This window comes from Erithacus rubecula (assembly GCF_903797595.1).
Source record: "Erithacus rubecula genome assembly, chromosome: 17".
In the NCBI taxonomy this organism is placed as follows: Eukaryota; Metazoa; Chordata; class Aves; order Passeriformes; family Muscicapidae; genus Erithacus; species Erithacus rubecula.
This window is the reverse complement of record NC_136669.1, coordinates 14356788-14486614: the sequence shown is the minus strand read 5'-3', so window position 1 is coordinate 14486614 and position 129827 is coordinate 14356788. Positions and strand designations below refer to the sequence as shown.

Sequence of the window (129827 nt, the reverse complement as noted above, 5' to 3'; positions counted from 1 at the left end):
CACATGGTGAATCAGGGCTCCTCATAGCTTCACCACTGTCCCAGCCTGGGCATGGTGCAGGTGTGAGCCTCAGCCTCCTCACTTACAAAAAGGAGACTGGTGAATTTTGCCACATCAGGCTTTGAGGTGCAGTGACGGAGAAGCATCTCTAGAAGAGGCAGATCAGTCAGGACTGCCAGAACAGCCCCCCTTTCCATCTCCATGCTGCTCAACCCAGGCTCCCCACAATTGAACAAAACTGTGCTTGGAGTTGATGGTGGCATTTATTAGTTCTGCCCCAACAAAGAGGGTCAGGAGTAAAAGCAGACTGAGCAAGAGCAGGCTGCTCAGAGCCTGCCCTCCCTCCCTGGCAGTGATTCCTGACAGTGCTTCCTGAGAGTGCCCTCTCCACCTTTGCCCATAGTGAGCTCAAACCACCCACCTTAAACCTGGCCAAGTTGTGAAGAAGTTTGTGTCTGTTCATTATTTAGATGGGCCAAATGTGAGTGAGGTTTTGGTCAGACTCAGCCACCTTTTGGGATGCTTGTAAGGACTGTATGTGCCTCCCTTAGGAATAAGGAAGGAGGTTGGGGCCTGTCTGGCTGCAGGAGCTGTGGGATGGGGATCTGCCTCCAAAGCCCCAGGGCTGGGTGCTCTTCTCACCAGGTGTTTAGGGTCCTTCTGGTCCTGGATCAATGTATCCCTGAACTTCACACTGCCTGCCTCAGACCTATTACCAGCCAAAATTACAAAAATAACTTGACATGACAAGTGCTGGGGCCGCTCTATCGGAGCCCCAGCAGGACGGGAGGCAGCTTCAAAAACCATCTCCCAGGGCAACAGGGTCTGACCTTTTGTTTCACTGTTGTGTGCTCCATCACCAGGATAAACAAACACAGCCTGGCCCTGGGGCTCCCGTTCACCTTTCCAGGACCGTAGCTCTGTCACAACCTGTTCAGAAGCCACCCTGGACCCCAGGAGAGGCCTGTGTCATGGCAGAGCCCTGGCACAGCCCATGCCCACGCCAGCACTGCCAGCTGCAGGGCTCAAGGGCGTGGGCATGGTCAACCTGCTGATGCCAGAGATGAACCAAGGGAGAGGTTGAGTTCAGTTCAGGCTTTCCTGGAGCACATTCCTTGCAGGTATAAGTGGCAAACTTCACCCCTGTGGCTTTTCCTCTGCTGGCACAGAGTCAGCAGCTCTTGGTTGTGTGTCCACAAGGAACACACAAGCCCTGGGTGTCTGCCAGTTCCTGTGCCCAGGGAGACAGGCATGGTGCCTGCCTGGCACACCACAAGTGTGCAGGGAGCCAGCAGGAGAGCCCATAGGAGGAGCCAAGGTCATTGCTACCAAGTCACTTGTGGGAAGTGACAAGACTTGTAGGAAAGCAACCCAAACGCATCCACTGAGAATATTTCCCCACCTAGAGCACAGCTCTGTGACTGGGGAGAGTGTGGGAGGACCCTGAAAGTCCACAGTGTCAGTCCAGTGTCAATTTTGAGGCGGCAAAACCCTCCCGTGGCTCTAGACACCACCAGAGCACCCCAGCCCCGAGGATCCCAGCAGTCCCCAGCACAAGAAGGTGGCGGCCAAGGGCTGTGGAGGTTTGCTGGGACTGACAGGGAATGAGGGAACGGAGCGGGGTGGCAGCGGGTGTCGGGCTGGTCATTGCTTTGCGCGGACAGCAGGCGGCCCCGTCTGTCCGAAGAACCGGCAGTGATTGGCACTGAGCATCAAACAGCTGGAATGCACCGTGTCTGTGTCTGTGTCTGTGTGCAAGGGAGAGTCGTATCCCAGCACCGTCCAAGAGGTTTCGGTGGGAAGCTGGAACATCCACTGCATATCTCCACACAGAAAACACGATTCCCAGCTGAGCAGAGCCTCTGTCCTGGCTGCACTCCCCCACTGTCCATGGAGTGCTTGCAGTGTCCAGCTGGGGACGTGCAGGGACTTGGGGACACTGGGCGACACACCTCTTGGAGTCTGATCCCCCACCAGCCTGAGACTGGGCTGAGGCTTCCTGAACTTGGTTCCATGGAGGTGAGAGCAAGAACTCAGCTCCTCTTCAGGCTCACAGAAATCCCTCCAGAAAGGAGAGCTGGAACTACTCTGGTCCCTAAAACTGACCTGGCCAGCATGGATACCCCGGAATCCCTGCTGCTGCTTAGCTAACCAATGGGAAAGATTCTCCAGAGTCTGACAAGGGCTCAGCTGACGCCTCAGCTTCTCCCTTTCTCCCTCCTCCTCTGCAGCCTCCCTTGCTCACAGGGCTCACAAGAGGATTAGGGAGTTAATCCTCTTTGGGACATCAAGCTTGCTGTTGAGCCTGCTGGGAAGGGCCAGAAGCTGTGAAGCACAGCGAGACACTGCCACAAAGCCCCTTTCATGCCAGGAACAGCTCTGGATGAATCTCTGTGCTGGTGGATTGTCCCCTTTGCTACCCCATCTCCACCTGGCCAGGGCACAAGCCTGTCCCCAGGGCCATGGGACCTGGGAAATGGTCCCACCAGGCTGTCTCCCCATGCCATCCTGGCCTCTTCACCTGGTCTGGAAGGGTGATGGGATGAAAGACAAGCATCCTCCTGTCCTGGCAGGGAACAACATCCTAAGGCTGTGCAGGAAGTGGGAAACGAACAGAAGCTTTCTGCAAACACACCTCCATGCTCAGCCCTCTGAGGAGGGCTCTGGATGTCCAGAAACTCTGTAGAATTCCAGGGGCATGGCTGTTACTGGAGCAAAGTGATGTGCTGGAAACATTCCTTTATGGATGGTACTCAGCCAATTGGCCTTCCACAAGGGATTGCTCCAGCTCTTCCTCTGGAAAGGCTGGCACTGCTGCTGTGCCACAGGCTTATGGCCATTGGCTACAGGTGGGGAAGGAAACACCTGCACCTGCTCTTTCTGTTCCCACTTCCCACCCAGACCATGAAACGTCAATATCCTTGGGTACCCTGCACCTAAAATCAGGGAGGAAATAAGAGGGCCTGAGTCCTTTGACTCCCTGAGCCCTGGATCTGGGAAAATGATGTGGGTGTTTTGGCTTTGCAGCAGCTGCTGCCTGGGCTGGGAGAGCCAGGGCTGCCCAGGCATGGCACCCAGCCTTACAGGTGCTCCTGGATCTTCAGGAAGCTTCTGCCTTGCAGGAATGTTTGCTCCTTCTCTCTCAACCATTCGACCCTCAGCATCTTCTGCACCCCTGGGCAGCAGTGGGGAACATGCAGCCAAGGTACCCTGGTACCAACCTGTGTTGCCCCAGTTCCAGCTGGCATGGGCCCCTTCCAGGCAGGGAAGTGGGCAGGAAGGCAGGAGCTGATCAAACAGCAGCAGCAGCAGCCAGGATCTCACCCTGCCTTAGCCTGCAAAGCCCGAGGGAAGCCTTCTCTCTGCTCACCTTGGCTGCCTCTGGAAGTATCAGCCCTGGTGAGAGCCAGAGCACTGCTCTCACCCGCCCCAGTCCTTTTAAGTACTTAAACCCTCACTGCTTCCCTCCATGGGCCTTTGATCCAGCTCCAAAGCTAGAAAGGTTCTGCTCTGGGCAAATACCCAGGGAAACGATCCATTCCGAGGCGTCTAGGATCAGGGAGAGGAAACCTCCAATTGCAATAACAGATGGGAAAACGCAGCAGGGAAATTTTGTAGCCTTTTGTACTGTTTTTCCTCATTTAAAGCTGAGGAGATGGGATAGCTACTCCTCCACAGGGGTTCCATGCTGTGGGGGATGGAGAACACGGCTGCTGCTGGAGCAGATCGGGAGCTGCAGTCTCGGGGACTGCCCTGCAGTTCAGTGTTTGTGGCTGATGGGGGTTGAAGAGTTCATGTGGGACTTGAAATACAGCAGCAGTGCAGCAGTGTTCCTGTCAGAGCCAGAGGACAGTGACCTGGGCACAGCAGAGATGCCACCACAGTGGTTATGGTGGGGAGAGTAGTGAGGAGCAGTAGTGCTGCTTCCACAAACAGCTGGGAGCAGAAGATCCAAGAGAAGCCACAGGCAATGTATGGAGTGCTGCTTCTGGCTGTCTCTGCTCCTCTTTCTCCCACAGAGGAGCTCCCAGGAGGATCAGGAGGACTTGCTGTTCCTCGCCAGGAGCTGCAGTCTGGGTGGGAGCGGGCACAGGCCCGGGCTGGGCTGTCCCTCTGATCAGCATTGCTCTGGCAGATCAGCCCCTGCCAGGTCTCAGCACATCTGTGCTGCTTCCCTGGTGTGCTACCAGCCCTGGGGGCAACATTTGTGCCTCGAGGGGAGTCGCAGCCTCCCCTGCTTGCTCCTACTGTGCTAAAGCTTCCAAGCAAAGGGAGGAGCAATGCTGAGAAGAGGCTTGAGGAAGCAGCAAAGGGAATGATGATCTCCTGGCATTGTTAATGCCTTCCAGGACACTTTACTTGGAGCTCCCAGGAACAACACTGGTCCTTATTTAAGTTCATGGGGAAACTACCCCCCAGTGGCCAGTCATTTGGCAGAAAGAAAACCTCCCCAGCCTTTCCCCAGGTGGGAAGTGCAAGGTGGTCTGGGACAGGCCCTCTGCAGTGATGAGACCCCTTTGGGGTCAATTCCTGATTTGTCTTCCCAGCTCCAGAGGTCTCTCAGCCTGGAATCTTTCCCTGCCCTTGGCTCACAGTTGAAGTTGCTCTGTCACTGCTGCAGGGCTGGATCATTGCCCCCCTCCTGCCTGAGATGGAGCAATTCTGCTCCAGGTTGTCTTAGCAGCTTCACATGTCTGCTCAGAAATCTCCTGGCCGACCTTGGCCCTTCTTGAGCCCATGTTTCGTAACTTTCCACTGCTCCGAGCTCTGGCCAGCCCACGTTGGGGTAAGAGAAAACTGGTTGTGCTGGGCAGGAACTACTTCTCATCCCCAGCTGGTTCCACCTGGTAGCCCACAGTTCTGCGTGAGTGCCCAGCTCCCCAGACTGCTGCAGGCTTACCCTCCTATCACCTCAGCCACGGCCTCTGGATTTGTGTGGTCCCAATCACTTGGATCTCCCCCATCCACCTGCACATTGCTGTGTGCAAAGTGTGAACCTCCCCTGGCAACAAATGTGTCCTCATATTAGTGTCACACCCTGCTAATATTTGGCAGCATCCAACTCTGGACATGGCATTGGCTCTACCACATCTCTTACTTGTGGGCAAACCCAAGGGAGTTTGCAGCTCCATCCCTTAGACCATGGTTTCCCTGCCAGGCTGGAGTGCAGTGGTGATACCCAGCACAGCCCCATCCATCCTCCATGCAGGTGGATGACTCCTGGGGCTCCTGCAGACTGTACCTCTGCAGCAAATGTCCTCTTCCAGCATGGGATCCACTCCCAAATTTTGTCACTGGCCCTTTGCCACCAAGCCAGGGAAATCTGGGGATGCAGCATTTTCAGGGGTCTCTGGGATGTTCCCACCTTGTGCTCAGGGCTGCCCTGCTCATGGTGAGCAGCCTGACATGGCATTCTGCCACCCTTCCCCGGGGAGCTCTGGTCCCATCCCTGTGTCCCAGGGTGTCTCCCACACTCTCTCCCCTTGCTTTTGACCCTGGCAGGGCATCCAGCCAGAGCTCACAGTCACACCAACGGTGGCTGGAAAACTGGTTGGGGATGCAGCAAACCCACCCTCTGTGTCCTCCACTCCCTGCTTCCCTGGGGCCACGTCCTTGTGCCAATGGGGCAGGAGTGTAACAACCTCCTCTTTTACAAGGAACCTTGGAATCTGGTTCCTTCCACTGCTTTGCCTGAGATAAGTCTTCCCTCAGGGTTTGTTTATTAGGAAATTTCCCTCCCTCCCAATCCCTGAGCTCTCCATTGCTCTTGAAGCTGGAGGAGAAGGAATACTTGAGCAGGAGCAGCTGTACCCACCTGGGGTTAGAAACCCATAAAAATTGTGCAGCTCCATTGACCAGGAGCTGCTGGGCTCTGAGCTGTGCCAGGGACCTGCTGTGACCCCATATCCCCCCAGCCCAAGGCGCAGGGGGGCTGCTGCCTCATCGGGGCAGGGGAGGGATTGGGCTGGGTCCTCCATCTGTTGATTGAGAGTGGGCTTGGATGGCAGGAAAATGGGGGGGACATGCAAGTAGGGGGAGTGTGGTCAACCATGGCCAAGAATGATGCCTATCAGCTGGGCCTTTGTGTTAAGGGTGGGTAATGGCTCCATCCCAGATGCCTTTAGGGTGACCAAATAGCCGTGTAATGGGTCCTGTGCTGGAGTGGGCTGAGGGCCCTGGGGGTGCAGATTGCAGCCTGGATAAGCCACCCTGGTAGTTCAACTCCCATCCATTATTTAAATGTAAGGGTAAATGCTTTCATCTTTTCAATTGGACTGGTGCCACCAGCTCAGCCACCACCCTGGTGGCCTGCAGGCAGGAGTCCCTGGAGAGAGGACTGCCTGGGACAGCCATGGCAGGGCAGAGAGGGGAGCCATCCCTTCTGTGGGGGTGCTACCTGCACCCCTGGGGACAAGGTGCAAAGGCTGATGGACAGGGTGCAACTGGGGACATGGGATATGACCCTGCACCCTCTCTCTGCTCTTTCCTGAACCAAAACTCAGAGGCTGGTGTGGTATGGTGGTCCCAAAGCCCAGCCATGGCAGATTGTAAGGGAGATGGGAGGAAAAGGCCATGTGTGTGTGCAGGGACTTCTGCAGGAGCAAGCAGCATCAGGATAGGACAGAAGGAATTATTTCAAACTGAAAGGGAGTAGATTTAGATTACTGGCTAGAAAGAAATTCTTCCCTGTGAGGGTGGAGAAGCCCTGGCACAGGTTGCACAGAGAAACTGGGCACAGGTTGCCCCATCCCTGGCAGTGTCCAAGGCCAGGCTGGATGGGGCTTGGAGTAACCTGGGATAGTGGAAGGTGTCCCTGCTCATGGCAGGGCATGGAAAGAGATGAAGTTTAAGGTTCCTTCTGACTCAAACCATTCTGAAATTCTGGGATTCTATGAATTAGGACACTCATGGCTTCTGTGATGACATACCTCAGCCTGACTTCTGCTGTCAGACACAGTGGGCAGCCCCTCTCCCCAGCATGGGACAAGCCAGTGGGATCCTGGTGTTGATCCAGCAGAATGAAAGAATCAAATCCCACCCATGTAAACACAGACCACTCTCAGTCAGTTGCACATCCTGCTGGTGGCTCACCTCACACCTCAAAGACAGAGGCTCTGTGATGGGAACTGTGGCATGAGACTGCTGCAGGATTCAGCCAGAGCAGGCAGAACTCCCAGGAAAGAACAAAGCAGCCAGCAGCAACTCCCACTTGAAGGTTTTCCCTTTAATGGTTTGGTTTTTGTTTTGTACATTCGTAAAACTGTGAACAATAAATACTGTGTGATTGGCCCCCAGCTTCCACTTGCCCCCCCAGTTTTCTGCAGAGGTGAGGGACACAGTGAGTGACACAGGGAGGGCTGCTCTACTCATGGGAGATGCCCAACTCACAGCATGGACACCACAGAGTAAGGCAGCATCCCAGCTCTGGCAGCAGGATGGAGTCAGGTCTGGGGACAGAGAGGTGACAGTGTGCAAGCAACATTGCAGCTAAAAAGGGGTGAAGGTCAGCACTGCCTGGTGATCTGGGTGTGGATCTCCTGCTGAAGCTCAGGGCTGATGGTCCCAGAGCTCACCTACCCCTCTGGTGTCCTGGACCTTGCAGGTGCCCATGTTCAGATGGGGATCTGCTAAAAAATATGGGATGATGCTTGGAACTGGGAGGAGATGTGTTTTCCAGGTGGGCAGAGAGACCTATATGAGTTGTTGTTCCTCAAGGAGGTAAAGGCTGGGTGGGACAGAGAAGGATGTCATGGGAAAATGGGAGTCTGACTTCCTGGCTGTGCCTGTGGGTTTCCTGCTGTGACTGGGGTGAAGGTCCAGGCATGGAAGAGGAGATGGTGAGGGGGGAGAATGGGGAGCCCTGAGATATAGGAACAGGGAGGTGCTCAGGGGGGAGTATGGGCTGCCAAGGCAGTGAGGGAGCTGGAGGAGAGGAGGTGACAGCAGGGCATGGGATGACAGAGGGGCACAGGATGGTACAAGAGGCTGAAGGGAGAGTGGGAGGCTGTTGGGAGAGGTGATGTGAGCAAGGTTCTTAATGTGGAGGGTCTGCTATGCTGATGGTGTCTGGCATCCAAGACAGCAGAATTCACACCCAGAGAGGCTGGGCTATGCCACCTCCCTGGTCTCTGGGGTTGAGGAGCTTCCACCCAGATTCTGGGCTCTGTTCTCGTGGGGTCTTCCCACCTTCCCTTGTGGGACCAAGGCCATGCTAGGAAGCAGCAGAACGTGGCCCATCAGGAAGGTCTGGAGCTGGATCAAAAGGGCTATACTGCTGAGTTGAGCATCTCTCCTTCTGAATGTCCCCCTCCTCACCACCCTACACTTTCCTCCAGAGAGAAGAGACCAATAACCCCACAGGCCCCTGTGCTCCATGCAAATTCTGGCAGTGAGAAATAAACCCCTTTGATGACATGGAAGCTTTGTCCAGAGAGCAATCAGGTGATAAGAGCCAATTCTTCATATTGTCTGCATCCCACACTCCACCATGTCCTGAATACAGAGTGTGAAAGGGAGAGGAAATGCTTTTCCAGGAGAGCACTACAGGGAGGGACTCCAAGAGTTCCTGGGCCCAGCATGAGGGCATCCTGAGCCAGAACAGATGTTTCTCAGAAGGATGGTGGGGACAGGGACGTGTGACTGCCCTGCAGTGGGTCCCAGTCTGCCCTACAGAGTCAGGAGCCCCCAGTGAACACAGGGAGAATGTGGCCTTTGGGAAGGCCAGTGCTGCTCCCACAAGCAGCAGGCACCTGCCTGGGTGGTTTGATCTCCAGTGCTCTGGCTCAGGGATGGTTGCTCGGCATTGTTCCAGATTAGGACAGGCCAAGTTTTGTCCCTTCACTTGCTGTTTTGGGAGTTTGTGTCCCTCTGTGGTTCACAGCAGCATCCTCTCACCCATTTTGCTGTCCCATGTACCAGCGTTTGGGGAATGAGGATTAGTGGGCAGGAGCTCCTGGGAGCTGAACTCTGCAGGATCAGGGCCTTGGTGAGGAGCATGCATCATGTCTGCATGGGGAGAGAGGGAGGGAAGGTCCTTCCTGTGTGAAGGCAAAAGGAGGACCAGGACACCGGATGGTCAGTGGGCAGGAACAAATCCCCATAGCCCAGCATTCCCTACACGTGGCAAATGGCCCAGGCAAGAGAGCTCAGGACCCAGATATGGAGCTGGCAAGGTGGCTCCTGTGTCACACTTGCTGTTGTGACTGGCAGGATGTTCTTGTCTTCACAGTGCAGAAAACTCTTAGCCTCTGGGTCAGTCCAGCTGGGCATCTGGTTCCTGGCTGTGACCCTCCAGCCTCCGTGGGACAAAGCCACTGTGTCATTGCTCTGTACAAGGTGACAGTCTGAGCACAACCTGGACCAAGGCTTGGCCCTCTATAGTCCCTCCCCTGTCCACAGATTATGGGAACTGGGTTGCAAATGTCCCTGAGTGTCCTTGAAGAGAGGGCTGGGTGAGCCTTTTGATGAAAGCTTGGTGCTTTAGGCAGTTTTGTCTGGTGCTTTTAGCAGTCTTCTCTTGGAGCCTGCTGGTGACTCCCCTTTCCAAGGGAGTTCCAGGCCTGGGGTGCTGAGGCTGGGAGCATGCAGAGCCCAGCAAGGCTGTCCATGACACATTGGGGAGCACAGGGACTGGATTTTTACACCCGCTGGATTCAGCTGGGGCAGCTGCCGGCACAGCGGTGATCCCAGCCAGGTAACTGCGGAGTGGAGAGGCGGGATATCGGGACGGTGAAACACGAGGCGGTGGGTGAGATGCAGGAGGTTTGGGGAAGGCGCACTCAGGGGTCAGCATGCAGAGGGCTGTGCACACACACGGCGTCGGTGTCGCCGGGGAGGCCGCAGGACAGGGAGCGCTGCAGGGCGCGGCAGCCGCGGGGCCCGTCCTCGGCTCCGAGCGGCAGCTGCGGGCCCTGCGCGCCGGCGGCGCGGCCGTCCGAGCACAGCAGCACGCTGGAGTCCGCCTCGCACTTGGTGGGCCGGCTCAGGTAGGGCTCCATGGCGTGGCGCAGCTCCGGGGGCAGCGCCTCCGCCTTGATGACGGCGCCCAGCGCGGCCTCGGAGGAGCCCGCCCGCAGGCTCTCGGAGCGGCTCATCTTGAGCAGCAGGTCGATGTTCTCGGCCTCCAGGAGGCAGCTGGACAGCCCCTCCCCGTCCGCCTCCCCGCTCGCAGGGCATTTGCCGAGGGGCCCTTGGTCTTTGCCGTGCAGCTTCTCGCTCCCCAGGCTCGCGTTGCAGGGCTCCTTCTTGGCCTGCTGCACCTTCTCCAAACCTTCCGAGGATCTCTTCACCGACAGGTCCAGCGGCCCCTCGTGGGGTTTTGTGGCTTTCTCCAGTGCCTGGTGGATGTGGTACAGCTCCCTTCGGATTTTGACCATCTGGTCCCTCAGCTCTTTTTGCCCAGGGGTGTCCTCCTTCGCCAGATCAGACAGCTTCTTCTCCACCTCTTGGTACTCCTCCAAGGTTTTGGACAGGTCCCCAATAAGCATGGTTGTGGCCTCAGAGCCTGTCATGGCAGGAGCCTCTTGGGGTCTGCTCTGCTTGCAGAGGCCATGGTCCAGGGCAGCACCCACAGAGGGAAGGACTTCAGTGTCATTGCCCCTCTCTGGCTCCTCAGGCTGCCCTGTGAGGACATCCAAGTGCCAGTGGTCCAGGGCCTTGGGGATGTGGCCAGGGTTGGTTCTTGAACCACTGCAGAGAAGACGTGGATACAATCAGTAGGGAAAAAAAGAGGAAAATCCTCCTGCTTATGTGCAGGGGTAGCATTACCAGATTAGCCAGGTTTCCTCCACTGGCTGCTGCCAGCGTGAAACCCTGCCAGGAAGGGCTTTGGTCAGAGCAGGCAGAGCCCTGGCTGCAGCTGCTCCTTGCACAGGAGAGGAGGATGGACCCAACACAATGTTTCATGGCACTGACAAAGGGAAAGGCCAGTCTGGAGAGATGGTGCTGATTCCACCTCAGCTAGCCCAGCCTGGATTCCCCCTCTTCTTGGGGCACTGGAGAATGTTAATGGAAATGACCATCCCACAATCCTGAAGGCCCAGTTGTAGGGAGTCTGCCCAGCCAGTCTGGGAGCATGGAAAGGGCAGGTGGAGATACAAAACCATAGAGATCTACTCCAGAGAAAGCTCCTCTGAGTGTCAAAGCAATGGCTTTACTGTGACATTTTTCTTGGAGCCACAGCTGGACTTGCACAACCAGGGGAGGAACTGAAATTCTGTTTAAAGGAGCTGTGCACATTTCTAGCCCCAGGTAAAAGGAAATGTTTGGGAGCATGACCCTCCTTCTGGGCTTTGAAACCAGAAGGTGAAACAAAGGAATGCAAATGTGCATGTTTAAAAATAGACAATGAGTGTTCCAGCAAACCTGGGATATCTGGGGACACAAGAGGTGCTTTCCTGGTGCCTGGGGAGCACAAGTCCACCTCATCACCTCTGGCTCTGTATTGATCAGGGGAAGGCAAGGGACAGTGAGTGTGACATAGCCCAGGTGCTTGGATACCTTTGGGGGTTTTTGAGGCCCTGGAGGGCAGGGAGCTCTGCTTGGGTGGGCCCTGGTGTGGACCACCAGTGTGAAGAGTGCTCATCTCCCTGGGGCTCATCCCAGCATTAGTGGGGGGAGCAGAGAAACAAGAAGATATGGAGATAAACTATGTCAACCTGAAGTGAGGAAGAGGCAGAGGGATCTCAGGCACCTTACCTGCTCTGATAGCTGAGCTTCCCAGGCATCATCCTTTCAGGCCCTATCAAATCCAGCCCATTGGCAGGGAACTTCCTCTTCAATGGGTTTCCTGGAGGGCTGCTGGTCTCCAGACAGGTCACCACTGGCAGCTCTGTCTTCCTGACACTGCTGTGAGTGAAAGCACCATCCTTCATCCCCACCATGGTTTGGTAGATGTCAGTGGCTGACTTCTTGTGTAGGTTGCTGAGGCCCAAAGCTGGGTTGCTGTCCTTCTCCTGGGACAGCCATTTCTCCTCTTCTTCCTGCCCCAGCATGGCAGAGTGGCCGAGCTCAGAGCCTGGCTCCTCCCGGACACCTTTGGACCAAGGAAAACCTGTCTTCATCACAGGAACTTTCATCAGCCCAGCTTTGTTTGGCTCACTGGAAGGTTTGGGTTGGGGTGGCGTGGGCATGACTGAGCCCACCAGCTGCTGGGGATCTGGCTTGCTGGAGGACATCTTGGTGTCTGTGGAGCCGAAGGTGTGCTCGAAGAGCAGCGGGTAGTAGAAGCGGGGCAGGAATGCTGAGCGCTCGGGGCTCTGCAGAGGCTGGAAATGGGAGGCATGGGGGTGCATCAGCTGCGCTGTGGAGGCCAGGAAGGGCAGCTGAGCCAAGTGAGGGTGTGCTGTCGTGCTGTTGGCCATGGTGGGGCTCAGGTAGGAGAAGAGACTGGGGTTCAAAGGGTAGTTAATACCCAGCAGTGAGAGGTTCAGGCCCTGAGGTTCATGGTAGTCACTGTAGGCTGGAGGGGGGTAGCACGGGATGATGTTGCTGTCGGTACAAGGTGGGGAGACCTCAGGTGTGTTCCTCCTTTGCCCATTTGCCACCAGTTTCCACTGCTCCATCAAGATCCCACTGCTTGCCAGGCATTTCTTTGGCACTTTGCAATGCTTTGGCTTTGCATCTAGGTCAGGGGAGGCCATTTCCCTGCTCTTCATGACATGGTTCTTGAGGGAAAAGACATCTGTGATGATGAAGTCGGGCTCCACCTCCTTGCAAGGCTTATTGTCTCTCTTGTTCTTGAAGCCGAAGACCAAAGTGTTCACTTCTGGTTCAGCTGGGTCACCTTGGCAACCCGGCTCTTGGTTTCTCTCTTTCTTCTCCCCTGCATCCATCTCCCTCAGCAGGCCGGCAACATCCTCCTCCTCCTCCTGGAACTGCCCACCTTCCTCAGCCGCCCCCTCAGCAGGCAGGATCTCCACCCCTGTGACGGGTTTCTCCTCGTGCCCATCCCTGGTGGGGAGCTGCTTGGCGCGGGTGGAGCCCGCCGGCTCGCAGGCGTCGTGCTCGTCGCGCCGCCCGCGCAGGCGGGAGCTCTCGGCGTGCAGCAGCCGCAGCTCCGGGTGCAGCAGGTTCCCCTTCTTGTAGGGCCAGTCAGACTCGATCAGGAGGGACAGGGAGTTCTTGCACAGGCTGTACTTCATGTGGTTGTAGAGGTGGGACTTCTCCATGCAGGTGAAGGGGCACTGGAAGCATTTGTAGTTGTAGGGTTTGCCCCATGGCCTCGGGATATAGTGGGGCTTCTTTGGCTTCCTCTCCTTGTGCTTGTAGACTGAGGTCAGCTTGCAGCCCCCGTCGTCCTTGGACATGGTGGAGGCTGCCTGGTGATGGCTCCTGGTGGGAATGGAGGCGCACGGCAGGTGGATCTGCCCACTCCTCTCTGGGAAGCACAGTGTGCCCTGGAAGAGGGACAGCATGGAGGTAGTGAGCTGTGCCTGAAGCTTCTGGGGAGATGGCTCTGCTCTGGGGGCACCTCCTGGCCCCAGAGTGAAGCCCCAGAGAAGTAGAGCTTTTGGGACCTCAGTACGGAGCTCCCAGTTTTGAGATTTAAACCCAGGCCAGTGCTGGAATTTTTGCCCAAAGCCTGCAGGTATGCCTGTATACGCTGATCCCATTATCTACCCTCTTCTCTCAAACCAGCCCAGAGGAAAAGGAAAACAAACACTATTAAAGGCGTTGGAGCTCAACCACCTCAAACTGACATTGAGGTGCCCAGATGACCTGCCTGGCCAGCCAGAGCCTCTCTGAGGCAGCCCCAGCCCAGCTCAGGGACAATTTCCCTTCTGAAGGCAGGGGATAAAAGAGAAAAGAAAAAAGAGAAAAGAGTCAGCAGCCCCAACACTGTGCTGGGCGCAGACTCATTTGGCTTTGCCATCTCCTGGGGTACAGCAGTGACAGAGCCTACAAACGTGTTCCAAAGCTCTGGCACCAAAACTGCTGCAGAGCTGGGCTAAATTTGATACCTGTATTCATTTTGATACTCTGGACGTGAATGTGTGATCCAGGTACAAAGAGGACAGTGGAATGGATAGACTGGATGGGAGAGGCTGCAGACTGACTGCCTGTAAGCTAGTGTTACTGCTAGAAAAGCAGCCCAGCCTCCCTGGGGGACTGACACTGTCCTGTGACAGAACAGGGATAAGCTAGCCTGGAAAACCAATCCAGGCTAAACTACACTTCCCCTACTTCCAGGTGGTGCCACGATCACAGTGTCCAGGCAATATCCCCCATGGGACCCTAACACTGGGCTTCCCACCACAACCTCCCTGGGGACAGCCATGTCATACTTGTCCCACAGCCTGGCCCCCACCAGCACTGAGATGGGCAGGGATACAGCCCACTCACTCCTCATCTCACAGAAGAGCCAGACCTGCACAGGCACCACAGTCATGAAATTAGGCTCCTTCACAGGTGGCCAAGCAGTCATGGGGCACCCAACACTGATTCAAATGTCTGTGCCACCCCTCCAGAATCTGCTTTGCTCTCGAGGGCCTTGACAGCTTTTCCTAGGCAGAGCAGTGAATTTGAAGACTCATTCTGTGTGCCTGGTGTTCATTTCTCAGGGGCCAAACCCTTCTCCCATGTATCAGGTGCCAGAGCAGAGCTCTGGCCCAGGGACCCTGCAGCCAGGCTGGTGTGGGAATGCAGAGCCCAGAAAGGAGAAGGCCAGAAGCAGCTCCAGATTGGCACCAATGTGGCAGCTGGAGCCATTTGGGGAAAAAATCTGCTCTCTGGCTTCTGGGAAGAAGGAGACAAGATTTGGAGGATCAGAAGGGAAACAGTGTGTGTCTCTGCAACTTTGGGCAGCTGGGACAAAGAGTTGCCTGAGGGCAGGTCCAGGCAGTGGCTCAAGAACCTGACAGCCCCTGTAACGGGCCCTGCTCCCCAGCAGCCTGGAGTGTGCCAGCCATAGCCCACATCCTTCTGCACACGATCTGGAGGGCTTCCATGTGGGGGACCATTGCAGCTCCTGGGGCAGAGGGATCAGCACAGCAGTGCCAAGGGGCTGGGATCAGAGTGGGATGGGCAGGGAAGAGGCTCCTGCAGCAGCAGCACACCAGGGGATGGATTGCCACGTGGCCCCGTGATGGTGCCCACCTCCCACGGCTGGATGGCATTTCTGCTGCTCCCCTTGGTGAGCCCACACCTTGGGGCTGGCCTCTCTCCCTGCAGCCCCATGGCACCATGCTTTTTTCCCTGATTATCTTGTTCCAGGTACACAGGGATGCTCTGGCTGCAGCCTGCAATACCAGTGGCCGTGGGGACAGTCCCACCAGCCCTGTGCCCATGCAGTGGCTGTGCTGAGCTGAAGGATGCTCCCATGCTCTGGCACCCTCTCTCCTCACCATGGGCACATAGGGGCATCCTCTTCCCCTGGGAGCATGGTGAGAGCATTTGTGAAATAGAATTACCTGCATAGAACCCTTTCAAATTTATTTCTGAGGTTTGACATCTAACAGTGGAGTATCTCCCACCTGCCATGGGGACAGGGAATGAGCTATACTGTGGCTTTCCCAGGGCCAGGCTGAGCTGCAGGCAGGGCTGAGGGACAATCCCCTGCATGCCCACATTGTGGGCTGAGCTGGTAGCCAACCCTACCACTAAGATCTGCTCATGCAGAAAATAAGCAAAAATGTCCCTTTGTGACAAACCCACGTCCATTGGGATGTGGGGGGGGAGCCCCGGGGTGCAGCCCTGACCTGCAGCAGCCCATGCTGATTTCTCCCATTACAGTGGGATGTGCAGGCAGAGCTTGCCTGCAGGTTCACCTTAGCAGTCCCAGCCTGCTCGCGAGGACACGCTCGTCCTTGAGCCCTCAGCCACGCTGTGTGTGCGTCACGGCCGGGAGCTGTGAGAGCTGCACACACGCTGCGCTGCTCAGGGGATGCAGCAGCAGCTGTGCAGGATGAGGCCCCTCCGAGCACCGCTCCCTGGCTCCAGCCACTGAGCCTGGGGTGCCCTGAGCATCCTGGACCTGTTTGTCCCTGGTCCCCTGCCCCGTGTCACCCTGCTAGAGGGCAAGAAATCGAGAGTGGCGGAGCGGGGAGCTGGGCGCCTCGGCCCCGCTGCGATGCACGTCCCCTGTTTGCAGGTCAGTTGAACAAACATTTGCTGTTTATATGCCAGAGGCAGATTAAATCTTTGCTGGAAGACTGGAACTGGTTGTTCCATTCCTGCACACCTGATCCTCCTCCTCCAAGGCTGCTGCGAGAGCCGTTTGTTCCCCTCCTGTGCCCGGTGGTGCAGAGGATGGTGGAGAGCTGCCCCTGGTGCAGGGACAGGCAGCTTGGCTGCTTCCACATCCTTAACGCTGCGGAGAGGAACAGCAAGGGAGGAAAAGGAGAAAGAGCAAAGAGAAAGAACGGGAGAGAGTGGAGAGGTGCCCTGCGTGTGAGTCAGAGCGGAGGCATCCCCAGAGCCGGCTCAGCCCTGCGGAGCCGGGAGACAGGCGTTGTGACTCCTGGTTGCTGAGCAGTTCCCGCACCAGCAGATCTTCGTGGTCTGCTGAGTCTCTCTCTGCCACAACACATTATTTCCAGTGGGCTGTCAGCTGCGGCGGCGGGGGCCGTGCCCGGGGGCAGCGCGCGGCGGGCACCGCGCACCTGTGCCTGGGAATTGCGGCAGCCCCGGGACCGCCGAGGGGAGAGGGGCACGCTCCGATGGAGGGAGCCGAGCGGCGAGGGGAGAAGAAAGAGGAGAGACAAAGGGAAGGGAAAAGAGAGAGATGCCCACGAAAGAGATCTGCAGTCCCTGGTGCTTCAGTACGTAAAAAATGCCAGCTTAGTCTCCAGGCACAGGCACGCAGGGAAAGGCACACGGCCATTGGGGCAACTGAGCCGCAGCACTTCAGTTGTCCATCCAGCTCATGTCTCGAATAACACCCAAAACTCGATTTCCAGAGTGTAGGACAGGTATCTATGGTACTGCTCCAATTTTCCTAACTCATCAGCCATCCCAGTAGTCTGGGTGCCTCTAGATGCAGCACAGAGAATGCACATCCCCACTCTGAATCTGCAGGAGCTTCTCTGGAAGCTGTGGAAATGTTTAGCCCCTGAAGCATTCTGCAGCAGGGAGTTCTTGGCACACCACCCAAGCTTCATCCTCCACCTTGTCCCCACAAGTCTCATTTGATGCCCCCCAATTCTTTGTTTGGTAGAATCAGCAGCCATGGTCCCTGTCTACTCTCCAGACACCTGGTTCACCACCACATCCCTGCTTCACCATCTTCTTTCCCGGCTGAAGCTGGACACAGGGCCAAGCCCTTCCAGATCCCATCCCCGTCCCTGAGCCTGCTCCTGGTGTGTGGCGGCCACTTGCAGGAAGGGGCTCAGCCAGTGGGTTTCCTGTACAATACAAACCCTCTCCACCTGTAGGTGAGCATGGGAACTTACCCTGATTGCTTTTGCAGGCTCCCAAGAGTTTTTCTAACTGGAACAAAGACCCTATCTCTCAAACTGAAGTCCTTTCTCTGCTCCAGTGCCCCAGTGCTGACTGGGAGGCTGCCAGGTAGCTGCAACGCTCCCGTGGAAATTGGCTGCCCTCAACCTTTCCCAGATGGCTGTAGGACATGGCGTGGAGGAATGGCTCAAGAAAGGCACTGAAGCTCTTCTCCATTCAGTGTTGTGATGAACCTCCTGCCTTGCACCTTGCCCTGCAGCTGAGGATTCCTGTGGTCTCTTACAAGCTGCTCCTACCCTCCACAGGTGGGATTTCATCGGTGGTGCCCTGCACACCCAGCACCAACCACAGGACAACTCTTCCCTGCTCCTACATCCACCAGTTGCTCCCCTCCAGGCTGTCCAGGCTACTCATCTCCCAGGGCTCAGCATCACTCGTCTGTGTGGCCCTGGCATTGCTGTTTGTCATCCAGGGATGCCCTGCCCTGGCGACTATGCCAGGGCAGGACAGTGTAGAGCAGAAGGATGGCGTTTTGGTGGCATCTCACACCAACCCCACAAACCTTCCTGCTCCTACCATTACCCTGGAAATTACATCTGCCTTTCTGGAAATTCCCGAGGGGTTTTGTCCCGTTTTCCCCAGTGCCGTGGCTGGAGCAGCCGGGCAGCGCTGCGGGAGGGGAGCGGTGGGGCGGGAGCCACTGATCAATGCAAACCACTTTCCCTACACTACAGGCTTTTGCCGCAGGGGCTGCTCGGCTATTAGCGGCTATCGGGTCCCTTTTCGTTTTCATAGCCTGGAGATGTGCGATTTGAGCTTTTAAGCGTTTATCGGAGCTGGGATGAAGGCAATCGGCCATGGCAAAGCAGCAGGCACTCGGCAAGAGGAGGGGAGCGTGGCTGGTGGGGCTGGGAGCTCTCACCTCTCTGAGCTGTACAGCCGCAGTGTGAGTGACTGTGTGAGGCCAATCCCACCCCCTCTGCCCCTGGCTCCCTCCATCGGCAGCTTTGAAACTATTCCCATCTTGAGCTGTGCCTTCCTCCAGCTTATTCTCAATTGCTGCACCAAAATCTCTTCCCAAAACTACATCTTCAGAAGATTGGGGGTTTCCTGTCTCCTCCAAGCAGTCAATCTTTCCATGTCTGCTTACCCAGCACACCTTTGTGTCCAAGGCCAGAGGCTCTGGCCCACACCCTGTAGCTCAGCTTGGCTCTTCTGCTGGAGTACTCTTCACCACCTCTTTTGTGTCTCCATATGTGGGCTCACCAAACCATGTGCTTCACATCCCAAGGGTCAAGACAAAGTCAGAGTCATGGTCTACAAATCTGACAGCATTTGGATTCCCAGCCTTTGAGTTTCCAGTGTTTGGAGGGATCTGGAGTTTCTGGTTGGGGAAGCTTAGTTCTCTTCACAGGTGGATTTTGGTAAGACCCAAACCCCAGCCCAGACATGAGGTGAGTCCATCTTTGTGAGCATTGCTGCCTTTGGATGTGCAGGTTGTCTGGCATCTCCTGCCTGGCCTTGGGATGTCCCTCAGCCAGATGGTGAACATGCTCCCTGTAGTCACAGCAACTCCACATGTAAAGTTTTCCCTCATTTTGGGTCAAATCTCCTCCCACTTGTGCACTTGTTCAAGAAGAGTTTCTATGTCTCTGACCTCTCATCTAGCCTCCACCCACAAAATGTTGGCCTGAAGGCTCCCTGTGGCAACCCCAACACCCCGTGAAAAGCATTCAAGCAAGCGGCAATGGGCTGGAGTCATCATCGTCTGCCTGTGACACTCCCAGCACAACTCACAGGCTCCTTGAGAGATGAGATCAGGCCGTCACAGCCTCCAGGCTACTCTGCAGAGACGTGAGGGTCCTCCACCACAAAGGCTTTCCTCCCACAGCCTTTCTTACTGAGATCCCTTCAGGGGAAGAGGCAGGTCCTGGTGAGGAGATATAGGACTGTCTCTCCACATTATATCAACCACCCTCAGAGCTTCTGCCTTAGCCCCACTGTGGGAGCTTCTGCGTCTTCCTCCACCTCCACTCTACCTGCTAATGGAGCCTCAGGAGACCACAGGCTCCCAGCCATGGAGTCAGCAGCTCATTGGCAAAATGATCTCCAAATTTGTAAAGACATCATCAATGTCTGAATGACAAGGTGCAGCTGGAGAGAGGGGAAGGTGTCTGTGCAGCTCAGGAGGGTCAACAGGGTGGTTGGCACACAGGGATGTACAGGGGAGGTGGTGTCCAGGCTGGCATGGTGAGCATGGGAAGATGATGGATAGCTGGAGAGAACTTGGGGGGCTTAGGAAGGGTGTACAGCTGGAAGAGGAATGTAGGTACAGCCATCCTTTGTGCTAAAGTCCGTGTCATGCCTGTAATGTGCAGGGCTTTCCTGTTCCCTGAAAATAATTCCATAGCTTCTTCCAGTTTCTGTGACCTCTGAAATTCCTTTCCCCACTTACAAGTTTCTCCTTCTGCTGCTGGTGTGACAACTGAGGATGGATCCTACTGCCTGTGACCACCTGCACTGGGAGGTTCCCTTTCAGCCTTCCATCTGGAGGGCCTCTGGGGATGGTGGCAACCTACAGAAGCTCTTTCTGGTCACTGGCACCTGCCCCCTCTGTATGCTGTGGCACACCTGCAGCAGTCCAAGATGGGCTGTTTACTGCTCTGATTACCAAAATCCACTTTTCCCACCCCCACAGACCAAACCACATGAGTGTCCTCAGAATGGACACAGAAGTTAGGTCATCTCTCTGCCCACACTAGCACAGATCCCCAGTCTGGATTCCACCTCCTCTGTCACCTCCCCTGCAAAGCAATGAGATCTATCAGACACTGAGATGTATTTAGTCACCCCTTGACCAACTCAAAAGCTCTCTGAGGCTCCCCAAACTTCTACAGCCCAGTTCCTCATACTGGAAATATTTCCCTCCACTTTACATTTATCCTTGGACAGTGCACGTTCTATACATGCCCTGGGGATGGAAATAATAAGAAAGGAAGGAGACCTCCACTTTGCTTTTCCTGGCTTGGCAGAGCCCAGCTCTTTTTGTGTCTCCTAAGACACACCAAAGATGATCAAAGGTTCCCATATTGATGCAGCCTTGCTCACACCCCGTGCTCTCTCCCACCTGCTGTTCTTGTAATTCAGGTGTCCTGCCCCACCAAATCACTCTCCATCTCCCCACCAGAAGATGCACCTTCATGCAGTTCAAATCCAGCTGATATCCTCTGGGGACAGGAATAGGGAGTCTTCACCCCTTCTTTGTCTGCCCTCCTTCTGCCTTGCAGCCCAGCCTTCTCCTGCTCTTGGATGTGTCCATTGCTGTGTCCTCACTTACCCTTTGCTACAGGAGAGGAGCTTCACACAAGGACATCCCAAGCATTTCCCTCACCCTTCCATGTCTCCACTCTTCCTGCTATCTTCAGAGCCTTTCTCATCCTTTCATCTCTTGGTCCAGCTCTTGGCAGTAAAGATTCTGGCTCTGCTCGTGTCTTGGATGTGGCTCCTTTCCTGCAAGCTGCTGTTTAGCCCATTTGCCAGGACATGCCCTGCTGCAGGGTGTTACTAGGGTTATCCCAAATGCAGGACTTTGCCATTCCCTTTCTCCAGCTAGGAGCTGCACCTTGCACAGCCAATTGAGCCTGACAGAACAGCCAGTTTTTTGTCCCACCTTGTCTTTACATTTCCAGTTTGACCATGAGGACACTGCAGGACAACATGTCAGGAGCCATGCTAAGGTCACTTAAACAGGATCCATTTCTCCCCCTCCCCTGTTCTGGCAGCCAGCCCTCTCCTCACAGTGGGTGGTTGTACTGCTCTGGCAAGATTTGACCCCAGTAAATTCACCCTGGCACTTTCTTGCCATCCTTGAGAATGGAAAGGTCTTCAAGGAGGGCTCACAGCTGTCCTAGAGACCATGGTTATGTCTGGCTCACTCTGGGTGCTCCCTGGTGGTTCTGAGCCATGTGTGCTGCAGGGCCAGGGGCCGTTGTGTCCCTGCAGGGACCTCTGCACATCTCAGCAGAGGCTGGGATGGAGCTAGCAGTGCCCACAGCTGGCCCCCTTGGGGCTTTCTCTCTTGGGTCAGTCCCCAGGGCTTGCAAAGCAGAGAATTGCTGGTGGCAGCCACCCAACCCTCATTTGGGATCACCCCACACAGCCAAAGAGCTTTCCTCAGTACACCCTCAGGGTACAGACCTGCCAGCAGGCACACTCAGTCACTGCCTCCCTCCTGATGGACTCTCCTGCCAGCTCAGGTGGGCAGGGGAGGGCAGGAAAGGGGAGCACAGGTCACAGGAAGCTTCACACACAGTATACCCCTTCCTTTTCTTGGCTGGGATGTTGTTCTCCCAGGGTAATCCCCTAAGATCCTTCATCCCCTAAGTTACAAGACAGATCTCTTTTAACCAAAACATGGCCAAGACGGGGTCATGATTTTAACCACTCCTGGAAAAGGGGGACTGGGACTTGGACTTATCTCTGCTCCTGCCTGCCAGCTCCTAGCACTGGCTCCAGCCAGCAATTTTGGGATGGAGCCATGACAAGCTCTATCCAGGCACCAAGAAACTGCCACCTGTGAAGGACTTGCTATGTTTGAGGTTAAAGCAAATAAACTGGGGAGGGGGGGTTTGATATGCTGATCCACCAGCAGCACCGGTGCAATTTTGTGACCACATCCATGAAATCCAGCCAACTGTAAAACCCATTCCAATGGTCCTAGGTAGACATCCCCTGCTTCTCCCTCCCCATCCTTAGAGGAGCACTAACAATTCCACCTACTAAATAAAAATCTAAAGGGGAAATGGTGCAGACCTGGTTGTGGGAGCTTGGGAACAGCAAGGAGATTGCAGAGCAGAAAAGCTGGTTGGGATGGACTCCAGGAAATGTGGAGGAGCTCTGCCAGGCAAAAGCCCTCTCACTGGAATGGGACACCCATAAACCCATCAGTAGAGGAACTCGGATTGTTCCTGGGGGATACCCTGCTCCCACCAGAGAGGAGAGAGGAGGCTGCTCCACAGGGACACGGAGCACATCAGGCAGCACATCACATCCTGAGCACATCACACCTCTTTGCAGGCAGATATTTCTCCAAAACACGATTTTATTCGTTATTATTATTATTATTATTATTATTATTATTATTATTATTATTATTATTATTCTACCTATTTATTCTTGGGCAGGAATCTCTGCAGTGCTATAGGCTGACCCGTGGGCAGCAGGCACCTCTCTACGTTCTGCCTGCTGCTTGGTGGTGGTGTTTGCTTGGGCTTTTAACGCAGCTCAAGGGTGGTGCTGCTTGCTGGGATCCTCCCTGTGTTTCCAGCTCCTTTGCACCCCAAAATGGTCGGAGCTGCTCAGGCCCTGGCCCCGCACCGCGGGCAGTGCCCGGGCTGCAGTGCCGGGATGGGAACCGAGGGATGCTGCTGTACCTGGAGGCAGGGACGCCGCGCGGGCAGGTAGCGCTCGGCCACCAAATTGCCCAGCGAGCTCTGTACTGGCCGAGGGATGACCAGGAGGAGTAACAAGGGCCCGAGGCAAAGCCACCGGGAGGAGGCAGGGATGTTATTAGCTGGAGCAGGAAGGGGAATGCAGCTCGTTAACCCGTGCTGTGCCGCAGGACGGGGTGGAATGGCCACACGGTGCCCGGGAGCAGCCGCTGTGACAGACCCCGGAGTGTCTGAGCAGGAAAGGGGTCTGTCTGCATCCCCCCTCCAAACTTGGTCCCCCCACTGCCTCCGGGTGGGGCAGCACTATGACATTCCTTGGGATCTCCAGGAAAGAGTGAGAAGACCTAAGGGAATGAGGAGTGACACATCCACAACCTCCTGTCCCAGGTTTTCACAGAGGGGAACCCAAATCCTCACCGTGGAGGATTGAGGGCAGGGCAGCAGCACCCAGTGAGTGCCAGAAACTTCTCCCGTGCCAGTCCCAGGAATTGCCACCATCCCGATGCACAGCTGGCCCTCAGTGACCTGATTCCTTTACCTTCCCTTACAGAAGTCCCTGACTGCTGTGAACTATTACTTGTTGACCTTTTGATTTAATTGCCAAAATTCCTACAAACACATATTCCCTGGCGTGAGGAAGTATATTCCTAGTTGACACCATTAAGCATCTCAGTAACTCACCTCCTCTGGCAATTCAACAACTCTGTTTAGTTTTCACTTCCTTTAAGAAAAAAATACGGATAACAAGGATAATACTGTTTTACTGCTAAATTTTCCCCTTCGCCTGGTTTGTACTTTTTCACAATTGCAACTACTCATCACATCTACAAACCTGAAGAAAGCCATTGATCTTTTTGGTTATTACCCAAACACGAAGAGGTAAATACGTTAAAATTAACCAGCCCTGTGTCCTCCCAGGCTGCTTCCCTTTTCCCGATTTATCTTTTCATTTTTCAGTGGGGAAAGCAGTTACATTCTGCAACCACCACACGGTCACGGAGAAAACATCCAAAATCCTCCCCAAACTTTCTATTGTCAGGGACGTGCGCGAGCAGATCCCAGTGAAGGCAGTCGGACGTGTCATTAGGGGAACAACCCAAGCAGAAAGGCCCCATATGACCTCCCCGGTGCCGAGTGCCTTTAATAATCAGGAGTTACACGGCTTGTAAAGAGAGCGGAGAGCGGGATCAAAGAGCATCACTTGGGAGCAGTCGGCTCTCGGCTCCCAGCGGGTTTGCACATCCCCGCTCCGGGTACCAGCTCTGCTCCCGGCGGAGCCTCTGCCTGTGGCGTGGCACAGGGCTTCCCTGGGCACCGCCAGATGTCTGGAGATCTATTTGGAGGAGTGCAAAGCTGGCAGCAGCAGGCAGCTTTTAACGTTTTTTTTTTTTCCGCTCCAGGTTCTTGGTGGGTTTTGTTCCCTGCCCAGACCCGCAGTGAGTCCCGCTGCTGCCTCCAGCACCTTCCACCCTCCGCCCACCCCATCCCTCCCCGAAAGAGATTGAAATGTCCGGACTTACAGCTCGGCCCCCGTCCCGACTGGGTCCCTGCTCAGGGCCGGGGGGCTGCGGGAGGCTGCGGGAGCGGGGCGAGGGCTGTCCCCCCGTCTGGGACCCAGCGAGCCCAAACCCCGCCGAGGCGGGGGGCAGGTGATGTCCGAGGCCACTCCTGAGCATTTACAGGGTTGTTTGCAGGAAACATCAAACTCGGGAACAGAAGCGCCAACCCAGGAGTCATCGCCCCCCCTCTCGCCGTCCCTCCCCACCCTCTTGCTTGGTCTCATTTGTACCGATTTGCCCCGCAGGCTTCGCGCTGATTTGCCATGTCCCTGGCAGGGCTTCGACCGGGGAGGGGGAGCGGGAGCCAGACGGGGAGCGGATCGGGGGGAGCAGCCATGGGGAGGGTGGTGGGGACCAACAGGAGCCTGGCTTGCCAAAAGCAGTTCAGACCTAGAAAAAGCTTTAATGTGCACAGACGGAGCAGGCTGGGAGCAAAACCAGCTGGGCTGGAAGAGAACGTGCTCGGCAAGAGGCTGGTTTGGGGCTGGGTGCGTGCGTGGCTCCAGGCTGGCTCCTTGCTCCAGCCCTCTGCCCCCGGAGGGAAGGCAGAGAAGGGAGGGGAAGGTTACACGTGAAAATTCTCCTTCCAACATCAACTTTTCCTATCGACGGCTGATGGGCAGGACGCCAGCCTGGCTTTCTCCGGCATTAATGATTTACCTGCTCCAGCCACCACCCTTGCCCTGACAGCTCCTGCACCACATCTCCGGCTCAAGATCCCCCTCTATGCCACGAGATGAGTCCCCTCGAGCTGGGACAGTCCCACCATCATCCCCACCCTGTGCCCACCCTGGGGCCGATAGCATCACTGCCATGTCATGCCCACCCTGGTGCTCGGGCCCGTGGGCTGAGCACCATCATCCCCAGAGAGGGACAGATGATTCACAGCTTGGGTGCTTCTCTTCTCACTTTGCAGGTCCTTTTCCCCTAGAAGTGAGTCCCAGACCATCCAGTTGGTGTGTCTAGCACCCAGGAGGGTCTTTACCCTTATTGCAAGGACTGTGGGAAGCTGTATCCCAAGAATCTCCTCACAAGATGTTGGATCCAGTCCAGACATCTGCATTGGGATGTCTCTGCATGGCATTGTTCAATGCAATTCCCTAAAATCGGACCCTTCCAAAACCTCCCGATGCTCTGGGGGCCAAGAGAGGACACCCTGTGTCCTCACATATGACCCACTAGCTCCCTGTCACCCACCCCTGTCCTCGGTTTATTATTTTACAGGGCTGTGGTGTTGGTGCTGAAGTGCTGCATCCAGCATGGCAAAGCACTGTGAGGCCCCCCGGGCCCTGCACCCCCCGTGCCATGGGGGGCCTGGTTCTGCTCTGGGCTCCGAAGCGTGGCAGGGACTCGGCCCTTCCCGGGCGCTCCGCAGGCAGCCGGCCCCAATCTGCCGTGGCACGGGGCCACCTGTGCTGGCTGCCCACGCCATCTGCGAGGGGCAGACCGAGGGGAGGCTGCCACCCTCCCACCCCCCCGCCCGGGTCAGCGAGCAGGGGGACAACTGGGGGCAGCGCTGCTGCTGCTCCGGCCGGGTGGGTGCCATGGCGTCCCGGAGGGCATGGGGGCAGCTCCTCCACAGGTTCCTCCTGGGAGCTGCTGCCGGGGGGCTTGCAGGGACATTTCTGAGCCCTTTAGTGGGAAAAGTGTTCACCCCGGCAGCCCCTGTTGGCCGCAGCATCCACTCCCTGCTGCCTCTGGGTGACCCTTGGTGCAGGGACGCGGAGGTGGAGCCCGCGTAGGTCTTTGGGGGTGTCTTGAACCCGGACCCCGTTGCACTGAGCACATGGCTGAGCAGGGGGACATCCCATCCCTTCCTGTCCAAGGGTGTCCCGAGAGGAGAAGCCAAAGGAACCCCGGGAACCTGTTGGCAGAGAGGTATCTCTGCCTTCCTGCTGGCGGTGGTGGCAGCCACCATCCTCTCCTCCCTCCCTGCCCAGTTCAGGAGCATCCTGAGAGCTCCCGGCCGGAGCCCACCGCGTATCTGGAGCCGCACACCCGCTGCAGCCAGGCACCGGCAGGCTCATCCCAGGAATCCCCCCGGGCGCCGCGGCTGTGGCTGTCCTGCTCACAAGGGACGTCGTCCTTTGATGAGCCGATAACGGAGCCGACCCTGCGCCTTCCTACAGGTAACCGGAAAGTTTTATTCGTCACCGGCTGCTGGAAAGGTCACGGCGTCCTCCTCTCCCTTCTATTTCTGGCCCGTGCCCTTTCGCCGTCAGACGCGAAGCGCTCCCGTGCGCTGGACCCCGGACGCGCCGTCTCGGTGCGGCCGCGTCCCCGGCGCTGGTCCCGGGGGCGGCGGGAGCTGCGGGGAGGATGCTCTGTGCCTGCCCACACCGCCCGGGCTCTTCACGGACCAGAGAAACCGCTGGAGGGCGGGGGGAGCCGTGTGCCACGGGGAAATAATGGGAATTTGGGGATGCTGCGGGAATAACAAACCCGGGGGAGATGGGTCTGGCCCCGGGTGCCACAGGCACTGGCGCGCTCCCGAGGCAGCGGGGCTGTTCTGTGCCTGGAGCGGGGTGCCGGGGATGCAGCGGGAGTGTGGGTCTGGAGGGATCCCGGGAACCTCGCCCGGGGCCGGTCCTTCAGCACAGACACACGGGCAGCTCCCTGCTCCCTCCCCCGGCTGGGCAGGAGCCGGCGGTGGGAAGGAGAGTCACGGGAGCATCCCAGCGCTGGGGAAACATGTTCTGTGCGATGCTCCCGGCTCTTACTGCTGCCACCCAAAAGTGGGGAGCAAAAGGGATAACCTCTCACTGACAACAGGAGAAAGAAAAAGGAGATTCACCCTGGAAATTGCCCTTTGCTCAACCCTGCAGGTTTTTTCCTAACTCTGAGAAATACCCAAACCTTCATCTGAGCTCTTCCTGAGGACCAGGCAGGATCAGCCCAGCGATCCACCAGCCTTCAGAGCCGCTGTGGCCTGGGATCACCCTGGACCCAGCTCTGCATGCGTGGGTGGACTTTCAGCTGCACAAGGAGCCTGGAGACTCTTTGTACCCCAGAGAGGGACCCACGTTATCACTCACAGCATCCCAGCACAACCTGGGAGGGTTGGGAGCCCAGGAGGGGCTGCAGAGGAGCCCTGCTCCCCTTTCCAGCCTACCCAGTTTGCCCAGGCAGAGCTGCACCCCTCACAGTACACAGCCTTTTCCAGCTCTGGGCCAACCCGAACACGGTTGAGAAAAGCCCCGGGGAGCTTCTTCATCCCTCTTTGTTCGTGGAGCAAAGATATTCCCAGCCCTGAATCTATAGATTGGCCCTTTAACTACAACAATCTCTGGGGAGCAGAGAAACAAACGTGGATTTTGGTTGCGGTTTGTTGTGTTTTGTGGTTTTTTTCTGTTTCTTTTCCTACGCAGACAGTCTTTGCCCAGGAGGGGTTAGCATGAAAAATGCATGTGGGGATTGGGGGAGCGGGGGGAGCGGGAGGAAGGAGCTATCGATCAAGTATCTCTGAAAGCCACACAGCTGTGCCAGCCCCGCTGCCTCTGCCAGCCCTTCCCGGCGCTCCCGGGGCCGGGCTCGGTGCCTGCCCTGCCTTTGGGATGGGGCGCCTGATGCTGTGCCCAGGAAACCCCCCTGGATCCCGGAGAGAAGCCCATGCTGCAGTGATCGGATGCCTCTGCCAGCCCTTTCCAGCAGCGCCAGTGCTACTCCGTGCCTGCCCCGGCTTTGGGATTCAGTGTCAGGAAACCGCCCTGGATCCCGCAGAGCGATCGGATCCTCCGCAACCCCTGCCCTGTGTGCGGCTCCCTCCATCCAGGCTCGCAGCTCCCTCCCTGCCGTACGGTGTGTCAGAAACGGGCTCGGTCCCTTTGCCCCAGATCCAAAGGATTCTCCCCCCAGGCTCCACAAGACCACAATGAGGATGTGTGAAAGAACAACAGCTCTGCCCTCTATGCCTATCAACCCTCCTGCCCTCCCCACATCTCTCTAATCAGAAATAATTATAATAATTGCAAATAATAATGATCCTGAGCCTGATGCAAACACGGATACAGCCCCCGTTGGAGGGTGGGCTCCAAGGCAGGCAACCAAGCATGAAAATGGGCAACCCAGCCCACCTCCCGGACCAAGAAGAGCAAGTGAGGCACTCCAGGTCCAGCAAGAGCTGGTGCTGGCAGAACATCAGGGTCACAAGTCTTGCTTTCAGCTTAGGAACTGTGCTTTGTCTGGTCCCGGCAGAGCTGATGCTCCTAGCAGGGTTGGTACTTCCTACAGGCAGTGCCCTGGCAGCTGTGTCACTGAGAAACCCAGGGTACAATTCATGGATCAGGGTAAGGCACTGCAGGGGTAAAACCTTCTCCAGATGGTGCTCATCAAAATGGGAACATCAAGAAATGGCGCTGGAGTGGATGCTTCATGCTCCCCTACCAAACCCAGCACTGCTAGCCAAAACTAGTCTGAAGCCTGGGAGAACCTGAAGGGCTGATTTTAGGCAATGCCTTGGCTGAAAGTGCCCTGAAATTTGTCCAAATTTGAGATTTGGAAGGGTGGGAGAGGAAAAAAACAGTGGAGAGAAAAGCAGTGGGAGGAAGGGATTATTTTATCCCATGAGGGGGAAAAAAATCTCTGATATCTTTACCTCCTCCTCTGGCTGGGCACTAGTGTATGGCTTTGGGAACCTCCTGCTTTACAGTGGCAGCAGGATGTGGCACCCAGCACTCCCAGCTTGGCCTGATTTAGCTGCGATTTCGCTCAGCTCCTGCCACACTCGGTTTCTGTGCACCCGTGGGGAGCAGCTCGGTGTCTGCTCAGAACTGGGATTTTGGGGTGTGAACACAACCAAGGGGGCTGGAGAAGGGTTGAGCTGTCCCCATTTTAGTACAGAAATCTGAGATCGCTTGCCACCAGGAAGGATTTTCAAAGACGCCGAGGGGATGAGGTGTTCTCTCCTCTCGTTCTCTGTGGTCCGAGCCAGGGACTCCCCGAGCCCCTGCCGGCTCTTCCTGCGCTGCCTGATCCCGGCCATGCTGAGCTACTGAGAGCCCTCAGATTTCCACCCCTGACGCAGGAAAAGCTCATGGTAGCAGAGAGAGAGCTTGGCCCGAATCACCGAGCCCATGCAGGACGCCCGGCACAGACCCTCGACTCCCTGCCAACCCAGCACATCCCTGGGTCCGTAACTCAACCTGACCACACTGATTGCCTTCGGGATGGGCATCTCCTGCCGTGCCTGCCCGCCCGGTTCTGCTCACAGAGGTGCCTCTGACTGCTGCAGGTTCTCGGAGACCCGTATCTGCATACAATCTTAATTACACTCAGTGGCTGAGTTCCGATGGTTCCCTGGGCTGACCCTTCCTCCGTGTGCTGCGGCTCTGCATCGAGCGCTGCCTCTGCACGGGGTTGGTCCAGGAACCCAGGGAAGAGCAGAGACGGGGAAACTGAGGCACAGAGCAAGGGAACATCCTCAGCCTTGCACCCACAGAGCAGTTTCATCATCTCTGCGCTTGCTGCGGGTGTGTAAGCCCAAATGCCCCAAAACATTCATTTTAACGATATTGTCCATTTTTATCCCGATTACAATTACGGATTCCAATTTCAATTCCCCTTTTCCTGGGACTGCCAGGGTTTGTCCAAAACTGGCAATTCGCGGAGGTTCCCCAGTCCCTAACACAGCCAGGGCTCCTCGACCCCCGCATCAGCACCAGGCGCAGGCGATTCCCCAAAGCGAGCAGCCCCCTCCCTGCCATGAGCTCGGCGAGGCCCCGCGGAGTGCCGAGCTGTTGCTAGGATGATTTTCCATGGAGCAGGACACGAACTATCCCCGGCACGGAGCCTGGTCCCCTTCCTTGGGGCCGGGTGTGTGCTACAGGGACGCGGCAGCAGCTGGGCTGCACAGACCCCCCCACACCCACCCAACCTGCACACTTCGGTTTGTGTTTTGCCACCGCGATGTCTCAGCCCACGTCCCCCTTCGGTCCCAGCTGGGAAGAGTTTCCCTTGCAAAGGGAATTCCAGTGCAGGAAGGTGAAGGCAGATAGGCAGGCGCTGGAGGCGGCGGGCTGAGCAAAAGTGCTTTTTAAAGTTGTTTGAGGATTCCTTTTATGTTTTGTCAAAGGCAAAGGGACCCCCGACGGGGCCCGGTGGGATAGGACGGTGCCGGGCGGGAGATGCCGGAGAGCAGCCGGGCAGGAGCCAGGCGCTTCCCAGAGCCCAGGCGGACCTCGACAGCAATTAATGCAAGTAAAGGAGATGGGCTGGCCCGGGACCCTCTCCCACTCGTGGTGTCCGTGTCTGCAGGGACAGAGGCTCAGGCTGGGCTCTGCCAAATTCTACTTCCCACTCTCTCCACCACTGTCCTGAACTCCGACACCAAAAAAGCCTTTTAAAATCCCCGCTGATAGCAGCAATAACTGTCCCATCCCACCTGCGTGCACGGCAGCCGGGCACGGAGCAGGTCCCTCGCACCTTCCCCCTCCCCGGGACTGCCTCCGGGAGCAGCAGACGAGGGGGACTCACCTGCACGCAGGACTCCTCTGCCCTCGCTGCGGCTCTGCTCTGCCTGATGTTCGCTCTGTGGAAGTGGGAAGCGTTTTAGATCATGCACTAGGTTATATATTGTCTGCAAGTCTGGCCCTAGGGCGTCCATCAGTTGGTCTTGCTTTGCTCCTGCCCCTATATGGAAGATGCATCACATGCTCCACGGCTCCCAGCTATCCGCCTGGCGAAAGAGGAAAAGAAGGAGAGGAGAAAGGGGGAAGAAAAAAAAATTAAAAGGATCTTCATCACCATGAAAGAGGCAGGGAGAATTTCTCAGTGGAAAACCCACCAGGCAGAAATCCCTGCCTGACCTGAACTTTCCCTGCTCTCCTTTTGTTATCCCTGGCTCCCGGTGCCCCTTCATCTGCTGTTCAAGGCTGGGGAGATGTGAAGGCACCTTCACCTTGATCACTCTCCCGCCTCGCCTCCGAGCAGGTGAGGGGCTGCAGCTTCTGCCCAGTGCTGCTGCCCACCTGCAGCTCTCCAGCACTGAATATTTACCCTCCCCAGCAATGCCCCCGGTGCTGCCAGGCAGGGCAGGGATGGGGCACTCCCATCCCTACCACCCTGCCCCAAACACATCCTGGGGCACCAGGGTGCAAAGTGGTTGAGATGGCATCTCCTGGAGTGGGGTGCTGGCCAGGAAAGCTCCGTGTGGTGCTTGGCATGGGGGCTGCTCCCCTCACCCATCCAAGGGAAAGGGGCTGATGGGGAGCTCCTGGCACAGCCAGGCATGACTGTCCTGGCCACCACCACGGTGGGGACAGCAGGAGGCTGCTGCACCTACTGTCCTGCCAGGTGTCTGTCTAATGGTTTGAGGATATTTCTCCAGGAGAAGCCAGAATTTCCTCCCTTTCCCCTTTCTCTCCTCCCCAGAAGGGGTGCACAACTGGTTGTGCAGAGCAGAGGCTGCAGAAATCCCAGTTTCATCATCTTCTGCACCAGATTTTACCTGGTGGTTCTCAGTCCTTGATACCACTGCCACCATCCCAGCAGCTCCCCCAGGGCAATGTGCAGGTGCTGCTTTCCTGCTCAGCTCCTGTGTCTCTCTGCTGGGAGCCCAGCAGGGCACATCACTCTCCTGTTTTGGGTGGGGCATTCCTGGCTGGAGCTTCTCTGGGAAAGCCTTGGCCTCCCTGTCCTCAGAAAGGGGACACCAGGTGATGATGTCCCTCCCAAACCCAGAGACACCTTTGGAGCCTGATGTCTTCTGGAGCCACACAGCACTAATGGGTCATTTCTCTGTCTGTAATCATAGGCTGCTGTTTAAATTATATTATGGAAGGAGCTTTATGTAATAGGTTTGGGGTTGTTTTTTTTTGTTTTGTTTTGTTTTTGGTTTTGGTTTTTTTTGTATTTTTTTAAGGTTCAAAACCTAAGAATTCTTCATCAAAAATTTCATTTGCTCCCTTCCCAAACATCCCAGCTTTGGCTGAGCTGACAATGTGCTCCCAAGGTCCAAGACCTTACCCACAAACCTGCATCTTCTGAATTGTATTTCTACCTTCTTCAGAAATATTAGGGGAAAAATAATTTTGTGTTACACTACTTAATTGAAGCAATTCTGGAACTTGGGTACACTCACAGCTGAACCTGGGTGAGGGATTCCCATCTCCAGGTGGCACAGACATGGGGAATTTGAGGTGGCATCTGGTAGGACCATCTAAATACGTCTAAATGTGGAGCTGAGCCCTGTGAGGTCTTGAGCAGAGATTTCCTTAAACACCTGAGGAGCTGAAGGGCCAAGGATCAGGCTGGTGGTGTGTGTGCATTGAAGGGTCTTTCCGGACAGAAGGCATCTGGAATCATAAACCATGGAATATCCTGAGCTGGAAGGGACACAAAAGAATCATGAGTCCAACTCCTGTCCCTGTGCAGACATCCCAACAATCCCATCCTGAGCATCTCTGGTGTCCAAACACTCCTGGAGCTCTGGCAGCATCGGGGATGTGCCAGCACTCTCTGGGGAAAAACCTTTGCAGCCTGACCCTCCCCTGGCACAGCTCCAGCCATTCCCTCAGGTCCTGTCCCTGTCACACAGAGCAGAGATCAGAGCTGCCTCAGGAGGAGCTGCAGCCCCCTGTGAATCTCCCCTCAGTCTCCTCTTTTCAAACCAAATTACTTCAGCCACTCCTCACCTGGCTTTATTCCCTTCTACACCATCCCCGTGGCCCTCTCCCAGTGAGTTTTTAATAGGTTTAGATCTTTTTAATGTTGTTTAATGCTGTGTTCTTCAGGGCAGGACAGTCCCACTTTCTCAAGGGATGGCCTGATGGAGCAGTCCAGGGAAATCATTCCTGAGACATCAGGAGGGAAATGACACTGCTCCTTTCTCTTCAGTTTGAACTTCACTTGGGCTCCAATTCAGTTTCTTCCTGAGGTTCTCAGTGACTTTCAGCAATCTTGAATTTGTGGTTCTGATAATGGAATTTCTTACTGGATCCATGCTTATCCTGGTATTTTGCCATACACAAACACACTTTCCCAGCTTTGGGGCTGAGTAAGGGCCCCATCCCCCCTGTCAGGACCACCCTCCTCTCATGCTGATGCCACTTTGATATGACCTCCCACCAGGCTGGAGGTGTCCCTGCTCAGATAACAGAGCTCAATCCATCTGTGAAGCTCAAAGGCAGCACAGCTCAGCCCCCAGATGCTGTTCCTGTTGCTGCAGGATCCAGGGAATCTGAGTCCTGGTGCAAATCACACCTTGTTCTTGCTGAGCAGGCTCCTACTGACAGACTCAGCCTGCTCCCAGGGGATGGGAACAGGAGTTGAAGGAAGAAAGCAACCAGGAAAACAGATGTCCTTGTGGTTCTGTACTTGGGAATGCTCAGGAGCTGAATGGCTCACAAGAACTTTGGAATGGGAGGGATGGGCAGACCCAGCCAGGCACTGGGGAGGTGGGAGCTCCAGCAGGAGTCACTGACTATGGAGAAATCGCACTTGGTTCATAAAGTCCCCCAGCTTAGAGCAGTGGGAAGCTTGGAGAGTGCCCAGGAGAAGTCTCCTGTGAGTTTGCTCTGCCTGTGTCCTCTCCTCTCTCCACTGTTGAGCAACACCAGAGACCTTGCTAGAAGAAATTTTTTCATGACCTTGTGCAGCCACCACCTTCTTGTGCACCCTGTGGAATTTCAGACACTGGAGAAGATGGGGAAGTCTCAGGCCAGTCCCAGAGGGACCCAGATTATATTCTCTAGAATTAGTTCATTTTCCCTTTCAGGAAGACCTACTCCCTTGATCATAAAGTTTGACAAATCAAATGGACAAGTAACAGCTGTGCATATCTGTTTTCTGGAAGGAATTTGTTTCTCTGAGGACCAAAGGAGGGACCAGCTCCATTCCCATGGAGTCTTGAATCTGGAGGGGTTTTTTTCCTTCTGCCCAAACCTAAAGACAGTTTCCCATTTTGCTTTGTCTATTCAGCTGAAAGTCCCACCAGAAAGGTTTTGTTGAAGGTCTCAAAATTGAAACTCATGTGTCTACACATCAATGTGTGGCTGGGGCCTGAAATTATGGACCTGAGGCTGGTTAAGGGGGGAGAGCTTTGTCTTCCAAGGAGCCAGCCTTGCCTAAATGAGCCTTGCCTAAGTGAGCCTTGCCTCTGCGGCTCTGGAGCTGGTCAGAGGAGCTCCCTGGGTGCTGTTGGGGCAGCTGCCCCACTGCCCTGTGCAACGTTGGGGTGGGAGGCTGGCAGGAAACCCCTGCCAAGAGGGGGATTTCCATTTTGCACTGTGGGTCAGAGGTGATGCAGACCATTGTAGGTGATGGAGGAGACAGAGAGGCCTGAAGGGGCTGTGGCTGCAAAGTCCATCAGCTTTTGCTGTGACAGAGGAGCTCAAGAGGATGGAGGCAGCTGCTGTGACAGAATGAATCTGAAGCCCACATCCCTCCCTCCTGCAATTAAAAAGGCGGAAAAGGGGAAAAGAGCAGCTTGGCTGGTGACCTTTCCCTCCTGAAAATCTCAGCCCGCCTCACTTCATACACCAGCACCAGGAGCAAACAGCCGGGCTGGGACCTGGCAGAGCAGCAGTGGCACAGAACTACCCAAGGAGGCTGTGTGTGTGTGTGTGTGTGTGCTGCCTTGCAGCCTGCAGGCTGCTCCGGGGAGGGGGAGCGGGCTGGGCTCGCTCGCCAGCTCCTCCTGAGGTCCACTGAGAGGTGTCTGTAGGGCTCATCTCGAAGAATGTCAGAGTGCATGTGCTCCACGAGATGCCTTTCACAAGGCATCAGTCCTGCTGTCACGCAGTGGGCTGCAAATCAGGAGTGACAGCTGTCTCCGTGTGCACCATCCATCTGTGGCAAATGTGTCAGCTAGCTGAGCACTCCCGAGGAAACTGCTACGGAGCTGGGAGAGGAGAGAGGGGGAGTGACAGAGGGAGAGGGGGGAAAACACGGCAGCAACACGTTAGCCCAGCAAGGCCAGGGGTCCTGGATGTCCTGGGAGTGACCACAAAGGGCTGGAGTGTGGTGGCAGCTCCAGTGATCCAGAGGTGCCCGTTAAACAACAGCCCTTTGCTCTTGTGGACGCTGCTGAAGGCTCGTGGGGAAGCTAATTGGATTTTTTCCCAGGTTGTTGACTTTTCTCAGCTCCAGCCAGGATCTTTCCCAGGCTGGAAATCTTTCTCAGAGACAAAACAAGGAAAGGTAGAAAGAAAACACAGATAGACACCTGGTGTTGACCACTGAGCCTTGTGAGTGTCTCGTGATATTTTGCAGAAAGCACGTTTTCAAAGAGGTGCTGTCTTCTTTGACCAATGAGTCTTTTCTACTTTGTTTTTCACAATCTCCCTTATATATATATGCCATAGCTTTTCAATAAATCACTCCTTCTTGCTGTTAGAAAAAGGAGTTGTGTTGCTGTACTCTTCCACTGCTTCCCAGCCCACAGTGACATGCTCTCCCGACCCAAGAAACTCCACACCATGGACATTAATGATGCCACAAAGCTGTCACACAAGGGGGTGTCACTGGTGGCCCAGCAGAGGCAGGAGGACAGCTGGGCTTGTCCAAGGGCGTGGCTGGAGGTGCAGCAGACCTGGGAGAGGATGCAGCAGCCCCAGCCCCACCCCAGCTGCTGATGCTGCTCAGGACCAAGGAGTGGTTTGGGCATTGGGGCTGTGGTGGCACAACCTGTCTCTCCTCCTCTGATGGATATCAGAGATGGATATCACCTCACGCTTTTCTCCTCCTGTTCTTTCCACCACCCTGAATTCTTCATCCTGACAGAATTTGGTGCTGTGGGACATCACAGCCACAGCAAGTGCATTTGTTTTACCATACTTCTGAAGCAGGCCCAGATGGTTAACAGAGAAAAGGTGATGGAGACTCTCTTCCCTTGAATTTCTTCATTCCTCCTGTTCAAATGGGCTTGAAGAGGGAATTTTTTGGACTGGAAAACACTTGGTACTTACAAAACACTCCTTCTTACGTTGATACACAAAAAGTTCAGTCCCCTCAGCTGTCCTGTGTTTCTGATGCTTTTCCAATAATACCTTTAGAGATCCCCTACCACAAATTCACCATCAGCACAAGAAAACCTTGGAATTGTTGTACCAACTCTGGGGAGCTACCTACTAAATGATGCATGAACTGGAGTCTTTCCAGTGGAAAGCTGCTTGGAGTATTATCCATGTATTCCCAGAGACCAAGGAGCTCCAGGCCAGCAGCCACTGGTGACACACACACCTTGTCACCAGCTCAGCCCTGACAGTGAACAACCACCTGAGTCTTGCAGCAGCCCAGAGCCCAGTCTTCATTCTTGGACAAAAGCCCTGTGTAGGCACCTTCAGGGCTGTTTGGGAGGGGGAGAGCCTTCCCTTGCTGCTGTGGAGGTTGGAGGACAGAATTTAAAGAAGGTGCATAGGAGGCCAAGATCTGGTTCTTTCTTTCTCTCTCGGTAGATATTTCTGCTTTATGGTCTCAGCTAAACTCCAGATTCCAGCTGACATTGGTAAACTGGGTTGTTTCTGGTCACAGGAACAATTTAATTTCCAGCCTGAAGTTTTCCAGTTGGACACACCCATTGCAGAGAGGAAACTTAACCAACACCTGTCTATGGATTGTGTAGTGACCAAATACCAGTTTCCTGCCCCAGATCCCAAACTTGGGCCAGACATCTTCCAAACCTGGGGGCATTTCCTGGCTCAGAGTGCTGCTGCTATGACTGTGGAGAGCTTTGTCCTTTCTCCAGAATAGAAGGACTGGGATGGGATGGGATGGGATGGGATGGGATGGGATGGGATGGGATGGGATGGGATGGGATGGGATGGGATGGCTCAGCAAGACAAAGGTCTTGTTTCCTGTGAATTCACTGGAGTTGCAAGGAAAACTTTCCAACAAAGGAGGCATGAAATCCCTGGCACTGGCTAGGACAAGCTGGACATTACCTCACTGTCACAGTGCTGCTGAGAAATCCCCAAAGCACAGGCAGTGACATTTCCATGCAGGGGGCTGGGAATGGTTACAGGAGCAGAGGAGTGGAGCCAATGGGGCAGGGAAGAGAGGGCTGGGGGAGGAGTCCTCCAGCTGGAAAAATGAAGGATCATGTAGAACATCAGTGATCACAATCATTTTTCATGCCAAAAACTCTATGCAATCAGAGCAAATTGCAGTTTAAATCCCAGAATAAGCAACATATTCCTCCTCTTGTTGGGTTTGAATGATAATCCCTGTAGTAGTACTTATTTATAACACCACTTATCACCAAGCTGAGCAGTGAACACAGCTAAAACCTGTCTGGGAGACAGGAACCTGTCAGCAAACAAAGCAGTGAAAGGTGAGTCCACAGGGAAAACATGGAAAAGACATGCAGGTAATTCCCAGCTGGTTTCTAGCACCCAGAGTGGTTGGAGGGAGAGCTGCACAAAATAAAAATCAGAAATTTCAGTGACTGAGTTACCAAAAGCCACACTGGTCTGGCAGAGGTGAGTTCTCTGCTTATGAACAGAGGGGATGAAACTGTCCAAAATGTGAAACAATTTGTAGAAGGATTCATTCTGTATTTCTTAACCAACTAAGGACCATTGGGAAACAGGGTAGATGAGTTACAGTAATCTGTGGAATAAAAATCATCCCAGAAACGTGGGAAGGTGAGAGCAGAAGCAAATATAGTCACAGCATCAGCTGCCAGAGGTGATAGAACCTCATGAATCAGGCTCTAAAAGAGTGACTTCCTCCATGCCATTACACTTGCCTTGCTGGCACTGGGATGCCAAACCCTTCATCCCCAGCCCATGTTTGTTTTGAACATGTACAAATGGTCACAAGAGGGGCAGAGCACAGCAAGGCTGGCTCAGAGCAGAGGGAGGCTCCTGCTCTTCAGCAGCTTCCAAAGGTGCTCCAAAGAACAGATGTGCAGATCTCTGAGGAGAATCCAAAACAGCAGCAAGTGGCATCTTAATTTGGGTGTGGAGCCCTGAAGAACAGAGGGGAAGAATGAGCATAACAGTGTTCAAGGGGAAAGTAATTCCAGTAATTCCAGAAAGCAAGAACTGCTCTGATCAAGGTGTCCTCAATTCCAAATTGAGCAAAAATGGCTGAAACAATGATCTGAGTAAGACAAAATGGAAAGCTAAAGTCTCCATTCTGTTAGTGTGAAGCTCCTCTACCTTGTGCCTGTATCAAACACGTGGCCAGAGTTATTTCATATTGAATCTGGGCAACTGAGCACCAGAGAATGTGCTCTTGCCCAGAAAATGCAGTAACAGGATGGATAAAGAAATGCTCAATGACTCAGAGAGAGGAACTGGCTTTGCATTTCTTTTCAGGGATTGATCTCTGAACCCCTCCAGGAGTACAGGAGCTGTGAGGGGCTTTGCACAGGACCCAGTCAGCACCTTCCCCATCCAGCTCACCTGGGACATCATCACTTGTGCCATGTCTTCCAAAAAATTATCCTGGACAGAGAGATTTGGAACATTTTTACCCATCTGATCTTCTGTTTCATCACTGTAAAATGATTTCACAGATGTCCTGGTAGCCACAGGTCTTTGGCTGGCAGCATTTCACGGACACATGTGACTTGCATACCAATAACTCTCCCCTTGGCAGGTCCTTCCTCTGCTTGCTGATCCTTTCTCCTCAAAACTCTCCCAGGACTGAGCTGTGGTCTGTGCTTGGTGGCCTGGCCATTTTCTTGGCAGTTGGGAGAGATTCAAACAGACAGAGGGCAGGGTAAGATTAGTTAATAGGGAGAAATTATTCCCCCTGGGATGGGCAGGCCCTGGCACAGAGCAGCTGTGGCTGTCCCTGGATCCCTGGCAGTGTCCAAGGCCAGGTTGGGGCTTGGAGCAGCCTGGGACAGTGGAAGGTGCCTCTGCCCATGGCACAGGGTGGAATTAGATGATCTATAAGGTTGCTTCCAGCCCAAACAATTCCATGGTTCAGTGGAGCCAGCAGTCTGCAGGACTCTGGCTGCAGACAAAGCTGACCCTGCTGCTGTCCTGCTGGGATGTTCCCACTCTTTGCCCTGAGGAACAGCTGCCATGGGCACACTCCTGCCTTATGGATCTCACCAACTTGTGTTTGGAGCTCACAGCTTGGTTTTCTAACAAGGGGCCAGGCAGAGGAGTCATCTCCCTTCCTTGCTGGATCCCAGTCACACAGGAATCTATTCCATGTGCTGATTTCCACCCTGTGCAGGGGCTTGTCATTCTCAAAGCCACAAGAGGAGCCAGATGAGCACTTGCACCTCTGATCTGTGTCGCTGCCAGCTGCTCCTTGTTTCTCTGCTCCAGTTTCCTGGCGATGCCTGGCGCCCGCAGAATCTCCACCCAAAATTCATCACCCAACCCACGGCACCACAAGCGGGTCCCAGGCCAGCGGGGGGGGGACAGGAGTTCAGCCGAGCCCTGTGCGGGCAGCGCAGCCCCTCCTGCTCCCTGCGGTGACAGCGGTGACAGCGGTGACAGCCTGGCAGTGACCCCGCACCGCCGGGTCCGCCCCGTGCTCGCGTTACTCTGATGGGCTCCTGCCTTCCACAGCCATTCACACCACCCCAGGGAGAGAACAGCCACAAATGCTCTGAACTTGGCGCTTTCCTGCCTGGGAAAGTCCTCACAGCCCTGCGAGTGTCAAAACATGTGGAAGAGAGGTGCTGAGCAGGAGCGAGGCTCTCACAGCTGAAAAATAAGAACAAAATTTAAAATCAGCAGGAAAAAAAATGGTAAAAGCCCCTGCAACCTGTCTGGGTTGCTCTTACCACCCAGGGAAAGAGGAAATCAGGTTCAGAGGCCAGCAAAGGAGGTTCTAAAAATGAAAAGAGGAAAAAGAGGCGAGAGCAGTTGTTTGGTTTCTTTAAAGAGGAAAAAGCCACAGAAGGAGTAGCTGCTTTCCTGGGTTTACATCCCATTTTCTTCCCAGCTGACTTTTGCACTGTCTGTCCTGTGACACACAGGATGCATTCACCCACCTTCCCAGCTCTAATGAGACCTTCCCACTCCTGCCCCTGTCACGTCCTACCCTGCAGAACCTGGGGCAGGATCTCCTGGTGCTGGTTGGGTGGCCATGCACACACAGGTTGGCCTGGTGGTGCTTCTAGGAGCTCCTGGTGACTTCACACACCTTTTCCTTGGAAATTCAGGTCTTTTACTGGACTAAGCTTCACAAAAATTCTTACCTCTTTTCAGATTTTGACTGTTTTGTCCAATTCAGCTGAAATGGGGCCAAACACTTAGGGAGGGTGAAGGCTGGGACAGCCAGCATGGCCAGGTGAACCTCGTCCAACAAGCTGCACTCACATTTTAACTGTGAGAGGGACCAGGATAGGCAGGAGCTGGGAGCAGGGAATTGGCATGAACTGGTGCTGCTGGGCTGCTCACTGGACTCCAGCACCTGGCAAAGTCAAGGGTTGCTGGAGCCATATAATGAGGAATTGGAGACAAGTCCATGTCACTTGACACAAACTGGCTTATTCAGCTGCTCTGACATGTTTTTGGAGAGGATGAAGCTTGGCCAGTGACAGAGCAGCTCTGTGGCCAGCTGCCCTGGAAATGCTGGTCTGATCCCGTGCAGCACGTTGATTCAGAGAAGAGAGAAAGATAAAAATAACCTGCTGGACGTTAAACAAGCCAGGCCCTGGCTGGGGAACATCTTCCAGGCGGCTCCCTGGCAAGTTGTGTTTGGGCTGTCATTTCTCCTGCTCCACCACCCACCTGCTCCTTAACCTAACATGGAAGTTCACAGAACAATAGCAGAGCTGGAAGCACTGGGAAGATAGGAGAGCTATGGGGAAGGAAGTGAACACCTGCTCTCTAGTCCAGCACAGAGCCAAGTGGACAGCAGGGAAGGAGGCCCTGGGGGACAGGAATGGTGAGGAAGGTTTGGGTCAGGGTCTGGAGGAGCCCACCTGGGCTGCTCCCAGTGCTCAGTGGGGTCAATGGAGGCACCAGGGTGTCTGCAGGGTGCTGGGAAGGGTGTAGGGAGCAAAGGGGAGCACTGTGATCCTTCACTGTGATCCACCACAGGTGTTGGAGGCAGAGCCTTATCATTTCAGAGCAGCAAATGTGTGCAAAACAACAGCAGGGGCTGCAGACCAGAGAGAAATTGGAGGGTGAGCAGCTCTTTCAAGCAGCCAGGGAAGAAAAAATAATCAAAAAAAGCACTTTGGCTAGAAGGTGCTTTACAAAGTATTTATGAGGTGTACTCGTTAAAAATTGATAAGCTGCGCAGTGAGGCTGCAGAACTCCTGCAAGCACCAGGAATGGGAACTTCTGCTGCCCAAGGAAGGCCAGGAGGAGTGATCCTGAGCTTGGGGAAGCAGCATAGCCATCACACAGCCATCACCTGCACAGGTCCCACTGCTCTGCTTTATTTGTGTTCAGGATCTGGATTGGAGGGGATCTCTACCCCTCCTCTTCTACCTCCTTTCTGCAGGAGCTTGTTGCTCCTGACACTGGGTTTGTGCCCCACACATTTTAGGGGCTATTGCAGCCATGCTGAACCTACCAGCAGCTTTGCAAAATTGGCTGCTCTCCACAGGGAGAAACAGCAGGGTTGGATGCAAAGGGGGGGGGCACAGAGCACCCTCCATCTTCAGCAGCAAAATGCTCCCGGCCAGAACTGCCCGTGGGTTCCGTAGGAATAGCAAAGAAAAGGTACAGTCTGCTTGGATGCAGCTCTGGGGAGGGAAGAGAGTTTTGCAGGGTGTGGATGAGGGCTGGCAGATGGGTGGGACCGGAGCGTTGGGTCAGCACAGCGAGGGTGAATCCTGCTGTAATGGGGAACACCGGCCCCTCCCGCAGCTGCACCCCGCAGGGCCCGGCAGCCAGAGCCATCCTGTATGCCAGAGCCATCCCTTGTGCCACAGCCACACCCATCCCTTGTGCCACAGCCAGAGCCATCCCGTGTGCCACAGCCAGAGCCATCCCTTGTGCCACAGCCAGAGCCATGCCGTGTGCCACAGCCAGAGCCATTCCGTGTGCCTCAGCCAGAGCCATTCCGTGTGCCACAGCCACACCCATCCCGTGTGCCTCAGCCAGAGCCATCCCTTGTGCCACAGCCACACCCATCCCGTGGCCTCAGCCAGAGCCATCCCGTGTGCCTCAGCCAGAGCCATCCCTTGTGCCACAGCCAGAGCCATTCCGTGTGCCTCAGCCAGAGCCATCCCGTGTGCCACAGCCAGAGCCATTCCGTGTGCCTCAGCCAGAGCCATCCCGTGTGCCACAGCCAGAGCCATTCCGTGTGCCACAGCCAGAGCCATCCCGTGAGCCACATCCACACCCATCCCGTGTGCCTCAGCCAGAGCCATGCCGTGTGCCACAGCCAGAGCCATCCCGTGTGCCACAGCTAGAGCCATCCCTTGTGCCACAGCCAGAGCCATCCCGTGTGCCTCAGCCACACCCATCCTGTGTGCCACAGCCAGAGCCATCCCTTGTGCCAGAGCCAGAGCCATCCCGTGTGCCACAGCCAGAGCCATCCCGTGTGCCTCAGCCACACCCATCCTGTGTGCCACAGCCAGAGCCATCCCGTGTGCCTCAGCCACACCCATCCTGTGTGCCACAGCCAGAGCCATCCCTTGTGCCAGAGCCAGAGCCATCCCGTGTGCCACAGCCAGAGCCATCCCTTGTGCCACAGCCACACCCATCCCGTGTGCCTCAGCCACACCCATCCCGTGTGCCTCAATCAGATCCAGCCCTGCCGTGTCCCTGCTTCCCAGATGCATCCCTGCAAGTCCCTGGCAGCCAGATCCATCCCCGCTGTGTCCCCGCTCCTCAGAACGATCCCTGCAGGTCCCTGGTATCCAGATCCATCCCGTGACCCGCAGCCAGATCTATCTCCGTCGTGTCCCTGCTCCCCAGAACAATCCCAGCAGGTCTGTGGTACCCAGACCCATCCCTGCAGGCCACTGTTCCCCGGATCCATCCCTACTATGTCCCTGCTCCCCAGAATGATCCCTGCAGGTCCCTGGTACCCAGAACGATGCCAGAAGGTCCCTGATACCCAGACTCATCCCCGCCGTATCCCTACTCCCCACACCCATCCCCGCCGTGTCCCTGCTCCCCAGATCCACCCCCGCCGTGTTCCTGCTCCGCAGAAGGATCCCAGCCCGCCGCATGCCCGGCTCCGTCCATCGGCTCGGCCGCTCTCCTCGATGCGATCGGGAGCAGCTGCTCCGCGCATCGCCCTCCCCCGGGCCGGGTCCCCCGCCCGGCACCCGGCGGGCCGTGAGAAAAAGAGCAGCGCTGTCAGCGCCCATCAGCGCTGACGGGCACGGGCAGCGGCGGCGGGGTGACAGGGCTGTCACCGAGGGTCGCGGCTCCTCGTCACGAGTGGGGCTGGGGCGGGGACCCTGAGGGCAGCAGACATGCCCCGGGTTTGTGTTTGGATAAAAGCGGCTTTGAGAAGGAGGAGGTGGGGCAAAGCCGGTTGGGTTTGTGTCCCTGGGAATGTGGCACGGGCAGCAGCTCGGCTTGGATGTATGCTTCTCTCCTGGTGCCAACCACAGCACCCCAAAGGCTGTGTCTCTCCTGGACAGCTGAGAAAAGTCTGCAAAATCCTTGCAAATCTGGCTCAGAGCCCTCCTGGTGTCCCAGAGTCAGATTGTTCCTCTTTGCTTCTCATTCAAAGCACCTGCTCTGTCTGGGCCAAGGCTCCAGGAGGAAAGATGCTTCCAGCTGTGAGGAGCCAACCACGCCGGTCAGCAAATTCACTAAAGGCACAGCTCAGCCTCCCAGCACCTCCAGAGAGGCAGAGAAACTAAAATCCCATCTCAGGGGGTGAGATCGTCCCTCTTGCCCTCAGCTCAGTGTCAGCGCTGTGCCAGGGCAGGGCAGCCAGCATCTGGGACAGAAGCAGATGGGAATGGCTCTCTGCAGGCTGCCAGCCAGAGCTGGGGCTGGTTCACTGCAGCTGGAGCTGAGCTGGGCTGCTCACAGCTCCCCTGGACCCTGAAGAGGCCACAGCAGAAATTCCTGCACAGGGAAAGTGCAGCCACTGAGCTGGGAGTGAGGGGCTGTGGGATTGTCCTGTGGGATTGTCCTGTGGGATTGTCCTGTAAGTGCCACAGGAGTTGCTCACTCCTGCTCCCTGAGGGAGGGGCACTGCCATTTGAAATGATCCTCAGAAAATGGTCTTTTCTGCTGGGACTTGTGGTGAGGAGCAAGAGCTGCTGCTCTGTGAGATGTTGAGACAATGGAAAACAGGTCCTTATGTTCCATTTCAGATCTTCTCTGTAAGAGAGTCACAAGATGATAGAATAGTTTGGGTTGGAAGGGACCTTCAAGGTCTTCTGGCTCCAACTGCCTTTCCCAAGGGTCTTCTCTCAGCTTCACATGGGAATGGTTCCCTGGCCAAAATTCCCAGGTCACACCCATATCAGACAACTCCCCAAAACACTCCAAACCTTCTCTGAGGATCCTGGAGTCCTTTCCATGACTCTACTCAGGCAAACATTCATCCATCACTGGCATGGGATAAAATACAGACTCCAAACAACATCCCATGAAATATCATCTCCATAAGAACAGAAAAACAGCAGGCTGGGACCTGCTGCTCACCTTCCTCAGCAAAATCTAGGGGAGCAACAGGGTCTGCTCCATGAGGCTTGAGCCAGGGGAGCTCAGCACCCTGGGGGCACCAGCTCAGAGCAGAACCTGCTCCTGAGTTTGGTGAATCACTGTTGCTGTGGTTGTGGAATGGGATGTGGAATCTGGCTGTGCCTGGCCAAGACTGGACAAAAATTACTTGTATAGACCCTGCAGGCAAGCCAGGAGCTTTCTGTGCAGTCTCACTCAGGACCACAATTTCCATGGAGATGGGGAAAGCTGAGGCTTCTCCACACCTTTGTCTACCTGCTCCATCTTTATTAGGAATCTTTTCACCATCCTAAAGGGTGAAATCTCCTTGTCTTGGCCCATGACAGCCCAACGTGTAGAGGTGGGTCTGATGATCTGGAGACCTGAGCTACACAGAGACCCTGACCCTTTTCCTTCAGGCCTCTGAAGTCCCTTCAGGCATGCAAGAACCTTCAGTCATTAGAAAGGCTGGATTGAAGCTAATTGCCCCAAAAGAGAAAAGCTTCACAACCCATCCCCAGGCCCCCAGGCCTTTAGGATTTCCACAGGCAGCATGAAATTATTAAATTGCTATTTGTGTGATTCCCTAGACCCTTGCCCATAGGACATTTTTGCTCTGTCATATAATGTAAACTGCAGGCTTTGGATGTTCAGGGAATCATAAGTAACTGGAAGAAGGAAGGCAAAATGTAACGTGGTCCCTGGGAGAGCTGCAGGCTCCCCAGAGCCTCTCCAGGAATGCAGCACTCACACGCAGAGCTGAGACAGCCACTGAGCCCTCCTCAGCTCAGCACTTCCAGTTCCTCCCTCTTGCTTATTGACAGGGAAAAAAGTCACCATTAACAGCCAAAACTGAATTTTATTTTTTTTTATTATAATGAATGGATGGATTTCATGGCAAAAGAGTTGTTTGCTGGTTCTGATCCTTGGTGTTCTTTGGTCCTTGTTTGTCTCCTTTATCTCAAGGTCACCCCACTCAGGTGGGTATTTCTGTCACTGGTCAGTGCTGAATTTTGATGGTCCATCTGTGGGCACAAATAATCATTCACACCAGAGAAAATGGGACAGACAACCCTCATTGGAAACAGTTCTTGACAGCAATACCAAGCTTGAGGCTGCTCCCTGCCCTGACCACAGACAGGGAAAATGCTGGATGCACCCAGAGCTCTGCACCTCCTCCCACCTTCAGACACAGAGCTGTAGAGGTTCTCCAGCTGGAAGGGAACATAAGATCATCAAGTGCAACTCCCTGCCCCTCCCAGTACCACCCAGAATAAACCATGGCCCTGTGAGCACCATCCAGGCAGCTGAACTCAGGTAACATGGATTTTGCTCTTGCTCTGAAGCTATCTTGTCTTGTCCCCCAGAGTGTTTGCCAGGTATCTTTGTTGCAGGTAGATCACTGTCTCACCCACCATTGCATCCATTACCTGAGACCTAAGAAGCTCAAAAGATGGAGGATTAATATAAAAATCATGGAATTGTATGGGGTTATCTTGACCACGAGATGCTGCTGGGGAAATTTTGTTTGAAAGGCTGGGAGCCCTCTCCAGACACCTCTCCTTGGTTTTGTTTCAGAATAACTCAAAACAACATCTGGAACCCCCTCAGCAGCTCCTCTGGCACCAGCACATGGCCAGAAGGACAAGCAGCCCCTTCAGCATTGACCATGGTGTGATGCTGCACTCCTGGACTCTGCTCAGGTGCTGCAGCCATGGCAGACACATCAATCATCCCTTTTTCTCTCCAGTGTGCTGGTGCCAGAGAAAAGGGAGCAGTGGACACACATCCTGTAAAGGAGATCTCATAGAAACATTTAGGCTGGAAAAACCCTCTGAGACCACTGAGTACCACCATTAACCCAGCACTGTCCCCAGGTGCCACATCTACATGGCTTTTTAATCCCTCCAGCAATGGGGACTCGCCACTGCCCTGGAAAGCCAGGTCCAGTGTTTTGTGGACAGTGCAGGGTGAGGGAGCTGGGAATGGGCTCCAGGATGCTGCAGGGGGTGGGGGGGAGTTTGTCCCAAAATGCAGAAGCAGAGTGTGAAGAATAGCAGGAGGAAATACTGAAAGCAGAGGAGGCAGGGGATGTTCTCTCATGAATGGCTTTCCCAGGTTCAGCCTTTCCCTTCTGCCCTGGTTTCTGGACCCTGAAGGCCAGCAGGAAGGGGTTTCCAGGTTGTCATCCTGGGCAGCTGGGCAGTCAGGCAGTTCTCCAGCCAAACTAGAGGGGTGCTGCTGTGTTTTCCCAGAAATCTTGAGAACAGCCTGATAAGAGGCTTGACTCTTGACCCTCAAACATCAGACCCAGTGCCCCACCACTGCCACCCCCACCCTCCATCCCCTTGGGCCTGGAGTTGCTTGGAAGAGGGTGAGGAGCTCTCTGGTCCATTGGTGCCACCTCTCCAAGGCCGGTTGCAGTTGTCATTGCTGATTTCTGTGCTCTCCTGCCTCTTTCTCCCTGACTGGTTTGGTGGCCCTGTCATTACCAGGTTTCTCCAGCTGCCTGTCAGGGTCCTACTGGCCTCAGCGTTGCCTCAGGCTCCTGGATAACAAACAAGGCACAGAAGAGTCCTTGGGCTTCCACGGCCTTAATTAGCTGGTGTCATTTGAGGGATGTGTGTCCTGCTGGAGACACAGACAGCTCAGGAGGCATCTTTAAATGCATCCAATTAGAGGGGGCTTCAGAGATGAGCTGCAGCTCCTGAGTGCAGGGGCTGCTGTGAGCCCTGGTGTCCTCACTGGGGCTGGAGGGGAGTTTTCTCCCCCGGCAAACACCAGTCTCTCCTCAGTGGGACCTGTCACTGCTGTGGCCCTGGTGGCACTCACAGCATCCTGCCTGGTTTTTCTCCAAGAAACCTGCCAGTGAATCCTGTTGTGCTCAAAGCTGGGATAAAATCAGTCAGTGTTTGCTCCAGTTTTCAGCAGCCCTGGATCTCCAAGGGAGCTGCTGCCTGGTGTCTTTGGACACAGCACCACTCCCCTGTCCCTTCCCCACAGTCAGCTTCTGCTGCAGGACAGGCTGATGTGCCAATTCTCATTGTGACCACGATCAAGGAACTGGGCTTAATGATCCTTGTACTGAGCTGGTCCCTCCCAGCTCAGGATACTCTATGGTTCTTTGACAACCTGTTGCTGAGGTCCAGCCTAAGGATTCCCTGACTCCTCAGGAAGTCTAAGGAGGCTCCTTAGGGAGTCTTAGGAGGCAAATTCATGCCCTTCATGAATTCCTCTGCAGGCTGTGACTGAGGGGTGCCACCACAAGCACCCCCTCACTACTCCAAGGAGCTCATGCCCAACAGAATCCACCAGGAGAAGCCACCCTGAGGTGCCACTGACAGACAGTGGCTTGGGGACTTCACAGGGAATCTCCACTGCAGGCAGCAACCTGAATTACCTGGAAACCAAAGGCAGGCCAATGGAGTGAGGATGTGAACCACAGAACAACACAAAGGTTTGGGTTGGAAAGGATCTTTAAAGCCCATCCAGTTCCACCCCTCCCTGCAAGGGGCAGGGACACCTTCTACTAGACCAGGCTCCTTCAAGCCCCCTCCAATCTGGCCTTGAACACTTCCAGGAATGGAGCAGCCACAGCTTCTCTGGACAACCTGTGCCAGGGCCTCCCCACCCTCATTGTAAAAATCTTATTTCAGTTTAAAACCACCACCCTTCATCCTATCACTACAAGCCCTGCTGAAAGGCCCATCTCTGTACCATGAGTGTTATAGGATTTCTTCTGAGATGTGCTTGTTCTTTAACATCTGCACACAGCTGTTTGCAAAGCCCTCATGGGGAACTCTGCATTCCAGTCAACCATGAACATCTCCAGCCAAACACGAACACACTCAGACTGTCAGAGTCTCCCTGTGCAAGGTGAGTTCATCCCTTCTCCCTGCCCACATCCTGCCTCTGACAGGTCACCTCTGGCACCTGCCTTTCCCTTGGTCCATTGGTGTCCCCATCCTCCCCTCCTGCCCCAAATCTCGCTGCTGCTCCAGGTGACAGCACCCCCACCATCCCCTCAGCCTCCACCTCGGCTCCCTCAGCCTCCTCGGCAGGAGGCAGCTGGGTTAATTCCCTCCCCGGGGCTCAAAAATGATGGAATCAATTAAACCCTTATGGAACTGTAGTTCCCATCCCATCCCCAGTACTGGCTGTGGTGCTATGGCTCTGCTCTGGCCGGTGGCAGCAGCTGCCCAGCTCTGCCCTCTCAAAGAGTTAACGCCGAGCAGCACCATTAATATTCTCGCTGATAACCCCAAATACCAGCGCTGCACGGCTGTCGCTTTCATTAGCGCCGGGAAAATGAGCCCTTCAAAATAGGACAGGCGGCTGGGGGGAGGAGGGCTCTGGGGCCAAACATGCGATTTTCCGTGCGATTGACGGATATTAAACCTCCTTGCAGTGACGTCAGGGGTGGCTGGGATGATGGTGAGGATTCCCCAGCCCCCTCGGCCCGAGCCCCCCGCCCGGCAGCGGAGCCGCGCTGGCCGCGGCCCCGGGCGGCTCGGGAGGTGTGCGGGGGCTGTCACATCGCATCAGCCAGCCCGCCGTGACTCGGGCAAGGTCCTTCGCCGCAGAACCGGTTCAGGAGTCAGCGATTCACTCAAGCGGCTGGGCAGTGCCAGCGGTGGCCGGGCACGGGCGCCTCCCGGGGATGGAGCAGGGCGGAGAGATGCGGCTTGAGGATTCGATCTCTTTCTGCAGGCAGAACTGACACAGTCTCAAGCTGCGCCAGGGGAGATGCAGGTTGGATATCAGGAAAAAGTTTTTCACTGAAAGAGTGGTAAAGTACTGGAATGGTCTGCCCAGGGAGGTGGTGGAGTCGCCATTCCTGGATGTGGCACTTAGTGCCATGGTCTAGTCGAGGTGTTAGGGCTGGGTTGGACTTGATGATCTTGAAGGTCTCCTCCAACCTAGTCGTTGTGTGAATTCTGTAAATTCTGTGAATTTCAGATGAGGAAGGGGTGTGAGAAGCCTGCTCATTTTCCATGGAACCTCGCCAGGAGGTGCAGAGCCTGTGACACCTCAGATCTCCTAAAGTTTGCTTTACTGTGTGTATTCCCAGCAAAGCTGAGCCCTGGGAACATCGGGAAAGGACACTCAGCCAGGGCCAGATCCATTCTGCTCTCCATCACAGCCTCTAGGGGATCCCGGGGGAGTTGCCAGAGCATAGATGGGTTTTTTCAGCTGTTGCATGTCCCAGTGTTTGGCTGCAGTTGTCCAGTTGTGGTGAGGGAGAGGGATCAGATGAGATGGGGAAACTGAGGCAGGGGCCAGGGGCTGAGTACACGTGCTGTTCAAATTCATGATGGACGGGGCTCAGGACTGGAGCTGTGGTGCTCTTGGCACCAGAGAGCCACAGAAGGGGCTGCTGCAGCAATGGGAAGCACAGCCTGAGCTGGGCAGAGGCTGCTGTGGCAGTCTGGAAGGATCTCACTGATTCGTGGCACTGTATCCCCATCCAGGTCCCGTTGTCCATAGTGAGAAACAAGTCTTGCAAGATGCTGAGCGTGTGCCAAGGCCCCTCAAAGAATCTTGGAACAGTTTGGAAGGGACCTCAAAGCTCACCTCATTCCACTCCCTGCCATGGGCAGGGACACCTTCCACTTGATCAGGTTTCTCCAAGCCCTGTCCAAGCTAAGCTTGTACAATTACAGGGATCAGCCACAGCTTCATCCTTCTCTTCCTAAATGAGGACACTGAAGCAATTAATGCTCAAGCCAGTGGAAATAAAGATCCACTTTGACCTGTGCCCAGGGAGGTTGATGACCAAAACAAACCCGTTCCTGACCCAGAGACATCTCTGAGGGTGCCAGGAGCCAGCCATGATTCAAGGCTTCTGCTCTACACAGCCATGGGTGCTTGTCCAGGGGCTGTAGCAGAGCTCCATCCCATTTTCATGGATCTCGTGGTCCAGGCACAGAGGTGCTCCCCTGCCAGCCCCAGCCTGCTCCTGCAGAAGGGTGCCCTGGAGGAGGATGCTTTTGGTGCCCTCCACATGCCAGGGTGACAGCACATCCCTCAGCCCATGGTGCTCCCCCTGCACGGCCCCATCTGCATCCCCACAGAGCTCCAGCACTCCTGGGACCTGGAAGGGTCTCTGGAGATGTTCAGCCGCCCATCCCCTCCCTGACCTTTGGGGTGCCCCACAGAGCTTGTCTCCTTATCTGCCCAAGCAGTGGCTGTCCCCAGAGGTCTCCTGGCATCCAGGCAGGGGATCTAGCACAGGACAACCCCAGCAGCACCCTGTGAAGAGGGACAGAGGTGTCCTTACCTGGGGGGTCACTAGCAGAGAAGAGGAGCTAACACCAAAGTCAACAGCAAAAAGACACAACTGGGAGGAGAGGGGCTGCACCTCTCTCCCCACCTCTGCTGCTTTCAAGCTGCTGTCCCTGGTGCCGGCACGAACCCAACCTGCGGTCGAGGCGGGCGAATGGCAGCGTGTCACGGGCGCGGGGCGGTGCGGGCTCAGCCCTGCCGCGGAGCAGGCGGCAGCCTGTGTGACAAGCCAGAGCAGCATGGTGGATGGCAGTAATTATCCTGCCGCCCACAGCTGAAGGGGAGCATATGGTAAGGAAAAGGAAACTAACTTGTATTTTTCCGCACCCCCGGGCTCAGCCTTTCTGGGGCTGTCACAGTCGATTTGTGCTGCCTGAGCTGTTTCGCCCCGGCCGCCTCTGCGTGCGGAGCTCCCTCGCAGCAGCGGCGGGGCTGCTCCAGCATCGCCTCGTACCAGGGCTGCCGCAGCCACGGCCCCGCTCCCGTCCCTGCTGGGGCACGGCCAGAGCGGGGCTGGTGCGATGGATGCGTTTGGAGCACGCTGGGATGCAGGAGTCCTGAGGAACCCGGGCAGAGCCCGACACCCGTCCCGCAGGGACTGGCATTGGGGAGGTGTCTGCAGCAGCCCGGGGTCATCCATCAGCTCTGAGCTGTCTCTGCCTTCCAACCAGGACCCCCGAGATGTTGCCCTGTACCAGTGAGACACCAGCAATGGTGGGAAAACTGGTTTTACATCCTAATGCATAGAAACAGTGACTTGGTCCAGCCTCTTCCAGGAGTCCCCAGGCAGCAGCAGCAAATCTGGAAAGGAGCTGGAAATTCCTGCTTCCCCTTTCTCAATGAAAAATGGAAGTTTTCTTTCCAGTGGTGAATCCATGCCCAGTTGGCAGATGAACCAGTCTGTGGTGATGCTGGCAAGGATGCCCAGGTGGCTCCTACACAGCCCTGCACCACAAAATGGAGGGGATCAGAACCCTTGAAGCAGCTCAGCTCCAGCATCGGACCCTCCTTGTCACAGCAAGGCCAATACCAGCAGGATTCTCACCAGATTCACCCACCCCAACCCCTGCTGGCAGCTCCATGAAATATCCCACTTCTTCCCTTACCTGAAATACCCTCTGGTCCTGAACTTGCATGGAAACCATCATGCTTGCAACAGGGAAGGCTGCCTGCTGCCTCTACCACTTCCTGGCTCACTTTTGGCAAGAGGATTTGGACAGAGGACTGATTGGGAGAGAGCTTTGGAGTGAGGCAGCAGCTTTCCCTCTCAGCCAGATCCTGCCCAACATGGCTCCACCTGAGAGGCCACATCACCCCAGGGTGTCAGTGCAATAGGGACTCTCTGAGAACAGGGTTGGATTGGGTAGAAGAGAAAAATTCATCCCCCTGTGGAGGTGGTGAAGCTCTGGCACAGGGTGCCCAGAGTAGCTGTGGCTGCCCCTGGATCCCTGGCAGTGTCCAGGGCCAGGCTGGATGGGGCTGGGAGCAGCCTGGGACAGTGCAATGTGTCCCTACCCATGGCAGGGGGTGAAACAAGATGATCTTTGAGGTCCTTTCCAACCCAACCCATTCCAGAACCCGCAGCACATGCAGTGGCTCAGACAGGGCTCTGTACAGGAATTGTGGTAGCTTTTAGGGGTTCCAGTGGGGAATAACCCACCTTCAGGAAATCCTGGTGGGGATTTCAGGTAAGGGAAGAAGTGGGATATTTCATGGAGCTGCCAGCAGGGGTTGGGGTGGGTGAATCTGGTGAGAATCCTGCTGGTATTGGCCTTGCTGTGACAAGGAGGGTCCGATGCTGGAGCTGAGCTGCTTCAAGGGTTCTGATCCCCTCCATTTTGTGGTGCAGGGCTGTGTAGGAGCCACCTGGGCATCCTTGCCAGCATCACCACAGACTGGTTCATCTGCCAACTGGGCATGGATTCACCACTGGAAAGAAAACTTCCATTTTTCATTGAGAAAGGGGAAGCAGGAATTTCCAGCTCCTTTCCAGATCTGCTGCTGCTGCCTGGGGACTCCTGGAAGAGGCTGGACCAAGTCACTGTTTCTATGCATTAGGATGTAAAACCAGTTTTCCCACCATTGCTGGTGTCTCACTGGTACAGGGCAACATCTCGGGGGTCCTGGTTGGGTACAGAACCTCTGAAAATAGCTGAGCCTTGTGGGAGGAGTGGTTTGAGACCTAAGAACACTTCAGGATAAAATACCAAATCTGGTCACCCAGGCATGCTGCTTGACCCAAAGAGGGAGGATTTTGTAGAAGTCTGCTTGACATAGGTGGCTGCTGGTCACAGGGTGGGGGATGTTATCTTAGAAGTAAAATCAATGAGCAGGAGACCTCAACCCTGAGAAAGCCCTCAGCAAGCACCAGTAGAAAGAGAGGACATGAGGAGAAGAGGACTGCACCCATGTGCCCTGAAGCTGCTCTTCCCATAACCAGGGTCACCTTCCTGGGCTTGTTTCCAGCCCCTGGCAGCAGCACAGTGGGGACAGAAGGGCTGGGACAGCAGCTGCCCATGGGACTCCTTCCCCTGCTCCAGGAGGTGCCCAGCTCCACGCAGCTCCATCCTGGGCCAGCCGGCTGCAGTGCCTGGATGCCGGAGGAGGGTGGCACGGGCAGAGGCTGCTGGTTTCCAGCACAGGGCCCGGGGAGCCGCTGGCCCCGGGGCGCGGCGCGGGGCCCATCTGTCACACCAGCCTCTGGCCCAGGGACAGCTTGCACGCCACGGTGCAGAGCGCTGCTCAGCGTCCCCCGGGCACAGCCAGCTCGGGATGCTCCCTCCACAGCCGCTGCCCCCAGCCCCTCCAGCAGCGCTGCCCCCCCGTCTGACCAATATCCCAGGGATACAGATGGAGAGCTAACAGGGTGCTCTGCAGCCCCTTGGCTCATCGGTAACCCGGCGTGGAGGGATTATGATGTGCACAGAGAATAGGAACATCAATTAGTTTCTCGCTAATGGCAGGAGGAGGATGGGGGCTCTTGGGGGGGGGGGGGGGGGGGGCGTCCCGAAACGTAGAGCTGAATTCCCAGGCTGGAGGAGCTGAAGGATGCGGCCGTGGTGCAGGGAACCCTTCCCATGACTGTGTTCCTTCCTCATGCTGGATCCCGTGGGTTTGCCTGTAGGACACCAAGAGCATAACCCCCCACCCCTGTACTCCCCACCTATCCTAAGAGCCCTTCCCCACCCCCCACCCCGCCCCCCTTGTTTTGGGGGAAAAAAACACCAGACCCGAGCTCCAGCCAGGGCCGAGTGAACGGGAGCGGTGGGGTGGGCAAGGAAGGAGAAGACCCCCGGGAAGCTGCGGCTCGGTGCCTCCTCCCCCTGCGGGTCCCTGACCTCCCGTTTGCCTGTCAAGAGCGAGTTCCGCCACCGAAACACCCCCTGTCAAATTAGTGAGTCAGAAGACGTAAGAGAGACCACCGCTGCTAATTTGTACATTAACTGGTTCTGACAGAAATATTTCACAAGTGAAAAAACAGAAAATGTGCCTCAAGACAATGTGCAACTTCCGTACCAGCAAACTTCTGCTTAACTGTGCGGTGCCCGAGGAGGGGGGACCCCCCGGCCCGCCGCGCCCCCAGGAGCAGCAGCACGGCTTTAGCCCCGGGAGATGCTCCTGCAAGGCTGCATTAGCCCCTGAGCCGCGGGAGAGGGGCAGGCAGATTCCCCAAAATAGTGATGGGGGCGGTGGGGGAGGAGGGCAGGGGATCCTGGTACCGCTCCCCGTAGGGAAAAGGAATGACAGGGTGGAAGGGGCTTGGTGAGAGCCCCCTCCTCACCCCGCGGCAGAGAGGTGCTGCCCCTCCACAGCCCCCTGCTGTCACCCACCCTGCTTCCAGAAGCTGCCGGGACCAGCGCCTGCTGCTTTTTGTCCCCAGCCCAGGACACGACCTGCTGGGGCTGTCCCCATTGTCACCATGTGGGACAAGCCGTGGGTCACGGGCTATGGGCACTCCGCCGGGAAAATCCACGGGTGCAGGCAGCTGCCCGCTGTGCCCACTCCAGCCCCACAGCAGGACCCTCCCCAGAACCACGGGAACTACCGGAGCCACCGCAGCACCGCCCGCTCCTCCTCACCACAGGCGGCCGCGGCCAAAGCTGGTGGCCGAGCCCCCGGCAGCAGAACCCCTGGAGGGGAAGCAGGAGCGAGGCGGCTGCCTGGGCTACCCAGTGGCCCCTCTCGGTGGCCCCACGCCCTGCCCGGGTTCCCCCGCGCGGAGCTGGCACCGCTGCGTGTCGGGGCGCGGGTGGGAGCAGGTCCTCGGGCCAGCAGCACCGAGCACATGATCTGTTGTGGCAGGTTCCCTGCAGCCTGGAGCCAGCCCCGAGCGAGCGCTGGTGATGGCTTTAATTGCTTTCAGATTCGATAGCCCAGCCCGTGACAGCCCGGCCCCAGCTGTGCCGGCCCGGACCCTGCGCGGCCCCTCGCCCGCTGCCCTCGGACGGACGGAGCCGCCGAGGAGGAGGAGGAGGAGACCAGTCATCCTGGGATGGGATCTTCCTCTTCATCCCGGCAAAGTCTTCTCCTTCCTCATGTCTGTCTGGGTGACCTCCTAAGCCTCGTCCCTGGGGAAACTCAGCGGGGACAGCGTGGATGCCATGGCAGCCCTGCTGCGAGGCCACCCGGCCATGTGCCACTGTGACCCCCAGGTGAGCACCCCAGAGCAGCTCCACCCCCGCCCTCTGCAGCTCTGCCGTACCCCCATTCGGAAGTGGGGGGATGTTGGAGGGTTCTGCTCACCCATCAGAGCTGGGGATTGGGAGCTGGAGGGTCCATGGTGCCGCTGAGGCACAGGCTGCTCCTCTCTGGTCGTACCTTCCCGACTTGCCTGGCCGTGCCGGGGGACTGGGCACTGCTCTCTAGGTAGCCTGGGCCTAACCCACATCTCGGGGCTTTCTCCGTCCCTGAAGGGGAAAGAAACTGACCCCAAGCATCATGTTCTCATCCTGCTGGGGGGGTCGCTGGGGATCTCCGGGGTGGGAGGATAAAGGGCCGTTCAACACCCACAGCGGCACCCGTGGGCTGGCCCTGACCCGCTGCTCTCTGTGCCTGTATCCTTTTCTTCCTCCTCCTCCTCCTCCTCCTCTTTCCCGCTGCTGCCGTGGTCCGAGGTCCCTCCCCCCACTCCAGCCCAGCCCAGGTGGGCGCAGGCAGCTGCAGGAGCAGCGCTGTTTCCCTGCCCGGCACTGGAACGTGCTCGAGGGGAGCAGGATGAGCACCCTGGCACTCAGAGCTCACCCGTGCCCTTCAGCAAGGCTGCGGTCCCTCCCTGGCACACGGTGGCAGTGGCGGCTGTGCCCTTTGTCCCTCCTGAGCCCAGCCAGCCGGAGTTCTGGCCCCGGGGGCTCCCTCTCCCTCCGGGGGTGCCGGGTGGGCGTTGGGGTGCCCGCAAGGAACCCCGGTCCCTGTGCCCGCCGCCTGGGCAGCAGCAGCGGCTGGCGCCGGTGGAGGTGGAGGCTCCTGCGTGGCTCGCCAGCTCCTGGCAGAGCGCGAAACCCAGCGGAGGATGAGGAGGGGGCCGCTCGCATCCCGATCCATTATTGCGGGCAGCGCCGGCGGGCGCCCGGGGCAGGGGCTGCATTATTGACGAAGGGGGAGGCAGGCCGGGGCGCAGGCAGGGACCCTCCTGCAGGGCTCAGCCCCGGGCAAAGCACTTCGCCTCTGCCGCAGAGCCGCAGAGCTGCCAGGCCTGGCCCGGGGCAGCGGCCGCAACCGCCGCAGCCACCCACCGCAGCCTGGTCCTGCGGCCGCAGAGCATCCCCCGTGCCCGGGCCGCTGCTGGGCTCAGGGCGCCCAGCGGCACCCCGGCGAGGGTGACAGAGGTGGGTGACAACATCCCCGTGATGCTCACGCTGGCACTGGCGCTGCAGCTCTGCCCCCCTCAACCCATCGCAGCGCTGGTGCTGCTCTTTTTAAAGCTTCCCTCTGTCTCCAGGCGGAGATTTGTGGCGTAAAATGCACAATATGTTCTATCTGCCCTGTGGGAGCCATAAAATATTCACCAGCAGCTCCCATTATAGTCAGAGTGAATCACAGAGAGCGCTCCTGCCCTCGCTCCCTGGCGTGCCCCCTCCACGAGCCGCCGCGGGGTCCCGGCGGTGCCAGGGCCTGACGAGCTGCCAGAGCCCGGCCGGATCCCACAGCGAGGACCCACATTCCCACCTCTGCCCCCGGGAGAAATTTCCCGGGCTCAGCAGCCGAGGGGTGGTGACTGCGCTGAAGAGTCTGCCTCAGAAGATCCAGGACTGGTTTGGGTTGAAGGGACATTACAGCTCATCCCGTTCCACCTCCTGCCATGGGCAGGGACACCTCCCACTATCCCAGGCTGCTCCAAACCCCGTCCAGCCTGGCCTTGGACACTTGCCAGGGTTCCAGGGGCAATCACAGCTTCTCTGGGCACTCTGTACCAGCTCCTCACCACCCTTTACCTTCATCTGCCCGATCATCCTCGTGTGCCCGGGGAGGAGCAGCACCAGCCCTGCGGGTGGAGGGGACCAGCGGGACGGCAGCAGCAGTGCTTACATGGCTCTGGCAGCCAGCCTTGCTCACGCTGTCCCACCAGATGAGCTGATGTGTGGACATCCCTGGGGTGACTTGTGCTGTCATTTTTGCAGCCACAGCCCCTTGGGTGAGGTGTCTCAGCCGTGCCAGGGCAGTGGGACAGCCCCTGGCTGCTCCCTGCCTCAGCTGTGGCACCTGTCTGCTGGTCTTCGCACGGCTCGGTACCACAGTGCTCCTCCTTCAACTCCCCTCCTCAGTGTCCTGCTGTCCATCCTTCCCTTCCATCCATCCTTTTTTAGACCTGCTGCTCCCTTTGCCCGTCCCCATCTCCCCCGTCAGAACCTCAGGCTTAAGACTGGCAGCCAAGGGATGACAAATTTCCAGATGAAGCAACACCCTCCTCCAGAGCTGATGTGTCAAGCACAATTTTATCTTTTGCCACACAATTATTTGTAATTATAAAACAGTTAATGCTGCCTCACAGCCCTTGAGAATCGGGCACAATTAGGGTTTTATTTCACCTCCACCCCTTCCATGGCTACACCGCAGCTCTCAGCCCAGTCCGTGATGTTGGGGGTGCTCTGAGGGTTCCCAAAGTGTTCAGACAGAATAACACTCGTGCCTTCTCCTGGGAGATGGTGTCCCCTCCACCAGCAGCCCACCCGAGTGTCCTTGGCTGCCCCGGGCACTGCTGTGCCAAGCCGGTGGCATGGCAGGATTTGCTGCCAGTGCGTTGGAGACGCGGGGCTCAGCAGGACGTGGAGCCGCGGCCGTGGGAAGGCAGGACACGATCACCCACCTGGGCTGGTCATCACGGCAAGAGCCAGCACCAGGTCACTGCGCTGAGATGTCCCGGCGTGTCCTTGGCACAGAGCGGGGCGGGGGGACTCGTGGTGGCCCCACAACCCCCCGGGATCGCCGGGAGGCAGCAGCGAGGGGCGGCAGGGCCGCGAGGGTTAAACCCGGCTCCTCTCCCTGAACAGACTGAGGGAGAGGAGGGAGCGTGGCAGTGCCCTCCCCGCCAAAATTAACTCTCCATCTGTTTCTCCCTGGCTGAGGCTGATGGCTTGTGACAGGGCCTCCTGAATGCAAAGATGTTTCGCCCGGAAAAATCTATTACAAGTTGCTGTAAGAAAGACCGAAATCCTCTCCTTCTGTCTCTCCCTACTGGTCTCAAGGTGCCCACCCCGGGCGAGAGCGGGCTGGCAGCCGGCCGCCTCCACTCAGCCGGAAAGTTCTCCCGCGCCAGGCGGCCCCGCCGCCGGACAAAGGCACGGCGGGGAGCAGGGGCGCTGCCCTGGCTGCTGCGGGGATGGAGCTGTTCCTGCATCCCCAGCCTGGGCACTGTGCGGGGATGCAGAGAGCACGGCGGGGAGCAGGGGCGCTGCCCTGAGTGCTGCCCTGACTGCTGAGAGGAGAGAGCTGCTCCTTTATCCCCAGCCTAGGCACGATGCGGGGATGCAGAGAGCACGGCGGGGAGCAGGTGTGCTGCCCTGAGTGCTGCCCTGGCTGCTGCGGGATGGAGCTGCTCCTGCATCCCCAGCCTGGGCACTGTGCCCGGGGTGCAGCGGGCACGGCCATGGCGCTGCCCGGCATGAAACGGGTGGGGAAACTGAGGCAGGAGCGGGAGAGCATCCAGGCAGATGGTGGGTGCCCTCTCCCGGCCAAGGCACAGCCCTGCTCGGCCCTGCAAGAGAACAACGCTCATTTTATGGGAATTTCTAGACTTTGCTTTTGTTTTGCTTTATTTCCACTCCTTTCTGTGCTCCTGCATCCCAAGGTGCAGCTAAACAACTTCGAATTCTCCTTTTTCTGGTGCTCAGCTCTCCCCTCAGCACCGACTGTCACTGCTCCAGGGAAATACCTTCAAGACCCATTGCTTTGACCCCCAAACCAGCCCACTCATCCCTTTCGTCTCTTCCACAGCAAAACCAGGCAGCTTCAGTAAAAAACAAAACTTTATTTGGTCCATCAGAACCTGAGTTTTAAAACCACCCATGGATAATTCATATCATACAGGGATTACTGATCTGATTTACAATTGATAAAATATCCTATGATTCTGAAGAGCTGGACAGTATTTACAGGGTTAAAAATATTCACAGCTCAGAAAGACAGAGGAGAAAAAAAGTGAAGGACAAATCATCCCAAGGAGGAAGGAGCTGGAAAGAGAGGAAACAGATCAACAAACAGAAATACGGACAGAGCTTGGCTCAGCAGCCCTGGCGGGGGGTTGGGAGAGTGCCAGGACAGCCCACACCCCCACCACCCCCAATCCCCGGGGGACACAGAGGGACAGGTCAGGCAGAGCCCCCCGCACCCCCTGCCCAGCCCAGGGTTTGGGGTGCAGGATTTGAGGTGCAAGACCCCCCAGCATGGTCCCTGCCAGAACAGGATCCAGCATTGCCCATCGCCTCCCCTCAGCTGTAAGTCCACAGGAAGGAAGGAGACAGTACACAGGGGGACCCCCAAAACACACACACACACACACACACACACACACACACACACACACACACACACACACATCAAGTCAGAGAGCCACAATGCCCTGAAAATGTGGGGTGCAGCTCCCTCCAGGATCAGCCCCCACCTCGGAGCACCCACAGGGCCAGCAGCACCCACCTTGTGCTCACTGCCTCCCCCAGCCCTCTGGAGGGGGCTTTCTGCTTCCCCCCCAAAATCACCCCCTCCTCACACATGGACTCGTGCTAACTCCAGGGATCTGCTCCCTGACCCTGGGTCTGTACCTGCTGCCCACCCTCCCTCCATGGGGCACGTGGGGGGGCCCACAGGGCAGTGCTGGGGGCTGAGCCCAGCTCGGGCCATGGCTTCTCTGCAGGCACTGCTCCCACCTTTGCATAGTAACACTTGTGTGACAGGGAGAGGGGCCCCGGCACCGCAGCCCCCACCAGCAACACCCCAGGCCTCACTCCCCACCCTCAGCCGAGGAGGTGATGAAAATTCTGAGTTTCACCCCAATTACAGCAAAACCCCCTCAGCAGCAGCTTTCTGCAATAACACTGTGCCCTCGCCCCCCCAGCCCCAGCACCCAGGATGGGTGGGGAGTCCCTGGCATGGGTGGCACCACAGCAGTGTGACCCTGGTACCCCCCAGCCCAACCTCAGCACCACGCTGGTCCTGGCAGCAGACAAAGGGGGCAACAAGACAGTGGGGAGGGCCCGAGGACAGACGGAGGGTCACACAGACGGACAGACATCAGAGGTATATTCTTCTTTTTGCAGCGCCAGTGCCCTGGCGCCATGGGAACGGGCAGAGTCCTGAGCGTGGTGCCTGGGAAGGGTCTCGACAGCAAGCTCCAGCCCCTCCCTGTCCCACAGTCCCCGGGGCGGGCAGAGGCACCGGGCCCAGCGCAGCTGCGGGGAGGTGGGATCCTGAGATGGCCCCGTGCCCCCAGCTGCTCCTTGTAAAGTGCGTGGGGGGCAGCGGTGCCAGGGCGGGGGGCAGCGGGCAGGGCTGAGCTGGCCCTGAGAACTCGCCCCGGCCCCGCAGCGTGGGGCAAAGTGCTGGGGGTGCCACTCTAGCTCTGCCCTGCAGCTCAGCGCTGGTGGCTCGGGGGGGCACCCCGGGCCAGCGGCTCGGTGACAGAATGGGGCAGTGGGGAGGGGAGGGGGAGCTCTTCGTCATAGGGGCCGGGGGCCGTGCAGCCCGGCCACCTCGGGCGTGAGCAGCGGGTTGTGGGTGCCCTTGGTCAGCATCCAGTCATTGAGGAAGGCCTGGGTGGCTTTGCGGTGCGCCAGGCGGTGCGTGATGGAGAAACCGGCGTTACCCTCCAGCTGGGACAGGATCACCAGCACCTGCCTGTGGAGAGAGCCACGGGTTCAGAGCAGCAGCCTCTGACCCAGGAATGCCACCTCTGCCCCAGGAATGCCACCTCTGTCCCAGCAATCTCACCCTGTCCTGGTAATCTCACCTCTGCCACAGGAATTCCACCTCTGCCCCAGGTATCCCACCTCTGTCCTGGCAATCCCACTTCTACCCCAGGAATCCCACCTTTGTCCTGGCAATCCCACCCTGCCTCGGTAATCCCACCTCTGCCCCAGGAATCTCTTCTCTGTCTCGACAGCTTCACCCTGTCCATGCCTCCCTGCCAGCCCTGGCTCTGCCTTTCTCCCTGCCTCCTGCCAGCCCCATGGCAGCCTCTATGACCCACCCCTGCCTACCCCGGACCTGTGCAGCGGGGGGACGCTGTCCTGTGTCTTGAGGCTGCCGCGCGTGGACACCACGTTGAAGCTGTCGGTGCAGTCGCACTGCACGTGCAGGTAGGACTTGGGGTGCCTGTTCTCCACCACCACGATGAGCCCTGCCCAGCCGTGGGTCAGGTAGTAGCAGGTCATCCCCTCACGGCCCTGGGGACAGCAGGGAAGGGGATGAAGCCTCTGGGCACCCCGAATCAAAACCCCCTCACTGGTATCTTCCACTTTAGCCAAGGGCTGCGCATCTGCTGGAGTGCCACATGCTGCTCCAGGGAGCAATGGGGGTGGGCATCCAGGGTAGCAGCCAGAGCTGGCACAGCCCTGTCCAACCCCTGCCTGAGGACCCCACAGGTCCAGGCTCCCCCTGGCAGCATCACACCCCTCTCCCCACTGCAGCCCCCTCTCCCTGTGCTCCACACCCACCTCGTGGCGCTCGCCCTTGTTCTCGGTCAGCAGGATGATGGCATCTGCCAGTGTGGTGGGCTGTGCCTCCACCTGCTCCACCATCACCAGGCGGGAGCTGTAGATGGCCAGGATGTAGCTGGAATAATCAGTGGTTGGTCGGCTGCTGGTGGGACTGGAAGCTGCAGAGACACGCGAGAAAAGGGGATCAGGGAACTGTCACCAAGCCCACAATCCCCAGGAGCACAGTGTTCTTGGGTTCATGCATGTGCAACATGCAACAGGCAACCTCCACCCTCAAGAAGGTCCCTATGATGAGTACCACGGCTTTGGCACCTCTCCCTCCCCCAGGGCCCCTCCATCCCCTCACCCTGGGCAGCAGGGCCGGCCAGGGCAGTGTTCCAGTGGTTGAAGGCACAGCACACCACGGCGTACTCGCCCGGCTCCAGCATCACGTCACAGTTGACGAACTTCTTGACGGCTCGTTTGCTGTGGGCCATCAGGCGGCCCAGGCTCAGCTTGTTGCCACTGGTGAAGGTGGCCCGGAAAACCATGATGCACAGGTCCAGCAAGTGGCTGTCCACCGTGTCTGACCTCCTGTGCCAGGAAAGAAGGGTCATACAGGCAGCAGATCCAGGGAAGAGCTAGCCCACTGCCCCAAATACCCAGCCCTGGGAACCAGCCCTGCATTCAGGACTTGGATTCCAGCTAAATAGGAGCAGTTCCCAAGATTTGGAGTGATGGTGATGGGGACCCATCCTGAGCTCTGTGACCCTGGGGGATGCCATGTGGTGAGATGTCAACGTGTTTGGGTATCTTCTGGGCACACAGAATCGTGGTATCATTAATGTTCGAAAGTCCTCTAAGATTTGGATTCCAACCATTAACCTAGCACTGCCAAGGTCACCACTAACCCATGTCCCCAAGTGCCACATACATAAGGTTTCTAAATCCTTCAAGGGATGGGGACTCCATCACTGCCCTGGGATCCTGTCCCAGGGCCTGACCACGCTTTCAGGGAAGAAATTTTCCTCAATATCCCATGTAAACTTCCCCTGGTGCAACTTGAGGCCATTTACCCTTGTCCTATCTGAAAGCAGAGCCTGACCCCCAGCTGACTGCACCCTCCTGTCAGGGAGTTATGGAGAGACAGAAGGCTCCTCCTGAGCCTCCTTTCCTGCAAGGCTGAGCCCCCCAGTTTCGCTGTCCTGCCCAGCTCACCTGCTGCCCTCCTGGAAGAGGGCAAATTCCAGAGCTGCGCGCTCCAACACCGTCAGCGACGTCACCGTCACTGGCCCATTGGCCTTGTTGGGGAACATGCCCTGCACACGCACCTCGTGCCAGTCTGAATGCAGCTTGCAGATATCCACAGAGTCGAAATACCTGTGGGGAAGCCGGGCTCAGTGCCCATGGGCACCCTGCATGCTGCAGGACACCCACACTCCCTAGGGATGACTGCTCCCACCTGCCCCATCCTGACCCCGTGTTCTGTTTCCCATCCCTGCCCTGCTCCCCACCCCGCAGCTGTGCCTCTGGCAGTGCCATACTTGATGAAGTCGCTGTACTCCATCCAGAAGACACCCTCGCTGCTGCCATGGGGCATCAGGTCGTGGCGCAGGGGGAGCGGCCAGTGCGGCCACTCGTCCGACCAGCTGCCGTTCCACGAGAAGCGGCCCCAGGGATTCCGGAGCCGCAGTAACCTGGGGAAAGGGGAAAAGTGTCACACACCCAGCAGAGAGGAAAGACCCAGCCTGCCCTCCCACGAAGGACACCTTGTCACTCCTGCCTTCCAAAGCCCTCCCAGCATCCCAGAACTCATGTGTCACCCACATGGTGGCCGCAGATGGCTCTGTCCTGTGGCTCTGGACCTGCTGCTGCCCAAAGGGGCTCAGGGGAGGAGAGGCTGCTGAGAGTGACATGGCTGAAAATACAGCTTCCTACAGCAGCCCAGCTGTCAGGCTGGCACCCATTTCTATCCTCTCCCCCATTCAAAGGTGTGCAATATGCTCTGAGAGCCTCACTGAAGTTACAGCTCAGCTCAGTCCTCTGTGTCTTGTGAAACCAGGTGAAACACTCTACCCCTGAACGTGGAGCCAGCACCAGGCAAGGACAGCTTATATGACAACGGCATGTATGTGACACCCTAGGATAGTGTCACCCTTGCTGACCATGAGGATGGGACACCAAAGAGTCCCCAGGCAGTCCACCATGCCCTCAGTTATCTGTCCCCAGGTTTTCTGCTGGCAGGAGCAGTGCAGTGCCACGGCAGGCGCCAGCCTGAGCTCACCTGAAGCCCTGGACATCCCTCACATCCAGGATGGAGTAGGCGTGCCGGGGCCGGAGCCCCATGCTCTCGTAGGCCACATCATCCACCTTCATGTTGCCTCCGCCACAGGACGCGCCCATGAGGAACCTGCAGGGGACAGCAAACCCTCGGGGTGCTGCCAGGCCTGGCCTGGGGGAAGCTCATCCCTATCACACCAGGAGGGAACAGCTTCCTTCCAGGAGGCTCCTGGATGCTCCCCCTCTGCAACAACACTGGTGGGATCAACAGCACCCCTCAGGCAGTGCCCAGCCCCGTTGGCCAGAGCTCACTCCCCTTGCCTATGTGCACGCTGAGCCCAGGCTCCAAGGAGAGCTCCAAGCACTGAGGAGCTTTGGCCCAAGCCTCCCCTGATTTCTGCCAGGCCCCAGGGTCCTGCCTACTTCTGCTGGCTGACAGAAAGCCACTAAGAAAGGCAGGTGGTTCATCAGCTAGATAAGCTGGCAGGGGTGAGGATGCTATTTGGGGCAAGAGGTCTGTACCAGTCAGGTTTAGGGGGACACCATGTGCTGGGAGCTATCTATCCATGTGGCCCCATACTCCAGCCTTCCGCCAACCCAGCTGCCCTCCTGCCCAAGTGATGAGCAGGAGGTCTCTGCTTTGGCTGTGCTCCCTCTGGACCAGTGCTAGCCAGGTGTCATCAGCAAAGATGTCACATACTGGTGGGAGACACGGGCAGGGTCAAGCATTCACACAACAAAAAAGCCCAAAGCAAAGCAAGTGGGCTCAGTGCCACTTCCTAACTCCTGCAAGACAGCAGTGATGTGCAGGGGAAGTTCACCAGGCTCCTAATTTCGTATGAGAATTACTCACAGGAGAAATAATTTCTTAGAGCTTCGAGTGGGAGCTCCACCAATGCTTCAGGTGAGTGGCAAGGGTGGTGGACTCCACCCCAGCTAGTGCAGTAACCCCTCTCCTGAGCCTCTAGAGACAAGAATGCTCCCCCTCACCCCCCTCTCCAGTGTCCCTGCCTCGTCTTACCCAGCCTCCTTAGAACTCAGCATTTTGGCCCAGATGAGGTCAGTGTCAATGGGCTCCTCGCGAGGGTTAGTGGAGCTGACCTGCAGCATCAGGCTCTCGCAGGGGGCGCCCGTGAGCGTGGCCAGGCCTTCGATGGCCCGCCCGGCCTGCAGGGCGAAGTACGAACCGTGCAGCTTGGCCAGCGCCTTCTCAATGAGGGCCACCCACAGCTGCTTCCTCTGGGCCTGCACAGACAGCGAGGGACAGGTCACCACCCTGGGCAGGAGGTGAGAAACCCTCACAGCTACCCCTGCACAGCCATCCCCTCACAGCCACCCCTGCACAGCCATCCATCCCCTCACATCCATCCCCTCACAGCCATCCATCCCCTCATATCCATCCCCTCACAGCTACCCCTGCACAGCCATCCCCTCACAGCCATCCATCCCCTCATATCCATCCCCTCACAGCCATCCCCTCACAGCCATCCCCTCACAGCCACCCCTGCACAGCCATCCATCCCCTCATATCCATCCCCTCACAGCCACCCCTGCACAGCCATCCATCCCCTCATATCCATCCCCTCACAGCCACCCCTGCACAGCCATCCCCTCACAGCCATCCATCCCCAGCAGCCCCCCTGGGGTTCCAGAGGCAGGAGCAGCACGGCCATGCCAGCAGTTTGTCCCCTTGGCCATGGGTGATCCCTTCACTCCTTGCTCAGTGTTTTGTTTGCAGAGCTCAATTCCCCTTGGGAAGAAGTCCTGGAATGAACACCCAAGAGGCCTGGACGCTGGCAGAGCTTCACCCTGGGGTGCCCAGCAGTCAGGCTGGCAGGGTGAGTGCCCACCCTGAGCCCCTTTCATCCACTTCAGCCTGGACTTAGGACCAGGGAAGAGGATACCAAGCTCCCAGAGCTCAAGGAGCATTTGGACAAGGCTCTCAGGCACACGGTGGGACTGTTGGGGTGTCCTGTGCAGGGCCAGGAGCTGGACTCATGATCCTTGTGGGTCTCTTCCCACTCAGGGCATTCTAGGATTCTGTGATGTGGAGCACATCTGACACAGCTGCCTTTAACTCACACACCTCTGCAAACCCAAACCAACAGCCCTTTGGCAGACAAGGTTGCCCAGAGTGCAGATGGCCACGAGACTGACTGGATTCCACCCAGGGAACACAGACACTGCTTCAAGGACAAGCTCAAAAAACTTGGACTGGCAAAGTCCTCTACTCCAGCACAGGGAGTCACTACAAGGCCTAATAACAAGATGCAAGTTTTTTCTCAGTAAATGGGGTTTGGTATCTGGTGCTTGGAGAGCAGCAGGGAAAATCACTCGTACATTGTGCCTGTGTGACTCACAGGTGGCAGCCAAGAGCTGGCAGAGGAAAGGAGGGCAGTGAAGATTTCTTTCTGATGGATAAAGAGAGCTTAAAAGTGCTTTTTGCTCGTTTTTGGGTCCCTCACTCAACAAAATCCATGTTGTTTATTTCTGCCTGAACCACAGCCAGGGAGCTCAGATAAGAGCCTGATTTTCTTTTATTTTTAAAACTCCAATTTTCCTTTTTTATCCTTCACATCCAGCTCCTACAGCTGAACACTCAGCAGAAAAATCTAATCATGATTCGGATGCTCCTGGAAACAGAGGCAAGGCAAGTCCAGCCCATGTGAAAACCTCCAATCTTAAAAAAACTCCAAAAGCAGACTTGAAATCCATGAAAGATGGAAGGAAAAGATTAAAAAAACCAAGACAGGTAAACCTTACAATGAAATAAAGAAATGCATGTGTATCCTCTGCCTACTGAGAGGCAGAATGTAGACACAAACTCTTTCTTGTCCCCTTCTCTGAAGTTTGAGTCCTGTCCTGACATGGCTGTGTGTCAAAACCCAGAGGACTGGATTTGTGGAATGAAATCCAAGCCAGCAGTCCCAGTCCCTGTCTCCTCCTGAGAATGGTACTGTTTTCTTTGGCAGATTTTGCCTCCTGAGTTTCAATAGAGATGTTCTCAGTCTCCTTCATGGACATGATCCCAGCAAGAGCCCCTGGGCCTGGCAAGCAGGGCAGGGCAGGGCAGAGTGATGTCTTGGAGGGGCTGAAGGAGATCAATTGATCCAAGCAGATGCCATCCCCGTGTGCTCAGAGCACCATGTGCCATGCCCTCCTTCTCCACAGCCCCTCCCTGGCACAGCCAAGCTGTCAGACCTCCCCTCAGAGGAAAGAAACAGCTTTCCCTCAGTCCCTCGCAGTGCAAAACACAGGTTAAAATGTTTTCCTTTAAATGAACAGTAAGAGGTTTTTCCTGCAAGTGAAGTGGCTGTGGTGCAAGGAGGAGTGAGGGAAAAGCAACTGTAAATGAAACTTCTTCACTGCAGGCTGGGAAATGCCAGAAGGGTTCTAAACAGATGGATATTATGGCCCCAAAGAGTTCAGCTGCCTGGAGGACACAGCAAAGAGCTGTGCACAGTGCTGGATCTTCCATTTGTGTCACAGCAGCCCCCGGCAGCTCCAGGCTCAGGGTAGCTGAGAAGCACCACTGGGAAAGGACCTGGGAGTGCTGCTGGGCAGAGCTGAACATGATTCAGATGTGCCCAGCTGGGCAAGGTCAATGGCACCTGGCATGACAGGAAGGACACTGAGGGGCTGGAGTGTGCCCAGAGAAGGGAACAGAGCTGGGAAAGGTTGGAGCACCAGGAGAGGCTGAGGGAGCTGGGAAAGGGGCTGGAGCACCAGAGAAAAAGAAGCTTAGGGGGAACCTTCTGGCACTGCACAACTCCCTGACAGGAGGGGACAGCCAGGGGGACATTGGGCTCTGCTCCCAGGGAACAAAGGACAGGACAAGAGGAAACAGCCTCAAGTGGCACCAGGGGAGGTTTAGATTGGATATTGGGAAAATTCCTTAATGAAAGGCAGTCAGGCATTGGAATGGGCCACCCAGGGCACTGGTGGAGTCACCATCCCTGGAAGTGCTCAAAAAACAAGTCAATGTGTTGCTTTGTGGAATGGTTTAGTGGGCAGGGGGTATTCGATCAGCGGTCTGACTTGATATTTGTGGCCTTTTCCAACCTTATCGACTCTATGACTCAAAACACAGCACAAAGCAAGTGTTTCACACCCAGCAGCGCCTCATTCCACTATGTCTCCTGGGAGAGCCCGGGATGAGGCTCCCTGCCCCCACCCCATCCCCCCGTGGCACTGACCTGGGAGAAGAGCAGGTATCCGCACTCATCGCAGGGCAGCATGTCATCCACCAGCACCGTGGTCCACGTGCCGTCCTTGCACAGCCGCACCTGGTAGGCGCCCTCGGGGCACAGCGTCCTGGTGATCATCACCCTCTCCACCAGCTCGGGCCGCTCGGCCAGCACGGCCAGGGCGCTCAGGAACCTGCGGGCGGGCGGGGCTCAGCGGGGCACGGCCGGCAGCGGCAGCGGCACCGCCCGGCCACGCAGCGCTGGCAGCGGGGAGGCAGAGCATGGGCTACAGCCGGGGGCATAGATGGGCTTGAGCAGAGCCGGGAAATCAAAGCTCGACAAAAAGGTCTCACAGAAAGATCTTTGAATGTAAAATATGAAGAAGGAATAGAAATGATAGCAAGTTTTGATGTAAAAGAGAAGAATTGCTGAGCCAGTCTTACTGGACAACTAGAAGGCAAAGGGTAAAATGAGTTGAAAGGAGTTTTTACGACTCAGAGCAAAGGATAAATCCACCTCAAACAAAACATGTTTTTACTAAGCAAAAAGCAGGGAACAAGCAAACAAAAATGCCATGTTGCAAGTAGAAAAAAAGTCTCAAAAATTTCCACTGCAATAAAACTGAAAGCCAACTTCTAGCTTAAACTGTAACATACTAACTTTTTGTAATTAGAAAACAATAACATGAATATGATAATGTTTGTAGTTATGATAGGCTGTAGGTAATAGTAAAAGTATTGATTGGTTGCCCTGCAATGAAAAGTATACAATGCATTGTAACCAAAACTAGGGTTGGCTCCAGGTGAGCCTACAGCTAATCCTGACCGGTGTGGGCTGGGCTCTTGTTACCCACGACCCGTGAATTGCTACACCAGCTGGATACAAGCTTCAGCTCTTACAGAGTAGGGCTGCAGGGGTCGAGCTGGAGGAAGAGGGGGAAGGAAGGAGGAGAGGGAGGGGATGGAAGGTGTGAGCCGGCTGACTCGCCCTCACCAGCAGTTGCCCAGCAGCCCCTGCAGGATGTCCGAGGGCCGGGGCGTGCGGAACACCGACCACTTCACCGAGCGCTCCTTGAAGATGCTGCAGTTGATGTCGTGGGGCCGCAGCCACTGCTTCACCCGCTGCTGCACGCTGTCCCCTTCCGGGAACCCCACGGACCGGGGCCCTGGCGGGAAACTGTCGTCTACAAAATTCACTTTGTTCTGTGAGGGCAAAAGGCAAGGAGAGCATCAGGACTGGGGGGCCTGGAGAGCCTCTCACTGCCCCCAGAGACAGCAGAGCCCCCAGCCCTCCTGCCCGGCCCAGGCAGTCCCTTCCCAGCCCTTCAGGGGGGCAGGACAAGGCTGGTGCCTGCTGGCAGCTGCAGAGATTCTTCTTGTGCTTCAAGTCCAGCATTCAGCCTTGCCTCAGGCTCACCTCTCCAGCCCAAGCTCCGGGCTGTGGCTCCAATCTGCCTTTTCTGTTTCACAGGAGCCTCCCGGGGCAGGGACTGTCTGACACTTCGTGCTGGTGCTAAAAGCTGGGCTGTGGGGGGCCTTGGCTACCTCCAGGAGCAGCCAAGCCTGTGAGCAGCAAGGCTGTGAGCAGCCACCTGGCACACACACACACCTCCAGCGAGCCTGTCCCTGCCCCGGAGGGGACACGATGGGCTTGGCAGCCCTGTGCCACCCCCCAGGCACATCCATGGGGATGGGAGGGGCAGCTCTGGCAACTGCATTCAACCAGACCACAACCAGGCAAGCCATTCCAGAGTGAGGGTATCCCACGTGCCAGCCCTCCTGCAATACCTGCTGCATACTAAATAAATAGGATGGGTGGAAAGGCAGGTAATCCCATAGACATTAACCACGTGGATAGAGGCACATAACTTCACCCAGTGGAGAAGGGTGGCTTTTTCAGTCTAACACAGGGTGAAATGAGAACAGGTGTTTCTTTGTTATTGTTAATTAAATTAAATTAAATTAAATTCTTTCCACAAAAGCTGGCTTTAATTTAAATTAGCTTTATGCACACCGAGCTAGTAGTTGACCTTCTCTTCTGTGGCAATCCTGCCTGAATGCTTCCTTTGTTGTGCCTCAATTAGCACCTCCAGCTCCTCTTTTGCAGGAGGCTGTTTTTCAGCTAATAGCTGTCCTGCTCTCTCAGGGGAGCAGCCACCATTCCAGCATTCCTCACATGCTGGCTGGGGCCTGGATGTGACCCATGCCTGCCCATGGATCTCTGGGCTCTGCAGGAACTTGCTACACAGGGCCACGAGGACACAAGGGATGGGATTCTTCCCCTCTGCTTTGCCTTGTGAGATCCCAATTTTGTCCATCTCTGGAAGACTCAGCACAAGAAAGATGGGGATCTGTTAGAACAGGTCCAGAGGAGGCTGTGGAGATGCTCCATGGGCAGGATCCCCTCTGATCTGGAGCCAGGCTGGGAGAGCTGGGGGTGTTCACCTGGAGAAGGCTCCATGGAGACCTTAAAACCCCTTCCAGTGCCTCAAGGGGCTTATTAATAAGAGGAAAAGCAGTTTTTCACATGGACAAGCAGTGATGCGACAAGGGGAAAGTTTTAAACTAAAAGGGGAGAAATTTAGGTTGGATACTGGAGAAAAATTCTTCCCTGTGAGGGTGGGGAGGCCCTGGCACAGGTTGCCCAGGGAAGCCATGGGTGCCCCATCTGTGGAAGTGTCCAGGATCAGGCTTGGGCAGGCCAGGGCTTGGAGTAACCTGGTCTAGTGGGCTGGCAGGGTTGGAACAAGATGAGCTTTAAGGTTCCTTCCAACCCAAATTCTGATTCCATTATTCCAGTGGAAAAGGTCAGCCCTGCACTGCTCCCCAACAGAAGAGAAAGGTTAAAGCTAGAATAGGGACCAAACACTGAGAAGAGTTGGAAAAGGCATCCCTGGAACAGCAGAGGAAGGAAAATCCACAGCAGGAGCTCGAGCAGAAATCCTGGCAGGGGGACAACAGACGGAGGAGAACTTGGCCAGCCTGGCTCCTCCAGCCCAGGGGGAGGCTGAACAGCCTGGGAAAGGCTGGGGCAGCAGGGAGCTTGGAGGCTGCTCACACACTGAGCCTGTGCAGGAGCACTGGGAGGGACACTGGGAGCAGGGGAGCACAAGGACAGGAGCAGCATTGTCCCTCCACTGCTGCCAGGCCTAACCTCAGACTATACAGTGCCAGAGCACAGCTGAGGTTTGGGTACAGGGGGATTTTTGGGATGTGGCCCATGTGGATCTAACAGCTCATTACTGGTGGGTCAAGGAGCAGAACAGGCTGAGCCAAGGCTCTGACCCAGCACTGCAGGACAGGGCAAGGCAGGCTCCCCTTCCTGGCAGTGCCACATTGCTAATTCAGCCTGGCCATCATCGTGATTCATCCTTCAGGCCTGATTCCTGATGTAACAGATGTTCCCTTCCTACAAAAGAGGCTATTCACTTGCTTAAAGGACAGGGATAAGCAGAATCTGGGTCTCTGCTATAAAGACACCCACGCCTGTTAGGAAGGACATGCAGCAATTTAAAAAAAACCACAAGCCCAAACAAGATCATTCTCAGAGCTTCCCCTCCAAGCCAAACATCTCTGTCCCCTGGACTGTGCAGTGGAGGCACAGGAATGGACACAATCCTCAGACCAGGCAGGAAAAGCCTTGTCTGCACGTCAAAATGGGACTGCAACTCCCTTTCCATCTGGTCCAGAAGAGCTGGAGGCTTCCCCCAGAAGGAGGCCAGAGAAGGCAGCATTCACAAAAGCTTTTAATGCCATACAGGGAAAAAAAAAATGAGGCCATCAGAGTGGTGTTTGAGGCTGAAGCCAAACTGACTGAAGCAGATACCTCACAGTGGAAAGCTGGGTGCTAGCACGTACTCCTGAGACCTTCAACTAGAGCCAGGCTACAGCTCCAGCTCAGCTGGCCTGCCCAGAACAGGGGGAGCTGTGTGTGCTGCACCTCTGCATTTGCAACACCCAAACCAAGAAAGAACACCAGGGCCCAGCCCTTGGTTCTGAAACACCTGCAGCTGCGGCAGTGGCAGCAGTTCCTCAGCCTGCACTCTCATCCTGAGCTTCTGCCTGTTGCATCCCAGATTTCCTGCATCCACCCACAGACAGCAGTGCCATCAGCCAACCTGGACACACTCACCACCTTTACCACCACTAGACACTGGAAGGAGATGGACTGACCACCTAGGGATGTCCCCTTCATCTCAGAAGTTCTCTCTCACTGATTCAAAATACCACTGGGTTTCAGAGTTAACAGGTTTAACACTAGGTTTTAGACTTCCTCACCCTTGCACCAGGAGTGGGCTGTATGGGCTGTCCTAGATCATTCTGCACCAAAAGATGACATTTCAGTGCAAACAACCAGATCCAGGTGCTGCAGGAGGAGATCCCTGGAACCCAGGGGAGGCACAAAGGGAAGCCAGGAACAAGCAAGCACTCACCTCCCGGCAGAAGGTCACGATGTTCTCCCACAGGGCTTTGGCCTCGCCCTCATCCGTCTGCCTCCTCTTCTCCACGTGCATGCTCTCCCTCCTCTTGAGGGGCTTGAGGCCCTTGTGCTGGGCCACGTACTGCTGGGGGGTGTGGCAGGCGCCGCAGTGCTTGGCCTTCACCTCGTTGAGCAGGGTGCAGGCGGGACAGGCCCACTGGGCCGGCCTGTCCTGGCCGCCGGGCAGCGGGGCCGGGAAGAGCCGAGCCACCTTGCGGGCGGACGGCGCCCTGGCGCAGGAGCAGGAGCAGCCGGGCCGCTCGCAGTCGGGGCAGCGCGGCGCCGCCTCGCCCGGAGCCCCGTGCTCCTGGAAGCCGTGCAGCTTGGAGGAGCCGCACACCTTGCACTTCTGCGCCTGCGTGGGGTTCTTCAGGGTGCATTTGGAACAGGACCAGGTGGTGAAATCAGGGCTGGAGGGGCTGCACGGGGTGAACCTCACGGAGTCCCCCACCAGGTTGATGGTGTCGCTGCCTTTTTGGGTGCTGCACACCTCGCACTTGCCGGCCCCGGCGGAGTTGAGCAGGGAGCAGGAGCTGCACTTCCAGTGGGACGGACTGACCTCCATCTCCTCCTCCAGCACGCTCAGGCGTTTGTTGGACAGCAGGTCCGGGAAGCGCGCGGCGGGGGCGGCCCTGGCCTGGCCCTGGGGAGAGCCCTTCTGCCCCACGGCGCCCGCAGCCGCGGGCTGGGAGCCCTCGGGGCCCGGCACCTGCAGCTGTGGGGGCACCTCCCGCCGGCTCCGGGGCACAGGGTTGTTCTGCAGCCCCGGGGAGAAGGGGCTGAAGGCTGCAATCTTCTGGGCCTCTTGTTCCATTGCCACCGGACCCTGGGGGGCCACGGCGTCGCCGTCAGAGATCTCTGCGGAGACTAAAGGCTGCGGGGTGGAGGGGGCCATGTGGAATCCGGCCGGGGTGATGACTTCAGGGACGACCAGCGCCTCTGGTGGGATTTTGGGCAGGGAGAGCTTGCGTGGGCCACCGCAGGCAGAGCAGGAGTTGGCCACGGGAGTGTTGTGCAGGGTGCAGCGCTGGCAAGCCCAGCCGCTCTCCAGATCTGCTTCATCGGGGCTCTTCCCCTCCGAGTCCTCGCTGCTGCTTTCTGCCTTGGCAGCCTCCTCCTTGGACGTGCCCTTGGGCTCCACCAGCACGGCAGGCTTGGGCAAGATGCCATTGATGACGGGCAAGGGGGAGCCACTGGGTCCCGGCTCCGGGGTGAAGCCACACACCTCACAGGTTTCCTTGCCCAGAAAGTTCCTGAAGGTGCAGCGGGCGCAGGCCCATTTCTGCTCCTCCACGCTGAGCCGCAGGATGTGGTTGAGGTCAGGTTTCTGGCGAGGGGCCTCGCAGATGGAGCACTGCCGCTGGCCCACGGGGTTCAGGAAGGTGCAGCGCGTGCAGGACCACTCGCGGACGGCAGCCATGGAGCCGGGAGAGTGGGAGTGGCTGCAAGAGACAAGGCACACTGTGAGGCTGAGGCCAGGGCCACCCAATATGCAGAGGTACCACGTGCTTCCTGGGCTGGCATGGCCAGGACCTTGCTTCTAGAAAGTGAACAACCATCAATCCAATCACTGCTCTACAGGCACAAATTCTCCAAGTGCATGGCAATGCATTGGCTTCCATCCAAAATGCTCCAGGAAGGGCAAAAGAACCAGCCCAGCACCCACTGACCTCATTCTCACAGTGGGGTTGTGCCCTGGTGAACAAACACACCATCTCTGTACCAACCCTGACAACTCTGTGTGTCTGCAGGTCGTTTGAAACTCTTTGGAGGAGGTGACACCCTGTTCAGTTCTTTCCTCCGCTACTCCACACCACCTCTGTTTCACTTCCTGTTCCTGTCTCCCTCCTCTCCTTTCAGTTCCACACCACTTATCTGTTGCATTTGAGGCTATAGGTGAGCAGCGAAAAGGATAATGCAACATAGTTCCTCATGCAATGGAGAAGCAAAAGAGAGAGAGAGCTTTATTTAAAAAAACACTAGACTTACATATAGGGTAGTACGTGAAAAACAAAATAGAAAAGACTCATTGTGTCCAAGAAGGCAACACCTCCTTGAAAACACACCTTCTGCAAATATCATGAGACACTCACGACTCTCACACACCCTGCAGGTCCATAATCATTGTTATAACTTCTTATCCTTCTGAAGGCTGAGAAAGGCAAAACTTCAAGGCTGCTTTTTCCCTGGTTCCCAGCAGCATCCAACAACACCTATTCACACTGGGATAACTGTTATCCCACACCAGACACCACCAAGCCAGAAGGCAGCCTTTGGTGTGCAGAGGTGCTTCTACCTGGCTGTAGGTTTTGGAGCTGGAAGCCTGGCCCAGCCAGCCTGGGAGCAGCAGCTCCATGGTGCACCAGCGCCAGGACAGCTCACCAGCAGCGTCCAAGCTGAGCAATGACAGGCACCATGTCCCAGCTCCAGCTGCCTCCCCACTTATCTGTGAAGCAGAGAGGCCATAATGCCCTTCTGGCTGTACCAGCCCTTGGCACCAACCTCCAGTGTTGCCTGGGAATGCCTGAAACCCTGAGAGAGGAATGGGTCCAACACGCGACAGAACAACCTCGTTCAGGGCAGGAGTCACTGTGACGTTTTCTAGGCAGCTTCAATTTTCAGAAAGTGCAGCAGCAGCCCCACCTCCATGGACCAGGGTGGTCCTTGAGCTGAAGGGAGCAGCCTTCCCCCTATGCAGCCCTCCCAGTGCCTTCAGGATGCCATGAGTGCACTCACACTGAGAACAAACCCAGCACTGCCTGGTGCCCTTTGTCCCCTGCTTGGGGTCATTTCCTGCAGCTTAGGTGGGGCTAAAGCAGAGTTTTTTACTCCTTCACACAAGGGCAAACCAGCTCTCCCTCAGTTAAACAGGAACCTGGAACCCTCCCTTCATGCACTCCTGCCCCCAGATAAGATGGCCAAGTCTTAAATCCAACCTTGAACCCCAGTTCCAGGTCAGTTATGCCTCTCACCAGCAGAGAGAGCACGCCCCTTCCAAGCCCTTCCACCCTGCTCTGCTTGCCTGAGACCACAGACAGGGTCAGCTGTGCAGAAGAAGCCTCCAAGTCCATCCCATGCCCTCAGCTATTCCAAGGAACAGCAAAGTCAGAACTCCACAGACCAGGAGCAGTCTAAGTCATGGGAGCTGCACCTCAGTGGGCTCACCACTGGCTCCCTCTCCAGCGTCCCTTACAGAGCCGAGTTCAACCACCACACTGGCTGGAACAAAGGGGAGGAGGGTGTTTAATCCCATGAAGGGCAGGCACAGACAGCTCTGAGACGCTGGTGCAGCCCGTGGAAGGAACTGGGTCCTGGCTGGCCTCCAGAATCCCAAGCAGCAGCACCTGCACACGCAGCTTCCCAAGGCTCTGAGCACACTGCAATGCAGCAGCAAGGTCTGGAGGGGCAGAGGATGCAGGCAGAACCCCCCTGGGGAGGAGGGAAGTGACCCTCCCTTTGGCTGGTACAAGAGAAACTCTCCTGGGAACACTCCAGCAGCAGCAGCAGCAATCCAACCACATTTCCACACCATGCTTCACAGCCACTGGAAGAGCAGCTCCACCTCAGAGGTATCAGATATAACCTTCAACTCCCTTCTTAAATCAAACGTTTCTCTAAATAAAGCCTGAAATCAAGAAATCCATTTTATTGCAAGAGAGAGCTTGAAAATTCATTCTGGTTCATATACGGTGCCTGCATCGTTTGAACTGTGCAAGGTGTTTATTTACTGGAGTTATTCCCAGCTAACAGAAATATAAACATTGATTTTTCTGCCTCAAGTCCTACAGCTGGGAGCCACTGTACATCCCTCTCCCCTGTGGCAGCATCATGTCCACAAGATCTGAAAAGGAGATCATTCCTCAAGCAGAGGAGGGGAAGGAGCTGCTGCCTGGCTGTGGCAGTGAATGGGGCCATGAAGGGCACCGTGATCCTGTCACATCCATTTGTCTTACTGGGTGAAGTTCATCAAACCCCAGGCATCAGCAAAAGGCAAGGGAAGGCTGTCAGCAACCTGTGCCATCCACCTCCATCCTCCTGCAGCTTTCCATGCTGTTACCCAGGGTACACCGTGTGGGAGAGCATTGGCTCCAAAATATCCACCCCAAAGTGTGGATGCTGCAGTGCCTTCTGTAGATTGGGACATACAGCCACCAATCCTCTTCCTGCACATCCCTCACACACCCATGGTCCCACCCAGCAGGCAAAGGCTTCTAGCAATGCCACCGTAGAAGGAACCACCCTGTCCCTTCCCACAGAGAGGAGAAAACCCAGGATAACCTACAAGACACAAGTACCACACGAGGGGACATTGGGGTGAGCTGCATCACCAGACCTGCGTGATGTGGCATCAGCAACAAGCTGCAGGCTCAGGGAAGGCAGCACCATTTCACTTGGCTGGGCAGGAGATCCAGGCTCCAGGCAGCTGGAAGGGAGGTGGAAGCCAGGACACTGAAGTGTCCTGGAATGGCCTTGGGGAGCTTTGACATTCTCTGGTCATGTTATCCCCATCCTGGTCCCATCTTTTGACTTCATGCATCAGGAGTCAGCCCCAAACACTGTTCAGCTGCTGCCAGGATTTCCACCTACTTGACTTTCTTGGGAACACCAAAAAGCCTTCCAGAAGGGCCATCAGTTCTTCCCTCAAAGGTTCTGCAGTGGCTGGGCCACCAGTGTGACAAGCTTTGGCAGGACACTTCCCCGCCTTCTGTTGCACGTTGTGGTGCCCAGCAGCCACACAAAAATGAGTGGGAGACACAGAGAACAACACAGTGTATGGGACATGAACCTTCAGCTGTGCCCCACAGTTCCAGGTTCCCAACCACCAATCCCCCAGCCTTAGTGACTGGCAGGACACCAGCCTGCAGCCTGCCTTCCCCTGCCTAGGACTGACAGACAGTTCCAGTACCTGCCTGGAACAGAATTCAATTTAGGGTCAAGGATCCCAGCAGGCACCAGGCTGGAACCTGCCTTTACACAATCCAACCCACACCAGAATGTGCTGGGTTGTGGCAGCAGCCTCTGCCCCACAGTAACAGCCTCCTCCCAAAACTGAACCAGCTGAAGGAGAAATCCATCCTCAGCCTGTCCAAGCTCCACATTTCTCCTTAAACAGCCTGGCTGGCTCCTTTCCCAGAAGGAGCAAGGCTGCATGAGGAAATAGGGTTATCTCCAGCACCTATTCACCAGGCCCATCTGCTGCGTGTTAACACAGTCACTCTCCAGCCCCAGCAAACACAAGCGAGATAAACATTGCCTGCCACCTTCCTGCAGGAGAGGAGCTCCTCCAAAACCTGGGACCTGGCAGCACCCACCCACGGGAGGGCTTTCCTGGGGGACACTTCACAGGGAGCACAGTGATGCAGGGCTCTGCTCTGCAGCCTGGCACCAGGGAGCTGCTGGAGGCACTTCTGGGGTGCACACAACAAGGGCAGCTTGGGCTGCAAGGAAAGGGTAACAGGCTGCAACCCCACACCTCCAGCAGCACAGATGGGGCTGCATCCACGTGGCTGTGCTCCCACCACAGCAGCTCTCCCCAACCAAGGCAGGAGATACCAGCTGGCAGGAGGCACCACCACGTTGGCAGGAGTGCCCCTACCTTGGCAATCACAGCAGTGTAATTATCATGCTTAAAAAATAATATAGAAAGTACTCAACCAAGCTTTCAGCACACTGATCAGGTCCCAGGGAATCTCACTGCTCCAGGGATTAAGAAGGTTCCAGCTGGTCACCTTCCAAAACCATTTCAGGACAGTGATATCCCCGCCCCGGGCTCTGCTGAGCGAGGAGTTTGCTGAGCCCTGTGTGTCCAGCTGCTGCAGAGCCCTGGCTCCTACACAGCCACCAAACTGTCCAGGGATGGCTACCACCTTTGGGCACCATCTGGGACCCAACTTCTCTGAAGCAAAACAGCAAAACAAGAAGGAACAAGGCAGGGTAGGAAATCGAGAAGCGTCCAAAAACCTGCAGTTTGTGTCTTTCCTGCTGGCAGGTAGCTGGTGGTGTGCCAGGGCTGTGTGATGTGCAGCTGAGCCCAGGGCAGGAGGTGGCACCCAGCCCTGGGCAGAAGCACCCTGGACTGTCAGATACAGCTCGAGGTGACCTGGACACCAGAGTGAGAGATCCCAGGACTCTGCTGCAGAGCCCACACTGGCAACAGGATTAGAGGAGATTGTCAATCACACACAGCAACACAATCAGGCTGTTTCTCTAAATAAAACTCCTCCAGAGCAGCTAAAGTCTTAAAACTTACAGCTTAGTTTCTCTCCCGCAGTAAATAAACAAATAAATAAAAATCAATTGTTCTAGTCAGCAACACAAAGCCCGAGCTCTCTGACACGCAATGCATCCCAGCAAAATCCTCACTGACAAATACAAGAAAAAGCACTAGAATTTTGTGGACAAAAATAAAAATTACCAAAAAATCCTCAACAAATCCTGTCTCAATATCTTTGAGCTGTGAATCCTTTCCCCTCAACCCCATGCTTTCTACTTAATATTTCCCATTTAATTTTCTTTCAATAGCACTGCGGACCCTGATCTAAGAGAGGACTGCTGAGCCTTCTCCCACACGGACCTACCACATCTCCAGAGCCAGCAGGAGCAGAAGGCACCTGTGCCCACCAGGAAGGGGTGCAGGAGGTCAGGAAGCACTCAGAATCCCTGTGGCAGTGCACTGTTAGGAGCACACGTGGGTTGGGATCATGAAGCCCGGGCGAGGAGATGCTGTTGGCTGAGCTGACTCACTCTTGCAGAGCCAGGCAAGGGCTGGGAGGCTGGACCTGGAAGGTTGCAGCAGATATACTGGCAGAGCAACACAGAAACACAGGGAGCTGGGACTTTCCACTTGGTACAAGTTTCTATAGGAGCATCAGTGGAGACAAACAGTCTCTGATTCAGACTTCTGAACCCCCAAGGCTATAAAGGGAAGTGTCGCCAGCTCCTTGCTGGCATCATCCAAACAGGGCAGGTTGCATAAGTACTTCCAAATCCTGCCTCCAAAGTGAAACAAGAAAATAAAACAGGCTTTAATACCAGTGACCTTCACCCCATCCTTCCAGGACTCTTCTAGCTCAGGATATTCTGTCTTGGAGAGACATGGACAAAAACAGAGCACCAGAAGGGACTTGTCTCTTTGCCCTTTTCTCCCAGATCTGCTGAGCAAGGGCAGAGACAGCAGAGACCCTCTCCTAACTCCAGCTTTCCTGGAGCACTGTATCAAAGTACCCAGGCCAGTCACAGCCAGGTGGTCCCACTGCAGTGGCATAAACATTCCCAAAAAACAGAGGCTGCACCTCTCCAGGAGTGTGCAAAAGCAGCACCCCACTTCCACAAGAGCAAGCATGGAGGATTCCAGAGTAACTCAGGTCAGAGAGGCCTCAGGGTGGTCTCCAGCCCAAACTCCTGCTTCAAGCTGAATCTCTTAAAGGAACTGCAGTAGGTTTAGACAGTCTGGCCTTGAAAACCTGCAAGGATGGAGACTTCACAACCTCTCTGGGCAGCAACCCCAAATAACTGGCTGTCCTTGGGCAGAAATGCTTCTCCTTCTATCCAGTCTGATCCTCTCCTGTTTCATCCTGTGTTTGTTGTTTCCTGCCCTCCCACCATATGCTGCTGTGAAGAGCCTGGCCCTGACCTTAGGATGATGTGTCTGTAGGTACCGGTAGAGCTCCTCAATTCCTCCTTTTGTTGAAGCACTTGAGGAAATAAAGATTTCCTAATCCTGAAATATTAATTTTTGAGCACTCCAGACCTTTATCATATATTTATATCTGCTCTCACTCTTTAGTGTCAATCCAGGACAAACTATCAAGGAGCTCCCAGAAACACAGGGATGGAAAATCAGCCAAGGGACCAGTGTGGTCCCCTTCCAGGACAAACTCTTCTGTGGCCAGGACATCCCTTCTTTCTGGAGACTCCCTCCTCCCTGCCCAGTATCAGTGCTCCTGACCATTCACTGGAGCAGGACAATCACATTTATACAGAAAATGGTATTTTCTACTAGTGATAACCTGCAATGAATTGAAACAGGACAACTGGATTTGTCCTGTTTAATAAAGGAATGGTGGCAGGCAAAAATCCCTCATCAAAGCAGAAGGGAGGGGGGAAAAAAGGTCTAATTGCACAGCAGGAAACCATGCAAGGGTGAGCACTTGATGGTGAATGGGGCCATAAAAGACCCAGCAACACCACACAACCCTCCCCAGAGGTGCCAAGAGGCTCAGACAGACACAGTTTCCCAAGCTGGTGACGCACTCCAGTTCCTGGGAATTTCTTCGTCCCATTGCACCAAACCTCCAGACAGCTCTTGCACAGCCTCTATTTAGTTTCTTCTTTTCCCACACTGGACACAGCTCCAGCTCAGATGTGCTCCAGCAGCCAGGGAGAGTAGAGGCTGGGAGTTTTAATGAGAAGCTTCCAGGGGAAAGCTGGACTCTGCTAATGAGAGGTCTGAGAGAAAAGACACTGGCCCATCTGTACAGAGTGCACTCAGCACAGGAATTTCTGGCAGCCAACAAAGCCACAGAACATACTCTCAAACTACAACTGTCCCTGCACTTTACTCTCTTGTCACCTCCCCAAAACCAGGGACTGCCTGTCAGATGAGAGGGGACATCTTGCTGTGGGGCAGGCAAGAAAGGACTTCATAGAATAACAGAATGTCCTGAGCTGGAAGGGACCCACAAGGATCATGAGTCCAACTCCTGGCTCTGCACAGACACCCCAACAACCCCACCCTGTGCATCCCTGAGAGTGTTGGGCAATTCCAAGGCAATGCTCTGTAAATACAAGTGCTTGCAAGGGGTGCAAGTGAGACAGAGAACACACTCCTGTATCCTCCACCAGTCATGAAGAGACACCAAGGAATGTGTTCAGAGTGTGGTGGGAAACAGGAGGAGGGAGAAGCACAGCTGGGACAGGAGCACCCTGAAAGCTCCTGTGACACACACCAAAGTCTGGCTTTGATGGAGAAGGGAAGTTGAGGAGTCTGTCACGGCTTGCAGAGTCATTTTCATGGCTGAAATCCCTGGGTTTTGTTGAGGAAAAGGGAGGGAAGGGGCAGAGTCTTTGGAGGGATCTGCCCATCTGAAGTTACTGGAGCTGCAGCAGGAATGCCAAGTGGCACACACCTGGAAGGAGCGTGCCCCACGCTGCCTTCTCTCCAAGCCCAGGGACACACAGGGAGCCTTACCCTGAAGTGATGGACAGGAGACAAGAGACTTTCATCATTCTTCATCAAAGCAGAATCAGAATCTGGAAGGCTTGTCTTGTGAGAAAAACAGGCTGGGCATGAGTAACCTTAATTGCTGTAGTGTTGTAAGAAAGGAGCTCTCAGAAGAAAACCAGTTTGGCTGGCAGAGCACAGGCACGCTGGGACAAGACCATTCCCAAAGGCTCCTTGGCTAATGAGCAGGTTTCCCATATGTCTGCCAGGGCAACAATTACAATCCCTGGGGATACAAAAGGAGGAGGCAGACTGAGTATTCCAAGGAAGTCAGCAAAGTCCAAGTTGTAGCTTTGCTCGGAAGCTTTGCAGGCTCTGGATTCACCAGCTTTTTGATGAAGTCTCTCACCCTACAGCAGCACCTCCTACACCTGTCCAAGGCTGTGGAGATGCAGGGCCTGGATGAGATGGCCAATGGCAATGTGACTTCTTCAAAACCAGCATGGAGCCACTCAGTAGCACGGGACCATCACTGGACAGGCTCTGGAGCAGCAAGGCTGGCAGGATTGCCCAGGAAGGTACTTCTGGAGCCCCAGCCCTGGAGACAGCCACCAGCACAGCCTCAGCTCCTCCCAAGCTGCACTATTTCTCATTAAGATCAATTCCAGCCTGTTGTTATAATTAACAACCTCATCTTGCCTCCCTGCATGCAAGCAGGGGAAATTTCTGCAGTTGCAATCACACTTTACTTCAAAGAAACCAATTTAGCACAATGCTACTGCTGCCATCATTCCTCTTACTCAATGACTTTATTTACCTTTTCTGTAGCTAATTTCCCCAGTCCTTTGTGTGTCTGGGGAAATTAAAAGTAAAAAATACCAAGCTCCAATTGCACCCAAATATTGTAGCAGGGGGAGGAAATTTGTGTCCTTAACTCAGGCCAGCACCACACTATGGCCATTGATTTGGCTCAAGGATGTGATGAACTGAACAGTCTTGCTTTGACTACACAACACTGACTTTGACCAAAATCTACATATAATGGATATTTGAACCCTCTCAAGAGCAAATACAGAAAGTAGGTACAGCAGTTTATGAGGGTTTGTCACAGTGGCATGAAATTGGTGTAACTTGGGTGTAGAAAGCACAAAGGATCTCTGGTTCTGCCAAAACATCAGTGAGTGCTCCAGTGTGCCTGCAAGTCCCCAAAAAAGCTGGTTTTTTTTCAGAGGGAAAAAAAGCTCATAGCCCTCCAGCAAATGCAACACAAGAATTGAAGAATTTTATCTTTTTTTTTGTCAATAAAAAGCCTGAATCCTAAAAGACTGATAGCCCCAAGTTCTGTTGGATACTTGTAGCTTCAGCTTCTTACATACTTTGAGCAAGAAAACACTTCAAGAAATGTAATTTTGCTTTTTAGAAAGCCTGATAAAAATTGGATCAGCTACTCTGTATGGTTTTTATAACTACACTCCATCTGTGGAGTGAGAAGAAAGTTTCCCACATAAAATAAACTTGTTCAGCAAAATTTGTGACCACCCCAAGCAGAGGAAGAAGCACTGATCATGTGAGCAGGTCACATCAGACAGGGATTGGAACACAGATGTCCAAGCCTGCTCTGCTGTTAAGACAATGAAAGATGTAAAGAAATCAGGGAATATCCAGAACAGCAGGATGAGGATTTATGACCAATGCACCAGCTCTGGGACTGGCAAGATGCTGGGGAGGAACAGCTGGGAAGATGATGTTCTTTAATACTACTGTTACACTAATTCATTTCAAATCATGGCAGGTTTTAATTTAAAAACCCAACAATCTTGAGTAGGAGAAGTGGGAGGAATGAAGAGCTCAAAATGGAAGGATTTCAGACAAAAGGCAGGAGGGAATGGAGCAGAGAACATCTCTCTGGGTGTCTCACATCTGGAGAGGGAGGCATGGTGCAGGTTTGAGGAGCTGCAGGTGATGCTCTGTGAGCACCTCCATGGCCCCACCTCACTCTTACAGCCAGCACCACCAGCTCAGCTTCCAAACACCACCCTGCACCTGCAGAGAATTAATTAAATCCCTTCCTCCCAGCGTGAGGAGGAAATTCAAAGCCATTTGCTGCCTTTGGGGCCTGTGCAGCTGGGGGCTGCCTGCCCCTCCTGCAGTCCTGGGGGGTTTGTGGGGAGCTGGAGCTGTCCTGGCACAGGCACAGGAGGAGCTGGGAGGGCACTGCCAAGCCCCTCTCTCCTTTTGTCCCACCAGGTGCCACCTCTACATCAGGCAGGCTGCTATTTGCTTCAGAAACAGCCATACTTTCCCCTAAATTCTCCCTGATAAAACAAATCAAAGCACAGCTCCAAGGTGCAATTAAGACAAAAATCAACAGTAATAAGAGCCTGGTACCATTTGAGATGGAGGGAGAGAGAAAGAATCATGTTTCCATGAGGTCTGAGACTAAGGAGAGTGGGGCTGCAGCCTGGCAGGTGGAAGCAGAGCCCCCCAGCCTCTTCTTCCTCTTCTCCCAGGGCTTTAACTTGGCCATCATCCCAGCTCCTGGCAGAGCTGCTGCTGGGAACTCTTGCTGCAAACCAGGAAAGCTCTCAAGCCAAGCTCTGCAGTTGCAGTGTCCCATGCCAGAGCAGGCAGTGCCCTTCCCATGGCTGCCAGTGACTCTGGGGCAGCCCAGGCAGGACCATCCTGGAGAGCTGGAAGGCAGCAGGGCACTGTGCTCCATGGCCAGCAGCTGTCAGGCTCCTCAGCATGATTAACAGCCCTTAATGAAGAGCTAAGCCAGTCCTGGACCTCAGGAAAGCAGCTCATGCTTAATATCTCAGCCAACAAGCTTTGCACTGATCTGCAGAGAGAAAGAAAGACTGCCAGGGGCCAGAGGAAGAGAGAGGAGCTCTGGCAGCTCTCAGCATGCCTGGAGTGCAGAGTGTGCCTGCTCAGGGCACAGCAGTGAAGCCACTCCAGCTACAAACATCACCCAGCAGCAAGGGACAGGAGAGAATGGAGGCTGCCACAGCCTCTGCCACCACCAGCACACCCTGCCAGCCCTCCACTTGCCTGAGCTCCTTTGGTGTGACAGAAGGTCAGAAAGCAAACATGAATGTCCTCTCTCCTGCATCAGGAACCCTGTCCAAAGCTGCACAAAGCAGAGTCCCAGCTGAACTGGGTGCTGCAGTTTGTACACACACACTCCACTGAGTCCTTGGCTCCACTCACACTCCCTGCCAGGTGCTGCCAAAGCCACACCAGGCCCTGCTGCTGTACTGACCTGGGCTGGAGAGGGACCACCACAGACAGCAGCAGACCCCACCAGCCTCACAGATGGCTCCTGCCTTTCCTGCTCCTGGAGCTGCAGCACCTTTTCCAGCTCTGTTCCCCTTCCCAGGTCATGTCAGGTCAAGCAGCTGAATGCAAGAGCACACAAAATTTGTTGCTGCATCAGGCAAGCTTTGGGGAGCCTGTTGCCAGCTGCAGCAGGCTCTGTTCTCCTTGCAGGCTTGGGGGGAGGAAGAGCAAGGAGAGGGAGAAGCTGCCTCAGGTGCTGCTCAGACTCAGGGCAAATGAACCAGCATCTCCCCCACGCAGCAGGAGGAAAAAGGAATTTATTGTGACAAATGATGAAAGCCTGCAGCAGGGTTGGCCCTTCCTGTCAAAGCTGGTGAACCACACCAGGAGAGGGAAGACCTGGCAGTCAAGTGGGATATGCATCACTTCAGGTGAAAAACCATCAGCAACTCAGGAGAAGGAGGCTGCAAGAGATCCCTGCCTGCCCACCTGGCATGCTGGTGAGCACAGTGTGAGCCAGCCAGCCACCCCTGCTTGTCCCTCACTCTCAGGGCTGCTAACTGCCACCTCTCACTGTCCCCTGCTCCACTGGGGTCATGCCTTGGCCCTTCAGCCTCAAAAAGGTTTGGGCAGAAGTGTCTGGGATGGGACACGGGGTGAGGGAGCATCCAACAATGCAGCACAAGTGGGATGTTCATATCTGCATCTCCAGCTCATAAGTGACTTTCTAGGGGACTGTAGAGTTCACAGTCCAGAAGGACAGGAAATAAAATTCTTAACTTTTAAGGAACCTAAAACAAGGAGAATCTGGGATGCCAGTTGTCTGAATTAGTCAGGAGAGAACAGGGAGAAGCCCCTTCTGAAGCAAAGGAATTCCAGGGTCCACTTGGTCCTTGGTGAATACAGAGAGATGGCTGTGTCCTCCTCAGCTTGCAACACTGGCCTGGCTGCCACATTCCCTTTTTCCACAAAGTATCTGATGGGGTTCCAGACAGAACTGGGACTGATTTTTCCACTGCAACCTAAGAAACACCATCAGCACCCAAAAAGAACAAGGCTTCACACCTGTACAGACTTCTCTGTGTGTACCTGTGCAGCTCTGTGCCTGCAGCAAACATATTTTGTCTTGGAGAGCCTTGGATTCTCCTTCCATGGGGACTACACAGCAGCGAAAGCACTGACAGACCACTAAGTCTAAGACAAATTCAGAAATGAAACGTGAATCTCTCAAGTCCTGGCAGTGCACCTTCACCACCCTTACTGTACAGCAGAATGATTTCCAAGCTTTGGGTCAATCTGGAGCTGCTCTTTCAGAGCTGCAAGAGCCCCATGTGGGAACACACACTTCCCTGCATCCCAGAATAGAAAGCAGCTGGAGTCACATCTGAACACTGCAATGAGAAGACACTTCTCTTTTTCCACTGAGACCTTTATGGGTTCTTCTCCCTGCTCTCACTTTACATACAGCTCCTTCAGCTGCTGACTTTCCACAGGTGCTGAACTTCCAGATGCTCCTGGAGGCTCTTCCATCTCTAAATTTACTCTATTTAAATAACAGAAGCATATGGTTTATTATAGCTGCAAAAGGGTATGTATGAGTGTGGGGGGAATCTGATCCTGAGATCCAGAAGGCTCCCAGGACCTCTGAGCACGCAGGCACTGGTGCCTGGCCCAGAGGAGCAGAGCCAGCTCTGCCTGCAAACATCACCTGAGGGTTGTGATTGAGTTTCCAGCTCAGCTACATCACACCAGGTCCTGCAGGGCTAGTGAGGAGGCTTATACCAGCTCAGGAGATACTCAGCACTGCTGTGTCCTTTCTAGGACAGCTGCCACCCCCTGAACAGGATGAAGGCCAAATCTCCAGGACAAGAGCAGTGCCAGGATCTAACCAGGAGCTTACACAGGGCTTCCATCACCACTAACAAAAAATGTCTGTGCATGAGTTGGGTTAGCACAGCTGAATAAAGATCCCACACCACAGGAGGCCAGCTTCTCTTGGGAGAGAAGAGGATCCCAAGGGAAACCTGCTGATATCTCTCACCCCAGCTGTCACAGTACCAGGAGGAGCTCACAGGTCTGGGCATGGAGATCCTTGGAATAAGTTTTGACCAACTCTCTCCAGGTCCCATTTGAAACGGGCTCCAGAGTAGCACAGGCTGCTCTTGGAAGGAACCACAGGGATGCAGGATGCAGGCAGGAAACCTTTCAGCTGAGAATGTGGGAAGGAAGGGAAATACTGATGGGGCTGATATTCACAGTTACGTTTCACAATACAGCCCTACCTGCTCTCAGCAGGGAGGGAGGCAAGGAAAGGAGCAAGAAGCTCAGTTCATTAAGCTTCTCTCTCACCTGAGGAGCTGGGACAGCTTCAGCAAGGAGGGTGGACTCATGGGACCAAATGACACTTGTTTCCATCCATTTAGCTCCCCACACCTGAGGTATGTTTGAACAGTCACTTCAAAAGCAACCCCTGAGGAAAGCAGGCTGGATGAAGAGGAACCTCTACTTGTTTTTATTTCTCTGTCTTTAAGCCAATTAAGGAATTTCTTTTTAACTGAGGGTCTGTGGTCTGCCTCAAAGAGCCTGTGCTCCCCAGAGAACAGAGAGAAGTGAAGTGGCCATCTGGAGCCAGCACTGCAGGGATTTGTGCTTCTCTACAAAAAACAGAAACCCTGCTCCAAAGCCCCTGAATCTCTGTTTTCTAACACACTTCTGCAGCAGGTGCCTCTCCCCTTTGCACCTCGGTTTTCTCACTGGTACATCACACAAAAAGCAAGTGGTGACATCAGGCAGAGTTCTTGTGTCTTAACAACACTTGCCCAGTGTTTGAAGAATCCAGTGTGGAAATGCCTTTGAAGCTTCACACCCAGCCAAGAGGCCAAGATGAAGACATGGTCTGCACTTTATCCTGCTCTTGTATTCACAGAACGGGCTGGAAGGGACATCAAAGTCCATCTCATTCCATGGGACACCTTCCACTATCCCAGGCTGCTCCAAGCCTCATCCAACCTGGTCTTGGACACTTCCAGGGATGGGGCAGTCACAGCTTCTCAGGGCAATCTCTGCCAGGGGCTCACCATCCTCCCAGGGAAGAATTCCTTCCTGACAGCAGGCTGGTCAAGCTCAAACGTGATGGAAGGGGGCTACAAACACAGGCAGAACACAGCCAAGGACACAGAACCCACAGCTGGAAAATGACTGCTGGGACAGATCCCTTGCATGGACTAAATGGACACATTTTTCCTTTCACACATCACTCAGAGCTATTTTCCATCACATCTCCCATGGAGGATACACACATTCTGCATCAGGTAACAGAAGCACCTGTGTGTGCAGGGTAGTTTGGAGGGACATTTGCTCAGATGAAGACAACCTTGTACTGTCTTCAAGAACAGGGAACAACTTTAGGGTCACAGACCTGAACACAGTATTTGGAACTTATGCTGGTAGCCCTCCTATTCCATGTTTGAGGCTGTTTCACACCACAACACACCTGATGTTTGAACTGAAGGCTGGGGTGAGAGAAGAATTTTCCTGTTTCCCAGGATTAGAGAGATATGGGACTAAGGCTATGGGCCTACAGCTGGAAAGAGTCAGGAAAACCTGATGGGACTGTAAACTCAGGACTCACCCACATCCCCTTACTCCCTCTGCAACTTCCCTCACATGGGGAGGCTGCAAGAGGAGATTTACTGGTGACTGCCAAGCCAAATTGCTGCTCAGCTGAAGATTTATGCTGCAATTTGTAGTGCTGTTAAAATAGAATTGGAAGAGCGGTGGAGGAAGAGAAAGAGCAAATGAAAGAGAGGGGAGGGGAAATGGATCAGGAGCAACACCACAGCTCCAAAGCCATTTGCTCCATCTCTCACATCTCCATTGAACCAATCACTCTGCATTTCCAGCTGCTCTGCTCCAGCCTTCAGCCCCTGAAATGCCAATGCCTGGGCTCACTTTGCAGCAGGACACATGCAGGGTACAGTTAACAGAAATCTGTCCATCTCCCAGCACCTGAACTGTCAGGCTCAATAAATACAGCTGGCAGAGAATGGCACAAAAGAGACAGGGCTGGTGGCTGCTCATATGACTTCCAACTGCAGCCACCAAGGACAGGAGAAGGGACACCCCCATCCCAAAGGTCACCCACTGCCTCCCCATTCTGGCACCATTCCTACCTGCTGAGGTCAGAGGTGAGCTCAATTATCCCCTGCACCTCCAGGAACTTTTCACACTGGAACTGGAGGAAAAAGGCTGGCAAGCCATGGATCAATATTCCTTCATGGGCTTCCCCTGTCGAGGCCCCCATGGCCTCCTCCCCTGAGAAGCCAAGCAAAGGTCAGAGTGCCCTGCAGCTGCCAGGGAATCCTAGCTCTGCTCTGCACAACTGGGTGACACACAATCTCCAAAAAATCAAAAGCAAAACCTCTGTGAACTTCAATAGAACAGCTTTCCTTTGACATCAGGGAAACTCCTCCTGCTCTGAGCCAGCCCTCTGTCCTCTACTGCCAAAACCATGGAGGAATTTCACAATTACAGCCAAGGACACTTTGGCCTTTCAGCCCCTGGGCATCCCTGCACAAAAAGCCAGGCCAGGCTCATTCCTCATTCCAGAAACTACCCTAGGGCTGGGGTTTCAGTTTACTGAGAGGTCAAACTATGGGTCCAAAGTGACCCCCCCAGGCACTGGGGAGCTCTCAAGCCCTGCCACTGAAGTACCTCCTTGAGGTGCCCTAGCCAGCAGCTGAGAGCAGCTCCCTCTTGCAAGGGAGATGGGAGAGGATGGGATCCTGTGCAGGCTGAGTCCCACCAACAGCAATGAATCTGTGTGTGTGTGTGTGCTTCTGGCCTACAGAGATCACTCCTCTTTCTCACATGACTGAACTTTAGAGGGGACAATTAGCCACAGCTCCCTAGAGGCTCAATGGGGTAAAACACACTGACCTTCCTGTGGTTTGGCTGGAGATGCTTCATCATGCTCAGCCTACTTGGCATTTTATTTCCTGGCACTGGCAGCTTCTAGGACAGTCCTGGGCCAACATCCAGTGCCAGTGTGCAGGTGAAATAGCTCTGTGTGTGCAGAGTGGACTCTGGCCTGTATCCTCTGGAACAGCATCCTGTGTAGGCAGTGACAGAGGTTCCCTCAGCACAAAACCCTTCCATGCACCTCCTGCCCCATCAGCACCAGGTCCATGGTGGCTTGAGGCTATCCCAGGCAGTTGCCAGTCACAGATCACCCTCCAGTAGGACACAGGAGCACTGCAGCACACCAGAAGCCCACCACAGTCCCAATGCCCCATCAAACACAGGCTCCACACAGAAATCCACACTTGGCCTCAGATTCAGTTTGGCATCACTGTGTCCTTTCAAAATGAGGCTGTTTGGTTTCTCCAGCCTCTTGGAGACAGGGAGGAAGATTTGGTGGGTTATATGGAAGGGCCAGGAATAAATAGAGCAGAGCAATGCTGTGCTGGGGCAGACTGAGCCACACGACCACCTAGCACCCCAACCTGCTCCTTCTGCTCATACCCCAAGCTCCAGAGCTACTGCCACCTTAACTGAGCCAGCAACACATCTGGCTGACTCCTGGAGCAGGCAGAGAGGCTGGAATTACCAGGGAAGCCCCTGTGAGTTGTACTGCACCCTGGGGGCCTCCAGGCTGGGTAATTCAGACCATAGCACTCTTTACTGCCTTGTAAAGATGACACACACTTAACTTAGTGTTGTGACAGTTGGAGTCTAGAGGATGCTCCTGGCTGGAGCATGTGCCATTAACCCTCACGAGTCCATGTGCCAGAGGGAAGCATCCTGCCAGCACAGCAACCCCAGAAAGGCCAGGCTGGGGCTGCTCCAACAGCTCAGTGTCTCTTCCCTGCAGCACAACACTCAATTTTCTACCAAGGAGAGTGGCTCCTGCTGTTGTTTAAAGCTCCTGAACCTCATCAAGTCACACACAGGCTCACAGACAGCCCTGGGTAAGCTCAGCACAGACACTCCTCAAGGACACCTTGGAGGACATCACTGCTGGCCTGCACAGGACAGTGCAGGAAGGAGCACACGTGCCCTGGAGACTGAAATGCTGCAGCAGACACAGGGCCCTGGCAGCTGCTGTGCCCTCCCCACCACACTGCCACCAAGAGAACAAGCAGGGCTGCAGTGCCCACACCAGTGTGCCCACAAGACACATTTACTGTAGGAAAACAACCCAGGGAAAACTGGTCATGGGGTGAAGCTTTGCTGCAGATTCTCCAGGGCATGTGTGAAATGCTCAATGCCAGTCACTGCCAGTGCCACAGGGGCTGCTGGGCAAGACAGCAGCAATGTCACTCATCATTCCATGAGCTGTGCCATGAGCTGCAGCCTGAAGCTCCTGCAGAAGTAAAGTCTTTCCACATTCCAGAAGCACCAAGTGTTTCCATGTTTATCCCTCCCCACAGACAGACACAGCAGCTGTGGGTAAGGCAGCAGGAGAGGCCTCAGCTCCTGGGCAGGGAAGGTACAGCTGGTGGCATGGGTCTGATGGAATGTCCCAGTGCTGCATGGGGCAAGTGCCAGTCAACACCAGTGCTCTGAATGAAAGGTGTCCTCTGCTTGGTGTCCTAAAGAAGCAGGGACAGGGGAAAAATACAGGTATACACACACACTTCTATCCATCTACCTACCTATAGCTTCACTTTTCCAAGGCAGGGAGATAAAAATCAGATTTTAAGGAAGACAAAAGATCATGCTTGTGTCTGCCTTCTCCCCATTCCACAGCTGCTGAAGGACAAGGAGTGCAGACACTGTCCTCTCCCACCAAAACTGGCATGATCCAGCCTCTCAAAATCCGCTTGTGCTGTAGCCAACCTGCCATGCTCCAAACACCAGAGCCCAGCTCTGTGCAACCACAAGCCCCAGGGTGTGAGGCACAGTGAGCACTGGGGGCAGCAGGGCTGGAACCTGAGTGTCTGCAGAGCCAGCTGAGCTCTGCACAGCTCTGGGCAAGGCAGGTGAGGCCCCTCCAGCTCCCTGCAAGCTGCTGACTTGGCAGCCTCCAAGCACCTGCAGCCCAAACTCTCCTCACTCCCTCCCCAGCCCCAGCTCTCCTGCTGCCAGTCCTGCCACCATCCAGAAGGGCTCCAGGCTGCCTTCACACTCCACTTCCAGCTTCCTTCTGGCTTGGATGTCCTGCTGCAGCCTCAGAAAGGCCATCTGTAAGGCAGGAGCAGCTTCCCTCTCCTCGGATCAGCTCTTCACAGCTCCTCCCAGTGACCTGCAGCACCTGCCCCTCGCAGGGACTGGGTGGTGCCTGGGGCTGCTGGCAGCTGCACTGCCTGGCAAGGGCTGCTTGAGATCCTGCTGCCTTGCCAGGCAGAGTGGGAATGCTGGCAGGGTGAGCAGCACAGGAAGGTGCCCAAGTCAAAGAAAAGCCCAGGGCAGTTTGTTTGAAGAGAGTGCCTGAAAAGGCACAGGCACCTGGTGGGTTGTGGGTCCCCAGGCAGGAATAGAGAGATGCAGCACAGCTTGGTAAATGCAAACAGCACCCAAGCAGCGCTCCCCTCTCCCCCAGGTGCCCTTCTGTTGGCAGCAGCCCCGTGCTGAGGGTGGTTTCATCCCAGAGAACAAAGGCTGCAGAGGGTTCAGTGAGCACAGCCCCCCTCCAGGCACAGCACCAGGCTCTGGCTGTTGGATCCAGGCAGCCTTACAGGGACACGGGGGGAACAGGCTGCAGGCAGCTGGGGGAGCTCTAAGCACCACCCCCCCTCCCTGCTTCTGACTCATGTTAGTCAGACTCCAGCCCAGAGCCACCAGTGTCAAACTGGATTAAGTTACTGGTGGGAGAAATCCAGCACGTGCCTTTCACTGCAAGCAGTACCTGGTAATCTGAGAGGGAAGCAATGGGCTCTGGAGAGATGCCAGGGAATGCTGGGCAAAAAGAGGGAAGGGAGCTCCTTTCTCCTTCCTCAGGATATTCCTGCCTTCACCCTTCCTCTCACAAGCCCACAACACTGAGATCACTGCAAGCCCATCTCCCTCCAGGACACTCTTAGGGGGATGTGTTTGCAGTTTCCATCCTGATCCCAAGAGAATAAATAACCCTCCAAACACACACTTTGCTACATTTCCTCCTTCCTTGCAGCAGCTGAGCCAGGTTCCTGAGCTTCCCACTCTCACCACATCCATCCACCAGCTCCTGCCAGAGGACTGAGACCATTTCACAAGTCCAGGCTTCACATGTGACACCTCTCAGGGGGACAAGTGATTTGCTATGAGACACTAGACCATGTTCCTCCCTATGCAGCCAAAGAAGCAATGCTGAAGGTTTACTCTGGGGGAAAAAAAAAAATAAATCACTGCTTTGGCTCCTCTTACTGCTACCTGCTTTTAAAAAATTTTTAAAAACCCACAAAAAAATCACAAGGTACCAATTCCTCCCCCCTCCCCAGCCCAAATACAACTGGAAAAATACCAAGTACCAAAGGGCTTTCCTGGGCCCTCAACCACATATTCCCACAGCATCACATACAAGAAACCAGCTTCCCTCACAGCAAAACTGCATCTGCAGGACCTCTTCCCAAAAGAGATGAAGAATGGATCTATGCACAGCCAAAGCTGGATGCTAAAATCCTCCATGCAATGCAGTATCCAAAGCAAAACTCCCCAACACCTGCACCTGGAGAAGGACCCAAATCCATGGTCCTGGAGCAAACTGCTGAGCTCCTGCAGACAGGAGCACCCCCAAACCAGGTAAAGGTACTGGATTTTCCCTTCTCCAGGCTGCCACTGTCAAAGGGACAGCTCTGCTGTGCTCTCCATGCTGTGACAGCAACAACCAGGCAAGAAGGTCAGGCATTGCTGCTCAGATTTGGCCAAGCCTGCTGTGTAAGATGAGGACGTGCTCCAGCTGCCTCTGCCCTGGATTTGACCTCCTTTGAGGCAGGACTGCTCTTGTGGGACATGGAAATGAGGAAGGTTGGAGGGCACACAGGGAGCAAAGGGAGGGTTTGTTTGGGGATCTATTGAGAACTCTGGTCTCCACTGCTCTGCACCACCCTCCAAGTTATCCATGGCTCCAGAGCTATAAATAGCCCTAATTTAAACAACTAATAGGCTTTGTGACCGCTGGAGCAGGCAGAGTGGAGAGGGATGGGCTGAGCTGGGAGCCTCAGGCAGATGAAACAGCATTCCATGCTGCCAGCTCCTTGGCACTGCTACACCTCCTTGAGCAAGACACTGCTCCAGACACTGCAGGATCTGCTGAGAACTGGTGAGCAAACAGTTACAAACCAAACATTCCCAGCCAAAAAGTATCCACAATAACCTGCAGCAACTTTACTCCCCTAAATCCCAGCTGAACTCCACAGCAGCTTCCAGAGGGAGCACAAGCTGCCCAGGGATGCATCCACCTCACTGCAGCACCTGGGGAGCACAGGCTTCCCTCCTGTCCTGGGTATGATGGTAGAGCTGGGTGGTTTGGATGAGTGGCTCCTTTTTCCCTCCTCATCCCTCCTCTGTGGACACACAGAGCACACGTTGGTGACCCCCATCTGTTCCACAGCCACATCTGTCCTTTGCATGGAGGCTTTGGGAGGGGCATGGACCAGCTGGACCCCAGAGCCCCCTTCCAACCCCAACCAGTCAGTGATGCTTGAAAGGTGCAAAACAAACTCTGAGCACACCCAAACACATGCAGGTTGCTGATAAAACCCAGGGATCTGTGCCTGCCCCACCCCAGGTTTGCTGGGGTACACCTGTACTGCTGAGGCTGCCAGACCTCCCAAGGTCTGAGATCTGATGACAGAAAACAGAAGCAGGCAATTACCAGGTGATTCCCTGCAGTCACCTGATGCTTTACCAAGAGTTTTTTATCCCAGAAAATCATTTCTCTGGACCCTGCTTTCCCCAACAAGGAACACTAGTAATCATTTAGTTGGGAAAAGCCCTCCAAGTGCACCCAGTCCAACCATTCCCCCAGCACTGCCAAGACCACCAGTGATCCATGTCCCCAGGTGCCACATCATAAGGGGATGGTGACTCCACCACTGCCTGGGCAGCCTGTTCCAATGCCTGACCACCTTTTCTGTGAAGAATTTTTTCCCCAGTGTCCAACCTGAGCCTCCCCTGGCACAACTTGAGGTTGTTTCCTCTTGTCCATGTCTCTGTTCCCTGGGAACAGAGCCTGACCTTCACCCAGCTGCACCCTCCTGCCAGGGAGTTGTGGAGAGCCAGAAGATACCCCTGAGCCTTCCTTTCTCCAGACTAAACACTGTCCTGGTGTCCTCCAGACACTTCTCATGCTGCACTCAAAGCTGAAGTGCCACAGGATGGGGAAGGAGCAGCACAGAGCCACATTCCTGCTCCACCCAGCTCCCTCCACACTTCCATATGTCAGAGTTCAGTTATTAAAATCTCCACCAGCCTCAGAATAACTCAGAGCCCACTGTGTGCTGCCCAGCAGTTCTGACTTGCTGCTGTTCATGTATTTAAGCCAAGGGCTCACAGGACACATAGGCTTGCCCAGAGATTTTCCCCAGATGTAAGTGGTACTTCTGTGGAGCAGGGGGTGGCACAGCAAGTGCCCTCCCACCACCTGCCATAAAACCAGAACCCTCACCTCCCTCTAAAAGTGGGGAGATTTACATATTTTTATGTAAACTTTTATTTTTAGTACACCATAATAATAAAATAAAAGAATAATAAAAGAGTGTGTTCCTCCCTCCACAGTCATTGAGACCCAGAAGTATTTCATTCTGCAAAGACTTTTATAGAAAAATAAAAACCCTCAGCACAGCACTGTGGGAAAGCCCAGAAAATGAATATCCTCTGGAAGAGAAGGGCATTCAGAGAGCTTCAGCCAAAGCAAGTAGTGAGCAGAGACTTAGGTCAGCTGCACCAACCTTGCAAACCTTCTCCAAAGGCCTCTCCTAAGAGTGAAATTCAGAAGTTCTCAGTACTCAGCAGAACCCTGCTCATAAATCCTGAGTGAGGAATAGGTGAACAGCAACATTGCCTTAAATCTCATCAGCAAACAGTTCAGAGCCCAAATTCCCTCTTAACCCCTTACAGGGGGGAAAGATACACCCTGGAGAGGTGCCACCACCCCTTCCAGCAGCAGCAGGAGAAACCACTGCGATCCCACTGCTCCCAAACCATTCCACAGTGGCAGCCACAGCCATGGAGCCATGTCCTGCTGCCAGCACCAAGCTGTGGCACTGCCCCTTGCTGCTCCCAGCTCCAGGAAGGGTTTGGCACATCAGGAAGCTTGGCCATGATGGATGCCCAGGCTCAGCTGAACGCTCCCACCCAACAACAGACCAGGCCAAGCACCTCCAAGCACATGAGCAAGACAGAGCCCAAGGGGACTTGTAGCTGAGCCAGGACTTGTCTGGCTGCACACAGCTACCAGGAGTGAATTTAAACCCAACATCTTTGCCCTAAGCAGAGGCTTCTGCAATCAGATCCCTCCAACATGAACTCAATACCTGGTACCTCCAGTCATTCAGTAGCTGTGTCCTCCTGGCACACCGGGAAAGGGACAGGCTCCTGTTTAAATGCTGACACTCAGAAACTGCACAGCCTGTCCAGAAAAGATTAGGGACTCAAATCTGGTTGTCACAAGCCTGCTGCTTCTACCACTAAGGCCCTTTCTCTACTCCCTCTTGTCTCTTCAGCAGACAGGAACTTCCACACCATCAGCCTCACCCAGGCAACAGAAGACAGTGAAGCCACCTCCCAGGTTTTAAAATCTTGAAAGCCAACCAGCACTGATTTCTCTCCTTATTCCCATCCCACCACGAGGGATGACTCCCCCAGCTCCCAAATCAAGTACAGACCAAAGTCACATGCTAAGTATTTGTGTCCTTGTTTGTCTGCCAAGGAAGGTTTGTGTTCATCCCTGAGACAGCCCAGAGCAGCTTGGATCTGTGCTGCTCTAGCCAAAGCATTATCAGTTTTGAAGGTGGCTGCAGGCAGGGACAGAAAACCAGCAGGAGAAGCAAAGCCTATTCCAGAACTCCTGCTCAGCCTCAAATTGACTCTCCAGTACTCCACTTCCTTCCTACACTACATGACTCCGGGGATGAAGACATGCACAGGTAGGATACCGACCCTGACTTGTTCTATTGACTTACTTAATTTTTAAAAAGAATATATTTATCTGTTCCTCTCTGAAAACAAATCATCCACTGCTCCTTGGCCCTGCTGTTCCCTGGGAGCAGCCCTTTGATGCCTGGCAGCCTGGCTGATCTCAGCAGGTCTTTTGAACCCACTTCCATAATCAGTGCCTGGAGCGAGCTCTTCCCACGCAACTCGCTGCTCAGTGAATCACGGCCGGTGATTTTCCTGTCTCCAGGAACCACGCAGCACTGAGCTGGGATGAGTTCTGCTCTCCCCTGAGCAGGGGAAATGAGGAATTATCACAAAGCCACCCCTGTCCCCACAGGACACCGGCATTATCTGCGCCAAGACCGGCAGTTCCTGTTCTTGCCCCAACATCCGCTGCACCACCGAGGCTGGTTCTTCAGGAAATTGATTTCCACATGTCAAGATATCACTTAGTTCCTCAAACTACAGATTTGGAATCATGAGCAGCCTCAGCTGCCACACACAAGGCTGTAGAGACACCGCCTGTTTTAGTGCCCAGGGCCAGGTGTACACTGGAAATTCCTAAATTTCAGTTCTGGCAGTGCACAGCCGTACCAGGGAGTTCATCTGTGAGCTGAGATACCTTCCCAACTCCTCAAGGCAACAGAGAGAAAACCAGCAGTCCAGAAGGGATAACCCTGCAGGAAGAACCCAGCTCTGTTTGTAGGATCCTTCTAAACCAGAGGGGACAAACCCACACAGCACAGATCACCAACCAGAGCTGTGGATGGCCACACAGGTTAGCACACACAGCAACAGAACTTGGGAACTGCACAAAATATCCTTTTTTAAAAGTACTCAAGACTATTCTATAAATACAACAACTTATTGGTTTCACACTGTTCCCAGCTCAACAAGACCCAAGCCAGAGCCAGAAAGGAGCAAAGCCTGACATTGCTGGGAGCCTCCAGTCATGCACCAGAGCCCAGGAAGCACATCCTGACCTCGCAGCAGCAGGAAGGCAGGAAAACAAGGACTGCACCACTGATACTGCACCAACATCACAGCAAACACCTCCAGGGGAAAGCCAGGACAGCTCAGGGACACTCAGAGCAAGCAGCTATTCCTAAATGCCCAGCAGCTCCAAACAGACTCAAGCAAGTATGGACAACCATCCAGGCTAGAGTCCACACAAAGCAGGCATTAGGCAAAGGCTCAAACGTTATCAGCACAAAACAGGGCAGCCTCTGTAGCCAAGCCCCCGGGCAGAGGGGTTTGGGATGCTTTTTGATAAATCTCTCAACCTGTCAGAGACTGAATGCAGGACACCAGCCCTCCAAAAACAAGAGAAACTCCTCACTGCAAGTGGCTGATGCGGAAGGGGGAGAGGCAACAGCTCAGAGACACATCTGAGGTGCTGATTTCATCGAGGTGGGACAGGAATTGAGGGCTGGAAACACTAATCTGTTTTTAAGAGTAATTCTGTTTTGGTGCGTTTCATCCCTGTGGATCTGTTATTCAAAAGCATTTCACTGCTTTTGCATGAAAACAGCTTCTCTGGCTCTTCTGAGTTCAGAAACTCTTGCAGCTTATTGCCACCCAACCTGGAGAGACAATCCTCCACCTGTCATGCTATAGTGTGGTTGGGAGGCCAGAAAGAAAAGGAGCCACGAGGACACGGCAAACAAGGAACTGAGATCCCATTCCCAGGCAGCCACCTTGACAATTTAGGTGAGTGAGGAAGAGCTGGGATAAGTCATGCAGTCCATTCTGCAGGAGACATCAGCCACCCTGTGCAAAGCCAGGGCTCGGCATCACTCAAACCGGTGGGAATTTGGCTGTGGCATCCCAAGGAACTGAACAGAGCGTGCCAACACTCAGCAGGATGCAAAGCAGCTGGTGTCCGAAGGGCAGGCTGGGCTGAAGCTGAGAGGTGAGCAGGTGAGCGGGTGAGCAGGTCCTTCCCCTCCTCTTACCTTCGCAGCCGGTGCTGGAAGTGCTGGTGCTGCCGCGTTATAAGGGCGCTTTCCCACACGGGGCCGCCGGGGCTGCTCCGGTACCAGCCCACGGCCGGGTGCCCCGCGTAGGGCGAGCTACTGAAGCCATGGTCCGACTCCGTCTCTGCGGCCAGCGATGAGGCAGAGCTGCCCATGCTGGCCCCTGCCCAGGCCACGCTGCCACAGCCTAGGTTAGCTCCGAGCCAGTGGCATGGGCAGCTGGGGCGGGACGGGCGAGGCGCTGCGGCATGGGCTGCTGCAAAGATCCCAGCACGCTGGACAAAGGAGGGTCGGTTCTGATCAGAGTCGGGAAAAAAATAACAAACAAACAGAGAAAGGGGAAAAAAAAGGAAAGAAAAAGAGAGAAAGATAAGGTATGATTTCAGCAACAACCCTGCAGTTTTAAAGCCTAGAAATGTATGCTCTGACCAGGGTCCCCATTCCAGAGCTCACTGTGTCACTGAAGAGATGGGGAGCTGGGGGCTCTAGAAGAGGCTCCCCCTACATTAAGCACCAGGAGTTCCTAAGCACAGGGAAGCACTGACTGATGGAGGGAAGCACAGCAGAGTCCAGCACAAAGCCCTTCACACATGGGAAAGAAGCAGAAAACGAGACAAGCCAGGCCCAAGCCAGCAGCCCTGGGGACCACACACACAAGGTTAGTCTGGGCTCTGACTGGCACACTCGTTTCAGGTACTCAGCTACAAGGACTGGATAGCTTATGTGCTTACTTGTAAAATAAAATATAATATCCTTTCTTTCCTGTTTCCCACTAACACCCCAGTGGGACTGGAACTGGACGGACTGGGGATTTGCACAAGTATTTTCTGTGACTATTTACTTTCAGCTCAAGGCAAGTTTTAGCTGATCCTGAGCACACCCCTACCCAGAGAAGCAGGTCTAGGGCTTTGCTCCTCCTTTTCTCCCTCTCTCTTTCCTACTTTTCAGAATTTATTCTTCAAGCACCCTCACAATTAAACTCCAGAAACACTTCATGTCCTCTGTATTAAAAGACGTTTAAACACACACACGTCTCTCCTTCAAGTGAAAAGGCAGGACAATCTGGATGCATGTCAGGAGCAATGGATCAAGGTAACATTTAACAGAGCAAGCAAGAAGAAACAAGGAAGATAGAAAAATTAGCACAGCTGAGCTTATTCAATTACCCACCAGGATTTAAGGAGATGAATGAACCACAGAAAGACCTTTGCGAAGAAACTACTTTTGCCATAAAAAGGCTGAGATGAGAAGTCCTAAAATGCAGCTTTTCAATCCCAGGATTGATCTAAGGGATCAAGAAAGGCCTTGATAGATAATAGACTCTCAAAAGCAGCAGCTCAAGGAGCAGGTGCAATTTTGCTACAAGCTCAATACCAGAATGCGCCTACATTAGGTCATTAACTGGAGAATGTTAACTGCTCTGCCACAGCCTCTGTAGCCTGCAAAGCCTGGATGAACCAAAGAAATCTGAAAAAAGCCCAAGAACACAGTTTTCCCTGCCTCCTCCTTGTTTTAATTGGGCTGCCTCGCTGCTGTACATCAGCACCACATCCCCACTACCCCAGAGCAAGGTTTCACTTTTTCCAAGCAGTTTTCAAGCAGTTAATTTGTAACAAATCTGATTTTCTGGCTAAATGAAAGGCACAGGATGTGAGGGGAAGAGCATTTCCAAGTGTCATCAACTCAGTCTATCTGGAGACATCAGACATCCCACGCCTGTGGTGTCTCTGGCTCTTCCACCCCATCCCAGGGGCCCTATGTGCTCCAGCAGCAAAGGCACAGGGGACGCAGGTCTGACACCTACAAGAAGAACAAACTGTCTCTTACCTCAGAGCTTGAATTCTATCATAATAAAGTAGATAAGTAAAGGCAAGCTGGGTAGAACAGCCCCTCATTGCAGGCTGAGCCAAACAGAAGAAGGATGCCCAGGCACCAGTAGCCTTTTCCCCCTTGAGGTGGGTTAAACTGCCACATAAAGCAATTCCACAGCCTGGTTCAAGACCAATTCCTCGAGCTGGTAAAGCAGAACCCTTTGCTCCCTCCTGCTGCCCATGGAAAGGCCAGTTTTAGCTCATGCCAAGAGGAGCCAGACGTGCCTGCTGCCCGCATCGCTGCTGCTCCCCAGCTCCACACCAAGGCGCCACACCAGGCAGCTCCACTCTGCAGGCAGGGGAAAGGCTGGGAGCCCTGCTTTAACACCTGCAGCAAAACCCCACGGTGGGTGGAGCTGGGAGAGGAAGGGAGCTATAAATAGGTGGAGGATAACCTGGCTAAGTCGGAGTGATCTCCGAGACTGTCTGGTCTAACTGGGCTGCTCGGCTGTGAGTGCTGCGTGAAATCGGATTTCTCCAGGCAAAGCAGTAAATCCTTCTCTCCTCAGGGTCACCCTCACGCCAGGTGAGAGCAGCCAATGAATGATATTGAAGGGGGAGCGTTGACCAAAGGTGGGGAGAGGGAGAACCAGTCTGAGAACAGGAGTGGGCAGCAGTATTACAGCCCAATGCAAAGCATGGACGTGCTCACCATGCTGAGCTCTAAAATGCCTCAGGCTAACACTAGGCAGATGAGGAGCCTCCAAGAAGTCAAGGGGAGAATGGAAACTGCACCCCAGCAAGGGAAGGGGTCAATTAAAGAAGAAGAAAGCCTCTCTGGAAGCACTCAGCCTTATTTTTGAGGAATTTCTGCCACTGGGCAGGGAGATGCCCAGGAGATGATCTGAAGGCACCTGACTGAACAGGGGAATTCACTTCAGTCACTAAAAGGGAGCAAACTGCCAAGAGTTCCTTGTCTTGGCAGGAGGGAGCAGGAGTTTTCCTCTAATTAATAAAGCACTACTTCCACCTACCTAATCTGGAGAGGAAGCAACAATGTGAACAGATTGAAGTGTCTTGAGAAGGGTGGATCTCACTCATGGAAATGAACAGTTAAGCACCTTAGCAAGATGCTGAGTTTGGATTTTGGTTTTCTGCCCCTTGCAGCTGCAATAATTACCAGGTTTGAACTAATGTGTGTAACTGCTCCCAAAATATCATTTCCAAAATAAAACCAGGTTTGATCTTGCCCCCCCCAAGCCACTCACAGCTGCTTATTCTGATCTGTGGTATGTGATGCAGACCCCTCCTCAAATTCTCCACTAGACCCTTGGTAGCAGGCATGCAGAGAGTGCAGGACAGCAAAGCTGTCCCATGGAGCTCCTCCTGCTGCCAGGACAGCAAAGCAGCTGCCTGGATGCTTCCATATAACCTTATTACTGCACACCAGTGAGCAGGGCTGACCCTTTGGGCCCCAGCTCTTGTGTCACAGGAAGGGTGGGGATCTACCCAACCCCCTTTCCTTCCCTCCAGTTTCAAAGTTAAGTTTTAGCTCTGAAGAGGGGGAAAAAAAAAGGAACTAGCCCATGTGTTTCAGTGCATCTAGGAAGTTGCAGGATCAACTTTTCCTAGCATCAGCTCCAAGCTCTGCCCTTTGGCACGCAGCAGGAAGAGACAGAAGTCCCTGGAGCTGCTGCAGCCACTGAGGAAACCAGTGAGGCAGACCCACCCCAGCTGGTCCCACATGCAGCAGCCCCTCTTTGTGCTGGCTACCCCCACACTCCTTTTCCTAGTAATCTACTGATCAATGTGGCATGAGCTAGCTTTGCTCCTGCTTGAATTTTCCAGCCTCTCTTGGTTCTCAATTTTGGAAATTCAGGGACAAGACTTTGCCACTTCATTAATTCCTCCACTCCCCCAGCATATAAATCAAATCAATTCTGAGCTACTCCCTTGGTCCAGGGAAGATCCAGGAATGAAAATACCATCAGACATACTGAACTCCATACAGCTCTGGTCTGAGGTGAGGGCCAGCATCTGGCCCAGGAGAAGGCTCACCATGCACCTGAGGGAAATACATCCCTCAAAGCTGTGCCCCAGAGGAAGCTGCAGGAGACTTTCTTCTAAGATTGAAGCTGAAGTACCAGCCCTTCTCCTCCCTCTGCTGTGTGAGCTCCTCTGCCTGGGGGCTGACTAAGCTCCACATGTCCTGAGTTAGAATGGATTCACAAGGATCATGAGTCTAACTCCTGGCCCTGCACCAGGACTCCTCAACAATCCCACCCCATGCCTGAGAGCATTGTCCAAACACCCTGGAGCTCTGGCAGCCTTGGGGCCATGACCATTCCCTGGGGAGCCAGATGTGCTGGGACCTGGGACCACCATCACCAGCAAAGGAGGAGCTCTCTGCCTTCAGTCCCAAATCAGCTCTGCTGGCAGGGAGAAAACAGGGCTCCTGAAGAGCTCTCATTGTGAAGTGCCCACACACAGCCCTGGAGGAGCAGCCTCCTCTCTGGGGACTGCAGGATGTGACTCACACCCTCAAACACCAAGGAGTCAGGGGCAGCTGCAGGAGCTGGGGCTGTGTTGGGGGCATCCAGCTGGAGGAGATCACTTTAGACATTCTGAAGGAATGGACAACCCTTGGCCCCCACCAATCCTGCCTCTGTGGACAGCAGATCTCCCCTGAAGGAGGCACATGCCCAGGGTAAGCAGGGAATGCTGTGCAGGGCTGGGAAGGTGCACAGCACCTGGTACGTGGCAGCTTAAGGTAAAGTCCCAGAGCAGGTTGGGACAGCTAAGAATGCAGAGGGGAGTGTCTGATGGTGTTTTGCTAGCCAAGGAAGGGAAAAGAGCTCAAGCATTTGTGGCATCTAGCCAGTCCCCAGCTCCAGGCAGGGTGGCAGGACCTGAGGATGTGCAAAACAGGCACCAAGAGCATGGCTGGAATTCACCAGGTTGAGATGGCTTATGAGAAAAGAACCCCAGGAGAGGAAGGGAAAAATCCTCTTTTTTTCCACAAGGCAGCAGGAGAGGAGCAGGCAAGCAACAAGACACCCACCTCAGGCAGACACAGCACTGAAATCCAAGCTGCAAACACAACCCAAGGAGAGCTCCACGGCTCAAATGCAGCAGGAGCAAGCGAGCTGGAACACTCTGTGCTGAGCACACAGAGTGTCCTGAGCAGGTGTCCTGCACACAGCTGGGGACACGACAAAGTTTTGCTGCTTTTTTTGCCTGCCCCCACCTGCCAAGCCAGCCCAAGTACTGCAGTCTTGGCAGGAAATGAGGGTGTCAGCAAGTTCCAATTCCTTGCAAAGCTGCTAGCAGGGAGGGCTGGGAAGGCACCTCCAAGGACAGACTGAGGCAGGGGTATAACTGCAGGGATGGGACAGTGGTTGGCACATTCAGCTGGGATGGGAGAAGCTTTTCCAGCCCTTGTGCTCCACCACAGAGCTGCCAGGGTTCTGTGTCTCAGAAAGCTCTGCCTTACCTGCCAGGGCCAAGGAGTCCTCAGGAGTGCAGGGCACGAGGACCACAGGCAGTGTGCAAGCACTGCACATGGGAGGACATAGAAAAAGGAGCAAAGGGTGAAACTCACCCACCCAAATGTTTGTTCTGGGGCAGAGGGAAGAGAGTCAGATATTCTGGTCTTGCAGGAAACTGAGAGGACAGGAAGCTTTAAGTGAGCTGTTTTCCAGGTCTTGGTGAGAAACAGACCAGTACAGCACTTGCAGAGATATCACTAGCGGAAGTGCACTGTCTGGAAGCAGATTACCAGACAGGCTATTAACAAGGTAACAAGATAATTGAACCTGGAGTCCTAGACCAGCACAGAACAGGATCTCACACTCCATGCTACAAAGTCCAGAACAGCAGCCCATGTCTCTGGCCACAGACACCAACATGCAATGGCAAGCTTGAGGGTCTTTACCTTCTTTCAGCTGCCTTGATACTGTTTCTGGCCCAACTTTAGCCCAGAAGAAATTCATACACAGCAGCTGAATTGGGCTAAGCTGCATTTAATGCTCAACTTTGTAAACATGCAGGCAGAGGAAGAGGTGTCCAAAGCCTGAAGTGAAAGATTGATAGGAAAACCAGATGTATTGCAGAGCCAGCTTAGCCACAAAACAACTTCCAAAGTCTGAACAAAGTTTCCTCTTCTCCCCTGCACTGGACACTGTAAACCAGTGACAGATAATCCAGGGAGCTACAGGAAATCTATCCTGGTCACTTTGAAAGAGGGGATTACACAGATCCAAAAGGGCAATCAGCATCTTAATCACAAGCTGGAGGGAGAAAAAGAGGAGAAGCAGGAAGGTTTTTTTTCAAAATAAAGGTTAACTTCAAACCTCATCTCCACTGACAACTGTAAAGCAGCATCTGAAGGAGCATGAAAATGGCAACAAGGGCACTGCTGCAGCAGGGTCTGAGTAAACATACATTTAAGAAAACCCACACAAAGAAATCCCTAGCACCCCAGTGCTCTATTAAGTTAATTAACACTGCTCCAGTGGAGTGCAATGAGCCTGTGTGTCCTGCAGTTCCTGGCCAATTGTGGGTGACTCTGGAGCGTCACCACGGCGTGGGTGGGCTGGCAGGGCCCTCTGAGCACCAGCAGCAAGGAAATGCCACTGAGAGACTCACAGGGGAAGGACAGAAACAACACAAGCACAGCATCCAATCCTGAGAAGCTTTACCAGCAGATCTCATTTCCAGATCTTTTCCTCCCCGTGTTTATAATCCTTGCAGCAGAGTTCTGTCATCCTACTCAGCTCACAGGCTGCCCCAGCTACAAAAGATGTCAGGCTGAAAAATCACCCCGACAGACTGCCTGCTGAGACCAGTTGCATTATAAAAACAGGAAGCTGCCTGCTCCCAATATGCTGTGGATTTAATGGGAAGGAGCATACGCAGGGATGCTTTGCAAGAAGAGCACACACATGGGACTCTTGCCAGGAAAAATGCATCTTGAGTAACACATGTGCTCTTAGTTTCCTCTTTTTTCAGAAAGGTTTAACTACACTCTGAGCTACCCAGCAGCAATAAACCACTTTTTTCCCCTCTTTCTCACTTTTAGCAGAGTGTTGCTTGGTAAACAGCAGATCTTCCTGTCTGAGGCTGTGCCAGCCTGTGCTGAACAGAACTGTTGTTATTGCACATTCACAGCTAGAGATAAACATGAATAAGAGCCACGAGTAAGAGCCAGGCACTGGCTCTTCAATACATTGCTTTATCAGGTTCACCTTGATTCAAATGTTTCTGACATCTCTCCCTCCTGAAGGGGCAAGATGGCACAAGTAGCAAGGACAAACATTAAAAAAGAAGACAGAAATGACAGCAGCACAAAAAGCACTCTTCTGTATTCGCTAACATTCACAACTGTGCAGCTCACAGGTCCACCTGCACTTGAAACACTCAAAAGCACAACAAGGAAACAAATGGGCCCAGCCAAACCAAGCTGCCCAAATGGGAAAACAAAACAGCCTTCAGTACATTTCTCAGGACAAATCTCCATCCAGAGCCACAACTGCTGCAGGACATAAAGGTTACAGAGAACCAGGGAAGGAAAAAAATGTGCAAGTCATCATCTCATCTGCAAGCTGACACTCTGCAATGACACAGGCACAACAAACCAACCCAGGAAAAGTGGACACTGCAAGTGTGAGGAGGGTTTCTAACCTTTCCAAGAGATCTCTGGACCGGCTGCTCCAGAAGCACTGGGGAAAAAAGCACAGTGTGAGTTCCAACAATTGTTTCCAGGACAAGTTCATGACCTGCATGAGCTGACTGCCCGTCTTCAGCAGCACGGAACTGGACTTGATGACCCATGAAGTTCCTTCCTCCCAATCACTCAGCAACCCAAATTCATAGAGGCCCAGACACAGCACAAACACGAGGTCATTCCCAAAAGGACAGCAGGGATTGTATCTTCAGATCATGCTAAGCTGACAGATAAGCAGATGAAGGGCTGGCTACTGCAGAAGGGAGGGGAAGAGAATTGCAGCAAGAAACAGTCTCACAGCCAGTGAAAACTCAGGCCACAGACTTGGAAAGCAAAGTCTGAGAGACAGGAGGTGGAAATGTTCCCTGAGCACACTGTCCTCAGACACTCCAGTCACAGCTTTCATTCTAACACAGATTAGACAGACAGTAAATATGCCGTTTGCCCAAGACACATCCAGTTGCATCCCTTCCCAGAGACAGCTCCAGTCCTCACTGCAGTGCCCTGCCCAAGCCATACAGGCAGCAGCACCTGGCTGTCTCCTGCCATTTTAATGCAATTTGGCTTTCCCTGGCTTTCATAGGGCACCATGTCCCAATTTCCAACCAACTGGCCTAGATTTAAGCCAACACATCTCTGGCTGTGCCTCAGGCAAGCAGAGGTGGGAGAAGCCTGTCAGACAATGGTGCCATTTGGCATTTCCATCACAAACAACCAACAGATAAAACAGAATTGCTGAGAACTGCACAAGAGGCTCCTGCCTTCCCCAGGAGCACAGGAAACCGGGAAAGAACAGGGAGGGGGACAGACTCAGGGGGCAGAGAGGAAGTTCCTTGTCTAGAATCACACAATGGTTTTGTTTGGATTGGAGGGAAACTTAAAGCCCATCTCCTACCACCCCTGCCACCTTCCACTAAGCCAAGCTGCTCCAAGTTCCATCCAACCTGGCCTTGAACACTTCCAGGGATGGGGCAGCCACAGCTTCTCTGAGCAACAAGGAAGCACAGCTCACCACAATCATTTAATGCAAAAGCACTGCATTACTGCTTACCCCACTCCACCTCCAGATGACACCTGAAAAACACATCAATCCTTCTGCACACTGATGTGGCAGCCATGCCACTGCTTCTGTTAGGAGATTATACTGTATTGAAATTATAGGTGTGGAAAAACATCTGGTACAAGGAAGTGATACAAACAAAACAGTGCCTGACACCACCACCACCCTCCCCTCTCCTCACCAGAGTAGTTTTACTGGCTCATTGTCCCCATCACAAGTGGCTCCTCTTCACCCACACCAGTACAGCTGGAAGTGTAGGATGTGTTCAATTACACACACCTTAAGCAATATTTTCTGGCAACAGCCATTTGAACAAACACAATGGTCATATGAGAAAAAGGCTGTACTCTGAGAGGGCTGAAACACAACACAGATGGTTTGGGTAATGGTGGAGCAAAGCCAGCCAGCCACACGAGGCACCTCCAACACAGGGAGGGAGCTGAGCTTTAACCAAGGGCTGCTGGCTGCCTCCTGAACCAAAAGTGCAGATGGAGAGGAGATCATGTTACTGGAGTCACTCCCACAGGCCTTGCAAGACACATCCAGCTGCCTGAGCCTTGTGTGGTGCTGCAGACCCCCAGGCTCCCCTCCAGCAGGCTCTGCTTGCTGAGACACAGCAAGGTCAGGCAACAGGAACAAGGGCAGTAGCTTTTGGAAGACATTCCAAGGCTGCATCAAAACAGATCCAAGAGCAGGAATGCCACCTCATCCTTCTCACCCATGAGAACAAGCTGTGGTGGAGATCTGACCAACACCTGCCTGGTGACAGTCACCACTCAAACTCCAGAGTGCTCATGGCCTGGCTTCACTGACCAAAGCTAGGAGAGGTTCCTGCAGACCTGCTGTGGCTGGACACCAACACAAACACATCCAGCAGACCAGATGGGCCAACACACAGCAAGCTCTAGTGTCCATCTGATTAATCCAAAGCCCCAACCTGGATGAGGCCATGTCAACCTGGATCATTTCAATCCAAGGACAGCACCATCAAATGCTGCAAATTTGCCTGATGGTCCAAGCTCAGACTGGCCTCCCACCATCTCATCCTGCCTCCCCAGTCCTGAGTGCCCAGGCTGAGAGCAGCCCAGCCACATAAGGCACAACACAGTCACCTCTCTGTCCCAGGGGGGTGGGAATTGCCACAGCTCTGTGGTTACTGCAGGCAAAGCTATGCACAGTTTCTTCATTTATTGCCCTGTCCTTGCACTGCCTCAAACACACCCTGGAACAGCCATGCAGTTTCCACTGCTTAAGACTGCAAGGTGCTGGAAGACCCCACAGTTTCTCTTCCTTTCTCACAGTTTCTTCTTCACCATGAGAAAACCAGAGGATGTTGTTATCCCCATCCATTTAAGCACGTGGCCTGCACACAGACAGCATGGAAACACTCAAAGAAGGAATTCAACAAGGAAGGAAGACAAGAAAGAAAGGCACGAGAGACACGAAGCAGGGTGAGTGTGCTCACAAACAAGAGGAGAGAAGTCTCCTTCCTTCCAGCCCCTCCCAGCCCAGCCCAGTCAGAAAAGCCTCTCACCCCAGACAATTCCTGCTTGGCAGGTCCAGTGCCAGTCAGTGTAGGGTCAGCCTGGTGTCCCTGGTCCCGAGCAGCTGCTGCTGGCACCTGCTGAGTGGAGCATGCTAGAAGGTCCCTGCACTGAGCACTGGGAGCACACCAAGCCTGGAAGGAGGTGTCCCAAGCTGCTGGACAGAGAGTGAAAAAAGGCACGTAAGAATAAATGACTGCTGAGACCCCAGGCCCATCAGCATGGCACCAGCAGAGAAAACCAACCTCACATTTTTGGTCCCTCAATCAATATCCCCTTGAACTCCAGCACGCAGAGGGCTCTGTGCTTCCCACAGCATCCAGCTGCAGCTTGGTCCCTCCTGGAGACAGCTTTTGGGTCAGCTCAGACTCTTCACTCGTGCTCTCAGAACCTTTGGATGTGACTTTATAGCTCTGTGCCCACCAATGGTCCCAGTCCCTGCCGGCAGCTGCTGCTGATCATCCTGGTGTGAGCTGTCATCAGAGCAGGGAATGGCACACCTCAGGAGCACAGCAGGATGGAGCACTGCAGGATGGAGCACAGCAGGATGGAGCACAGCAGGATGGAGCACAGCAGGATGGTGTGAGGAGGACTCTGGACAGCTCCCAACAATTAGCAACAGGGCAGGATCTCCCGAGGGGCCGGACGGGAACGCAGCGACGGCTGGTGGGGCACGCTGCCTGAATGTTCAAATACAGAAACAGATGTTAATTACTCTGCATAGCCAGGACATCATTAGCAGCTACATCTCCTGGAGATTCTGAAGTACAAATTCCTCTGATTATGCCAAACATGCCCATCCCACCCCCAGAAGCCATGACGTTTGAGTAGCTGCCTCGGCAAACCTTCCTCCTCCGAGATATTTCCCCTCTCTCCTTCATGCTCTCTGCTCAAAAAACAACCTGTTTTAATGAAATTCCTGCTTTGGGAAAGTGCTGTCTCCTTTGGGACAGGCCTTTACCAGATGGAGGCAACAAGAACCCTCATCCATAAGTGTCTGGCTCTCCAGCACACTCTTACTTCCTCTATTTTAGGTTGGGGAGGGAGGACAAAAATAAGGATTCAGCTGGCACCATGTGATCAGTGAGCCTCTTTAGCAGCATGGCAGAGCAAGAGAACCCATTCTGCCCCCTCACCTTGCTCACTATCCCCACAGCCACACCATCAGATACAGTGTGATGCTTCTGGGGTAGGTGATGGTGAACTCACAACGAGCTTTTCTCTTCCAGCACTCCCCATCACTGATAATTCCAGGCAGTGGGAAAAAGATGAGCACTTGGACAGGTGCTGCTAACAGAACCAGAGCAGCAGACAGAGGGTGTACAGAATGGAAAGGGGCACCACTCAGGGACCAGTAATGAGTAAATAAGAGACTGATTCAGGAACTCTTCAGGTTCAAAAGGACCACCCTAATCCTTTTAGCCCAAGAGTCTGGGCAGCTACACTGGGAATTCCAGGCACACAGCACCTCCAAGGCACTCACTGAGCTGCTCCTGAACTGGAAAGGAAGGAGATTCAGGAGAGAGAAGGAGGGAGTGAGACCAACACCAGCACACAGAGCACCCTCCAAGTGTCACATCACATCATTATCCTTGAACATACCATGGGATGGGAAGGGAAAGCAATCCACAGCCAGCAGCTCAGCACAGACCTGCTGGGCTGGGCTGGAATTCCACAGACTTCCCAAGCTCTGCCTGCTGGCCAGTCTGCAGGAAGCAGACTGACAGGCAAGCTGGAGAGCAAGACCTTGATCACACCAGTGCAGCCTCTGTGGATTGTGGATAGCAAAAGGAGAGGACAGAGCTCAGCACACAAGGACCCTGGTGCTGTGCTCCCACTTCCATGGAGCAGGACAAACACAGGGGATTTGCTGCCAGCAAAGTTGTCTATGAGTAACTTTTTCTGCAAACATTTTTGTTACAAGAGCAGAAGGACACAGGTTGGGAAGCTGCCTGTGATAACCTCAGAAAACTGAAATCACCTGGGCTGGGAGTGGGAACAAGATGCTGAAGGGGAAACTGGTGCTGACCTGGAACAGAGATAAGGCAGAGCAGAAGGAATAAAATAGGAATTTATTGAAAGGATACACCTTGGCCAGTGCAAGAGCCTAGCTGGGGCTACACCCAAGTCAAATCCAAGATGGATTCAGGTCATGAGTTTTACACTTTTATAAATTTTGGTCTTGGGGTCAATTGTCCAACCACAGCCCCAGGTTATGGAGCCTCAGCCCCTGGCTTGCCCCTTTCCTTTTGACATTGTTTATGCCTTTTGGGTAAAGGGTGTTCTTGATTCTCTAGCTGGGAAGGGATTGTTTTGTCTAACTACCCTGTGAAGAGAACTTATCAATATCTAATACAAAGTTCCAGAGTTACACACTAACCAGCAGAGAATCTGAAAAATATAAAAGCTAAAACCCAAGGCATCATTGCCACTGGAAGCATCACATTGGAAATGCAACTGGGCAGCATCACTGGAGGGGACAACAGTTTTTTGTAAGGTCTTGGTATCTATTTCACCAAATTGAGAATGCACTGATAACCTTGAGGTTTGGCAATGGCTGCTCACACCAGGGCTGGGGCAGGACACCAGTTAAGTGTCCTGACACAGTGTCACTGTCACTGATGCTGAGCCTGCTCAAGCCCACAGCATTTCCTACAAAAGGGGCTGCACTGCAGGAACAGAAAAGCTCTCTTTTTTTATGAACACTCATTAGAGTTTACACCGTTGGCAAAGTGTGGAGGCACGCATTTGTGGAGGAACAGAGATATGGTTCCAACACTGGTTTTAATGTGCAAGCCTAAAGACTCGGCTCCAGTTTTTAGAAATCAAACTTGATCATCTCAAGCTGGCAAAAATAGCCCCATGTTCCCTTGAGTTATTTTCTTTTCAAATAGGCAGGGTACAGCACAATAGGAAATATCAGCAGTTATGTATTCAACCTCCAGAAACCCAACGGGCCAATTCCAGCAACCCACGGCAGCTTTCCAATCCTCCCTGATCTATTTGCTGGAGTTAGTCTGAAAAGCAGGCTGCCCCCGAGCCATTCAGCAAACTCCACGTCCCGCTAATTACATCAATATAAATGTATTATCTTGGCTGTCAAACACGGGCTGCCTCAACAGGACAAGGCTCTGCCATGGAAATGCAGGAAAACAATTGCTCTTTCTGCTGGTGACACATTTCTCTGGATCCTATTTCCTTGCCAGGGCTCCCCCTTCTCCCTTCTGCCCAGGCACCAGGGCACCAGTGTTGTTTTCTTCCAGAAAAGAGGAAACAGCACACAAAAACCCTCCTCATCTTTCAAGCAACAGAACACGAATTAATTTTGCGAGCACCACTGGCATTTCCTATCAGCCAACCTGAGAGCTGCCAGCACATGGGGAAGGGAGCTGTGAGGGCAAGAGTTAAATGTTTCTTGTGAGCAGGCAGCAGCTCTTCTGCCTCTCTGGGCTGCCTCAGCTGCCATTGCTAAATGCAAGGCAAGTGTCAACACTCCAAACAGCAAATGTGACAGAAATTTGGAGCAGCCTGCTCCTCCCTGCCCAGCTCAGTGAGTGTGGCCTGGAGAAGAGGGAGCCTCCAGGAAGGCTGAGGCAAACACAGGCAGATGCAGAGGCTGCCAGGGAGCAGGGAGGCAGCTCCAGAGAGTGGGATTATGACGGAAAATGAGGAGGAAGCCACTGACTCACCTGTCCCACCCGCGTAAGCAGCTTTCCCACCGAAGGCTGCATGAGTGTGACCTTGCTCAGAGCCCCAGGTTCCAGCAAATCAAGGGCTCACAAGGTTCCCCCAGCTCTGAGCACTGAGAGAGAGCCATGGTGGCAGGACACTGGGCTTTCCAAATCTGCCTCCCCTGACTGCAGGCAGCCACAGTCCCTCACTTCAGCTTCCCTCTGCTTCCTAAAAACTGTCACTTGGAGGAATGCCACAGGGTCTGCTCCTTCCCAGACCCTCCTGTTCACAGGAATGGTTAGAAAAAAGCCAGAAAAAACCAAGCCTGGATTCAGATGAAGTGGGAAGATGGGAGGAAAACAGCATTTCTCCACCTAAGAGCAGAGATGTTTCCATTAGTGGGGATCAACATGACTACGGACACATGGCACAGGCTGAGTCTCTCCTAGATCTCACATGCAACCAGAGCAAACTTGGAAAGCTCCCACAAAACCTCCAGGACAGAGGAGAGCAGCGTGTTTTCCATGAATGAAAGCCAACTGCACTCAGCTGGCTGAGGGAACACCTGGGCTGTGGCCACTTCCCTCTGCAAAGCCAGCAGAATTCCGAGTGAAGATAAAGGGTGCCCAGAGCAAATATAAGCCAGGAGAGTGAGGGGTAATCAGTGCATCTGCTGGGAGCATCCAGGCTCCTCTATGGGGTCATCCAGCCCTTCTGCCACCATGAGAGTCTGGGCACAATGCCCAACTGTTTCACTTGCAACTTTAGCACTTCTGTTTTCCAAGATTTATTCCCATTCAGGAGACACCGTGCCTGGCCCACGCCTCCAGCTCCCTTATGCACCAAGTCATCAGGCTGGAGGAGGCTGCTCTGCCTCCTGCCAAAGCAAACCCAGCCAGTCACATCAAACCTTCAAAGGGCTCTCCAGCCATTCAACCCACATGGGGAAGGAAGCAATGCTGGGCTTTGCCTTCTGCCTTCAACTGTTAAAGCCTTGGACACAAACAGGAGCTGATGCAATCTGAATGAGTTAATATCCCCACATACATAAAATCAGGGTAATTTGAATCATGCCTTGGATGGTTTATGCTCAGGAAGAGCTCAGCCCTGCTCTGGTGCACTCAGGAGCACAAACCAGACAACAGACTCTCAACAGGATCTCAAAAAATGGCCAGACAAAAGCCACCAGCAGAGTCTCAGAGTCACACGCAGCTAGTTTGTCACCACAGCTCTGCTCCAGTTTAGGGAATAGCACAGCCCTAAAGCACAAGTCCCTCTGAGGGTGACAACGTGCAGAGCGTGGCAAAATCTCTACATTTAGAGCCAGTCTGGGGTATGCACCCCTCACCTCCACCTTGGCTCCCTCCAAACACATCTCCCAGTCTCCATCAGCTCTTGACCAAGCCACAGCAGTGCAGCACTGTCTGCACCAGTGCCCCAGGCCACATGCAGTGAGCAGCTCCCAAATAACCTTCTGTCTGACCACGAGAAGCCAGCCAGCCACATCCTGGGCCTGCAGGCCAAGATTCAGAGAGATTCCCAGCTGAAAAAACGCTTGTAGGAAACAGTATGACATTTCAAACACAACGTTCACATTATCCCATCTCCTCCAGCAGGCCCACGGATGATCACCCTGAACATTTGTTTCCTGGTGCTTCGGGGGATGCACCCCAGGAGCAGCAGCAGGGAGAGGAGAGAGCTCAGTAAATGGAGAGGCTGGCAAGTACAGAGCTTTTCCCATCCTCTAAGACTCCTACATCTAGGACCTGGAAGCTGAGATGCTTTAACTGCAACTGAGCTGACATGCAGCAAAATCCAGGGGTCTTGATGAGACAGTGGGACCCAACAGCCTTAGGATGTTCAAAACCCAAGGATTAAGACCCAGCCAACTGATTCCAAAGGGCAAACTCGCAGAGGCTTGAGAAACTCTGCATAACACCCTGTTCAGCCCCAGCACGGGTGTCCAAGCTGGAGGTGAGAGTGGAGACCTGAAGGACTGCAGCCCGGGGCGCTGGGGGCTCCGGGGCCGGCACTCGGCGCTGCCCCGAGCGGGAGGACCCGGGAGCTGCGATCGAAGGCAGGTCAGGCACTGCAGCCTAGCGCGGGCAACCACGGAGCCTCCGCGCTCCCCCCCGGCTGCTGCACGATCCCCAAGCCCGTTAAAAACCCTCCGGCTGCGCGGCCGGGCTGCCTCGCGAGCGGGGCCCCCGCAGCCCCCGGGGCGCTGCAAAGCCCCGGGCGAGGCACCCCGGGCAAGGCACAGCCGCGAGCCGGGACCCGCCACCGCCCGCCCGCCCCGGCCCCTGGCCCCCGGCCCCCGCTCGGGCCCACCGGCAACAGGTGGTGCGGGGCGGCCCGGGGGCGGCCGGGCCCAGCCGGCGCCTCCGGCCGGGAGAGCCCCAGGCGACCCCCGGCGCGGGGGGAGCGCGGCCCGCGGGGCTGCGGCGGGAGGCCCCGGGCGGGCGGCCCGTCCGTCCCCGCTCCCTCCCCCGCGCCCCCGGCGCCGCTCACCTGGGGGTGGAGGCGCCGCGCTGCCGTTCTGCGCCCCCGGCCGCGCGCGTTGCCCCGGGCGGAGCAGCTCGCGCCCGCACCGGCCGCCCCACCGGCCCTTCCTCCCGCCCGCCCGAGCCCCGCGCCCGCCCTACGCCGCCGCCGTGGCGCAGCGCCCCGTCCCGGCCGCGGGCGTGCGGCGCGGAGACAGCGCAGGGACCGTCGTGAATAGCGCGGAGGGACTACGAGCCCCGAGGGGCGCCGCGCGCAGGAAGCGGAAAGCGGAGGCCAAGCAGGGCACCGGGAGCGGCGGTTGGGGGCCGGGGCAGGCCCGGGCAGCGGCGGTGTTTCAGAGCCGAGGGATCGGCGAGCTGCGGGCGCGCGGAGGGCGGGGGCCGGAGCGGCCGGTGAGGGGCGGAGGGCGCTGTGCGGCGGGCGAGGACTACAAGTCCCAGCGTGCCTTGCGGCCGGTGGGAGAGCGCCGCCCCCCGCCCGGGGGTCGCGGCGCAGGCGGCGCTGCGCTCGGGGGCGGCGGGACGGAGGGTTCCCGGAGGGTCCGGGGGTGTTGGTGTGTGCCGGGGTTCCCGTGGCTCCGTTCGTCCGGGGTCCCGGTTTGGGAAAGGCGGGTGCATGGCTCTGAGCCCTCGCACGGAGGCTCCGTGCTCCCCTGAGCGTCCCTGCCCGCTCCGCCGTGAGGGGATGGAGGATCCGGGCGTTCCCCGTGAGGATCAGAGCCAGCGGCTGAGCCAACCTGGACAGAATCGCTCGTAATTACAGCTCTTAATGAGCTGGCGGCACATGAAGCGAGGGTGGAGCCGGCAGGGATCTGCTGGGCGCTGCGGGCGGTGTGCGGCCGCGGTTCGGCGTGGGACGGGCAGGGGCAGGGCTGGCCTGCACCCCGGGCAGCCTCGGAGCCCAGGGCCGCAGCCGCCCGTTAAGAGGCGCCTTCAAACCCTCCCGGCCCGGGATGAGAGCTGGGAGCAGTTGGTGCAGCACCTGCTCCCTCCCGGAGCCGCCAGGAAAAACGGGGAGGGGGTCCCGGATGGGACCCAGCCCGGCTGGTCCAGCACACCCTAAAGGGAAATCAGTGGTCGTTGCAGCAAAAGCAGCATCATTTAAACCACCAATCTTGGAGGGGGGTTACTGGCTACTAGGTGAAACGTGACAATTGCTAAACAGGGTGTATGTTCTCTTTGGGCTGTTGGACGCTCCCCAAAGGGCGCCCCAGGCTTTCTCTGCGGGCAGTTGAGACTGCTGAAATTGCAAATATTCATGAGACCTTCTGCAGGACAATGCAGGGACCAAAAGCTGATGAAGAGCTTGGGCCCTTCATCCATCTCTAAGATGTGACTGCCAGTCGTATCAATACATTTGTTTGCAGTCAGATCTTTCCTAGAGGCTGCAGACACAGCTCTGCCACCGTCCTTTGGGGTGGGCCAGGGAAGGAGCAGCCCCATACTGCCCTTGCTGACAGATGGGATTCCTAGACTGGGGAAACTGAGGGCTTGGTGCTCCAGCAGTGCCTGAGGAAAGCACAGAGCAGGTATCCCCAAAATCACAGGATCATGGAATATCCCAAGCTGGAAGGGACCCACCAGGATCATCGAGTCCAGCTGCTGGCCCTGCACAGGACATCCCCAGGAATCCTGCCTTGCCCACTGTAGGGCAAAACCTCTCAGAATCCACTGGGGAAAGGGAGAATTTGGGCTTAGAAGAATCTACTGGCTCCACCATGGTGGGAGTTTCCAGTAAGATCTGTCACCAGCTGTGGAGCATTAGCTGGAGTGAGAGCTTGGGCACTTGGGGACATCCAGTGGCTGCACTCTGGTGTCACATGAGGTACCTCAGGTGTCCAGGTCCCGGCCCCACAGCTCAAGTTTTTTTTTACCATACAAACCTTGCTTTCTTCTGGCTGTAAAAATTCTCCCCCACCCACCACAACTTCCCAAATGTGACAGAGGAGAGTGTCAGCCAGCTGTCCCCACACCATGGACTTGCACAGCTGAGATCCAACCAGCCATGGATCAATGTGTGTCAGCCCAGACACAGCTCCAGATCTGTCTGAGCTCCCTGGCACTGATCCTGAGCTGCTGTGCTGTGGGATGCCCTGGAGGATGGGAGGTGGCCTGGAGCAGAGCCAGCTGGCCGAGCACAGGGTACACACCCAGGGTTGGCAGGGACTGGAGTGCACAAGGAGAATTCCCGTTGTGTTCTGGCAGTGCTGGAACCAGCAGCTCCTGCCTGAGTCACATCAGGTGAGAGAGAGAAAGAGTTTGCATGTTCCACATCGCAGGATCTTCCAGTCCTCGTTTCCCAGGAGACCAAGCTTCCCTCTGTTCTCACCTCTGCCATGACCTCTACACTGGCAAGTGGCTCTTTCTGGTACCTGCCCTCAGCCCTCCCAGCTGCAGCCTGAGCAACGGGGACCTGATGGCTGTCAAAGGGCAGGACAGAAAGTCATATCATCCACCACTGATTTTGGGAGATGTTCCTTGAGCTGTTGCACTGGAAGGCTTTTTGCAGCAAAGCAGGTGCAAGGAAATACAGCCCTTGACTAAATATGTAATGCACATATATTGTATAAGGGTAGGGAGGCCTTAGCACAGGGTTGCCCAGAGAAACTGTGGCTGCCCCTTTCTGGAAAGAGCCAGTATCAGGCTGGACAGGGCTTGGAGCAACCTGGGATAGTGGAGGTGTCCCCTCCCATGGCAGGGGGTGGGACAAGGAGAGTGTTAAAGTTCCTTCAACCCAAACCATTCCATGACTCTGCAATTATCCATGTGTGCATCTATCACTGATCAGTGATATGTTTTTAGCTGGTAGGGATCTCAAAGCTATGCAGAAGATGTAGTCCTGTGTGTAGTATCTGTGTGTGCAACACTGAGGGCATTTGAGGGAACAATATGGTACAAACCCAGAAGAGTTTTGCTTTTGTTGTCAAGAGAGTGCATCACCCATGTTTTTGATATGAGGGAAACTGGACTGGATGACTTTGAGAGGTCCAGGAATACCCCAGGGAAGATGCAGACTGTTTTGTGGAGGCACATGGTGGTTGCAGAGTCCAGCAGCTGTCAGCAGTGTGCTGTCTGACACCAGCTCATGGTTCCACCTGCAGTGGGACAGCTGAGGGGATGGGGATCAATGGTCCTGCTGCAGCTGTGCTAGGATATGTTCAGTGGGCTCTGTTGTCTTTTTGTGTGTGGTTGTGACACTCAAACCTCTCCCTGCTCAAGGGAAAGGTATCCATTCTTTCTGCTCAGGGAGGATTATCTGTTCCAAAACCCTCAGGTGATCCAGGGCCCCACACTTGTCCTTGAGTCTGTGGCCTTCAGTGGCCCCCTGGCCCCACATCATGGGGACATGGGGGACTGGGGTGTTTCTTGGCATGCTGGAGCTGTGGGAATGTTTGTGGCACTCTGGGGGTACTGGGAATTCCCTGCAGTCCTGGGGGAATTCTCACTAGAGGAGCAGAGTTGTCAACATTTCCTCAAGGGAATCAGAGTCCCGGGAGTATCAGGGCCTTCTTGGGGGAATCTGGGAGCTCTGGGAGTATCAGGCATCCCCCTGGGTGTGTGGTGTCCCCAGGAGATGTCACAGTCCCCAGTTCCTCACAAACACTGCCCAAGTGCATGGGGACCTTGGAGCTTTGGGGTACCCCAGCTGTCATCAGAGGGGTGGAGGTGTCAGGGGAACTCAGGGAGAGCCCATCAACACCCAATCTCACACTAGACTCTACCTTCCAGTGCTCCCCAACAGCCCCTGCTCACACTCCAGCCCCGAGTGCTGACCCAGAGGATCCTACTGTCCCACCCTGAGCCACCATTTACCCAAGGAAAGAAAGGGACGTGGGTGTGGGAAGGGCCTGGGCATGGGGTCCACAGCCTCCCTGATCTCCCTGGAGTGCTGGACACTTTTCTCTGTGTTTTCCATGGTTCAAGTACCTTCCAGAGCCATTCTAAAGGGTCTGGCTGTCCCCACACACAGTACAGGGGCTCTGACCCCTGCTCCCCAGGTTACCCTTTGGATTGCTGGTTTAACCATTCATACCCCCAAAGTAACTATTAAAACACTTCAAATCATAAAATATGTCAAGTTGGAAGGGATCCACAGGGATCACTGCCTCCTCCAGCTCCCTGCTCTTTAAGAGACCAACCTCCCCAGTACAAAGTACCCCAGGTATCTAGGGGCTGGAAAACTCCTCCTCAGAAAGGGCTGAAGGCAAAGGAAGGAGTGGTAAAATGATTTTTGGCAGCAGTGCCTCTTCTGCCTCCCTCCCTAAGCAGAGAGCTGGGATGGCATAGGTGGAAGCTAAGTTTTCACTGGAAGTCTGTCAGAAAGGGTTAGTAGAAAGGGTTTGGTAGAGTGGGAGAGGAGAACCAAGTGTGTGTGAGGAGCTCAGTGTGACTCTGCTCCCTGGAGCAGCCAGCTCCAAAAGCCCTGGGATCCAGAGTGTGTCTCTCACCACCCCAAGGCACACCCTGTCCTGCTGCCAGGTCTCACTGAACAGTGAGTAAGGGGGTTGGAGACCCCCAGGATCCAGCAATATGAACTCCCACATGAGGAGCACCTGGAATGACACGGACTAAAGGAGACAGTAAATGACAGAGGAGCTGAGACAGTGTAGAATAAAGACTCTTTTATGGAAGAGATAAAGCAGGTGCAGCTCTCACCACGTTCACCCAAGGAGGAAATCAGCTCCTGGCCATCAATGGTGCTTGTGGGGCTCATCTCTCAGGGGTGGCATGATCTCTCCAGTCTCTAAAATCTTGTCCCCCTGTGGGATGAGAGTGTGGTGAGCATTCCCTGTGGCACCCAGACTCCCCCTGCACAGCCCAGTCCTCCAGGGAACCTGCAACAGTCCCACTTCCAGGCCAGAATCTCACAACTCAGAACACTCTCACCCAACACTCCCAGACTACTGGAATAACATCACAGCAAAATCACCTTGAGTCTGTACTTGTTTTACCCTTTGTTTTCACTATAGAACAGCAGCCACACATTTTGAGCCCCTTTGGTTTCAAAAATTACTTATAGCACTGCATAATGCCCTCCAGCAGTGATCAGTGAGTCCAAACCCACAGCCCAGAACCCATGGGGAGCCATGGAATCCCTCAAAAATCAGCCTGCTGCCCCAGCACCACTTCTTCCAGCTCCAGGCACAGTCTTGGCCTCCTGACCTAACTCAACTGGAAAATTAGGCAGAAGACTGAGGCCAACTGCTCAACCTTCAGCATGGTGCTTTGTAGTTGTTTGGGATGGAGTATTTTATAATTTTATTTTAGAGCATGATTAGGAGGTGTGATGCCAAAAATGGGCAGCATTCAGAAAGGGCAGAGCTGAACTCTGGGAATATTTGCCCTCTGACTTGTTACACCAATCAGTAACAGCTCAGAGAAGCCTGAAAACAGAACAGACCAAACATTGTGACACTCTCTGCTTCATGAAACTTGTCCCAAGCTGAGGTGACACAACTCTTTTGGGGACACCTGAGTCTGGGGGACCTTCAGGGACAACTGGGACCAAGCCAGAACCAACACTCTCAGTGCTGACAATGAGGAGAAGCAGAGCCACTCCTGTGTTTCCATGTGTTAGTAATTACTGGGGTTTTGAATACCCATTCTCAAAGGGAATGTTTGTATTTTCCACCCAGGATGAACAGCATTGGTCACATTCTGACAGCCAGGTGTTACAGAGGAGGTAACATTGAAACAGGGACTGAGGACAAGATAAAAGTGCCCAAACCCACTATCCCTGTGCTGCCCACAGGACCCAGCACATCTCTTGGGAAAGCTGTCACTAGACATTTTTCTGCACAAACCTCCCTGGAAACCCCTTCCTGTGTGTGAGACACAGCTGGAAGATAAGACAAGTGGTAAGAGACTTACTGGGAATATCCGTGGGTTTGTCACAACCACACCATGCGGAGATTTCTGGAAGCAGGGGGAGAAGAGAGGGAAGGGTAAAGAGAACTGTGTTATTGGAGGAAGCAGAAAGGATTTTCAAAATGGGTACCATAACCCTTCCAGAATACAAACTGTGCTAAGCACAAGTCTTGTTAAACCTTCCATTGCTTAGAGAAATACCTGGGGCTACAGCAGTCACACCTGCCAGGGAGGGCTGGGCTGGCCCTTTTCCCTCCCCACACCAACAGCTGCCCAGGAGTGATGTTCCCTGCTGTTTCTGCAGGGCGGGAACAATTCAGACACAAATCTGCTCACATCACAGGAAAAGCTGGGCATTGCCATAAATCATGGAATGGTTTTCACTGTAAGGGACCTAAAACCTTCCATGGGGGACACCTTCCACTATCCCAGGCTGCTCCAGGACCCCTCCAGCCTGGCCTTGGGCACTGCCAGGGATCCAGGGGCAGCCACAGTTTCTCTGGGCACCCTGTGCCAGGGCCTGCCCACCCTCCCAGGGAACAATTCCTTCCCAATATCCCATCTATCCCTGCCCTCTGGCAGTGGGAAGCCATTTCCCCTTGTCCATACCCTTATTCAAAGTCCCTCTCCAGCTCTCCTGGCCCCTTCAGGCCCTGGAAGGGGCTCTGAGGAATCCCTAGACATTTCCCTTCTCCAGGTGAGCACCCCCAGCTCTCCCAGCCTGGCTCCAGAGCAGAGGGGCTCCAGCCCTTGGTCTCTGTGGCCTCCCCTGGACTCTCTCCAGCAGCTCCATGTCCTGCTGCTGTTGGCCCCAGGGCTGGGGCAGCTCTGCAGGGGGGGGTCTCACAAACGTGATTATTTGTGAAGTATCACACAACATTTATATATAAGTGCTACCCCAGCAAGGAAACACAGGTGGTGAACAGGCCAGGGGGAACAACCTTCATCATCCACCGCATGTAAGCAGCACATTCGCACACAGGAGTGGGATCACTCCTGGCATCATCCCCCCCGGCCCTGGGCTTTTCCAGCCTCTCCCGTCCCCTCCCGAGCGCTCCCTTTAACCCCGCACGCACCAGCAGGTGGTACTTCAGGAAGTAGGTGATGGCCCAGGCGGGGAGCAGCAACCTCAGCATGACGAAGCGGCCGCCCTGGTACAAGCTGTGCACCTGCGGGCACAGGGACAGTCAGGCGGGGCAGCGGCGGGAGAGGCCGCCCGGAGCCCGCGCCCGCCGCTCACCTGCTGCCGCCAGGGATCCCTGCGCTGCAGGAAGCGCTCCCAGAAGGCGGCCACGGGCCCGAGCCGCCGCGGCGGCAGGACGGGCTCCCGCGGGCTCAGCTCCTGGTCCCGCAGCCAGCGGCGCCGCAGGATGCGGAGCTGCTGCACCCGCAGCTTCTCATCCTCCGCAGGGCTGCTCATGGCGCCTCAGCCGCTCCGCTCCGGCCCGGCTCGGCTCGGCTCGCTCCGCTCCGGCCCCGCTCGGGCGCCGTGTCCTTCGCCGCGGCGCGCGGCAGTGACGTCACGGGGCGCGCAGTTGTGACGCAAGGCCGCCGAGGCGATGGCGGGGCTGTGGCGGCTCTGCCGTGAGGGAACGGGGAGTGTTTGGGGGAAAAAACAGCTCAGGGGGCACTCAGCTGCGGCTGTTCCCGAGCCTGCAGGGAACTGACGGGAAAGATGGGGCAAGTCTATTGGCAACAGCACGGAGGGACAGGACACAGGGAATGGTTCCCACTGGCAGAGGGCAGGGATGGATGGGATATTGGGAAGGAGTTGTTCCCTGGGAGGGTGGGCAGGCCTTGGCAGTGCCCAAGGCCAGGCTGGATGGAGCTTGGAGCAGCCTGGGATGGTGGAAGGTGTCCCTGCCCCATGGCACGGGTGAGGTTGGGATGGTCCCTAATCACTTTCCCAGCCAAACCGTTCCATGATCCCACTGATTCCATTATTCCAATATTCTGTGTTTCCATGTTTATAATTATTCCATAATTGCCGTGTTTCTATTCTTAACATCCCAACGATTCATTAATCCAGTGATTCCACGTTTTCTCGATTCCAGTATTCCACGATCTCGATGTTTCCCTAATCCAAATTATTCCCCGTTCCCGGTGTTTGTTTTCCCGTTCCCGGTGTTTGTTTTCCCGTGCCGCCGCTGTCCGCCTCAGTCGCAGCCCGGGCGTGGCGCCCCCTCCCGGCCGGGGCACTCACTCGGGGGAGCCGCGCCGTGCCCCGAGGGTGGCGGGTTCGATCCCCGCTCCGCCGCTCCCTGTTCGCGCCGCGGTCGGGCGGTGCCGCTCTGCGCTCTGGGCGGCTCCTCCTGCGGGGACTGCGCCAGGCGAGGCCGGGGACTCGCGGCCTGCTCGGCCGGGCGCTGCGCGGCCATGGCAGAGCCGCGGCCCGGGCTGGTGCTGCGCTTCCAGCGCCGGTTCCTGGCGGCGCGGCCGCTCCGCTCGCTGCCCTGGCCGGTACGGGAGGGCCGGGCCGGGGGGAGGCGGCCCCGCGGCCTTGTTTATTTATTTATTGTTTTATTTATCTATCCTGTTTCAGGAACTCGAACAAAGGCTGCGGAGCGCGCCGGACCCCGCGCTGCTGGTGGATATTCTGCACAAGGTGAGGACAGCTCGCAGTCACCCCCGTGCCACCTGCGGGCGGTGCCAGCGCGTCCCAAAGCCGGCGGAACGGCTCAGAAATACGGAGAGCAGTGAGCCGGGGTCGCAGTGTTTCGTTAGGCTCTGCAGAACTGCAGGTTCCCTTCTCTGCCTCGTATTTGGGTGTTCTTAGACCAAAATTGAGACCCGCGTGCCATAGCAGTGATGTGGTGAATGGCACAGTCAGTGCAGCTGCTCCCGGATGTTCGGGGGTACCGGGAATGGTGGTGCCTAAACTGTCCCTGTGATGGAGATCACAAATTAGGTAGCAAACCAAAATGGAAAGAAGAAAGAGAAAAGCAAAAGAGGGAGGAGAGTAAATTGGATTATTTCCACTCCACTTTCCTCTTTACTCTATTGAAAAGTAAGATTTTTGTTGCCAGAAAAAGTAAGAAATTTGTGCCAAATCTGTAAACTCACAAACCTGTCAGAAATAATCTAATTTCAATTTCTGGCTTAACATCTCTTGTACAGATTAAATTCCAGTGCATTTCATGGTACCCAGAGCCAATTAATGCTCCTCTGGTCCTTAGTGCCTTTCCTAAACCCTGCCCTGGGTAATTTGTTTCTGTGGCTGTTCTCATTGCAGACAATTCTTCACCCTCTGTGTGTGAAATATCCACCTTCAGCCAAGTACAGGAGGTGCTTCCTGACTGAGCTCATCAAAAAGGTACCTCTTACTTTTCAGCTTATTTTTCACTTGTTTTTCTCTTTTTTCTCCTTGAAAATCCCTCACGTACCAACCAACCACAACATTCAGTGTAAATACACTGTACTAAAACAGGGCTTAGAGTGCAGTTATTTTCTGTTTTATGACAATGTGATGCTCAGAGCTGCCCTGTTCTCCTCCCCACAGCTTGAATCCATAGCAGCTGAACCTCTGGATGAACTCTATGAGGCACTGGCAGATGTTCTAAAAGAAGAAGAATCTACTCATTGTTACAAAAACTACTTACTGGTAAGAACTGACACTGCACTGTTCTAAACCACATTTACTTACCCAAACTAAGCAATAATTTAAAAGCATTTAAATCCCTGAAGCTTGGAGTGCTTCCTGCCTTTTCCCAGGTGCTCTGTTGATTGTAAACTCCAAATCCTGGCCTGTGCTGATCCACCTTTGCCTTGCCCTGTCCTGCAGCCCACGGGGGACTGTGTGAGCCTCTCTGAGAGCACGGCGCTGATCTCTGGGGGCACCACGGGGCTCGTCACCTGGGAGGCTGCTCTGCTGCTGGCACACTGGGCACTGCAGAACCCTGCTGTCTTCAGGGACAGGTATGGCAGCTGCAGGGCTGCAGCAGTGAGGAGAGAGGTGTTCATTCCTGCAGGATCACAGAATGGTTAGGCTGGGAAGGGACATCATTCCATGGGCAGGGACACCTTCCACTGTCCCAGGCTGCTCCAGCCCCATCCAGCCTGGCCTGGGCACTGCCAGGGATCCAGGGGCAGCCACAGCTGCTCTGGGCACCCTGTGCCAGGGCCTGCCCACCCTCCCAGGGAACAATTCCTGCCCAATATCCCATCCATCCCTGCCCTCTGGCAGTGGGAGCCATTCCCTGTGTCCTGTCCCTCCATCCCTTGTCCCCAGTCCCTCTCCAGCTCTCCTGGAGCCCCTTTATGCCCTGGAAGGGGCTCTTAGGTGTCCTTGGAGCCTTCTCTTCTCCATCTCTCCCAGCCTGGCTCCAGAGCAGAGGGGCTCCAGCCCTCTAATACTGTGAGCTACACAATTGCAATTTAACAACAGAAATACTTAATACCAGACTAAAGTACTACTTAAAGTAACTGAAATTACACCCTTTTGCTGCAGTGTAATTGCTGCTTTTGTCTGTTCTCCCAAACTTTAACTCAGGAGAGGACCTGTCAAGACTTGGTTTGGGATCAAACCCTTGCACGGTGCAGTCTGACCTGCTCTGTGAGGTCAGCTGTGCAGTTTTCAGTAATTTAACTAACAACCATGAATCCATGATGGGATTCACCAAGGATTATCTACATTAGGTGATTAGTGGGCAGCTCTGATCACATAATTTCTACTTTATTTATAAGCAGCCAAGATGAGCAAGGACTTTTGAGGAAAGATAATTTAATAATAATAATCAAGGTCACAGGGGAAGGAACTCTGCTGCTCAGTGTCTGTTTCTCTCCACTGACTAAAAACTGGAGAGCCAGCTCAGGTGGAAACAACTGTGCTGCAGATGGCTAAAGCCAGGTGGGAATGTCTCTGATCCCTGTGGTGGGAATGCTTTGTGCCTTGCAGAAATCAGCATTTCAGCTAATTAATTTTATGCTGACAATTCCACACTTAGTTATTCCCAACTCTTCATTTGCTTGGGGCAAAGGTTAGATTGTGGATCTATTGTAATTATTGTAATTATCTGGAACTGATTTTACCTTTTAATTATATTTAGAATGTTTTGATTTCCAACTCAATTCTGATAGTACTTTTTACTCCATTACCCTCAGGACAATCCTGGAATTAGGCAGTGGGATTGGTTTCACTGGCATTGCCATCTGCAAGACCTGCCAACCCAGGACATTCATATTTAGTGACTGCCACCCCCGTGTTCTCAGACAGCTGGGAGAAAACATCCGGCTAAACGGCTTCATCCCAGAGCCTGATCCCTGCAGCATCCAACCAGAGTGCCAAGGACAGGAGCTGGAAGGAGACAACTGCCAAAACACAAAAGTGATTGTTGCTGAGCTTGACTGGGGCTCAGTGACACAAGAACAGCTGCTGGCTCTCAGAGCTGATGTTGTCATTGCAGCAGGTACCACACTCACTGGCAGGGAGCAGGGATGGGCAGGGCTCAGCAACCCTGGCAGCCTCTTGAGGAATAACAGTAACAAAAACCAGCTACAGACCTTTTTTGGACTTGTCTGTGTATAAATTCAGAAAGTTTTATGAAAAAATCCAGTCATGGAAAATCTAGTGCCAGTAGGACAATAGTGGTGATACCTAGTGAGAGCAGAATGTCTCATCTGTGTGTCTTACACCCTGATCTGGAGCTTTGCAAAGAAAAACCTGAGAATTCAGTGCAAAGATGGCATCCAAGGTATCACAGGATGCACTGAATGGGAATTCAATAAAATGAAGTCACTGCATGGTACCTAATGCCAATGTCACTGCTCAGTGCCCAACCAGCCCCAGCTGGACTCTGAAGGCAAGAACTGAGGGGCACTGGCATCTCTATTTGCTGTTAGTCATTGCAGCAGGATGTGCAGCACGAGTAACTGCAGTGCTACACACAGCTGGACACCTTTGTGGGAAACAACCCCTCTGAGCATCAGCATTCTGCTGCCCCTGGTGTTCACTGACCTCTCACCACCATTTCTGCTCTCCAGGGAATGACTCCATTTGAAAACTTCTGCAAGTCCTTGGCATCAACCTCTAAACCAACTCATTTTAACAGAGCAGGTTTGTTTTGCCAAGGGCAGTGGGAATAGAGCACCAGTACTCAGTGGTTCTGCTGCCTCCCTTAGGATGGGCTTAAATAAAATATCTGACAATCCATTTACAAAAAGGAGCACTGATTTCTAGTGATGAGGGCATAGCCCATAGAATATCAATATTCTCCTGCACTGTAAAGATTGTAATTCTGCTTTGCTGTTTTTATTCTGGTTTTTGTTCAATTCTCAATAAATATTGTATGTTTCTTTTCTTTTTTTTTTTTTTTTTTTTTTTTTTTTTTTTTTTTTTTTGTAGATGTGGTGTATGATCCTGAGATAATTTTAGCCCTCACTGGGATGCTACAGAAACTCTCCACCTGCAGAGCAGACAGGAGAGCTCCTGAGGTGTTCATTGCCTCCACAGTCCGGAATCCAGACACGTATCAGCTGTTCCAGGCTGAGCTGGGTGGGTGCCTGTTCCAGTGTTCAATAGTTTTGCCTTTTTGCCTCTTCCCCCATTCCTTGTTCTGTGCTAGAGAGGAGCAGGAGCATTGTCCAAGAGCAGGATCTTATCCTGGAGCTGGATTTATGAGCAGTAGCTTTTGCACATGGATTTCATCAGGAGCTTGAACTCACCTTTAGGTACATTCTGGCTATCACAGCTCACATCTGTGAGGGATGTAAGTCTGGTGCCAATAATAAAGTAAAAAAAGGTTTAAGCTTAAAGGAGGGAGTCATCAGTGCTGCACTGTCACAGTGATAACACCTGAAATGCAGCCTAAACCCTTTATCTTATCTTATTGTTCTTTGAGGGTTAAAACCCCCAACTAGAGATTAAATAAAAGAGGGATTTGGGGATTTTTCTTCATATACACTTCTAAAGCCTATATTTTGGAGTCTCTCTGCTGTTCAGCTGGTGTTCACCAACTGGATCTAGTGATCCTTGTGGGTTCCTTCAGCTCAGGATATTCTGTGAAATTCTGGTCTATTAACACAGTGACACTCAGAGTTCAGCAGAGGCATTAATGGGATTTTTTAAAAAACACTCATAAGCATTTGCCTATCACAGCATGTTAAAGATCTCTTCTTACAGAACTTGTCATGCAACTTTTGCTCTTTGTTTTATTAAGCATAAATATGATTGCCAGTGTTTCTCTTCACAGATAAAGCTGGGATCAGGTGGCAGATGATTCCAGCCCAGAGCAGCTGTAATTTTCTCTATGATGTGCAGCCAGATGTAACTATTCTACAGCTGTTTATATAGGCTTGGCAAACAGAACTGGAATATTGAGGCCAACAGGAGCTGTCTCGTCCTTGTATCAAGATTATCCTGAATTCTGGAAACGAGATTCTGAGGATACAACTGTACACAAGGACATGTAGAGTCCTTCCTGTAATTCCCAGCATGGATCCAGGCCTGCTGCTGCCCCTGGGAAGTGACTGAACCTCAAACAACAGGAACCAAAAAAAAGCCCCAAGCACACTTCACTTGGATTCTGCAGAAGACAACAGAATTCAAGTGGTTTTTTTCCCCAACTGTGTTGTGATTTGTAAGTACTGGGGACAGCCTGCAGGATGACAGGATGAGGATCTCAGACAAGAGAGCAAAACAATGTTTCAAAGTAATTAATGGGTTTTGATACTAAAACCAGCTGTAATTGTCTACTCTGGTCTTTTATGTCTGTATACATTTGCAGTCTGGGTTAGCTTAAAAACACCCAATAAAACAGTGACCAATACCTGTGTTTGTGTCCCAGGATGCCTCTGCTGTAAATCAGGTGCATCTTTAGTCTGCAGTGATGACAAGTCAGAACTGATGTCCCTTTCCCTCACATAAGGACTGTCACTTCCACAGT

At 54.6% G+C, this 129827-nt stretch overlaps 4 protein-coding genes across 10 annotated transcripts; 1 reads left to right on the top strand and 3 right to left on the bottom strand.

Annotated features, from left to right (window-relative positions):
• Positions 1-9779: 9779 nt before the first annotated feature.
• On the bottom strand, positions 9780-15455 carry PRR35 (proline rich 35; the record flags this gene model as incomplete). The annotated part of the gene is made up of 2 exons (XM_079320882.1): positions 11698-15455; positions 9780-10695 (listed from the first exon to the last, which is right to left on the bottom strand). Exons 1-2 carry the CDS (start codon positions 13611-13613, stop codon positions 9780-9782), a joined length of 2832 nt encoding a protein of 943 aa, XP_079177008.1. The 5' UTR covers positions 13614-15455.
• Positions 15456-59639: 44184 nt separating this feature from the next.
• On the bottom strand, positions 59640-116473 carry CAPN15 (calpain 15). Of its 6 annotated transcripts, XM_079321042.1 has the most exons (16): positions 116087-116473; positions 110149-110583; positions 109894-110060; positions 107257-107294; positions 99743-100059; positions 73221-74709; positions 69782-69990; positions 68798-68981; positions 65623-65846; positions 64606-64731; positions 63866-64018; positions 63540-63701; positions 62689-62915; positions 62340-62500; positions 61891-62069; positions 59640-61521 (listed from the first exon to the last, which is right to left on the bottom strand). In XM_079321042.1, the coding sequence occupies exons 5-16, from the start codon at positions 99916-99918 to the stop codon at positions 61344-61346; spliced, it is 3468 nt and encodes a 1155-aa protein (XP_079177168.1). In that variant the 5' UTR covers positions 99919-100059; positions 107257-107294; positions 109894-110060; positions 110149-110583; positions 116087-116473; the 3' UTR covers positions 59640-61343. The 6 variants fall into 6 exon arrangements, with proteins under 6 accessions (XP_079177168.1, XP_079177170.1, XP_079177167.1 ...); XM_079321044.1 differs by lacking the exon at positions 107257-107294 and having other exon boundaries at positions 61884-62069; XM_079321041.1 differs by lacking the exon at positions 107257-107294.
• A 4213-nt stretch (positions 116474-120686) lies between these two features.
• On the bottom strand, positions 120687-123479 carry NDUFB6 (NADH:ubiquinone oxidoreductase subunit B6). The gene is made up of 4 exons (XM_079321146.1): positions 123188-123479; positions 123024-123116; positions 121951-121995; positions 120687-120839 (listed from the first exon to the last, which is right to left on the bottom strand). Exons 1-4 carry the CDS (start codon positions 123365-123367, stop codon positions 120771-120773), a joined length of 387 nt encoding a protein of 128 aa, XP_079177272.1. The 5' UTR covers positions 123368-123479; the 3' UTR covers positions 120687-120770.
• Positions 123480-124187: 708 nt separating this feature from the next.
• On the top strand, positions 124188-129622 carry EEF2KMT (eukaryotic elongation factor 2 lysine methyltransferase). 2 transcript variants are annotated; one of them, XM_079321125.1, is made up of 8 exons: positions 124190-124407; positions 124490-124552; positions 125180-125260; positions 125447-125548; positions 125729-125862; positions 127048-127352; positions 128288-128437; positions 129135-129622. In XM_079321125.1, exons 1-8 carry the CDS (start codon positions 124324-124326, stop codon positions 129233-129235), a joined length of 1020 nt encoding a protein of 339 aa, XP_079177251.1. In that variant the 5' UTR covers positions 124190-124323; the 3' UTR covers positions 129236-129622. The 2 variants fall into 2 exon arrangements, with proteins under 2 accessions (XP_079177252.1, XP_079177251.1); XM_079321126.1 differs by lacking the exon at positions 125180-125260 and having other exon boundaries at positions 124188-124407.
• Positions 129623-129827: the final 205 nt, after the last annotated feature.

What these genes read in the sequence shown, in the direction of transcription:
- EEF2KMT (XM_079321125.1), top strand. Translation starts at nt 124,324, where the DNA reads ATGGCAGAGCCGCGGCCCGGGCTGGTGCTGCGCTTCCAGCGCCGGTTC. An exon ending in TGGTGGATATTCTGCACAAG is followed by an intron (nt 124,553 to 125,179) that starts GTGAGGACAGCT and finishes TTCTCATTGCAG; the next exon opens with ACAATTCTTCACCCTCTGTG. An exon ending in TGACTGAGCTCATCAAAAAG is followed by an intron (nt 125,261 to 125,446) that starts GTACCTCTTACT and finishes TCCTCCCCACAG; the next exon opens with CTTGAATCCATAGCAGCTGA.
- CAPN15 (XM_079321042.1), bottom strand. Translation starts at nt 99,918, where the DNA reads ATGGGCAGCTCTGCCTCATCGCTGGCCGCAGAGACGGAGTCGGACCAT. An exon ending in CTCTTCCAGGAGGGCAGCAG is followed by an intron (nt 62,916 to 63,539) that starts GTGAGCTGGGCA and finishes TTCCTGGCACAG; the next exon opens with GAGGTCAGACACGGTGGACA. An exon ending in ACAAGGGCGAGCGCCACGAG is followed by an intron (nt 62,070 to 62,339) that starts GTGGGTGTGGAG and finishes TGCTGTCCCCAG; the next exon opens with GGCCGTGAGGGGATGACCTG.
- NDUFB6 (XM_079321146.1), bottom strand. Translation starts at nt 123,367, where the DNA reads ATGAGCAGCCCTGCGGAGGATGAGAAGCTGCGGGTGCAGCAGCTCCGC. An exon ending in GGGATCCCTGGCGGCAGCAG is followed by an intron (nt 123,117 to 123,187) that starts GTGAGCGGCGGG and finishes CTGTGCCCGCAG; the next exon opens with GTGCACAGCTTGTACCAGGG. An exon ending in CAAACCCACGGATATTCCCA is followed by an intron (nt 120,840 to 121,950) that starts GTAAGTCTCTTA and finishes CTCATCCCACAG; the next exon opens with GGGGACAAGATTTTAGAGAC.